General features: G+C 47.9%; 6 protein-coding genes across 6 annotated transcripts; 2 read left to right on the top strand and 4 right to left on the bottom strand.

Moving 5' to 3' along the window:
* The first annotated feature begins 5333 nt into the window (after positions 1–5333).
* LOC141467538 (ADAMTS-like protein 2) lies at positions 5334–27420 on the top strand. Its single transcript, XM_074152129.1, is given in 19 exon segments — positions 5334–5390; positions 5393–5523; positions 12867–13004; positions 15271–15346; positions 15855–15957; positions 16911–17056; positions 17785–17908; positions 19169–19249; positions 19695–19870; positions 20133–20556; positions 21159–21579; positions 22421–22527; positions 22704–22833; positions 23182–23395; positions 23966–24121; positions 24505–24675; positions 25774–25950; positions 26618–26762; positions 26883–27420. Coding segments are annotated over 19 exon segments (3096 nt in total). The 3' UTR covers positions 27002–27420.
* A 2826-nt stretch (positions 27421–30246) lies between these two features.
* Positions 30247–31403, bottom strand: LOC141467865 (protein FAM163A-like). The gene is made up of 2 exons (XM_074152566.1): positions 31311–31403; positions 30247–30648 (listed from the first exon to the last, which is right to left on the bottom strand). Exons 1-2 carry the CDS (start codon positions 31401–31403, stop codon positions 30247–30249), a joined length of 495 nt encoding a protein of 164 aa, XP_074008667.1.
* Positions 31404–56358: 24955 nt separating this feature from the next.
* Positions 56359–71931, bottom strand: TDRD5 (tudor domain containing 5). The gene is made up of 12 exons (XM_074151764.1): positions 71700–71931; positions 70243–70662; positions 68876–68991; positions 66237–66293; positions 65869–66089; positions 64735–64941; positions 63858–63924; positions 62697–62897; positions 61279–61440; positions 59885–60034; positions 57374–57590; positions 56359–56543 (listed from the first exon to the last, which is right to left on the bottom strand). Exons 1-12 carry the CDS (start codon positions 71929–71931, stop codon positions 56359–56361), a joined length of 2235 nt encoding a protein of 744 aa, XP_074007865.1.
* Positions 71932–74257: 2326 nt separating this feature from the next.
* Positions 74258–81371, top strand: NPHS2 (NPHS2 stomatin family member, podocin). The gene is made up of 8 exons (XM_074152046.1): positions 74258–74528; positions 76115–76218; positions 77147–77219; positions 77527–77609; positions 78472–78675; positions 79393–79448; positions 80289–80367; positions 81093–81371. The coding sequence occupies exons 1-8, from the start codon at positions 74258–74260 to the stop codon at positions 81369–81371; spliced, it is 1149 nt and encodes a 382-aa protein (XP_074008147.1).
* Positions 81372–84831: 3460 nt separating this feature from the next.
* Positions 84832–103288, bottom strand: AXDND1 (axonemal dynein light chain domain containing 1). Its single transcript, XM_074151763.1, is given in 25 exon segments — positions 84832–84932; positions 85344–85495; positions 86369–86460; positions 87646–87774; positions 87926–88161; positions 88870–89017; positions 89923–90019; positions 90529–90737; positions 91431–91524; positions 92122–92335; positions 94079–94313; positions 94746–94809; positions 95683–95849; positions 96428–96529; positions 97127–97247; positions 97835–97939; positions 98359–98499; positions 98996–99117; positions 99873–99978; positions 100099–100155; positions 100853–100938; positions 101289–101415; positions 102058–102158; positions 102514–102695; positions 103192–103288. Coding segments are annotated over 25 exon segments (3285 nt in total).
* Positions 103289–108312: 5024 nt separating this feature from the next.
* Positions 108313–139827, bottom strand: SOAT1 (sterol O-acyltransferase 1). Its single transcript, XM_074151989.1, has 16 exons — positions 139767–139827; positions 139286–139415; positions 130907–130965; positions 119104–119252; positions 118955–119014; positions 118415–118522; positions 116372–116654; positions 115200–115278; positions 114405–114486; positions 113660–113705; positions 112379–112508; positions 111876–111973; positions 110840–110938; positions 110204–110339; positions 109216–109361; positions 108313–108369 (listed from the first exon to the last, which is right to left on the bottom strand). The coding sequence occupies exons 2-16, from the start codon at positions 139407–139409 to the stop codon at positions 108313–108315; spliced, it is 1656 nt and encodes a 551-aa protein (XP_074008090.1). The 5' UTR covers positions 139410–139415; positions 139767–139827.
* Between the last annotated feature and the right edge of the window lie 2180 nt (positions 139828–142007).

The following is a 142007-nucleotide window of genomic DNA, read 5'->3' as shown; positions in this document are numbered from 1 at the left end:
TGCGAGTCTCTGAAACGGCTGAGCAGTGTGTTTTCCCAAAAGGGAAAGATGCCAACACAGAAGCACAAGGCCAACCTCCCCACTCACCGTGCTGAGCCGCAGCATTTCCACACCATCCCCTTCCTTACACACCCCATTGGGGCTGGCCCTGGGGGTCACTTTAGGGAGGACAGCAGGTCCTCCAGCTGGCTTCTCCCAGCCAGGGATTCAGGTTCTCTTCTTCTTCCCACACCGTGAGTTAAATCAGAAATGTTGTGTTCCGGCATGGGCTTCCCCAGGGCATGGGTGCAGCACCTGCAGAGCCCCTGGTGAGGGAGACCACTGCAGAGGACATGGGGCACAGCCAAGAGCGGATGCACCCATGGCAGCTCCGGAGGAACTAAAGCTCCCCCTTCCCACCAGCTCTCCGACGGCTGTGACATGGTCCAGCTCTGCACCGTCTGAGGTAAATTAATTTATTCCCCCTGGGCACCACATCCACCTGCGCTAAGGACAGCTCTTCCCTTCAACTGTCCCCCACGCACCTGGTTCAGAATCTCTCCAGCAGCATCTCTTTCTGCACTTACACACATCACCAAGCACGGCAAGGCCATGCGTTTGGCTGGAGCTTATCAGTTGCCTGCTGTTACGTCAATGCTAACGCTAAATTCTTTTTCAATTTCTCATCTACAAAAAAAAATAAAATAATTTCTTATTCTACTTGGCCTATTAAGCAATGCATCTCCCTCCCCAACTATCTTTCCTGGTTTTTTTTCAGTCCTGTTCTCTGCAGCAGCAGTTCTGCAGGGAAGGATATGCTGCCACAGGGTCCTCAACGACGCTAAAAATTATTTGAAAATTACATAGCAGCTTAACTGAGGGGTGAAACCAGTTCTGGAAGGCCAGCCCGGACTGCTCTGCTACAAAATTAGCGCTGATTATAAGTGTGAGCGTGCCACCGCTTTATGAGGTGACATAAACTTGTCATCCCCAACATTTAAAGGTGAGTGGCCCAGCTGGCGCTGCACAGGCTTGACATGCCATCCTGCTCTGCCTGCAGCATCCCTGTCCCTGCAACAGGCACGTCGTGTCACATCTCTTTTTACCCCTTTGCACCAGCACGGACTAAAGCTGGAAGAAGGGAAGACACAAAGAGGCAGGTAGTGAACCCAGCTGAGCCACATTTCTCCTGCTGAGCTTTAACCTCTGGGAGCTCATCCACGGCTTAACCCTCCTGCAGCTCCATGCATGGGCAGGCTCTGCTGCCGCAGGGCTGGTCCCCTGGGAGTTGCTTTTCAGCCTACAAAACCTCCATTGTAAGAGAGGTTGCAGATATTGGGAGCTTAAGACTTTTTTTATTTCCCCCCTTCGCCTCTCCAGGGGAAGCAGCCGTACAATGAATTGCATAAAGGAGCCTGGCCTCAGCCCGTGGGACGCGGATCCAAAAGCCTACAATGAAAAGGCTCGAAGAATACAGCTTTGCAAGCATGTCCCTGGCCTGGGGAGGAGGCAAAGCCATAAGCAGACCTCCCACTTGCCTCTCCCTGCTTTGGCCAGACTGCGCAGTTATGCTCAGGCCAAGGAGAGGGCTCTGCAGATCCCTCGCGAGGGCACTCGAGAGCTGAGGAACCTCTCAGAGCCAGAGCAGAGGCAGCAGCATGGTTCAACATAAGGGATGGAAACAGCCTCCCCACACCATGCGTCCTTTGAGGTCTGCTCCATCTTCTCCCCCAGCAGCTCAGGGACCATTCGGACATCTCTGGGAAACAGTTTCAGGTCATAGAGATCTCCATGGAGGAGCAGACCTGGCTTATTCCCACAATGACAGCTTGAGCTGAATGAAGCCACTGTTTTCTCTATGTTGACAGAGCTGAACTCTTGGAGCTACTCCGAGTGATACAAAGAAGGACCAGCCATTTCCCTTGTCAGGGCTCGTATCTGCAGAGTGGAGCCTTGCACCACACGGGTCCCTCCTCATGGGGACAGCAAAGTCCAGTTGTAGGTTCTGCTCCCAGGGCCAAGAAGGGGCATGTGTGCTGGGGCAAGGACCAGGTGAAGCCAGCTGAGTTACCACGACTGTTTGGCCAGAGGAATGGACTAAAAACCCAGTGCAGTGTCCAGCAAGACCGTGATCAAAGACAGGCTCCCTCCAGAAGCTTGGTCAATGGGAGGAAAACACACACACAGAGAAATAAAAAGGTGTCCAAAGAGCTTTATACTCCGGTCCAGAGTCTCACATGCATTTTTCTAAACTCTCAGACTCTACAGTTATGATCCCAGGCCTCTCCCTATGGCTTCCATCTGTGACATCTGCAAGTGAGTTGTGAGCAGAATAAATCCCTTCAGGTTACGTTAGAGGATGGTCTACTCTAGTCCTGCAGGACCTGCTGCAACAGCAGCTGCCAATACCGGTCCTCCTTGCCAAAGGCAATATGCTTTGATTGCCCTCCTGACTGTTTGGAAGCTTTTCGGAGAAACAGTTGGCTGATGAAACCCAGTTCAATGAAACAAGAGGTTGAAATCCTAAGCGACTTCCAGAGGGCAAGGGATGAGAGTGAATCCTTCCCCCTAAGCAGCCCTCGTGTCCGAATGTGGTTGGCACCTACAACGAAACACTCTGGCTGGCCCCAGCTCTATTCTGGTTATGGGGAGACTGTTGGGATGAAAGCATGTGGCTGTGCTCTTGGGTCATAATAAAGGGGAGATCCTCAACCTCGTGAATCCTTTAAACACTTCCTGGTGGTAACACAGACCTACTTTCTGCTAACAGGGCACATGAAACTGGGAAGCAACTGGGGAAAAGTCCTCTGTAATGGTAGGTCTGAATGCAAAACCACAAGGGCTGCTGCACATGCAGAGCTCAGCCTGCTCACGCACTAATACAGGCCACAGCAGAACCAGTTGGCCCAGTTAGAAAGTGTAACTTTATGTTCTAAATAAAGACAGTAGGAAAAAAAAACCCATAAAAATTGAGAGAGGTGGATTACAAATGATTACAAGACTGGAAGCTGTTTGTGGTGGCTGGTGATGGTTTTATTAGGAAGGTTTTAAATGTATTAATTGGTTCAATAGGACTATCAAATCTTTCCATACACTGGTTACCTGGGGGTGTGTGTCTCAGGACTATGAGAGAACCTTTATCTCCCATACCCTTGCTCCCACATTGACTGAGAGCATTCAAAATCTCCTCTGAATGTCAAGAAAACAACCACTCTGCTTAAACTCAGGATGTAAAACGGCGAGCAGCATTTTAACATTGTCTTGCTGCCTTCCGCACCACACTCACATCACCCCTGTGACAAGAAGAGGTTCAGGAGTTGTGCTTGTGGGATGAGAGCCAGACTAGCATGAAAGGTCAGGACAGAAGGGTCACAGAGGGGCCCTGGAGCATTGTAGGCCACCTGGATTTGCCCTGTCACACTCCCTTAGTGCCTCACATACAGATCCCAATCCCCCTCTCCAAATCATCTCTGCACCAAGCAGTAATCAATAGGCTGCTTCTGCCTCCCAGAGCTGCTGCTCAGACACTGTTTTTTAGGGGGGGCTGATGGAGATCAGACACACTGGACCAGCACGGCTATTGACTCCCTTGCTCAGCTGGAGCCAACCCCCCTTTTCTTCTTAGGCACAGCCTCTCCTCCACCTCTCTGCCTCTTCTCAGCTTTGCTCAGCCTTGCTTATCTGCAGGGCAGGAGCTGGCTCCAGAAGGACATTACACAGGGATGCAGCAGGGCAGGAAAGCCAAGAATCAACTCTGAAGCCTTTTTTTTTTCCCCCTGCCTTTGAAGAAGGCCAGCTCACGGAGCAGCCATGTTATTTATCAGTCCTCCTCACCCTCGCTTTCTCCCGATGGGTCAGAAGCGGATTGCCCCCTCCTCCCCTTGCCCCCTGCCTGCTTGCAAACAGCTTTGATCAGGAGTCCCCAGTCACTCCCCCCTGCTGACACCCCTTCATCACTCCTCTCCCTCCCCTCCCTCCCTCCACCTTGAGGCTGAAACCCTTTGTGGGGAAGAGGCATGGAGGACTCCCACACTAATTACAGCACATCTGGCAGGCAGGAACTGCTGGTCCCCAGATGCCCTTCCCAGGCTGGGGACACCTGATGCCATTTATGCACAGCCTCTTTCCCTGGCTCCCAGCAGCTGCCCCCCCCCAATGGGCCAAGGCGTGAGGCACAGAGACTCGCAGCATCTCACCAAGGGCTGCCTTCTCATCACAAGTGCAGCAGGGGGGATCCAGAAAGGAGGGGGGCAAGGTACCAGCAAGCAGATTTGTCCCTTTGAAGTTGCACAGTTGGCTATCTCAGTGTGCCAGCCTGAAAGCAGCACCTGGAGACGAGGATCGGCAAATTTCTTTAGCCTGGAAGGTCTGAGAAAGCTTATGGGGTGACACTGCATCTTCTGAGGAGGCCTCAAACACAGAGCAGACCGGTGTGAGTAAGCTCAATGGGTCTGATTTCGCAGTTACTGCGTAAAGACGGAACGCATGAACTTTGGTGGCTTTGAGCAACCTGGTCTAGTGGGAGGTGTTCCTGCCCATGGCAGGGGGGTTGGAACTATATATTTAAGGTCCCTTCCAACCCAAACCACTCTGTGATCCTATGAACTGAGGAGGTGGAGAACAATTTTCACATGAGACTTAAGCTGGGCTTTGGTACGTTACTTAACAAACCATGGCTGAGAAGTAGGGCTCCTGGGCAACTCTGTCCCCTCTTATTCAGGGCCAGGTGACCAGGCTGGCTCACTGTGCGGGCACGATTCACCCACAGCACCAGCAAGAGCAGCTCTCCATGTTGGGGGGGATGTATTCCTCCCACCCTTCCCAGCACGGAGCGCGCACTGCCCTCCAGCCCCAGCCGTCCCCAAAAGGGAATCCCCAAAAAGCTATCCCCCAAAAGAACCACAGCTTGCCCAGAAAGGGCAGGAATCGGATAGCACGGGGGTTTTGTGGAGGAGGAAACGAAAGGAGGGCTTCGCTTGGGAGCGAGGGGTTTGCGTGGGGCAGGGGGCGGCCCGGGCGACCGAGCCCGCGGGTGGCTCAACAGGGACGGCCGGCTGTGCCACGCCGCTGCCCCGGGACGCTGCGGGGGCCGCCAAGCAGCTCCAAAAAGCAGCCAGCGAAATGCAGGCAGGGCCGGGCGGCGGGCAGGGCGGTACGAGGGGGCAGGCTCAGGCTGCCCGCCCCCCTGCCTTGCCCCACAGCTCGCAGGCGGGACGCGGGGCCGAGCCCCGGGGCGGCGGGGCTTGAGAACCGCCAGCCCCCCCCCATTCCCATCCCCATCCCCCGCCGAGCGGCCGCGCCGCGGGTCGCCGCCCGCCACCCGGCAGGTTGTAAAGTCATTAACTCCCTCAGCCATGCCGGCCCGCGCTCCGGCGGCGGCTGCTCCTGCTACCGCCGCTGGTGGGCCGCCCCGCCGCCTCGCCGCCTCCTCCGCGGCGGCTGCAGCAGCAGCAGCAGCGCGGCATGGCCGCCGCTCCCCGCCGCCGCCTTCTCCGCCTCCTCCTCCTCCTCCTCCTCAGCGCCGCCGCCCCCCTCGGCGCTAAGGTAAGCGGCGGCGGGTGGGCCGGCGGCGGCAGAGCCTCCCCTCTCTCTCTCCCTCCTTCCCTCCTTCCTTCCTTCCCTCCCCTCGGGGAGCCGGGGCCAGGAGGGGCGCTCCGAGCTGGCGGGGCCGGTCCCGGCCGCCGCGGGCCTGCGCGGGGCTGGGTGGCCCGGCCCGCCCGGGGGAGCGGCGGCGGCGCCTTTGCCCTTCCCCGCAGGTTCCTGGTTCCTAGCGGGGACAGTCTGGATTTGGGGCACCTCCCGCCGCTGTCCCTCGGACTCGAGAAGGGGGTTTTGTCGTGTCTCCCCTCCCCACATTTACCCCGGGGACTGGACTCTGCCCGGTCTCCAGCGGCCTGACGCTAAGAAAAGACCGACGGCGGGTGAGGACGCCTGAGGTGGCTTCCCAGTGTGACCAGAGGAACCGTAGGGGAGCAAGGCCTTTCCCTGGTTGGGCGTTCACTGGAGGCTGCCCCCCACGTTCATCCCTAGCAGAGGCGTTGACTCTACTTTAGGGCTGAAAACAGACTAGATTTTCCTCTTCCCTCTCCCTCCTGCCACCCCGAGCTGTGGGTTTAGGCAGCCACTTTCTCTGCTAACTGTGGGGCGCACGTCTGGGCATCGAAGCCCCACGCTCCCTTCGTCTCTGCTCTCCTCCACAAAGGACCTCCTCAGCCTGGCCCTCCCTCCCCATGGCACTTGCTTCACAGCAGCGCCGAAACCCTTCTGCCGGTCAGTCCCCTTCTCCTTCCCGAGGCCTGGGAGAATCCGCGGCCCCCCCCCCCATCATTGTGGCAGGGGAGGCAGAAATCCCAGCTTCGCAGGGCGCCGGCTGTGCCCCTGCCTTCACGGGTCACTGCCCGCATTGTGGCTCGGCGCTCCCGTTTCCCGAGGGGAACTCAGCCGCATTTCTGTCCTGCTAAAGGGATTCCGCTGTGCTAAAGGAAGAGGGGTTTTGGGTTGCGTTTCCCACCCTCCCCCAAGATAAAGCCATGGCTGGGGTGAAGCAACCACACATGAGCTATCTATCTTAAACGCAGAGGAGACCATCAGCTTTACTGCAGATGACCCAGGTTTGAAGAGCAGCAGTCTCCTGTTCTGGGGTTGTCTTTGTTATAAAGCCTAAGTGTCTTGTTTCCATTGCGTTTTTACCTTCATACACGTTCGCTGCCTGCTCTGCTTACCCCTTAACTGTAGGGGTAAGCCTTACAGCCTTAACTGTAGGGCTAAGTCAGAGAGAAGCCTCAGGCAGAGCAATCCAGGTCAAGCTAAAAAGATACGAAGTCCTTCATTGAGAACTGACCTGGATGGACTCCTCCATCAACATGTGTACACAAGCCTTGGCTGCTCGTGATTCTCCCTGCCCCCAGCAGCTGTGTTTGTACAGCACCTAAGACAAGGGCATCCGGGGCTGGGAACAGGGCTGCTTAGCCCTCCCCAGGGCAAACACACACTGGCACTGTTGCCTGGTCTGCCCCGAAGACTCCCGTACTGCAGGAGATCCTCGCAGAGCTCTCTCATCAAGGATTGCATGGTGCAAGTTGGCCTGGCAGATGTGGTTGGCAGTATTAATTGGTGTCTCTGGTGCAAGACAGTACACAAAATGATCATTAGGGGATTAGCCTGCAATTCCTCTTGCTGCCCGGTTTTGTATATGCAACATGATTATACAAAGAGTGTCCATAAAAAGCTTCAATCTGTAGATAGGGTAAGCAAGTTCCTTCCTACATGGAAGGAATTCCTACATTCAATACCTTTGGAAAAACCTGAGGATAGAGATGCCTCTCATGCACACCGCCTGTTACTCCCTTTTTCTCCTTCACAGATTTTGATCCTTTCTAGTGGCTTGCCCCAGAATAAGTGCGTTATCCCACTTGAAGGGAATGACCGCACTGACTTGAGTCAAGCATTTTAAAATGACATGCAGCACTTGCCTGTGAGCTTTCGTTCACGGTAGGATTATGAACAGTACTTGATAGTTCTCCACTGGCTTCTGTTCGGCTGCTTTCTAATTTGCTTCTCATCTGTGCCTCATTATATGTCCAGATTTCTGTTTCTTATCTGCTGCAGTATCACATCTTTAGCAAGCTTACCATTTTTCCCCCGATTGTTCTTTCAGATCCTGTAAAAATTATTCTGTATTGCTCATTTTACCTCAGGGTACCTTCCCCTCTTGGGAAACTCCTTCTCAAATATCTTGTTTCAGTTTTTCTAAGCAAAATTTGGGTTTGTGTCTGCGTCCAACATTGAATCTCTCATACAAGCTATCTAGTCTACCCAAATAGGATAAAACAATGACAGGATGAGAAATAGCTTTACACAAACACCAATTCTTTTGTAAAACATCAGGGCACAATTGCAAATACTATTGTTTTTTTTTTTCAGGGCTGTGGTAGAGTCTATTACCACAGCTTTAGTCAGAGTGTGACACAGGGAACCCAAACCAGGGGGGCTGAACATGGTCATTCATTTCCAGATAATAATCTGATGTCTGTTCCAGGCATTAAGACATCTGAAGCTACTTAGTATTATTTCAGCAAGTAGTGTGGTTTGCTCCAGAGAGATGCCCTTAGGTAAAGGGATCATGGAAATTTTTCGTAGAGGACACGCAGTTAATGTCCTCAGAAAAGATCTGTGAAGAATTCATTTGATTTTCAGCTGCTGTTTGTAGTAGTCTTATAAGCTCTGACAAGGTCGAGCAGAAGAGTTTATGGCATCTACTGTGCCCTTCAGTGGTGGGCCAGTGTTTAAGGCATGCCAGACTGCAGCAGAGAGCCTTCCCACCCCCCCAGCTCCTCTATTAAGGGAACTAGACAGGCATGTTTGTGGTCTCTCTTCCCAGACAGCTTTTTTCCGGCACCCAGGCTCTAATGAATCTCAAGATTAAGCACAACAATAAGCAACACGGGAGACTAGGCCAACGACACAGTAATTGCAATTATCCCCAGGTTTCTGGGAAACCCAGCATAGCTCAGAGCTGATCCAAAGCATGACAGAGAGTCAGCGGAGAATTTATTTTATCTCTTTCAGCCCTTCAGAAAGACCGCCTGGAAATCTGATAGGATGTCAGTCCAGGCCCACCCTTCTTTGCAGGGCTGAAGCATTTTGTTTGTGGCAGCCTTTGTTTGGCAGGGGGGGAGAGGGGAAGCAGCTGCTGAGTCTCCAGTTAGACAGAAGAAGCTTTCAGTGATGCTGGCTTAGAGACTGTCATAGAACCATAGAATTGTCTAGGTTGGAAGGGACCTTTAAGGTTATCTAGTCCAACCATCAACCTAACTCTGATAAAAAACAATAACAAAAAACCACATCACTAAACCATGTCACTAAGCACTATGTCAACCCGTCTTTTGAATACCTCCAGGGATGGTGACTCAACCACTTCCCTGGGCAGCCCATTCCAATGCTCAGTAATCCTTTCAGTGTAAAAATTTTTCCTAATATCCAAACTGAGTGTCCCCTGGCACAACTTGAGGCCATCTCCTCTTGTTCTATCGCCTGTGACTTGGGAGAAGAGACCGACCCCCGCCTCTCTACAAGCTCCTTTCAGGCAGTTGTAGAGAGCCATTAAGGTCTCCCCTCAGCCTCCTTTTCTCCAGGCTGAACAACCCCAGCTCCCTCAGCCTCTCCTCATAAGACTTGCTCTCCAGACCCCTCACCAGCTTCGTTGCCCTTCTCTGGACCTGCTCCAGCACCTCAATATCTTTTTTGTGGTGAGGGGCCCACAACTGGACACAGCCCTCGAGGTGGGGCCTCACCAGCGCCGAGTACAGGGGGACGATCACCTCCCGAGTCCTACTCACCATTGATATTGGCAAATCTGGAGACAGATATTTTATCCTGGAAAAAAGTTCCCTGCACGTTGCGTTTTAAAGCTCTGGTGCCCCCAGCAAGGAGGGCAGCCCTCACCCACTCAGTTGCATGGCCTCCAGCGTAGGCGCAGAGGCACCGAAATAACTCGGTTAGCCTCAGAGAGGAAGAACTGCAGCTGTATAATCACCACGTGCCAAGCCACAAACGCCTCAGGGGAAATTCTTGCGGAGAGCACCTGGCTGAACTGGAACATGGTCTGTCTTTTCTGCGGATGTAAATTCTAGGCCTTATATTCCTCATCACCTAAGGAATCGTACCTGACCCTCTTGCGTCCTTCAGGCAGAGCCCTCCTCACCCAAGCCCAGGCAAAGCCAAGTTTACAGAGGCTGGACCTGTGCCCGTCTCCTGCTGCGGTGTTTCTGGCCTGCGCCGTTTCTGTGATCCTGCAGCAGAGTGCAAGTTAGAGCAGCTTCAGCATCTCCCATAACCAGGAGAGTGCAAAAGGGTTGTTGTAAAGCCCCTTTGATTTCTCCTTCTCCAAGGAGGAGGTGGTGGGGTTCACTCAGCCAGAAGGTAACTCTTGGGATTTGCTGAGGGACTTGGGAAACTAAAACTAGGAGCTAATCTAATCTGGAGTCTGCCCCACGGTCCTTAATTTATTATCTGGAAATTTGGAAAATGCAACTATCTCTAATTAAAAACAAGAACCATTTGTGTGTCATGGTTAATGCAGATTTATTTCTGACAATATAATAAATTCAGCACAGATTGGAACCAGTTGTCCCAGCTGTAAGTACCTGAAGCTCCCCCTCCATGTCACCAGGCCTAGGCCTCGGAGGCAGTCATGCCGTAAGTCTCGCTGGCCAAGGGGACAGCTCAGCATTGTCCTTGCTTACACAAGGAAATAAATGCTATTAGGCAAGGACTGGCAAGGGAGCTTGGTCATGGAAAACCTGAGAGCCAAATCAATCTATTTAAAAAGTGATTGATTCCTCCAGCGTGGAGAGGAAGCAGGAACAAGGGCCTATGGATACAGGGGAACACATTTTATTAGGGAAAAAAAAAAAAGAGTCTCTCTGGCTAACATCCTTCAGTAAATCTTAATTTGGGCTCCTGTCATTCCTGAAAGTCATAGCGCAGAGATAAATGTGTCCTATTCTAACTGGAAGAAAGAGGTACACGAAGGTGGAGACGCTGATCTTCCCCAAACCTCAGCTCTGCCACCACATGCCAAGTCTCCTTGCATCAAGGCAAAACACCAGAGACGAGTAAACCTGAAAAGGCACCTGCAGCTTCACACCATTCCAAATACACAAAGGCTTTCTCAAATCCAGGGAACAGTAGAACAGGCTATTTCACTTCCCTTCACCCATTTCCCTTCTGTCCCATCTCACCTATTTGGATTGTAAGATATCCGGGGCAGGACTATCTTGCAGATTATAGCTACACAGATTTTTATTGCCACCTGGGGAAAAGCTGTGTAAATATTGCAGCTTTTGGTCCCATGCACCTCATTTAACTACTCAGTGAAGTGGTAAGACACCAGGTTTGATTATTACCCCAGCTATGGGAGAATCTGTATTGCGCTTAGCTCTCCGCAGACACCAGATCAATCATTGGCATTCTCCTTCCTGACAGTTGTGAAGAGCTCTTCCTCCACAGGCCTTGAGATGCTTATCACAGAGCAGCAGAGAAGAGGTCAGGGAAAGATTTTAGCTGAAAATACTTCACATTAAGAGACCTCTGGTTTCTTTTCTTTGTAAATGTGGAAGCTACACAGTCAGCATTTCCATTTACAGTCTGATAATACACAGAGAAAAATTCTCGTAGGATGTAGGTCGAGATGATAATTTGGAAGAAGAGAAAAAGATATTTTTGAAAACACATCTGTTTCTTTTAAATTTTGTTTTTCTCTTGAGCAACTCAGCTGCCAGCCTCAGCATTTGGTCCCTGTCAGGCAAGTCAACTCCAGCCAGGACATCCAAGTACAGCAAAGAGGTTTTTTGTATTGTTTTTGAAATCAACTATTGTAATCACTAGAGAGTAAAGCATCAGGTAACACAGTGCTTTTTTGCAGCGGAGTTAGGTTACTTTCAACATGCTTTGGCTATCACCAAGAAGAGACACTATGCGCATTTCAACCATGCTAAGTTACAACTTAAAAACATTTGCATAAAACCAGCTGCATCTCCTCTGCCCAGAGGATGTTCCGGTGGCAGAAGCTGTAGAAACAACAAGTTCTCAGGCAGGAATTACACTGCAAGATGAAGAACACTTTGGCTTTATTACACCATGAAAGAGCATAAAGCCAAGACATGGTCAACCAGAATAGTGAACAGAGCACATTTAGTGATGAGTAAATCCTGCTGAGTTTTCTTTCACATCCATCAATTACGCTCTGCAAATCGGTTCTTTGCAACCAGACTATCAGCCACTGCCACAAACCAGCGTGTTTTGCTAATAGTAGCACTGATAAAACTTCTCTGAGCCCTTACTTTAACGTAGCAGACTTCACACACACAGAGATTATTCATTTTCTTCTACTAATACTGAAATGCTGTCAGCATTTTCAGTTGGATAAATCCCTTCCAAACACTGATCCACGTTAAACTCATCGCTGCATTTAACACTACTCACAGCTGTATTTCAGTAAACAGCAAAATTAGTTCCTGCACAGGCTAGTTTGCCAAAGTCCGCAGGAGCTTTTAGGCCATCAGACGCTAAACAGGAAAATATTGCAAGCAAAAAAAACCCAGCTAAAACACAGAATAACTTACCTGCTGGGAATTGTGGTGGCACAGTCAACAACAGCCTGCTGCAATTACCATGTTGGGGCCAAAAGGGCTCAGGTTTGCCAAATTTAAAGGCTCAGCCCCAGTGAGGCATGCTAAGAGAGGGAGCAGTCCTCCTCTGAGCGTAGTGAGGTGCATGGGGAGAGGGGACAACAGCAATTGCAGAAGGCTCTGGTTCTGAAGCACTCTTGAAAATTACTTTTTTGAGGTTTGGAGGGTGAGGAGCTTGGACCTGAGCTGATTTAGTCACAAAGTTTATTTGTTGAAGTGCAACTCCAGTCCTACCCCCAGCTTTCCTGCAGGCAGGCCTCCACGCAGGCAAGCACCGCAGCTCTTCCTCTTGTCTCCTGACTGTGCGTCAGACCCAGGTGGGCAGCGTGAGCTGTGATCTGCTGTTCTGTGTGACCTGGGCTGAGATTGATGCTGATGGGGTCAGGCTGCAGGTGGTGTTACTGTCACACATGCCCAGCCTGACAGCTCTTCTCTATATCATGTCGTGAGATTCCAGAGGCATCCCCCTTCCCATGCATAACTCAGTCTTGGTGGGAAATTTGAATTTTGAGATGCGTGAGCCTGGTGTGGCCCTACAGGGGCCTGATCCTGCCACGGTTGTCCCAGTGCTGCCCATTTAGAAGGCATCCAGGTGACACAATCCCTGGGGAGCTGCCTTTGGAAGGCCCTTCTTTGTCTGGGGTGGTGAGGAGCCAGGTTCTCCAGCTAACCATGCTCTTGTTTCTGTCAGGACAGTAGTGAGGCAGCAGATGGAGCTGGACCCTGGGATGAAGAAGTCACCAAGTGGTGGGGAGAGTGGAGCTCCTGGTCCACCTGCTCCCGGTCCTGCGGGGGAGGTGTGATGTCCCGGGAGAGGCACTGCTTGCAGCAGAGGTGAGTCGTGTCCCAGCTTGAGCCCTTGGCCAGGTCTCAAGTGGCAGAGGGGAAATGAGGTGCCCCCGACCTGTGTTTTGGTGTCGAACCTCCTGGGTTTGTAGAGTTGGCTGTTCCCTCTTCTGCGGCCTCTTGAAAAGGAAAGTGGCCGTTTCCCATGGTGTAGGTGTCAAGGAGGTGGTGGGGGGGAGGGCTGACAAGGGAGAAGCACCCTGCAGTGGGGCAGGCAACAGGCCCCCTGAACACATCACCCGCTCAGCCTGGCTCATGTGATGGGGAGCAAGGGGTTGGTCCCCTCTTGGGGTCTGCAGGAAAATGTGGAGTCAAGGATAGAAGAGAAGCCAAATGGAAGGAAAAATCTTGAAGATGGTGGGGTTGTGGGCTGGAGAAGGCTAGCTCTATTCCTCTTTCCCTTTCCTTCTCAAACCCTCGCTTACCGTGGCTGCTTTGACCCCCCTAAAACTGATTTGCAGCCAGTTCCTATGCTAAGGATGTGGGTACATATTCCCAGACACCTCCGGGGACTTGATTTACTCCTGGCAGCAGCCAGCTCAGCCATGTCTCAGCAATTTCCCCTCTTTATTCTGTGCAGAGCTTGCAAGTTTTTTTTTCCCCTCTGTCATTTATCTGGCTGTCACCTAACAGCGTATCCATTTGTCCCCTACGGCTGCTACAGTCCTGGACTGGGTTGGACTGGGTTTGCAGGAGTGGGGAGAGCTGGGAAACTTCAGCTGCCTGAACTCCTGCTGTCCTCTCCGAGTCACCTTGCCACCAAGCCTTCCTCCTCCTCAGGCATCTCACTAACCTGCTGCTCCAGGGTCCTGAGATATTAATGAGAGCATCCTGCAGCACAGCAAGCCCATGGAGGCTGCCTGCCCCATGCTCGGCCCCTTTCCCTTCTGCATGAATGCACTGCTGAGTGGAGGAAGCTCAAGCTAGGACCCTCAACCTGTTTTCCTTCCTGCAGCAGAAAACTTCTTTTATGTGGGCTGGTTGGCAGCATGGTGAGGGTCCAGATGTGCTGTGGTACATTCCATCTGGACGCAGCCTCCCCACCAACTGGGCTTGCCTATGTCTCCGCCACTGCTCCTCCTCCCCAGCACACCGTGGCTATTATGGGAGAGCAGCGGGAAACAGAGGGCGGGAGGGAGCCTGGGGCTGTCCCCACACTCTGCACAGCCAGAGCAGCCCTTCTGCCCTTTGCCTGCTGCCAGGAGAGAGATTTTTCCCTTCCATTTGGCATCTCTTCTATCCTTGACTCCACAGCTGGGGAAGGATTTTCTGTGGCATTTTAATACAGGGTTCAAGTCTGAATTTTTTTTTAAAAAGCCCAGCATAAAACCCAGCCAAAAGGTTTCTGCAGCTTCAAGGAAAATGGCTTAAGTGTAAGACAAATATGCCCACAAAACAATTTCTGCCTGAGTCTGCAGGTAGCCTCTGCTTCAGCTGAAAGGGATGGCAGTTTTCAAGCCTTTTGGTGCAAATTTAGGCTTTGCCTAAATTGTGTCAAGCCTAAATTGTGTCAAGCATTGCTCTGGAGGTACAGCTGCAGTGCCTCTAGCCAGTCCAGCTTGAATATGCTTATGGGGTTCCTCTTTACATAGTGCATCCCAAGTTCCCGATGCTGTTAATGCAGTGGCTGCTGCTGATCTTTACACAGACCACATTGCCTTAATTTGTGGTCTCAGCCATTCTCCCTATGTCTTCCCAGCTTTCAAGATTTTTTTTGCTTTTGCATCAGTCAAGGAGTCCAGTATCCCCTGGATAATTCCTGCGGTCCAGAGGTAAAACATCAAGTGTTGAGAAATTCCTGTGGTTTTTGTCCATCGTTGGCATCAAGCCTTTTGTCCTAATCTTCTAATGTGGCCAGTCCCAATGAGAAGTGTCATCTCTCTGCCTACTGCACAGTGAAATCACTGAATATCCTGGGTGCTTCCATGGGAGTGATGGATCATCAGGGTCTATTGTCTTTTTGTCACATCAGCCCTTTTGGACCTCAGAGTGAAGGGACACAGTGGTGGTCATACTGCAGCGGCTCCCTGTCTGCTCAATCTGCCTCAAAACAAGAGTAGCTTAAAATCACTGTCCACCTAAGAGCACTGAAAATGTGTTTCACAGGAGATGTCGGCTAGTCTAGGTCCAGAAAGCTTTGCTCTGATAAAATGCCTGCCTCACTTCTCCCCGTTAAGTCAGGCCTGACTTCTCTGCCATCTTCAACACATTAGTACTTCACAGATCTCCAGCTCATTTTATTTATGCTCTGCAGGCTCCAGATGCCCCAGGGAACAAACAGCACCATGTGTGTTGGTCAAGCCAAGCGCTACCAACTGTGCCAGCAGCAGGTGAGAACCACTTCCAGTACCGAATGGTCCTTACTAAGGGATGTGAGACTCAGGGGGTCACACTTGGAGCTGCCAGAGCACCAGCATTCAGGGTGCGACTGGTCCGTCAGAGGAGTGCAGACCAGGGGTACGATCCACTCCTGGAGTAGTTGACAGTGTGCCTTTGAAGATGTGAGAGATGGGCTCTACTCTCTGGGACCAAGAGGTGGGGAAAAGGATATAAAATCATACCTGTTGTGAGGTGGGGGGAGGGATGAAGCTTTTCCAGTGTGCTTTTCCCTTTGCTGGAAGTAATTTTTGCATGACTGTTAAATATAGCTGTTTGAGGGGGCCTTGCCAATGGAGGCCTGGGCTTTCTGCCTGGATTATGGCACCTCAAAGTCCATCACTGATTCCTTCCAGGGTGGACAGGGTTTTTTCATCCTCCAAGGATGCAGCAGGGACAAGCATCTGTCACAACCGTGGCTGTGACGTAGGGAGCTTTTGATCACATTTATTCCCTCCGTAGCCCTGCCCAGCCAACACAGCAAGCTTCAAACAGCAGCAGTGCTCCAGTTTCAATGCCAAAGCCTTTGGGAAACGCTACTACCACTGGATGCCCCTCTATCCAGGTGGGTTTCCACAGCTTCACACAGAGGATCAGGGTGAGAAAACACCCCCAGGATCTTCTCAGACACAGGAGAAGGGGAAGGTCCCAGGGGACAAGGCATGGATGCTCCTGGCTGGTCTGGAAGTGCTTCCCTATGCTCCCTGCTTTGGAGAAATCGTTCCCTGTCTCTTCACAGAACCGCTCCACCCAGCCAGGCCTCCTCTCTCACCACATTGCTCCTGTTTTGGATCCTACTTCAGCAAGCACTGGTGGGCAGACAGGACACAGGCTTCTCTGAGTTGTCTTGGCTAACCAACAGTCATCTTGGCAGAGTGGGTGTTCACGCTCTTTGTGCCTTCTCCCATTTTGGCTGCCTCTGTCACCCAGCATGCTTCCCACTGGGTTGGTGGTGGGTTGTTCTGAACAGGATGCCTGTCCGTTTCCTGCACAGGCAAGACAAATTGCATCATGTAGGTTGCCAGATGGTCCTTGAGGCCCAGACTGAGCTCACCTAAGATATTACTCTCTGGACCCACATGTTTTTCTCTTTCCGTTAGCTACCAAAGGATGGAGAACATCTGCACCTCTAGCTTCAGTTGCTCAGCTACACGGAGTCAGTACAGTCAGTACCCCTCATACAGGTCTTGCTTGCTCTTGTGTATTTATTTGTGGCCTGGGATCTACTGAAACAGATTCCCGTGTCTGGCACAGAGGATGGCACTGCAAAGGGGAGGGGTTATGGCAGGGAAGAGGGTTTGCCAGCAAGAAGCATTTCTGCTAGGCATGGTCCCCAGCTGCAGCCTCATACCCCCTTTAGTACTACAAAATCTGTAGCTTTGGGGTCTCATCTCAAGCAGCAAGAACATCCAAGGTGGTATCAAACCATCAGTATGGATAAGAGCAAAGTCCCCTTCCTCACTGCCCGTCTCTGAGCACCTTGATCTGCCTGGTGACTTTCTGCCTCTGTCCCTTCAGATGACTACACCAGTATCTCCAACAAGCCATGTGACCTCCAATGCACCACCCGGAATGGAGAGAGGCAGCTGATGGCCCGAGCACAGGATGGTACCTCCTGCAAGGACAGGACCTATCAAGGGGTCTGCATCAATGGGAAGTGTGAGGTGAGGCTCTGGGAGGAAGGAGTACAGAAGTCAGGATTGTAAGTGCATGGCTGGACCTGCTGGTCATCGCAAGTCCAGGGGTCTCAGCAGGGAATTGAAACTGAGGTCTGGCAGGGAGTAATTACATTCACTCTTGAATGCCCATGGGCTAGAGCAGAGCAGAGAGGTTCACACAAAAGGAATTAGGTACGTCCATGTGTTCCCACTGAGTGACAGCACTTTCCTCCCAGCACAGAGACTAGAACTGCAGGTTTGTTTTCGTAGTCATCCAAAATGTAAAAAAAAAATAAAATCTTACTTTTGATTTTTCCCCCAAATGGCAAAGATGAAGGTTGATTGTATATAGTGTCACAGAGAAATGCCTTACAACCTCAGGCAGGTCTGCCTTTGATCCAGCATCTCCTGGAGGTTGATTTACATCACTACATTAGTGAGGAGGACATGCCTAAATGCAGAGACAGAAGGAATTGAAACAGCTTACCCCAGTCTTACTCCATTCACCTACACACACAAGCCCCCGCCCCAGGTTCAGGGGCACAGTGTAGATGGTCGCAAGTTATAAAGGTGAATTTCTGCTGCGTTGGATTCATTCATTACTTCACTCCAAGCTAACATACTCAAATCCCCCTGAACCTCACCAACAGAGCATGGTGGCATTTCCTGAAAAGACCCTGACCTGTGGAGATAAGCCAGCCCCAGGAAACCCTCTCTTGCTTTATTCTTTGCAGCCAGTTGGGTGTGATGGGAGCCTGTACTCACCCCGGACGATGGACAGATGCAGGGTGTGTGGAGGGGACGGCAGCACTTGCCACCGTGTCTCGGGCAGCTTCCGAAAGGCAATCTCACAGATAGGTACTCCCTGCTACCACAGTCCGGAGACTTCACCTGCTACTTCTTACCACCAGCTGGCATGGAGGGTAACTGGCTTGAATGCGGGTAGGAGTTTCCCAGCTGCTTGGTGGAAAGAGCTGAAGAGTGCCACCCCTGCTTAAATGCCTGTATTTTGTCCTTTTCACTTAATCATCAGAGGAGATTGGTTTGATGTGCTGTATATTAGGTTGGTAAGGTTTCTCTTCACCTCTTTACAATAGGAAGCAGCTGGGGATCTGTTTGTTCCTATTGATTTTGGCACCTTGCCCAACTCAGATAATGTGAAGAGATCAATGAATCTTCTTTTATTTGTGCTACGTGTTCATTTGAAACTTAAGCTCCTATGATGAGGGTCACAGGGTTTGTTTCAGCCTACACTTAGTCTCTTGCTTTCTCCAGTCCTACGGCTGGCACAGCTGAGGGACTGTCCCTCTGAAACTGGGCTGAGATTCATCTCTTGCAACCTCATGGCCTGTTCCTCCACCCACAGAAGGAATAGACTGTGGTATGCTCATTAGTAATTAATTAACTGTGGTTTGAGGATGTTTTGGAACATGGTTTCACACTGTTGTTGTTTCAGTAGTCTGCCCTACTCTCTACAGACTAGAAAAGCACTTGGGCCCCTTTCCAGACCATGGGTAATGGCACTAACCCCTCTAGCAGTACCAATACAGTTTTGGCTTCCCGTTCCAGTCCTCATAAAATCTTACAGAACGGACAAGACCTGCCTTTCTAAAAGGAAATACAAGCTGCCAAACCACGTAACTTTAAGAGCCTTCTTATTTCCTCTCCCTTTAAAGGTCAATTTTTATGCTACTCCTGAGACAAATTCCATTGAGTCAGGAGCTGAGGGGACCTATGGTCTTTTCCATCCTCTGTTCAATATCAGCCCTGATCACTAGTAAGCTTTTTCTGTGCCCTTGCCAGAAAGAGCATGAGAGCAAATTCATCCACACATTTAAAGCCAGACTGTTACACTTGTGCAGTTCCTTCCTGACTCCAAACCCAGCAGTGCTCAGGCTGAGCCTGACAGACCTGTAATGGTGATCTCTAATGGGACTTCAGAGGGGAGCTGGGATTAGAGCTGACAGACTGGTGCAACATGCATTTATGACCTTAGCGTCCTGCCCCTGAAGGGCAGTGCCCTCCTACATACACACTTTTCCCACAAGCTGCTTTTCCTACCCAGACCTTTTTATTCTATCCTCATCGTTTTGCTCACCCTCTGTTCCCATTCCTCAGGTTATGTGTTCATCACCAACATCCCTGCTGGTGCCACGGACATCCTCATCATTGAGCGCAGAAAAACAGAAAACATCCTAGGTAAGCAGAGGAACCAGATGGATGTGGAGATCCCAGTTTAGCTCCCTGGGCGGTGGGAGGAGGGCTCTGAGCACTCCCATCTGTGCTGCAAGAGACCTATCTGTCAGCATTTCCTCCAGGGTAGCACAGGGGCACTTCATCTCTCTGTAAACCAAGTCTACCACATCTCCAGCAGCCAGCGGCAGGAAGGGTATTTGGAAGCCAAGCTCACTATGGGCAATCTCTGTTGTGAAGACATTTGTGCTCTTGTTGGAAAGAGAAATGAAAGCAGCAGGCATTGAACACTGCTGATCTGACCTGATGCAGAAGATGAACGCTGGAGGGCCTGCGGTTCTTTTTCTGTCGGGCTTTTCTCAATCAGGAGCTGTTTGTTCTCCTCAGTGCCAGTGCAGCCCTGGTGTTCTGCATGGAGCATCACATTTGTCCATTTTCTCTCTCTTTGAAGCACTCGCAGATGAATCCGGGCATTTCTTCTTCAACGGCAACTCTGCCATTGACAACCCCCAGAACTTCAGGGTAGCTGGCACGATCTTCAAGTACCGGCGGCCCTCGAGCCTGAACTCAGATGGGCTGGAGTATATCATAGCTCATGGGCCCACTAACCAGTCTCTGAATGCCATGGTATGTGAGGACATCTTGTGTGTCCCAAAATTGTAAGCCTCCCTCAGACAAAGGGAATATTAACCTGGTTCCCAAGCCAACCCTGAGTGTGTAGGTGGCTGAGGAAGCCAGATATTGTCTTGGGGGTGGTTTCCTCTTGGATTTATGAGGATGCTATATTCTCTTAACATCTGTCACAAAATGGGTGTGGCTAGAAGAGGTCTCTGGGAGATACAGTCCTTAAAATACAAATGCGTTTGTTTTCTTTCGATGTTTTCTCCAGTACTATAACTTTAATGGGAAAATGCCACACATAACTTATGACTACACTGTACCACGGACACCACCTCTCCGAACTGCAGCCCCTGCTGTAGACAGACCTCTCTATCATCACCTACGAGAGACCAGCCAGAACCATCCCATTCCAGCCAGCTCCAGAGCTGCCCAGGACTTCAATGCCACCTGGCTCTCCCTGTCGCCAGATGACACCAGTGAACAGCTTCCTCTGAGAGAAGGGCATGAAGATTTAGGCTTTGGCCACCCACACTTCTTCCAAACCAACTCCACCAGTCAGACTCAGGACTGGGGCTGGGAACAAGGTGAAGAGAAGGAGAAGTATGACTTCCAAATAAGACAAGTCTACCATGCAAATGCAGGAGAGGAAGAGGAGGAGGAAGCAGCAGCGATTGGTGGAGAAACAGAGTTGGGTTGGTTGCTTTGTTTTTGCTTCTCTCCCATTTTATTCATTGAAAGCAGACATCCCACACTGGCTGTCTTGAAATCTAAGGTGGCTTTACCATCAGGGTGGGCAGGAGGGAATGATGATTAATAGTGGGGTGGAGACTGTCAGGGAGCAGCAATGGCCAGTAGTTCTGTAAGGGAAGGGGAGCTGGGAGAGGGTGGCCTCAATATGGATCAGGCAGTGCCCCCTCAGGCAGGGCAGTCCCGTGGCACCTGAGCTTAGCAAGCAGGGCAGTGACAGCAACAGGTCCCAGCAATAGTCAAAAGCAAGGTGACAAGTCAAATTTGAGGTGAGTCTGGGAAAGGCAAACAACAATTTAGGGACAAAGTACACCTGCATCATTGCTCAGGCCAGGACTGAAGGCCCGGGCCTGAGCTTAAATGGAGCTCCTGAGCAATGGGCAGAAAGTGTGTGAGGTTGGTCAGGGCAATTAAGGCCTGTTGGTGCACCCTGGTGGCAATTTGTGATTATGAGGACAAATACTGAATGTTTTTTGCCTTGTTAAATACCGCATGTTGAAGTATAAGCCATCCATTATAGTTAAAGCATTCCTGTATTTTTCTGCAGCTCTCAGGTTCAATCAAATTTCCATCAGCACAGCTGTACCTTACAGCATGAGGAGATCTGAGCTCTCAGAGAACAACCGCATAGCATCCTCCAGGCTTCGTCTCTTCAGGCGACTGTGTCATCGAGACCCATACCACACTGCCTTCTGTAGGGAGCTGCAACAGCTGGCAGCCAGGCTGGCCCCGAGGAACTCCACAGCAGGACTATGGACCGAGACAGCTGCCCGGTGGCCACAGGGCCTCTACAAAGTGCCGGCCCGTAAGAACTCACTGGAGGACTTGAAGGTGGAGGCATTTGCTGGGAGTCAGGGGGAAGCAGCCAACTACAGCAGGATGGCATCTGTGAAGACCCCTTTGCTAGGTGCCAGCCCAACCACGGACATCAGCCAGGCAGAGCCTCTGCAAGCCCCTGGCACTGAAAGGTGGCACTTGATTTCCTGGCAAAACAGGAGCATGGTTAGCTGGGGAGGGAGGGTCAAGCCAATCCTCTGGTAGTCTCACTGCTGTCTTTGATGTCCTCATTCACCAGTGTCTATCCATGGCAGCTCCAGTAGATGCTTGACCAATGGTGTGTCCTCCAAAGACTAATTGTCACAACTGGTCTGACACAGAGCTCCTAGAACATATTTCAGGTCCCCCTGCCTCTAACTGATCCATTTAAATGGGTGCTGAAGGACCTGCAAGGCCAACACTGATGCGATTCTAAAGAAGGCCAGGAGTCTCTAGCATGTCACATAAACACATTTACCACCACATCATGCACCTTCTGTCCCATTCCTCTGGGCACATAAGCTTCTGTAACTTCAATAAACAGTTGGCAGGAGACTGAGAGCCAACTTTTAAACGTTTCTAGCAGGCCACACGTGAACTCTCCCCACCACGTTATGTGGTACGAAGAGGGACCTCACTTGAGCTCCCCTTTCCAACCTAACATCGTACCTTTCAAGGTGATAATATGAGCTGAGGCTGAGGGTGCCTGCATGGTCGAAAGACCATAATATACACAAGACTCACTATGAACGATGCCTCCTCTCAGAGGGATGTTGATCCATGGCTATCTACAGCCTTGCTAGTTAAATTCAGGAGGTGGATCAAGGCTTTACAGTCTCTGTTCATCAGTGTTCATCTTGCCCAAGGTTGGGTAGATAGAGAGCAGAAACACTGGGTTTCTTCCCATTTTCAAAGACAGTGGGGAGGAATTTCACTATATTTTGTTTGCAGCAATTTTTCATTTTTAGCTCACGCCACCTCCTTTTTCCACAGCAATGAGTTTGATGTGAGCCCTGTGGGCCATGATGACATTAGCTTGGCTGACATGTATCGGTGGAAAGTCTCGGCTTATGCCCCCTGCAGCTCCACGTGTACTTCAGGTAGGTTTGGCTTGAAGTGACAGATCATGTGAGGTCCTTGGTGGCTGTTGGAGAGAATACTGGTATTTTTTTAAAATGGCAGGTAGACTTTCAGTGAGCGCACCAGTAATTTAATTATGGTGGGAGGAGGCCATTGGATCTGATGGAGCCTGACCGAGAGGGTATTGATTGCCCAGCAGGTATCAGCACCTCCTATGCAATGTGTGTCCGGTACGACGGAGTGGAAGTGGATGAAACGTACTGCGATGCCCTAACCCGACCAGAACCCACTCATGAATTTTGCACAGGGAGAGATTGCCAGCCTAGGTGAGTGGAAATGACATCAGCTGTCCATGGGGACAACATATCTTTGTAAGGATCATTTTCTGCTCAAGGTATGCAGCCCTTTCTGGGCTGGAAGATACACTTAAATAGCTAAGCCCTTGTATCCCCTTGTAAGCAAAAAAAGGGAAGGAACTTGCTGTCTAAATTGCCTGCAAAGGGCAAAGTTGGCTTTCAAGACCAGCACCACCTCAACGCAGATATATACATGATGAGCAGATTCATAGCAGCAGCTACTGAGTGAGGGAGTCCCCAGCCACCCCGTGTCCCTTGACCCCCTTACCTTACCTGGGTTTTCCTCTGTGCTTTCTCTCCTGGGGACTGCTCGTGGAGGTGGGAGACCAGCCGGTGGAGTGAATGCTCCAGGACCTGTGGTGAGGGCTACCAGTACCGTACTGTGCGCTGCTGGAAGATGCTGGCTCCAGGCTTTGACAGCTCTGTTTATGATGACCTCTGTGAGTCAGCTGGGCTGGCCAGGCCCATGGAGAGGAAAGCCTGCAAGAACAAGGCCTGTGGGCCCCAGTGGGAGCTCTCCGAGTGGTCCGAGGTAGGCAGCAGGGGAGCTTTGCTCCCAGAGGTAAGCAGCTAGGGCTGGGCTGGGGCCTGGAGGAAGGTGGCTGGTAGATGTTGGGCACTGAGGAAGCCCAGCGGCCTCCTGGGGAAACAAGGACTGCCTTTACCCGTGGCTCTGCTGTTCTGGCAGTGCTCAGCAGACAAAGGCCATTGCAAAACATTTTTCTAAGGTCTCAAGCAGGATGTTGACCAAATGAAAGCCCTGCCAGAAAGATGCTTTGCCTCCCTCTTCCAGAGGATCTAACTAAGGGTGAATGGGGATATAGAGAAGCTAAAACCCAATCAAAATCCTTTATGGCCCAGTGGCTTTGAACAGCAGCCCAGGCATCAGCATCTTGGAGCATTGGAGCTCTAGGACCCAAAATAAATAAGCAGTAGAGATAGAGATGGACTCACCTTTTTCTGTCCCTGCTGGGGCCCTTCCTCTCTCCCTTAGTGCAGCCAGAGGGAAAGGGGAGGAGGCATAGCTTCCTCCCTTGCCTTTGCTTGTCCCCCTTGTTCTCTACGTCTGAGCCCCGGGGCTGACTCTGTATGGCCATTGCAGTGTTCAGCCCGGTGTGGCATGCAGGGGACAATGAAGCGGGAGGTGCGTTGCTCGGTGGAAGCACCCCTCTGCGATGAGTCCCAGAAGCCCAGCAGCGAGAAGACGTGCACAGGCCCGCCCTGTGACCGCCGCTGGACCACTTCAGATTGGGGCCCGGTGAGTCCAGAGTCTGCTTCTCCTTGCACCTGATGCTGAGGGTGCAGGGCTGGCGGGAGGGAGCAGGTGGGCAGTCATGCTGCTGCTCTCTTCTGGCAAAGGCTAAGCTAAAGGAACTAGAATAATCTGTATTTTTCCCTCTCCATGCTGTAAATTTTGGTTAGCTGTGAAGTGAGCTCCATTCAATAATCTGGGAAGCTCATGGCACCTGGAGAAGGGAAGCCCCTGACCACTTGTACCTCTAAAAACCCTTGGGGTCCAGTGCCATAGTCTCAATGGTAGGGCTAGGCTAGACCCAGGACTTCGGTCTCCTGGCACCACTGACCCTGACCCCTACACCTTCTTGCTTTCAGAGGTGTCTAAATGCCCTTTATTCCTCCAAGTGCTCAGGTTCGTGTGGTGAGGGACGCATGAGCCGCTTCATCGCATGTCGCAACCTGGAGGGCAAAGTGATCTCCAACTCGCAGTGTGACCCAGCCACTAAACCCCTGGCTGTCCATCCGTGTGGAGACAAGAACTGCCCCGCACACTGGGTGGAGCAGGAATGGGACCAGGTAAAGCCAAGCCCAGCCCTGTGTTCTCAACCCTCCTTTCCACCCTATATCCCACAGGAGATGGTGGGAGCCTGGCTCCCTTGGCAGAGCAAGATGGTATGGTGTGACCTCCGGCCACGGAGCTGTGCCCTTGTGCTAGCTCCTTTTAGAAAGAGGGAAGGCCACCCCATAGTTTTTATCATTTGCTGCCTTCCCATGGACCTCCATTGGAGGGCAGCAATGTCCTAAGGAAACCTCTCCCACCTTTGGCTCCCAGCTGGCATTTGCAGACATCTCAGCAGAGCTCTTTGTCCAGAACGTGTACTTACCCCTCCCAAGATTTTGGTCCCACCAAAGGTAAAGCCTCAACAAACTCTGAAAGACAAGCTGAGCTCCCCACTTTTGTGTGTGCCAGCTTTTTGCCTTTGCTGTCTTCTCTGGGCTGATCAGCTCTTAAGGACGGATGCAAGCCAGCTGTGCTTCACCTGCTGTGGTGAAGAAGGGCACAAAGCAGTGAAATCTCAAAACTAGCAACTGCCTCCATGGGCATCAGGTTGCAGAGCTGAGCTAGAATCAGATCCTGCCTCCTGCTGCTTCTCTTGGTGGTGTCTTGAGAGAGCGAGTCCTCCCAGCTAAGCCGGCATAGCTTTGGGCTCAGCAGTACTTGTCCATGCAAATCGTGCGTCAGTTTGGGTCCCTTGGGCCCACGCAAAGCTTGTCAGTACTCCAAGATGTAGGTTGCTACACGAATATGCTACATGGTTTTTGAGAACATAGATACACATAAAATAAGACAGAAACAGCCTCTTGTAGGCTTACCTTGGCTGCTCCAGGTCCCTTGTGGTAGCTGCTCTCAAGGCCAGCCAAGGTGAATTCGGCATTCCCAGTGCTGGCTAAACACTAATTAGCAGCTCTTGTCTTCGCTCCTCAGGAAATTTGGCTCCTTTGCTCTTGACACCCATTGCTCTTGTGACCTGGGAAGCACTACTTCCATTAGACTAGTGTTAGCACATGCATTAAGCACCTTGCTTCTGGGCAGGATGTCATCTTACCTGCAGCCTGAAGCTCTACAGCTGACGAGCATCATTTGTTACCTGGCTGTTGCCTTCTCTTTCCCAGTGCAATGCCAGCTGTGGGCGAGGGATGAAAACCCGGGTTGTCTTGTGTGCGGGCCTGGAGAATGGTGTGTACAGGGAGTACCCCGAGAAGCGCTGTGAAGCCTCTCAGAAACCTGAGGAACAAGCTGCCTGTTTCAGGAGGCCATGTTCAACGTGGTTCACTACCTCCTGGTCTCAGGTAGGGCTCGGGGTGGTGGGGAAGGGGGACGGGAGGCCTCATAACCCTGGTTCATGAAGCATGACTTGCACTGAGGATTTCTAGCAGCCTGTTCTGCTGAGGGCTTTGTTAGGTCTGGATGGGACCAAGAGCTCTGCTCTTCTGTAGACCAGGCAGCAGGTGGAAGGACTGACACATGGGAGCTGGGGAAGACTTTAGAGCACCTGGATTATTGCCTCAAGCAAGAGCATGCACCACACTGCGGGCAATACAGCTGTCTCCTCCTCTGCCAGGAGTCAATGTTCTGTCTTTCCCTACTTTCCCTTGATTTTAACTGGGGCACATTTAGGGAATGGGTGGATAGGGGAAGCTGCGCCTGGCTCACAGCAGCCATTTTCTCCATTTTCTATCACAGCATCAACACTCTAAGCAAAGACAATTCCGAGTTGCATTAAAGAGATAAAAGCAAACTCCTCCCTTGCTCTGCCCCAACCACGGCTCAGGGAGGCTCTCTTCCAGCAACAAAAAGGGAACATAATTTTGAGATCAGTGTGAAATTTGACCCAAACCTCAAGAACAGTCTCCAAAGCAGGGACCGGGAGGCCTCACTGGAAGAACGCACTTGGGAACTATAGAAAAATAAAAAAATCCTTCTTGTGATCCCTTTCCTCTCTCTCGATTCCGACAGTGCAGCAAGACGTGTGGTGCTGGTGTGCGACTGCGTGAGGTGAAGTGTTACCAGGGGGAAGCGCTGGCTCAGGGCTGTGACCCCACTTCCAAACCAGAAGCCAGGCAGACGTGCCAACTACAGCCGTGCCCCACAGAGGCACCAGGTAAGCCTGGGAGGTCAGGGAGGGAGAGGAGACCTTGGGAGCCCTCTGCTCTGTCCACCTCTCTGCTGGGGACACACATCTCCTTTTTAACCCCCTTCTGCCGATGCTTCTGCTCCCCAGAAGAAGACTGTGAAGACAAAGCGACGGCCAACTGTGTGCTGGTGCTGAAGGTGAAGCTGTGCTCTCACTGGTACTACAGGAAGGCTTGCTGCTGGTCATGTCGGCTCAAGTCACCCTGACTGCTGCCAGGCCATACTTCCTTTCGAAGGTCAGGGACAAGAGTCCCCTTGAGCCAGACTTTACCACTTGAAGCCATCTCACCTGGCTTGGCTGTGGAGCCAGTCCCTGTAGACCAGCCAGCTCAGTGAGGAAGGATTCCTAGGACTTCGTCATCGCTGTTTCCTCTCCACCACGAGGATTTTACACAAGACAAACCATCAGTTCCTAGAAAGCTACTGAGAAGGCAGTTGGGAAAGCCTGCCCCTGCTGTTCTCATCTCTGAAGAGCTCTAGCTGGAGGCGGTGGGATGCAGAGGCCACCCCGCAACTGGGCACAGACGACATCAGCCGTCTCTCTGGTCTGCCCCGCAGATTCTTCTACAAGGACAATTTCCAAAACACACCAAAAAATTCTGTGTCACAATAAAGAGCTAAACTGTAAATACTGGGATGCATGTACCTAGGCCAGAGGCAAGGGAGGGGGAGGGACACAAGAGGAAGGAAAGCAGGAGCAGGAAGGGTAGGGAGGAAAAATCCTTGCAACAGTACAGCTTCCAGGCAGTACTGGATAAACCCTGTTTTGTACTGCCTGCCAAAGAAGAGCAGCCACTCCTGTTTAGTATTTCAAAGTCCTCGTTTATTTCTGACATTGAATTTGGACCCATAGCTGGACAACAAAGACGGAGGATAATAATCTGAAGTGGAAAAAGTCTGGGATCCCTGCCCCTACCCCATCCTGTTCCTCCACCATCCCCAAAACCTTAAAACTCACAGTTGCATCTCGCACATTTCCAGCCCTTCCAGACTCACCCGTTTCTCTGCAGCCATGCCAGGCCCAGGGTGTTGTGTTGGCCATGAGGATAACCCTCGTGTTGGCCATCCAGCTACACAAAAAAACTGCCACGCCAGCCTTGGCACCTTGTTAACAGGCAACAGGTCACGCTTAATTTCCATGTGATGAAAATGATGATGCGGTCGCCTTCCTTTCACCAGAAGGGTGACCCGAAGAAGCAAAAGCCCCCTGTGTTATTCCTTCCCTTCGGAGGTCTCGGCCCGGCATGTGCTGCTGTTGCAGTGGGAAGCCTTGCTGTGTGCCAAGAGGTAGAGTTGGATGCTGGGAGCCACCGTGCCAGCAAGCTGGCTCTGTGCCCTTCGAGGGGGTGGCATGGCAGGGCCGGCTGGCAGAGCCACGCAGGCGACAGCCTGCAGGTCATGCTGGGACATATCAACTTCTTGTGGCTCCCAGCAGGATGGAGACCTAGCGGAGCAGATGCTCTAATGGGAAAGGATGGGATTTACTGAGTTAGCCAAGATTTTTTTCCAGTTAGAGACTATATTTTCAGGGAGGAGTACTGGCTGGCTGGGAAGCAGTAGGAGCTACAGACTGTTGGCCGGTGGGATCCAGAGCGCTTTGCTGCTGCTAACTTTCATCTTCCCTCCTGCCTGCCCCTAATGTGAGAGGACATTTAAAGACCCGCTATCGCTATTTGGAGAATGGAAGGAGACTGTAAAAGACAGGCAGCTAGACTGAGTCTCAGGAGAGTAGAAATGCAACGTCTTTCTGGGCCAGAGGTGGGGGAGATGGTGGACGTTTTCTCCAAAGGCTGTGTAAAATGTGGGCTGCGGCAAGGTGTGTGGTTACAAGGATAGTCCCCATGTTTGGCATTCATCTGACTCCTTTTCTTTGGGTAGTTTAAGCAGAGGTGACAAGGCATGAGCAGGTCCAAAGTGTAAATTAGCCTTTTGCTTGAAAACGTAGACATCTGAGGCTCATGGAGCATGCATCTCCATGCTGAGACCTACTTTTTCTGTGCACAGACAGGGAGGTTAAGGCCAAGTCCTGTGAGCAGCAGGATTATTTCTAAGTTATGATGGTGAGAAAAAACCCAAACCACATTCCCGAGTAGTCATAGCCTATATTGCAAAGGCATGGCAAGCCTTTCCTGCCATGGCCTCCAACAGCATCCACACGGCTGCGGGGATCGTTGCTGTCCAGGTCCCTCCTCCCTGCCATGAATGGGAAGCGCCGAGCGGTCCTGCACCGGTTGCTATGGAAGTGCCTGTGAATGATGGAGATGTCCTTTTAGTAATTTTTCACCTAATTTGATTTATGGAGGAAGAAGGAACTTTCCCACATTCATTTTTGCAGAAAGGCAGAGTCGCTGGCTGTCACTGCCAGCCGCAGAGCCAGTGAACCCAGGTTCGGGTCTTGCATCCTCTTCTTCCAAAAACAAAAGAGGGGGGACCCCGACCACCTGAACATCACTCTCCCACGGGGGGTCGTGGGCCCTGCAAAGGAGGAGATGTGACCCGGTGGTCTCTGCTGTTGCTGTTGAAAGCAAAAGCCATCCTAAAGCCAACCTTTCTCTGGCTGGCCTGAACTGTCAGGGTGGGCTGGTAGGGCTTCAAACGCTGGAGGTGACCAGAACTGCAGTCATTTAGGGATGCGACTCTTCCCATAAGTAAAATCTTACCGTTTTTATGGGTCCAAGTTAAAATCGCTCCTAAGAAAGCTTGTGAAGAGTAGAAGAGGTGGGGGCTTCGGCTGCAGAAGGATCAGCCCCTGCCCATTTGTGTAGGTGAGCGGTTTTGTGAGCAACTTTGCCCTCCCCCGGCGGTGATCTAAATTCATGTCTTGAACTTCTTCAGCACGTGCAAAGACCGAAGCGAGTGGGAGGCGGTGTCCTATCTTACGCTCGAACAGAAAAGCGAACTGCTAGCGGCAACTAACGCAGCACGAGGGGAGCAGGACGATCTGGATCTTCCCTTCTTCGCTTTCCCATCGCTGAGGAGCGCTGCCGTTCCCAGCTTCAGCGGTGGGATTTGCCGGGGGCGGCAGCTGGTGGGTGGTCACGCATCCCTCCGTGCACCGGAGGCGGCGGGGCATCACCTCGGGTGGCTGCGTGGGGACACACCGGAGGCCACGCTCTGGGCTCGGGGAGTTGGGGGAGCCTGGGGTAATTAAATTAGGTTGTACTGTACATAGCCCTCGTTAGAGAAGTCCCTTCAGGAGGCAGAGTAGAATAATAATGACACTTAAGATGGGTTCGGAGGTGGCCGGTTTAACATCGCCCTTCGAGGTCTCTCTCATCTTCTCGCCCGTAAAGCTTAGCCGTGCCGGGCGGTTCAGCAGGAGGACCGTGCTGGTCTGGGGCTGGGCTGACGGGGTCCTCTCTGCGGGAACCCCCAGCCCCAAAGACAAGTGAAAAGCCCCTTCCCTCAAGCAGGCGCCGGCTGGGGGCACCCTGTGCTAGTGGCAATGGTGACTACACCTCCGTGCTGATAGCCCGCGGGTTGGGGAAGCTCTCGCGGAGGAGGCCGTGGCGGCTCACCGGGTAGCCTTGCAAGGTGGCCATGTTGATGGGCGGCCCCATCTCCTTGTAGCACGCGGGGGTGTAGGTGACCCTCTCGCCCCCGTTGCGCACCATGTCGGCAGTCCGGATGTAAAAAGGGGAGGCGTAGGGGGAGCAGGTCGGGCAGTAGTTGTGAGCCCCGTGCTGGTTGAGCTCGCTGGGGGGGGGCGCGGGGCTGCCCTGGCCATCCACCATGCGGGAGTTGCAGGCGTTGCAGGTGCCCAGGTGCGAGTGTGTGGGAAGGTCGGGCTCTTCCTCTTCCTCCTCCTCCTCCTCCTCTTCCTCATCGGAGTCATCTTTCTTGCAGCAATAGTACTGCGCGAAAAAGGGGAAGGGGTTGTGTTAGGGGAAGCGGAGCAGCCGGCGCTGCCACATCCCTTATCCCCTCATCCCCCTGCCAGGGAAACCCTCCCCGCTCCACTCCATCGGTACCTGGGTCCTGCAGAGCAGCAGAAGCTGGACAAAACCTGGACCTGAGGTGTGCTGCAGGAGGCAGCTGCCGGGGAACTCGTCCCCCCGGCCCCCAGCAAGCTTTGCAAGGGGAAGGGATTTTACCCTGCCAGTTGGAAAGTCCTCCAAGTAACCGCTGTGCTTTTCATCACACGGGCGCTGCTGCACGGCACAGACTTCACATTAACTTTTAAAGAGCAGGAGGCTGTAGCTAGCTGTTGTTGAAAGCCTCCTCGTTTAATTTACAGGGAGGGGAAGAAAGAAATCTGGTATTGCAGACCCAGCCGAGCCTACACATATATTAGCAACTGCTGCAGAGCCTCAGAAGCCTTAGGGAAGTCCCCCCGTGCCAGGAGGAGGAAAAGATGTATCTCTGCAGCACCTGAGGGGAAAAGGGGCTTTCAACTCCCTGCCCATCACAGGCAAGAAACCCCCTTCACGACCCCCTCCTGCACCAGCAGTTCAGCCCGAGGAGCAGCGGCGCTGCCGGGGTTCATGGCAAGATGGGGGACGGCCACGGTGCTCACCTGTAGCCTACAGTAGCAGAGCACGGCAATGATGCACAGTAGGATCACCGTCGCTAGGATTCCCCCGGTGATAACAACAGTTCCCGCTGTCATCCGACCGATTCTCCATCAAACTCTGAAAGGCAGGGACACAGGGACACGCGTCACTCAGGACATGAAAGTCACCTACCATGGCTTTGTCATTACATCACAGATGTGACGTCCATGAGGCATCCCAAAATACCGCATCCCTATTTGTCCCTCCCCAACCAGAAAACTGTCACCCAATATCATCCTCCTCCTCTCAGTGAGAGGACACCTAACATACAGCACCGTGTCCCCTCACTGCCATCGCTGCCTCTGCCTTGGGGTCTTTGGGAAACAATCCCACAGTCCACTCACACGGCCTCCCCCCGTGCTGAGCCAAAAGGGACGATTTCCACCCCCCCCGGCAGAAAATGCAGCTTCTGCTTCAAATCATAGAAGCAAATCTGCGTTTCTAACAGGAAAAGTCATAGTGGAGCCTTTCAACTCCGCAACTCTGGCAGTCTGAGCCCAAAAAAATGCACCCCAGCTGCTTGCTGGGCACTGACGGGTCTAACAGGGGCTTGGCATCAGCCAAGCAGCCCCCACCGCCGTCCCCGTGCCATGGGGCCTGGGGGCTACTTACGTTCAGTGACGGAGGCGTTGGACCTAGAGAGAGCAGAGGGAGAGGTTAGCTGTGTTCCACCAGCACCCTTCCCGCATGTTTCCCCGCTTTCTGAGAATTTGCCTTGCTTTGGGACCTGCGGGAAGCCCTGCTCTATGTCCTCCATCGCACAGGGATGGGGCTCAGCACATGCCTGCGCCCCCCGTAGCCTCCGTGGTGCGAAAAGCATTTTGGGTCCTGCAGATGATGATAATGGTGATTATTTATTATTATTGTAATAATTTATTTTTTTTTTTTTAATTTGGAGCAGGGAAAGGAAGCATTTCCCGAGCTTGGAGAAATACTCTGCAGGAAAAGGCTGTGCTATCGGCGGCTCGTGAATCACGCAGCTTTGCAGGGTGAAGGCCTGGCTTAGTCAGCACTCGGCCTTTTCCTCTTTAAAATTAATTATGGAGGAGATGGATGCATCATCTCGCAAGTGGACAATGTTTTACATGCTGCTGGGAAAGGAGCTCTCTCTTCCATCCCCTCTGGGGCAGGCGAACCCCAGCGTCCCCCCGCCACCCCGCAGGCACCTACCCAGAAAAGGACAGGCAGGGTGTCACGGTCACACCGGCCCCAGGGCGGCCGGCCGGGACGGGCAGTGCTGCATGGCCACGGGGAGATGCCAGCAGCCCTGGAAGGGAGGACAAGGAGAAAAACTCACTGTCAGTTCTTCCCCTCTGCCCAAGGGGGCTGCCCAGTGTCCCCATCCCCGCTGATGCCACCTCTGTTCTCGCAGCGGGGCTAAATAAATTGCTCTTTTAGGGAGACCGTCAGGAAAGGTGGGTGCTGTGAAGGTGGGTAAACCCAAAGTGCCAGGATCCCACACCCGAAACCTGCTATTTCAGCAGAAGTGAGCGAGATGCACCCAAGAAGCGGGTACAGGAGCCGTCCCGCGCCCATTGCCCCCGTCACCCCCACCCTCCAGCGATGCCCAGCGCAACCACTTTTCATTACTGGTACCCACGTCCCTCTGTGCCTCGTCCAGAGCAAGGCTAATTGATAGGGCCCAAGTGCCAGCCAAGGAGATCTAATTACCCGCTCTCCACGAGGCCCTAATTGACAGAGGGAAGTGGCAGCTTCCAGATGAGACCCACCCAACTCCTCCCTGACCCCTCGCTGCTGCGTGTGCTGGTAGGCACCGTGGGGAACGCCCCCTTCCAAAAACCCCCCACCCTCCCAACTCCACTGCAGTGATTTGCAGGACCCTGCCAGCCGCAAATTGATTTTCAGCTCTTGGAAAGTTCCCGTACGAAGCCAAAAGGCGGGCACACATTGGATTTCCTCTTCAGGCCGCTCTCACACACGAAACAAAGGAGAAAAAAAACCCTGAGAAATCAATAGGTCCATAACCCAGCTAATATCTCCATCCATCAGGGGACCCAACACAGAGCTAATAATAGAGACCAACACGCTCGGCTCCTGCACCCTGTTACCAAACTGCACCCCAAAACATTGCCAAGAGCGAGGGGCACCAGGGACAGCAGGGGGACACACGGGGGAGCCTTCAATGGAATTATCACCTCCCCAGGTGCCATCCTTAACAGGGAAAAGCTGACAGCAGGTGGCTGGAAGAGGCAAACGTTGACCTTCGACAACCCCCAAGAGGGACGCACCGTGAGCCGGGCGGTGATGGATGATGCAGGCGGCCATTCACATCCAGAAAACTTCATTTCATGGGAGCTGTGATTTGATTTAGAGCTCAGAGAGCAGCATCCAAAGAGCATCCTCAGCTCCTGAGGTTTGGAGCGAGCAGGCAGTCTCAGAGAATGACCCCGGGTGGGGAGGAACCAGCCCTGGGGACCCTTTGGTCCCCTCCAAGCCCAATCAGCCCTGCCTCGAGGACAGCTGGGCCTCCACGTGCCCCATCTCCAGCACTCCTGTTTCTGCAGCTGCTGGGATCAGTGTTTCACTGGCCCCACTCAAGAGCCAGGCTCCCACTTATTTAAATAGAGAATGTTAAAAAAAAAAAGGCAAAGAATTAAAACGAAGCAGAAGAGAAGTGTTGCCTTTCCTCCTCTCTTCAGAGGTGGCGCTTTCAGAGAGAAGGAAGTTTCCTCCTCTGCTCCCCCCACAAATCCCGCTCACCGGCAGCCTAGTCGTTCATTTTCTACCCAGTTTGTGCCTATAAAATAGTTTATGCCTATAAAACAGCCTTCTCTAACCCACAGCTCTCTTCTGCAGGGATGCAGAAGGGGATGTAACACCTCCCACGGGAAGGAGCAAGAACCCCAATCTCAGGAGTAATTGGGGTCTTGGGAATTATAAGGTAAATATGCTCAGAAAGAAGCAGGACAATGACAACAGCCTTTTCCAGCCCTTGCACGGGCCACACAACAGCCTCAGCAGCCACATCCCTGCTATTGGGGATCAGCCCGTGTCCATGTTCCACCCGCCCCCGGCAAGCACATCCCAGCCTACTGGGAAAGGGGCATTTTGGGCTCCATTGGCTCAGCTCCCCGCAGGCTCAGGTACCGCACGGCCCCCCCACCCCACCCTGACAAAAGGCTGTACATTTTTAGGGGTCCCCTAAAAGCCTTGGGCAGCACTGTGAGCCGAGCCCCACACACGACTTCTGCTCCCACAGCAGGACGGGATGCAGAGGCATCGCAGCGGGATGCACATCTTGCAAAGCCAAACTCCCTGGGGCGCAGTCCCATTTCTCCTTCTGTCTCAAAAAGGGAGTTGAGGGTTGTTTAAATATTTAAATATCCCACGCTGAGCAGAGGCATCGATGGTCACCGCTCACCTGCTCCTGGGCAGCTCAGGAGAGGGGGCTGCAACCCAATGGTGGGCGCAGAGACCCTCCAGCACACAAACCATTGCTGAATAAAATCAGGATGTGTACCAGCAGGGCTGCATTACCCTCCCTGTCCCTCGCTGGCTTTTGGGAAGTGGTTAGAGACACAAGGCACTGGTGTCACGCTGTCCCCGACAGGGGTGGGAGCGGGTGGAGGGAGGGTCCCCGGCCGTATCGAACTCCTCCGGGCAGCCGTGCAAAACCGCTTGCTGCAGAGATACATTTTCTTTAATTGATGTCACCTCGCAGCGCAAAGTTACGGCCTAGAAAGTGACTCTGGGAACGAGTGGCATCGCAGGCTTCTATATTTATTCTCCTTCAATGACGTCCATAGCAGATTTGCATGGTTTGCAAGTCGATGGTGAGGTTTTTGCCAGCCGCCAGAGCTCTCAGCCCGGCGGAGAAACTCCCGTCTTTCCTCTCCTGGTGCATCCCACCATCCCCGAGCTCGCCCGCCCATCCAACAAGGGTCAAACACTAACACGAGAGCTTGGGAGCAGGTTTTAGGCTTGGGCAGAGCACGGCTATTTGCCGCGCCGAGCATCATGCCGAACCTCGCCAACGAGTCCTGCCCCAGCCTGGGCTCCGCTCTCCCGGTTTTGCTCTGCAGCTCACGGGCTAATTCAATGAAATGTCTGCCTGGTAAATTAGCCCAGCCGCTGCCTTACCAGAATCATCTCCCAGGGCCTAATTGGAAAAAAACAGCATCAGGGGCTGCCTTTTCAAAACAGATTACAGCAGCAAACAACAGGGCAGCTCTTGGGTGGCTGTGTCCTGCCCCACACGGGCTCAGCCTGGTGGGATTCGGGTGGATTAACCCACAGTTGCAAACCTCAGTGAGGGGAGGAGGACACGAGTAGCATGCATCCCCCAGCCACGGGGCAGGATGGGTGCACGGGGAGGGCTGGGACCCTGCAAACTCATTGTGTGTTGGATGCTCTGGGCTGCAAGGCGTAAGGGGACAAGCTGAGTTGTGGGGGAGCAGAAACAAGGAGACCCTCCCAGATGAGCTAAACCCAAACGAAGTTTCACGCAGAGAGTGATGGCAATGTGGGATGCAAGAGGATGTGGGGGCTGCACCCAGCCGACAGCCCCCCCAGCAGCCCCCCTCCAGCCACAGCACTCACCCCTGGGTTTCTTGCCCAGGTCCCACACCACTGGGTCACTTTGAAACCTTTAAACTTTTAATTAAGGGATCCACAGGGGTGACCAGGGAGCTGAACCTGCTGCCTGTCCCAGGCCCTGCGAACACTGATTTTTGGAGGAGTTACAAATTGCTGCTTTGGTTTACCCTTGCACATAAGCTTGCTTAAACACCACCATTTCTGGGGGGCCAGGACGGGGCATGCCCCTGCTGACTTTTGTTATACTGTTAATAAATATATTGAGGAAAAAAAGCATCTTTAAGGCATAAAAATTGCCCACGGCACTGGGCAACCGGTGCCACCCCGCTCCCTCCTGCAGCAACAGCATCCCCGGGAGCAGCGCTGGGCTCCGTGGCTGGTTCTGCCAAGTTATATTTGAGTTTGGACCAGCCTGGGGACAGAAATCAGCGGCGGTGGGGGAAACTTTGATTTCAGCCTGCTGCAGAGAAAACCAAAGAAGGCTCTCCCCAGCAGAAAGTGTGTTTTGTGCGACCCGTTTCCTACCCAAGGCTTTTTCGTGCCCTTTGGTGCCTCGAGCCGCACAGGGTTTGGCCCAGCAGTTTTGCGAGGGAAACTGCAGCCAACACCCGGCTCCTTGCTCCCAGCCACCGCAAGGACAGCGAGGTCACAGAGGTGACACTGTCCTCCAGCTGAGGCTCTGGAGATTTGCAGTCTGTCATCAAAACTGAAAACCTTGTGCCCTGCCGCGAGCCTGCCCTTGCTTTCCCTCCACCACCTGCACCAGCTCCCCGGGGCTCCCCACCGTCTCCTCCCGGCCCCCCCTCCTCTCCAGCCGAGGGATGGGAAAGAAGAAATACCAACAAGGTTTTGAAACCAGCTCTTTTCTTGCAAAAACTCTGCGGGAAAGGCAAGATATTAATTGTAATTACCAAAAATCAAACCACTTCAAGGGTGGAAGCTGCCGAGGTGGCTCGGCAGAACGGGCTGCGCTCCTACTGCCAACACCATGCTCCTAACCCACCAAGCCCAGGAGATCCCCTCTCCTGGCCATCAAACTCTGCCAAAACCCACCTTCTTGCCAATCCAGGTTTGCTCCCTCCCACACCGGGCCTCATCCTGCCCTGTGGGAGCCCAGGAGACCTTCCCCACTGGCAGCAATTGCCTTTACAGCCACGTAGGACAGAGCATCTCCGATCTCCGGCCGTAGAAGCCCTGGGTGTGTGAAGCCCCAGCACATCCTGGGACCAGATGGCACATCCGCATCCCTGTCCCAGGGAGACCTCCCAGCACTTCACAGACTCTTGGAGGAAGGGTGGCTTTACAGCCTGGGACGTCTCAGGCATGGATTACACCAGTATCTCTTTACTTGGGCATCTCATCTGCCCTTTATCTCCTTAAGCCACTATTCAGATCCTCTCTCGCCTGCCTGTGTGGATTAACTGGACCCATGCGGAGGGACGCAGAAGGGACCATCACCCCATCCTGTCCCCACTGAGCACACACATCAACATGCTGATGCAAAGCCCATGGCACGGCCATGGCTACACCTGGATTTAGGCAAATTCCTATATAATTACACCCTCTTTGCAGCCCCTCCTCATTGCAGGACAGTTTAAAACCCAGGGCAGGAAAATGACACCTCCCTCCTCATCCTCCCGTGCATCTCCTACTCACTGCATTTGCTCAGGGGAGTCCGGGAACCACAGCGGGTGCGTGCAGCCCCGGGAAGGGGCAATGTGCAGCCTTGGACGCGGTGAAGTCGTCAGATGTGGGCAGCGGGATGGAAATGTCCCTGGCCTGACCCACACAGCTCATATCCTGCCGCTGTGCCCGGGGTCCATCCCGGGGCTGCTCCCAGCAAATGCCACGGCCGAGCCCAGACACACATGCCAGGGAGACGTTCCGCCATGGTCCCAAAATAACCAGGGACAAAACTGGTGGCATCAAGCCAAGTCTCACAGAGAAGGGCTTTTGAGATTATGCCCCACGTCAGATCCCTGCAGGCTCTCCAGAGCCAACCAGGACCTGGCCAGCATCCCTCCCGCGGGCACCATACCTCCCAGCACCCAAATATCTCCCGCTACGAGCAGCCACCACAGCAGCAGATAGCACAGCGAGGCCATGGAGAGCCAGAAAGCTGAGTGTGCCCCAGGTGAGACTGGCCCTGGCCAAAAGGTCAGAGCATTTTGCCACACACAAGTGCTACAGGCTCAGGACTGTGCCTATGGCCACAGCCAGCAGAGACCAGAGCCCAGGCTGAATCCTGCTGTACTATGGATTCCTGGAGAGCAAGGACTTGGGTCTGATTTGCACCCCATCTTGCCCCTAAATCCCCCTGCCACAGCAGCACCCGGGTGTTCACGGTGTACAGCACAAAAGATGGATCCTCATGAGCATGGAAAGGAGCAGGAAGGGTTATTTGCTTCCACCCCGATGTCACCCTTGGAGTTCACACAAGCTGATTGCACCGTTGAAGGCATCCCATAACTGATTTAACCCTCTGGTAAAGCACCAACACAGCACTGGTATTTCCCCTGCAGCAGCCAGCGTTCCCAGGTCTTGCCCGGGAAAAGGCAAGAAGGCACCAGCAAAACAAAATGGGGCAGCAGAGACCTCTTTAAAAGCTCTCAACTTCCAGCCATTCCACACTGAGGCCTCAGGGCGGAGGAAGGTCCAGGTGATGGATTGGGATCCTGCTGATCCTGCAGCCTAGAGACCCTTTCCAAGGCAGTGTGACGGAGCCAGCATCCCCTCGAGGATGCTCTGCTGTTCATTCCCAGCCCCGGGAGGGTAATTCTCCAGTGCCCTCATTGTTCTAAGCCGAAACCTTCACCTCCTCAGCACCCATTTATTTTCACACCAGTGGGTTCTTTCCATCAGGGCAAGGGGATGGAGACCTCAGCCAGATCCCTCCGTTCCCCAGGGGCTGTAAACACAGCCCATGGAGATACGATCTTCTCCCCAGTTTGATTCTCTTGCTGCTCTACCCCAGGAAGGTGCATGTTCTGCTCTCCAGTGGCACTAATCCCACCGGGAAGTGCAGGGACACCAAATGCATCTTCATCATGGGTGCATATTGGAAGAGGCATCATGCAACACAGTCCAGAGTATCTCCGCAGAGCATCCCCAACAAGATCCAACTGAGCACAGCAGTGAGTCTCCCACTTTATTTTCATTAAGCCAGTTTCTCACTGGCTTTCTTGGAAACAACCCCCAGGACAGCTTCTCCTCCGGGCACCACCTTGTTATCTCCCTCCTTGCCATAGACAGTGGTGCCGTCTCGCCCTCTCCACCTCATTTCCATCACTCCCATGAGAATCCTCTGCTCAATTCCCACCTGGATCTGCCCTCGCCACCCCATCCCCATTGCTCCCAGCCTGACGTATGAAACACGACTTGTGCAAAACCTTTCCGTGTAGCAACAAGCTCTGCTCCCAAAAGCAAAGCCCGAGGGAAAAACTCTGGCTGAGGCTGGAGCCTCTGTAATCCCATCGGCTTCAGCCCCCCCGGCACGGCACACTCGGGCAATGCTGTCCAAGTCGCGCCAGGGCAGATCTGTTGTGCCTCGACGTCACCCAATTTATTTGTTTTGCTAAAATAAAATATAAAATTAATTGTCCTGCTCAACCCCTGGTTTTAACTCATGCCCTCCCACAGCCTGGCTAACGCTACGGGGCCGGTGGCAGAAAGAGCGACCATGTGTTTGAGGGATGCTGCTCCCCAGGGACGTCCCCTGTGTCCTGACGTCCCTGTGTCCTCCTGTGTCCTGACAGCATCTGCCCTCCCGCCTCCCTGTGAGCATGCCAGTGAGACAGCCACTGCGGAGGGATTAAATTAGCAAAGACCTCATTAGGGGTAACTGCACTGTTTACCAGTTGGGTGGAGTGAAGGAAGAAGAGCTTTGTGTCCAGCCATGATGAGAGAGGCCACCAGGACCCCTCTTGGCTCACGAGCTCTCTTCAAATCCCATTTACAGCTAGGAAAACTATATGGATGCCTGTCAGTGACGCACAACACTTTCCCTTTTGTATTTCAGTGCTCGCCTCACATTCATCCCCCTCCAGCCACGGTGCCGGCTGAGATCTCCCCCAGCTGCCCACCAGATCCAGATCCAAGTTACAAAGGACACGGCCATCAGCATCTTTAACAAACCAGGAGCCGAAAAACAGGGCTGGTTACACCTCTGCCCACTTCTAGCCGGGCAGGTGCCCTTCAGCATCAGGGAGCAGATTACCCTCAGACTACCATTCCTCCAGATAAAAACAACCCTAGGGCTGGTTATAATTTAGTCCCACTCCCACAGAAGCTGCAAACCCGTGTGGTGCTTGGGAAATGTCCTTTTTCCATGGGAAAGGGAGATGGAGGGCACCGTGGCCCAGCCCTGGGGAGGAGGGCGCGGGGAAGCGCAGCCTCTTCCTGCGCATGATGCAAGACCTGCTGCTCCCACTGTCAGCATCCCCCCGGCATGTTCGCTCGGAGTAGAAACAGAGATTTATTTTAATGACTCATTAATGCCTAATTGCATTCAGGCAGCAATACAGAGAAAGGAGCCTCCCACGTGCGGCAGTACTACAGTCCGGAGGGCTCTCAAAGCCTCCCCGAAAGCACAAGGCAGACAGACTGTCTCTTTTCGGCGGGGCCAGACAGCAGGGCCAGCTGCTGGCTCTGGAGCAGCGCGGCTTCATGGTCAGGATCCAAAAAACAACCCAGAAAAGTCTCTGTTGGTCTCTTCGTTTACTCCTCCTATCCTCCATAATGCCCCGGAGCTGCCGCCTCCATCTGCCCGACGCAAGGGCTGCCACCGGCTGCTCGTCCCTGAGCTCCAGGGAGGAGATGCAACCTGCCCAGGAGGCTGGATGCCCATTTCCAGAGCCTCAGGCCAGCAGCTGTTTCAGCCCGTGACCATCTCCCAGCCTTAAGGAGACGTGTTTTTAACTCCCCTGTGTTTTTAAGGAGCCCATAGCAGGAGCTCAGCAGGGTGGGATTTGTATGGGAGCCACCACAGGTCGCCCCAGCAGGGAGCTGGACACAGCACAGGAAAGGGATGAGCTGCTTCTCCCATCTCAGGGACACCCTAGGCAGGGAGAACAACGTGGTCATGCTAAAAACCAGCCAGGTGGGAGGGGAACCAGCCAAAACCTCACCGCTTGCAGCCCAGGTATCCCCTGCCGCTGACACCACCCATGAGGAGCTCTGGGGTCTGTCTCCTCTGCTTTTTTGGGTGCCTCAGCTGGCTCTGCCCACACATACCTCATCCTTCCTGGTGGGAAGCCACGTCACCAGTGGGGACAGCCACCCTGACCCCCAGGGATCCCCATCCCTGGGACACATGCCGGGTACTGGGAGGTATGGCCTCACCGGCGACCACTGCCTCTCCCCAGCGTCATTCCACCAAAGCCAGCAGAGATCTGGCCCCATCTGCTACCACCACATTCGGTAGCATTCAGCCCTCCTGCTAATTGCTTCAATTAGCAGAGGGAAATTTTTTTTCCACAGGTTTTGCTGCCTCATTCCTCACGTTGCCTTCAGTCCTGAGCAGGTGTAAAACCCTGCCACTGGGGATGGGCTACATGACCACATCTCCTCTGCCAGTGGGTCCGGGCAGGGAAGCCCATCCTGCCTTTCTCCACCTGCACAGCTGGCACAGATCAGTCTTTGTCAAACTGCAGCTTCCTCCCCCTGGAAAGCTGCCCCACGCAGGCATGAGAAAGCCATGGGCCACCTTTCCTGCTCTGCAATTCATACGCCTGTGGTACCTGCAACGATCCTGGGACCCGGTGCCGGGGCAGGACAGCCCGCACAGTGACAGCCACCCCAAGGATGGACACAGGTCCCCAGCTGCAGCCCTGCTTTCCAAGCCAACGGCAATTCATCCCTCTGGGATGGCCCATCTGGTGGGATCCTGGACCGCAGCCCACGGGCTGTGCGTACGCAGGGAGAGCCGGAGTCGCACATCGCTCTGGGCTGATGCAGTGGCACAGCGTGCAACCCAACCCTGCTTTTGGGGGTAAATCCAAGCAGAGTCACTCCAGCATCAGGTCCAGGAGTGACTTTTCCATAAAGCCATGGGAAAATCTCACTCACGGTTGCATTATGGGACCACTCACACTCCTTTTACCCACCACGTCCCAGCTGAGGCAAGGAGGCGCAATGCAACCGGGCACAGACGGGTCAGCTCTGCAGAGCGAAATTCTTTGCTGGGTTTCAGACCAGGGTTTTTTTGGGGTTTGTTTCTTTTTTTTTCCTAGTTGCTTTATCACACAGCGGGGATACGGACTCATCCAACGCTTGAGATGCTCCACCTCGCCCAGCCTGCGCTGCCCGATCAGGCAGGAGCAGGACCGGACAGGATGGTCACGCACACACCATCACACGCGCCCAGCGAGAAGGAAAACCTGCCGTGAAGTCTCTTAATGCCTCCTGCAAATGAAGTGTGAAATGTGCTTTCAAGAAAACAAGGGTAACGGAGCCTCAATAAATATTTCATCCCGGTGGGAAAGCAGCGAGGGAGAAGGTTGGGCGGGCAGAGATGCCAGGAGGGATGGGGGACGGTGGGGGTTCCGGTAGCAGATGCAGCAGGGATGGAGGCTGGAGGCAGCCGGGGCAGGGAACAACAGGAACACTACAGCCTGACCTTATTTCTGTTTGCCACTTGCCCTGGGGGCTACTGGATTTAAGGCATCACCACAAAGCAGACCCCGGAGAGGGGAGCAGCTCTTGTGCTCCCATTTGTGCCCGTGGCTAAGGTCGGTGATCCTGCTCCAGCTGAGCTCCTCCGAATGCCCCATCCTAATGCTTCCCAGTGGACAGGCAGCTGCTAGGTCTCCCGTTGGTCCATGCACCCAAAACGCTCCCATGCAAAATGGATGAAGGATGCTCGGTGGTTCTCCAGAGAGGAGGGATTACTGAGTGGAAAATCCTTTGAGCCTGATTTCCACCCTGTTAAGAATCTTTTGGGCTGGAGCAGAGCAGGGCCAGGCTGCCTCACCTAAGCAGGGCTCCAGAGCTAGCTGTCCTCAGGCCTGTGGTCAGGCTGAAACCCAGCGCTTTGGAAAGAGACCAGAGAGGATCCCACATCCCAGCGGAGATGGCACTGGAATGGGATCGAACTCACTGATCCGGCGTTGACCACAGTATTGAGAATGGCAGCCCACTGCCACTCTCCCCTCTTGGCTTTTCAACAGGTGTCAAAGCTCTTCATAGAAAAAGCCTTTTCTCCCCTTCCCTGGCAAAGCTCAGGTTAGATCCCATCGGATCCCGCAGAGATGACACCAAATGCCAAGCAGCAGCCCCAGTACACCCAGTACACCACAGACAGCATCATGGGGAAACTCTGCTGCTCGGACGAGCAAGGGGCAAGGCTGGTAGAGGGGAAAAAAAATAGTCCCAGTAATCCAAGCCTCCATCGGGGTGGAATATTCCACCACACCTTAGAAAAATCTCTCTGCTGGAGAGACAATCAATAGCACGCAAATGAAATCCAGCTGAAAACACTAAATGTTTCCACATGCCCTTTTGGAGGGAATAAAATCCTCCAGGACAACCTTAGGAGTCGAGCACAGGTCTCCTTTAATTACCGCAGCATGGTGAGAGATAAAACAGAGATCCTTAGGAATAAACAAAAGGATTTGATTTCCTCCACTTCAGCAAAGGCAGCCACCATTTCCGTGGAGAGGTTTGATAGTGAGGTTAGGGATTTGTTGGGCCGTCGTGTCCTTGCTGAACGGCGAGGCTTTGGGCTCCCACCGAGGGAGCAAGAGGCAGAGCCCCGGGCTTGGGACTTCCAAAACTTCACCCGGCTGTGAGGAAGTCGGGTTTAGAGACGGGCAAACTCAGTCCTACCCACCCGAGTAGACAGAACAGCTAACAGTGACTTAAAAAACCCATCTCAACACAAGTTGGACCACATAACCCTGAGGGAATAAGTCAGGACCTTGCAGGGAACCACAACGCTGGAGCTTCGCCCGGACGAGGCTGCGGCGCAGGGGCTCAGCGTGGCCCAGGGATGCCAGGAGCATCCCACCCAGGCATCCCAGTTCGTCCTGCCCGCAGCCCCCCCCCCACCTCCCGGACTCCCCTTCCCACCGCAGCCCCAAATTCAAGCGAGAGCCTTTCCCTTGCCCCAACCCCTCTGCAAAGCTGCGGTGCCCGGGGCCGGGGGGATGAGGGCAGCGGGATACCGGAGCCGTACCTGGGCACCCGGGCCGGGCAGGAGCGGGGCAGCGGCGCAGGCAGCAGCGGAGCCGGGTCCGGCGGCTGGCGGGGGACGGGGCGGGCCGGGCGGGGAGAGGAAGGAGAGGACCGGGGGAGGATAACGATAATAATAACAGCGATAATAATAATAATAACAATATAATGCGAAGAAGAATAATCACCGGAGCGGAGGAGCGGGAGAGCCAAGGCGGGTCCGGCCGGCGGGGGTGGAGGCGAGCGGGGGAGGAGTTTGCCCGGGGGCCGGAGCTGCAGCCCCCGAGCACCGCCCCCGCAGCCCCCGGCCGCGTAACTCCCCCCCGCCCCCGAAGTTGGCTGCAGGGGGGCGCAGATACAGGCTTCCCCCCTGGAACTCCTCCGCAGGGGAGCCGGGCTGGGGACGCCGGGCCGCGGCCCCCTCGCCCCCCGAGCGCCTGCCCCATAGCGGAGCGTGCAGGGGGGCACCCGCTCAGCCACCCCCGAGCCTATACCCCAGCGCCTGCAGCTCTCCCGGGGGGAGCGTACACTGGCAGCATCCCCTGAGTCCTCCCAGATACCCCCAGGGCACCCCCAAGCCCAAGCCCTAAAGCACCCCGGGTGCTATCAAACCTGCAACATCCCCAAGCCTGTGTCCCACAGCAGCCCTGGGCACCCCAAACCTACACCTTCAGCCCCGCCAGTGTCCCTGGTGCTGCCACCCCCACCCTCCTGTCCCCTTGCCGAAGGTCTGGAGGCTCCAGCTTCATCCTTCCTCCCATGTCCCAGGTAATGACACCCTTCTGGCTGCAAGCACAGGCAGGGATCTGGTGCTGCAAACAGAAAAAACGGGCGAAAACCCCACCACACTGCGGCGAGAAGGATGAGCGGAGGCAGAGAGGATGATGCCAAGCCTACCCGGTATTTTTCAGACAAGATTATCCCTCACCCCATGACTCTCTGTAAAACAGAGCCAACCTTTAGCGTACATCAGCTTCCCAGTGCAACACCGGCTGCACTACGGCGCTGCCGGCTCTGCTGGGAGCTTGGCCCGTTGCTGCGGTGCCCCAAGCACATGCCGGCACCGGGGAGCCACAAACACAGAGCACGCAGAAAGGTGTTGCCCCCAACATGTGCTGCCAGCTGCTGGGAAGCTTTGAAGCTCCAAACCAAGAGTTTAAGCTGGAGAAGGTGCAGCTCGCAGCTGGCATCGCCTTTGGAAACAGAGAGCTGCTCGCCTCTGCGAGCTACGGTAGTGATAATCGAATCTCATGCCTTGCACCGCGAGTTGACCGCTGCGAGCGTGAGGGTTGCTGTGCAAGGAGAACATGTGTTCGCCTGCTTCTCTGATTTCGGTCTCTACGGGGCGTGAGAGACATTGCAAGGCAGCGCAGCTTGGTGGGATTAATGCAAGACCCCCCACTACAGCGAGTCAGTTGAAGCCTCCTGTGCCTCAGTTTCCCCATTTTTAAGTAAGGGACACCACCAATACTTTTCCTCCTTGTAGAGCAAGCTCTAAAGCTGGGGAGAAAACACCACTCACCTTCTCCTCCATCACCTTCGCCGTCAGTCAGGGCATCCCGTTGGCCACGGATTGCTCTCCCGTTATCTCAGCCCAGCCCTCACAGCTGCCCGCTGCCAGTGCCAGGAGCCCGACCCACAGATTCCTCCCCAGGATCCAGCAGCAGAGCTGAGCCGGGAGGGAATAAACACTCGTTTGGATGCAAACGGCTTTGCGCCTTTAGCAAAAGGGCAGTATGAATTATGAAATGCAAAGGCGAGATAAGTGGATCCTGTCACAGCACTTACCCTCCGTGCTGCAGGATCTGAGCGTCTGCCGGCTGCGGGTGCAGGGCTGTGTGCTGGTGTACATGCGTGCCACACAGCCCGGGCCAGGAGAGAAGCCTCCCTATTCCCCTGCCAGTAAAGAAATCCGCATTACCAAGCCCGGCACATCAGAGGGTGAGAAAAACGAGCACATGGAGTAGTTCTGCGGAGGGTAGTAGCTTTTTCCCTTAGCTGGGCTTCAGAGCTGCCACAGGGATGCGAATTAGAGACATCCAGGCGAGCACAGAGGAGGAGGAGGCCAGGAGAAGTGAGAAAGTCATTTCCTGGGCTGCTCTGGGCAGGATGCGAGGAGGTGATGACAGCCCAGGATGCAGGGAGAGACGCTTCTCCCACCGGAAAGCACTGCCAGGGCCACGGGAGGCATTAATACGGCTAATTCAGGAACTGACATTTTGCCGTTTCCATGGATGGACGTGGAAAAGAGTTTCTTTGGGATTAAGGAGTCACTTGGCTACCGATGGGCTGAGATTGCCCAGATCCACATCAAGCTGCTCCATCACCCCTGTGGCTCCGGCCCAAAGCAGGCGAGTGCTGCAGAAGATCACGACAAAGCAGACGTGAAACAGCATCGCTCCGGCGAGCAGGGTTATCAGCTTGCGTGATTTTGCTGCCAGTCTCCTTTTTTTTTCCCCCAAGCCATGTTCCCTGTCATCTATTCATTATTTTTTAAAGCAGCACACGGGCAACCAAACAGAACACAAAAGGTGGGATTCCCATCTTGGCAGTAGCTGGGAAAAGCTTGGAAACAGGAGCACCAGATGCTCTGCAGCAGGGAAGAAAATTAAACCAAAAGTTGTTCTTATCAGTCGATGTGGTTTTAAATAAAACACATGGTTCGAGAAGCCCAACTGGCATGTTTGGAGTACTTGGGGTTAGTACTGCTGGTAAACCAAGCAGCAGTTTGATCCAAAATACTTTTCAAGTTCTTATCTCAGTTTCTTTGGGTGGGGGGGAGGAAACATAAAGCAGCTGCAAAGCATCCTTGCCTCGCCAGCATCTCTGTGTCTGCCGCCTCTGGGGCACCGCACGTAGCTCAGTGCAGCTCAGCCTGCTCAGGTGCCCTGGCAATACAGGGATCATAAACCTGCCAAAATCTCCCCCTCCTCAGCCCTCAGACACTGCAGTACCCCTGTGTACAATTGACTTTAAATCTTCTAAGTACTGCAGCTAAACTCATCTCAGCCAGGAAGCTCGTGTGAGTTTTATGGGATTCCTTCTTCCCGGCGCTGAAAAGGATTTTACTGACTAGTTTTAAAACAAAACCGTAAAATGCTTTTATTCCCTTCTGGTTCTCTTCTCGTGTAAAAAAAATCTAAGCCCACAGGCTTCAGTACTGGGTGCTGATACGTCACTCCTTTATTTGTTCGGCTGAGTGTTCAGCTCAACAACGCCGCGAATCCTTGCTTAGGTCCTTCTCTAGCAACACCTGCACATGCAAACCCTGCAAGGCTTCCCTGTCCGTGTGCACACACACGGCCATGCTGCAGAGAAGCCCAGGGCTTGTGGGTGCCCTTGCATTATTACACCTTACACTTGGGCACCTCAGCACATCAATAATTTCCTTCCTGTTCAGGTAAGCGTTTCCGCTGGCCCAAGACGCTGATGCCAGAGGATGCTCAGGAGCTGAACCCGCAGCTGCTGCCATGGAAATTTATTTTGTTCAACACTGGATCTTGCTTTTATTTTCATTTTTAGTGAGCCCGGGGCGGCTGTATCAATCAGAAAAAGCCTTACAGTGCAAAATGTCATCCCTGCCAGTGTCCAGCCGGCTCCTCATGGGTTTGAAGCTATCTCCCTGCCTTGTATGGTCCAGACAGCAGGGCTGCTGGGCTGTAAACGGGGGTGTCGGCACACGGGAAGGACCTTAGGAGTCAGCCAGGGCAACCTGCAGCCTTCCCGTGTAGGGGAACAGGAGCACGCACGGGGCTGGTTACAGCCTCTCCATGCCATGCTCTGATCCCCTCACTTCACCTCCTTCCTTCCCAGTGTGGCCCTGGGAGCACACCTCTGCAGCCTCCCAAGCCTGCCTGCAGCCTGGGGAGCGCAGAGTTAATGCACAGCTTTCCCCTCCGCAGCACATTCCTGCCAGATGTGGATTAGTCATTGTACACCTCGGTGGGTTCGATTTTGCCTGCACAAGCACTGGAGAACAAACCCAACCGATCGCACAAGAAACATTCAGCGGGAGCAGCCCGGCAGCCCTGACCTCTCCCCATTACCCGAGTGATGCGGCCGGGAACGCGCCCACTGTGCCACCCAGGGACCACACATGCCCATCCATCAGTGTCACAGGAGGTCTCTGCACAGCTGCACACCCCCAAATCTGATCTGTTTAAGGGACTGCAGAGAACCCCCGTCCCCGTGGACTGGAGGAGAGACCTGGCATGACGCTTGCACACTCATTTAATGGGGCAGATGGTTGCTTTGCCCTGGGAGCTGGTCAAAGGAGGTTGCACTCCCAGAAAAAAGGATCCTTCCCCATCACATGTGACCACCTGGAAGCTCCAACCTGGACGGTGAGGGCTAGGGCACACGGGGACACACAGGGCTGCCCGCCGCGGTGGCATCCGTCTCTGCTCTGGAGGAGAGGCAGAAAGAGCCTCGGGTAATGTCGTTAAGGCAGAGTTATGCTGTCTCCTTCCCAAAGAGAAATGTCATTAAAGCTCAGCCCTTGTGTATTTTACATCCAGATATGCAATGGATATTCCCCCTCCCCTCCACGGATGGGGGTTTACAGCTTTTCACCACAATTAGGCAGCAGTGTAGTATTAACCCATCGCATTCCCCGAGCATCAGCCCGGGAGCAAGACCTTTGCGCAAGAGCTGCTTCGACTTCCCTCCTTGAAATGGCTCAGTACCCCCATCCCGGGAACATGGGAAACAGCAGGAGAACCCGGGGCCGGGGGGGGGGAGGCCCTAGATGAGGCATTTGAAGGGGAAATCCCTGCAGCCCTTGGGGTGCACAAGCCTTGCACATCCCCGGTGCCAAGGGGCCCTCGCAGCCATCGGCAGCATCAGCATGTGCAAAGCAAGGCACCCGGAAAGCATCCCGGCTGCCCGGTATTCGCACGGGAGGCTCTCCCAGTTCCGGGCCAGGCCTGCTTGTTCTGATTTATGAGCCACTTAAAGTCACATTTGGAGTAGTCAGGAGACTTTTTTTTTTTTGCCCCGTGCTGTGATTTTTAAGTGCCTGGTTAAGGAGCCATTGGCTGCTCACCATCTGCCTTAGTTATTTTCCTTGTTTAGTTAAAGATGGGGCTTTATCCATGTGCTCCCAAACCCTGCCAGGGCTTGTGGATGCCCTTCAACTTATCCCAAGATAATCAAGATACAAGGAAGAAGTCTCATGTAGCATTTTCAGCCCAAAATTGGGACGTTTGCCCTGAGTTGGGTTAAACACATCCCTCCAGGTTCATCCTCCCCAGGAGGCACAGTGGGAGCCGTGCAACGGGAGCAGGCTCCCTCGCAGGGGTTCTAGGCAAGTTTGGGCTAAAAAGGTGGGAAAAGGATCAACATTGGGGCAAAATCACCAGTTGTATCCACTGGGATGGCTCTGAGAATGGCAACGCCCTTGGAAAGCTTGGAGAAATTAAAAAACCTCCATTGATTTTCACCCCCCCTCACCCAGTGCCCACAGGGAGGCAGGATTTTCCCTGGCCGACACGGGGGTGCCATGGGGAAAGCGTCGCTGCTTTGAGCCACATCTTTCCTTACGCCCTCCCACAAACACGAAGCCTAAATATTTGATGCAGTCAAGCAGCTTTTTCCCGGCACTGGGAAGGAGCAACCCGGGGGCTCTCCAGCAAGGAAAATAAGCCCTTGGGGGTTTCGCCCTGCCCCAGTGCCTACGGAAGAGCCTTGGTTAGAGGAGAGGGGCCTCAGGGAGGTGATGCCGGTTTGAGCAGGGGATTTCTTTAGCTAGCACGGGGCATCGATCGGCTGAGGGGTCTCTCCGCCTGCCAAGCCGCAGCCCTGCTTGGCTTGGCAAAGGTTCGTCGATCACCACGGGCACGGCCGCAGCACTGGGTTTGTAGGGAAAACATGCCCTGTGGGACCTGTGGTTCAGGCGGCTCCAAGCGGAGCCAATGCCAGGCATAGGGACAAGACCACCACAGCCTGGTGGTCCCAGGGAGAGTTTGGGTGATGTTCAGGGGAGTAGGCAGGAAGGACAGACAGAGTAGAAAATTAACTCCTTACCACGTATACACTGACCACTTCTCCAGGCTCATGGTAACACAAGCTCAGCGGTTCAGTTGGAGCATCCTCCCAGGGATCAGCCTTGGGCTGTCCATATGATACAGCAGCACGGGGCAAACCCATGGGGATGAAGCCAGGCTCCTGTGCTGGCCAAAGAAAAGCTCAGGAGCCACCAGCGAGGGGGAGGGAGTGCAGAGGTGCTAACTTGACCCCAACCAGCACCAGCATCCCTAAGCCCCAGCACAGGGCAGGGCTGAAGACCTCCACTTGTGGAGGCAGCCCCTGGAAGGTTTTCTCCCCTTTCTTTTTGCAGCAGAGCACTCCCCAGACTCCCTGGCTGCCTTTCAAAACCACACTCCGGCCGTAATCAACACAGCAGAGCCTGCCAAAGCCTGGTGCTGGTGGCTCCTGGCCATGGACAGATGAGCCTGGCTCTGCTCTCCTCTCCTCAGGCAGAGAGGTCAGGGAAAATAGAGACATTACCCCAGTGATCACCCAGCCAGTCCCCAGGCGCCTTTAGGGCTCTGGGTCTCTGTATTCACATCTTTCCTGCCCTTCTTCACATTCTTGTCACATGTCAGCTCCTTCCCAGGTAGCTGCAAGCCCGCGGGCAGACGGGACTCTAAAACTGCTGCGAACAAGCTCAAGAGAGCAATGATGAGCCGAGCTGCTCCCAGGGCAGCCCCCAGCCTCCCTGCACCACGTGTGCCTGGAGTGCTGGCACCCTGGAAATCCCAGGAGGTGCTCACAGGGCAGGGATGAGCCGGCAGCACCTTCCCCTCCCATTGCCGAGTCGAGCAGCCCATTTCGCGAGGCGGGGAAGGAGGCTCAGTCCCAGTTTCTGGCCCATTAGTTCCCCTTCCCGCAATCGCCTTCTCCGGCTGCTTTTCCTCCGGCTGAGGAGCTGGGAGCCACTTGCGGCAGCGCGGGGAGGGATGCCCGGCTGCACGCAATGTGAACACAGCCACATGTGCTGCAACAGGAGCAGGGGGAGGTCAGGAACGGGTTACCGAAATGCAGCCGTGCTCCTGGCATGGAGAAGAGTGCGGGCTGAAGCTGCAGCGCCGAAAGGTTTCCAGCCACCCTCAATGCCTGGGGAATGGCCCTTGCCGCCACCCCAACTCCTCTCCATCCTGCTCCCGAAGTGACCAGGCCACCAAAGTGAGCTGGTCTCACACCTCCTTTCGGCCCCCTTGATGGCTAGAAGTGCTGGGGAGGGGGTGGCAACAGCCTCTAAAGCATCCCTGCCTCCCCAGCCCCTGCCCGCTCCAGCGTAGCCCAGGCTTGTCCTCATTTCAGGCTGGGCAAGCGGCAGCCCGGCCCCAGAGGTAGAGAGATGATGCCAAACCTCCTAATGGAGCTTGACAGCAGTGGGATTAAAAGCACAAGTGAGATCGCAACCCCTCTGCAATCAGCTTCTGCCTTGGAAGAGCTGAACCAGAAAAGAAACCTCCTGGCAGCGGGGAGGGGTGGGAGCCCACACGCAGGAGGTGGGGGGAAACCTCACTCGTCCCAAGCCCTCCTCACTTGCGTTGCCAACCCATCTCAACAGGAAGGAGCCAATCTCCTCCAACCATTGAAGGGTTTCACCAGCAACAGCCCCAAATCCGACTGGTCCCCATGGGTTTGTACTTCTACCGCCCTAAACTTTGGCTGCAGAGCAGCCCACACCATGCGCTGCTCATCCCTCCCTCTCCCTGTTTGCAAGCTCCAGGCATCACACAAGGACCCCCCCTTCTCCCTCCTCTTCAGGTACTGTGCTTGGAGTGGTGCCATTGATGCTGGAAACAGCACCCAAGCAGCTGAGTCCGAGCTGGAGACTGGAGGACTAACTCGGAAGCAAGCGGGTGCCCAGCAGGACACCCACAGCCCCTATTTCTGCAGGACGGGGCGTGCACAGACCTTCACAGCCAGCATCAAGCCCCGTCTGCCCCAGAGCACAGCCCTTGCTTAACTTAAAGGGCAGCGCTGACCACATTTCCCACCTGAAGGATGCTCCAGCAGCGCTGCTGCCCCAGCCCTCCTTCATCCTCCTTCCCGCAAGCAGGAATATCTCAGCATCTCCCCCAAACCCAACCAAAACGGGCTTTTGGAGGGATGAAGCAGGGTTGCGCTTGCACAAACCACCACGGGGATGGCTGCTAAGTCACCCTCCGAAAAGCCAGCAAGGCACAAGCACGGTCCCAGTCTGTGTTCGTCCAAAACCCGGCAGCTAGAGGCTGCTCTCCCGCCTGGCAGTTGTTTGCTCCCAGCAAAATGCAGGGGAAAGCGGGGTTTGTTTTTCTTTTTTACTGCAAGAAAAAGGGAGCCACTCCAGGGACCGGTGCGTGCGCTCAGGAACAGTGGGAAGAGCTGATGGGTTTTGGCACAGTGCTTGGGCTGAAAAGCTAGCTCCAGCTCCAGACCTCGTTTTGCAGTGACCTGTACCGAGAATCGGTTTTTTCCTTTTTCTTGCCAAATGGAAAGAAAAATAAATTCTTCCAGGTCAGAGGAAAGAAAAGCATTTACTTGTGGGTCAAATGAAACAATCTGATGCAGGGCTGAGTGCACTTTTATCCTCCCTAAAACAGGAAAAGATTCCATTTCCATCTGAAAAAACACCTAAAAATAAATAGAGAAAGGTTTTTGGTGTCAGAAGCGCTCAATTTTGGTTTTCAAGCCCAAATGACTTGCTGAATTGAACCCTACTTTGCAAAGCACGGGTCAACCCAAAAAGTGCAGACGGGTGGGGAGGGGATGGGCTGACGCATCGATCTGGAAAATTTCAACCACGCTGAGATAGCACCGACCCCAGCAGCCACCGCAGGGGCCAGCCCGGGACCCGCCGTGTCCCCAACATGCAGCCCGGGTACCCCAACCTCCGCTCCTGCCAAGCCCGGCTGCACACCAGCGTGCCAGGAGGGAGGCATTTGGCCGCCTCCACGGCACTTTGTTCATCTGAAGTGAGCTGTCATTTTCCAGCCTCCTCCCCGCCAGCCAAATGCTTCCTGACAGCCTGTTTAAAACTCAAAGCACCCGATTACCGACACGGCCAGGCAGGGGCTCACAGGCACCACAAAAAACTCTTCTGTAACAGTTGTGTCCTCCCCCGCCCCCCCAAAAAAGATCCCTGCCCAGAGCATCACTCCTCCCCCTTCCCAAACCCACCCACACCGGGGGGCTGCTGGGAGGCACTGGGGTCCTTTTTGAGCTAGTCCAGGTCCAGCTCGGCTCTCGTGTGCGTGGCCCTAGCGGAGAGGACCCCCCAAGTTTCCCATCACCGAAATGCCAGCACCTGCTTCCCACCACCCCAGCAGGGAGGAGAGCTGCCCGCCCCGGATCCATCCACCTGGCAGGGCCGACCCCAAACCCCACACGTCGCCCGAGTCCATTAGCAAGTCCCTGGAGCGCACACACCTCGCTGGCGTTTTGCTTAACCCCGGCTTCCAGGTGGAGCTGCAGAGCTGCGCCGCCTTTCAATTTTTAATTTGCTCTAAACATTTTGGTCCTCTCCCCCAGGGACTCCCAGTCGATAACCTCTGCCAGCAGCACGGCTGCCCCATAGCTATGGGGAAGGTGGCGACTGGGGACAAAGGAGAGGAAAGCAGCTCCACCCCAAGCCGCTCTCCTTCGGAGAAGGACCCCTTTACATGCACACCCCAGGACGAGGGGCACCCCTTCAGTGAAAGGGCCCCCAGCGCCCCATGAAGATGCTCCATGGAGGAGCTCCTCAAAGAGTAAGGAGGGTCCCCTGCCCCTCCAGGGACCTCACACCTGCAGAGACAGGGTTGTCACAGGGCGGAACACCTTCCTCCTTTTCATCAAGACACCTCTGTGGGGTTGGGTCCCTCCAAACTTCACAGCTTTACCCCAGTGCCACAGTGCGTGGCCCTGCTACAGCCACCTCTCCTTCCCCACCACCTGGCACCAGCGCAGCAATGCCCTGGAGCAGGGACACGAATACAGCATCACTTTCCAGTCCCAGAGGCGTCTTTCTCATTTTCCACTGCCTTAGGCAACAAATGTACAAACAAGGACCTGCCAGGCATGAGAAACGTGACCTGAGCTGCTGTGGGAAGGGAGACGCCACCGCACAGCTGGCAAGATCAGCCTGGGTCACCCTGGAGCAGCTCCTGGTGGGTTTTCTGTACCCCAAATGTTGGGGGGGGAGAGGGTGTCCTGGCTCAGGGTTAAGGCTCAGTTCTTCACACACCTTTTATCTTGAGTGAAAGGGTATGGAAAACTATTCAAGCACTTGCGGACACGTGAATGGCAAAAAACTCACAGGAAAATAAATATCCCGACCAGTTAGGCATCAGAAAAGGTACATGGGATCACAGCAAATCTGTGCGCCCTGCCTCCAGCAGGTACCCAGGGAGAGCACGCAAGAGGGGTGATGCGCAGTGGTAATAGCCCCGGAGTATGCTTCCTCCCTCCCTCCAAAAACTGGCAGATTAGGGAGCTCCCAAGTCCCAGGGGATGCCTTGATGCTGCTTTATGCTTGCTGGTTCCCTCCCACAACCTTGCCTGCTCCCTTTCTGCACCATGTCCATACTACCATAACTTCTCCCCATCTCCAATTTCCTGGGACAGCCTCACGAAGTGGCGGTGGGACACAAAGCCCCCCATTACACCTCCAGGCAGCTGTGGGACCCAGCATGCCCCAGGCAGGGAGCGGGGACAGAGGCAGCCCCAGCCGGGCAGGGGATTCTGCCCTCCCAGCAGGGTCCTCTTCAGCTCCTCACCTGCCTTGCCCTCCCAGACCCCCAAAAGAGTTTCAGCCTGAAGGGAGCTCAGCTGCTGACAGCTGGCCTCGGCCACCACCTAGCAGTGACCCAGCAGCAGCAGGGACAGGGTGACAGCTCCTCCAGCCCGCTGGCTCCCACTGCAGCCCCAGGGAAGACGCGAGGGGGCTCCTGGGCACACTCCATCCCAGACCCAATTCTCACCTCCCTGAAACCAAAGGGGACTTCTGCAGCAGGAAGGGTGCTGTTGGAGGCAAGCACTCCATCGCCCACACAGCTCCAAGCAAGCTCAGCTCCATTTCATCTTCTCCCTATGCTAGATGAGGAACACGTGCGATGCAAACCCCCAGCCCAAAGCCTGAACCTCTGAACCTCCCCGCAGGGTCATACAGCCCCTGATCAAGTCATAGCTCCTCACTTCTCTGCTTCCATCTCCACCCAGTCGTTTCCTAACGAGCCCCAGATTTTCTCTCTCTAGATTTTTTCAGCCCTTTCACATCCAAACCCACCCCTAAATGCTGAAATCAAAACAAAACAGTCAGAGAATCACAGAACAGTTTGCATCGGAAGAAAGCTTTAAAGATCACCTAGTACAATCAATAAACTTCTTATACTGGGCTTTTATCCATTCCAGTATTAATCTTAAACCCTATCTCGAGCTCTTCTGGGTGGTTTGCAGCAAAGCGTACCTCTGGCATGTCTGCAGATGGGCACAGAGTGGCCCTTGAAGGCCCTGAAGACACGAGGAACAGTCCAGGCACCGGCAAACCAGCTGAACGGCAGCATTCATAGCCCGGGCACTTCCATTTTCACAGCTTTTCTCTGCATTAATAAACTCAAGCCTGAGAGGATTTCTTGCCACAGGCAAGGAACTACATAAACATGGCCAACATCAAGCGTCAAGCTTTCTCTCACTGGATTGTTTATAGATGTCATTCGGTATCTGTCCCACGGGATTCCTTCATATGTGTGGCATCCTAATTCATCAACAAATCAGAGTGCCTTTTTCTTGGGGAAGGAGGTTTCTTTTTGCAAGTTACCAGCCTTTACACTGACTGAGGCCTGAGCTGGGATACAATGATCTCTCCTAACAGAAAGGCATGTGTAGAGCATCCGTGGTGTTAAAAAACAAAAACACCTCCCCAGACAATGTCAAAACTGCTTGTGCACTGAAGGAGGGAGGGATAGACAGCCACTTTCTCTCTCTTAAACTTTAAGGATATATAACACGATGTGACATGTAGGTGTTCTCCTGAACCATTACATTAAAGAACAATAAATTAGTGTAGCACCCGTATAATAAACCAAAACTATTTTCCTGAAAGTACAAGTAACATCTATCACATGTACTGGACACCTCAGAGATGTCAGATTCAAGTTTTTCAAGGCATTAAACACTTCTGAACAACAACAAAAAAAAAATTAAAAAAAAAAAAAAAAGACACCACAGTCCTACAGAGAGCCTTTGCTGCTCTGGGCAGCCTTCCTCAGCAGCTCCTCCAGCTCCAGCTTGTCCCCTCTTCTCACACCTTCTGTCTCAGGCTTGGGGCCACTGGAAGTAGTCAGTGGAAGTGGCTAAGCGTGCAGCTGCCAACACCGCAGACAGCGTGGTAGGAGGGACGTACAGTTTCTGAGAGGGCCTTTGGTCAGACAGCCCATCGGCACCGCACAGGCCAACTGCAAGATCCTCGGGAAGGTCCATGTTCTTCATTTCCTCTTCATCTGCATAAGGAGGGAGACAGAAAAGAAAGATGGGACCTACACTGGCAACTCTTAAAGAGCTCCAGTTTAGATTCAAATTCCTTTGCTTGCATCTTACCAGGTCATGGCAAGAGGACTTTCTACCACACATGTATTTGATGAGCCTGACACAGTATAATCCAAGAGCCTCTCTCCCTCTCCTCCCAGTGCTCACCCCTGTCTCCCCAGAGGTGGGAAATCAGATATGATTTGAGTAGCTTCTGTCTGGAGAACTGGGCCTCCGCTCCAGACAGACGTCAGAAAGCTCTGTTCCAAGGCACAAACAGGCACTGCCCTTTGGCAAGTCAATCTACCTCATAAATTGAGCAACTCTCACATGGGTGTTATGAATTCTTTCATCATCTCGGAGATGGAAGGTGAACACCCACCCAGGGACCTTACAAGGTTAAAAAAATTTTTTTTGACCCTTATGGTTGAGAGATTGAGAGACTCTAAGTATGAAATGAACACAGGCTAACATATGGAGTGGAGAAACAAAGACTTCTGCATGAAAGCAGCAGAAAGTCTAGAAAAGACAACAAAAATCAACAGAGAAATAACCCTCAATTCATTTGTTCCCATTAAACATTTAGAAAATAATTTTGCTGCACAAAGGTCAAACCGATGCAGTGCATCCAGCCATTTAATATCGTCACATCTCCATCCCACAGAAATACCAACATTTTCATCTGTTCTAGCAAAGAAGCAGCACCAGTCCTAGGATACCCAACAGCGAGTGCAAGACTCATAGCACAGCAACAGACTGCTCAGCTTTCTGCTGTGTTAAATTTTACTGACAAATCTATTCGTACTGTTATGGTTGTCCAGCATAAACGGTATTGCCATAAGTAGAACAGAGGGATGTACAGCTTCACGGTGTTGGGCCTTGTTGGAAAATCTTTCTATCTGATCAGGGTCATCTTGGCTCATTTCTGCTGGTTGCTTGGAGTAGGTAAAGGACGTGTAAAAGTCTTCCACTGACTTGAATAAGACAGCAGGCATTGAGGACTCTCCAACAGAATGAGGTGTCTGCAAATGTATATAAAAAACTCAGGAGAGGGTGTGATTAGTGCACACTTGGTTCATTAGCTGCCTTGATCTATTATCTCTCTAAGTCCACAAGGAACTGGAATGTCAGCAACTGGGTAATTAAAAAAAACACAAAACAAAAACAAAACAAAAACCCACCAAAAAAAAATTAGTTACTCACAACCTTGGCCAAAGGGCAGCCTCTCCTGCACAGCAAGCTGAAAAGAGTGACAGATTATTACAAGATACAAATTACCATGTCTTAGCAAAGAATCAACAGCTGGGTCATCTCTCAGCAGCCCCACGCAGAACAGGCGGTGGCAATGACAGAGGGAGTTTCTGCAAGGGAGTTGGAATTGAGTCAGAGGAAGTCCCTCTGCATTTTTGCTTAAGAATACAAATTAAACTTAACTTCCAGGGGTGATCACCTGTGTCTCAGCCACAGACAGGGACTAGAGCCAATGTCTGTATTTGTTAATCCAGCATGGAGGAGAAAAATAGCAGAATGACAGACAAGCAGCAATTCACCTTGCCCAACCATAGCTGTTCAAGAATTAGGTGTTTGCTCTCTAGGCTTCTTCTGTTGTCAAGGCAGCAGAAGAAAAGTATCCATCTTCAGAAGGGGTGAATCACCATCCAGAGGTGTTTCACCCTTTGGCGAGAGTGTGTTCACAGAATTGGCCCAGAAGAAAACAACTGCTTTTACACAAGCAGATTTAAGCAATTTAAATTAGCCCCAACAAGGGAACCATGAGGCGCTCCTGAAGCAGCACGGAGTGCTACATGCCTGGGCAACAGAAATTCTGTGCTGACATGATGCTAAGGTAGAATAATTTGACTGGCAGGCATCACTGGAGTCCAATTCACCAAACTACTCAGCTTGACACCACCAGCCCCCTGAAAACCCCTGCCTAACACGGAGTTAAAAGCCACAGTGGTAGGACAAAAAAAAACACCCTCAAAAAACCCAACAGGATTAAAAGATTATTATCATCTCCTCTTGCCACCTAGGCTATCCTTGTTGTGGGACAAGCAGTGTCGCTGCCACTCTATGGCAAAGCAGAAACAGACAGGTTGCAAAGGTGGACACTAAAAATGTCTGCTAGCACTGGAAAAAGCTGGGATGGAAATAATTAAAAAAAAGGGCTGTTCAATTTACAGAAGAGGCAAATGAGACAGGGTACCCTAGAGAGTGCTGTGAGGGGCAGGAATTAAGGCAGTAGCTACTCTTCCTCCTGATTCAGACAATTAAGACGACCAGCGCTGAAATGGAAAACAAGAGCAGCGAAAACTGGAAGAGAGGGAATACAGCCTGGTGATGCTTTAAGTGCCACAAAACCCTGAGGCCAAGAGATAAACAGGAATCAGGGAAAGGAAACCTTCCTGTCTGTCCTTGTAACTAGCTGACTGATGCATTTTCTCCCCCCTAATGTCTATAGATAGGACTATTTTTTCATCCCATGGTCTTTCTTAATAGAATTCTTGTCATCTCTTCTAACGACTGTAAGAGACTTCACAGCCAGGGACAGAAAATGCACCCAAGACTTCTCTGATCCTATTGGATAATTCATATGCTTTGAAACTCACATAGTTTAATACTTGCAGGGGAGCATTTAAGTCAGCTCAGATGCGTGAGGAGATGTGGTTGTCCAAAACCTTGCAGGTACACTCCCATTTCCAGCTCTGCAACGCATTCTGTGGCTCAACAAATCCTGAGTGATACTGGCTCCCCACTGAACCCAGAGTGGAGCGTTTGCAAAATGCCATGCTGCAGGCCCTGTTAGACTCATCATTAATCACTACAGGAAGCAAACTTGCAACACCAGTGCCATTCAATGCCTCGAATCACAGCCCAATACGCAACCCTCCCAAGTCCACCCTCCTGACTCAGGAAGAGGACCGAGTGACCCAGTAACTTCCCAATAATTCCCTGCACGCCAGTAACTGCCCCACAATAACTTCCAGTTACTCCCAGTAACCCTCAGAACTGTGAATAGGGGCGAAGCAGAGGAGTGAAGAAGGGCCAGGTTTGATCTATAAAGTGCTGAAATGGTCAGTCTTATTTCCACAATAGCTTGACATGCCAGTGGAGCACGACTGTATCATCAATAACACCAGAAACAAGAGCAAAGGGGAAAATCTATAGCTCTGAGCCCACGCTAATAGCCAGTCATATCTTTGTCAGTCACTTTTAAAAAAAAAAATACATATCAAAGCAATGAAAGGCTTACTTAAAGAATCTAAAACCAAGAACAATCCCTCTCAACAGCAATAGCTGAGAAAAACACCCATACCTTAACCACTGCCCTAAGCTCTGCAAGAGTTTCATTTGTATCCTCCTGTGCAAGTTCAGGGTCTTGGTCTGCTGTTCTTGGTACACTGACTTCATCCCAAAGCGTCTGCACATCATCCTGTGTCTCTTCCTTAGCAGACAGGTGCCATTGCTAAGGAGATGGAGAAAGCGAGAAAAGGCACAGCTGGTGTGGGTAGAAGGAAGCAGGATGCACTGGAGCAAATTACAGAGCAATCAGATGATACCACTCCGAGATTAACTGGGAGAGAAATGCAAAGGAGCTTTTCTGTTCTGCTCAGCAGTTTTAACAGTTCTATCTAGAGAAGTCTGGGCTACTTGGAAAGGACAGAAAGAACATGGAAGGACAGAAAATAATGTGAACAAGAAACCGACTGTCACTTTAACTTTTCTCCTCCACAGTAAAACTTACCACTTGGAAAGTACAGTTTTATTCAAACAGTGTTTTCTGGTTATTGTTTGATGGCTCCTGAGAAATTTTACCATGGAGAAGTGTTCTAACGTAGCAGAGCTGATACCACAAACACAGTGTCCAGCCATTTTGCACTTAAGGGCCAGCAAAGTCAGGGGTGGGTGGGTGTGGGGGTGTGTGTGTGTGTGTGTTGTTAATCCTGATGAGGCAAATCTAAGATTGGACAGTGAAAAGGGAGTTCTCCACTGCTTACGAGGAGTTACCAAAAAATGCTAGTTAAGCAGTAACAAGTGTCATATTAGACACGTTTCATTCCAGTTCAAAACATTTTGAGTAATTTTATAATCGATATCGATGATCATGTTAGTGATGCACAAAGGAAGTGCCGTGGCTTAGCCACAATTATTTTGGGCAACTGAAAAAAACAGCAGAGAAGAAAATGTTTAAAGTCTTACACAAAGAGAGGTCTAGAGGATTGCACTTTCCGGAAAAGGATTCTAAGACCCTTCACATCAGACAGAAGAAAATCTGAATGCATTTACATTCCTCTAGTCTCCAAATTGCCAGCTATATCTGACATTTACACACATGGATCTTGCTACAGTTAACCAGATTTTTCCACAAAAATCACAATAAACTCAGATTTGTGGAGTCTCGGTCACATTAACTTCTTCCAAATACATAATGATGCTGTTTTGGGACCTTCAGTTCAGATGATGTATTGACAGTACAAGGCCATTAATATCCAAGAAATACAGCTTATATAGAGTTTCTCTAGCACAGAAATACAGTTGGCTAAAACATAACCTACATAAAATGACTGCTTTACGAGTTACTAACATTACACTTGCTTTTAAGAGTAAACAACTCTAGAAAGAACCGCATGGGACTAAACCAATACACGTCTAACCGACCCCTGGAACTGATTTCATTGAATGACGGCTATGCCACAGTCAAATTCCTACCTGGTCACACAGCTCATCCCTGTCCAGCTTTGAGCTTGCGTTTTCACTATCTGCATCTAAAGATTCTTGCTGCAAGCAAAGGCCTGGCTCCACCAGTTCAGCATTCTCCTGCTTTCCACTGGGCTGAACATACAAGGCCGAAGGATTCAGCTCCTTGAATCCCTAGGAACAAAAAAAACCCACCAAACCACAAACCCCAGTGTAGTTAAGAAACCCATGTTGTAAATACTACAGAGAATAAAAAGGATTCAGCAAATTTCTAAAAGGTTTTATGAAACACACCACCCACAAGTTAGCTCCGAATTATTGTGGAATTTGCAGTCTTACTACAAAAATCTCCCTCTCCCTCCAGCAACAAAATTATGCAGCAATGCCCCTCTCCCCCCAAAACTGGACATACACATACAAAAATACAATCACAGGATCTAATCCTGCCAAAACATGCATTCTGCATCTGTTGAATAAAACAGACAGAAGCACTCCAGGCTGTAAAGCCTGACTTTCTGCTGAGCTAAAAAATCGTGGCAGTACCTTTCTAAGGGTTTTCATACCCACACAGTTCATACTGAAACTGAGCTGAGACATTCAGATAATGACACAGATGGGCCTACATCATAGATGTTCTCTGCACTGGCTTACAACTTGAATGTCTGTCCAAGGCACAACATGCAATCCACCGTGGTTATGCTGCCCAGCATTGTACATTTCACTGGCAAAGTAAGAGACTTTTTAAACCAACCATTTCCATAATTCAGTTTGTTAATGGCATAACTAATCTTCAATGCCTAGAGCAGAGAAGGCCACAATAATTTATTTAACTATCTTGTTCCTCACTCAACTGCCCCTGCCACCATGTAGCACCACTTTAAGTCAGACAATAAAATCTAATCAACTTGTTCTCGTTATTGTTTGGATGAATCAGGGACCTCAACTTATGACTAACAAAAATTGCTGGAATTAACAAGTAGTGAAGTAACTAACAAATCTCTTAACAACCTCTCAATTCCATCTCAGTTTGGCCTTATGCTCAGAACACCTATAGCTATTTTACTTTTCCATGTTATTTATACAAGATGTGTGTTAGCTCCAGATCAATCTGCAATACTAACAAGATAATCAACTTAGAAAAAAAATCAAACCCATCTAATCCATTGTTAGAAGACAGGATGAAAATAATTTGTTCTACTAAACCAGAACACCTCTGCTCTATCAGCAGATTTCCCCCAAAACCCAAGTTCTCACCACAGAGTTAGACACTGTGGGATGCAGTCACAAAATGGTAAGTTACAGGAAAGCAGGGAATACCAGTTTTGCTCTTCACAAAACTACTTGCTTCAAGCTAAAGATCTTCCCATTACATGCATCCAATCAATCCTTTCCCTGCCCTTCCTTTCAGCAGTACATGCCTCCCTCCTGACCTGGGAAGGAATGTTCTCTCCACAGACGTCAGCACATCCCTCATCCCTCAAGACACAGTGGAAGTAGACATCCTCCTTGGTGGACGTGTCACACAGGAAGAGATGCAAAATGCCATTCACATACTCATCCACGATGCCCACAAGTAGCTTGGAGTCACACAGCTTCTTGAATAGCAGAGTTGCTGCATTGGACCACGTACCCTAAAGAAGAAACAAGGATGTAAAGGTACTATTAACAGATCAACATCCACTGCCTGGGCACTTGCTAAAAAAGCAATTAAGCTAGGTCAGGCTAGGGACAAATACAGGCGAGCCAGGCAGACAAGCTTTCCAGCACTGAACTAAATCAAACTACCCCAAAGCCTGCAATGCCAGTTACACTGGGACTGCTCTTTCACCCTAAATACCTATTTCCAAACACAGTTCAATGATGGCATTCACCAGTGATTTTATCGCAATTGCCTAAAATACAGTTATTTGTTGGGTTTTTTTGTTTGTTTTTTTAATTCCTGGAATCATGCTATTATAAATGTTGAAAGTGTCAAAAGTTTTTAAGAAGCATCTAAGCCTCACCACAACGAAAATTGTAGTTTTTTACCCCTCAAAAAACAGAGGAAATAACTTTTTAAAAATAATGTCTTTAAAATACAGAAGAAACAACTCTGATCACGTTTTCCTTCAGAGATTATATTTCTCAGGCTTCTTGACCAAGAGGTTTCCCAGCAGAGGAAACTTCTTATTATCTCTATAATTCTTTGGCTATGCTGACTGCATCAAACCAACTCACATAAAGCTCTGTCACAGAAGAAATTTTTAAAACAGAGGGCTGGAGCTACCAAGGCTTCAGAAGGACCCTGGAGAACTACTGGCAGGGGAAGAAACAAGTTTATTCATTTGCTTAACAATAACTGTATGTTTCTCCAACAATATAAGCAAGAATACTCTGATTGTAAGGAAAACAGACAGCAGAAGGGTCATCACTTGCAGACACAGAAACTTATGCAGTCATACTCTGCTGACCTTAACAGCAGCAATTCTGCTGAAAACATCAATGGGACCTGAATTAATCCAAATGTTTGCCTTTATCAGGAGAAAAAGCCAACCTCTACTTGCTAGCTCTTATACATATGTCAATAAACAAAACTACATGTGAGCACAGACCTCCACAGGTTTTACCCATGCCAAGGAACACGGGATGGCCTGAGCAGGGAGCTTCAAGTAGCACCACCTACAATACAAAACAAAGCCATCACCATTACAAAAGCAGAGCAAAACCAGGCAGAAAAGCAGAACTTCCTCCTCTTCTGGGCTTTAAAATCAGCTTAGGGATACAGAGGCATGTACTGGATTTTGCATTTGTGACTAAAACCCCAAGGCAGCTTTGGAAAACACTCTGTATCCAGAGAATGGGCACAAAAGAAATAGCAATATCAACCGGTCCCTTATGTCTTCCCTTGCCTAAGCATCTTCCCATCACAACCCCTTATGATTACAAAGGACGGAGAGCAATGACTTTTGAATCTAAGAATGCAAATGGCAAGGCATAAGTACAGACAAATGAGAGCGAAGAAGCAAATATGGAAAAGGTACGAAATTGTAGAGAACGATTACCTCTGAGCCTGAAAACGCATCCCACTTGGACTAACGTCCGTTCAAGAGGATGTTTACACCCATTCACAGAACCCAGGAAGGAGGATTAGGAAGCTTGCCCCAAAGTGACAGAAAGTAGCAAAAGGAAAGACTGAGGAATGAAGGCAGAAACAGGAAAGGATTTAGCCCAAAGTCACTGTGACGGAGTGATGGACAGGGCTGATGAGCAAAGGGCCTCGAGCGATCTGCAAAACAGGTCTTAAACAACATCACCTCAAGCATTAGTGTGGCATCCTGGGAGACATCCAAAAACTGTCTCGACATGGTCCTGCGCAGCCTGCTCTAGATGGCCCTGGCTTGAAAAGGGAGGCTGGACAGGATGACCCCCGGAGGTCTCTTCCAACCTCAACCATTCTGTGATTCTGTCACCCACGTGTAATTTACTTACTTGAGGAATCTCAGCCAAGATCTTTGGACAATTTCGAGGTTTCCATAATCGGGGTAGAACACCTCTACCTCCTGGTCATTGATGACACGGTGGATGATAGTGCGGTACCACCATTTTGAGACAGTTACACAGCAAAGCTGTCCAGGCCGAACTGAAGACTCAGGCATGATATAACGATCAGAAACAAGTTTATTTGAGTAACAGTGTCTGCAAAAGATCATAAAGAAAAACTGCTTGGTAGGATGCAGAGATGAACAAGGAGAAATATACAGGGTTTCAGAAGAATCCTCATTTCTCAAAGTCCTCATGACATGAATTTTCAGGAGTAGTTTTAACAGATGCTTTACATCTCTGTTCTGCTATACTTAAACTGAAATGATAATAAAAAATGCAAACCCAAACTTTTAACACTTGAATTGTATTCTTGGAATCCAACAAAAAGCTAATTAATGGGGATTAATCAGAGGCTAAATGCAGTCATTCTAGTAATTAATTTTTAACATTACCTTGACATGTCAGTGCTTCTTATGAACCAGGTTCTGGAGTACTGGCTCATATACACAGTATCTGTCTGCAGAGTCTGTAATCACACTTTACATGTGCCCCACGGACAGCAAGCTTTTACTTTGGCATATAATTAACAGCAGGCGTAGTACTGTCGTGGTGGAATAGAATCCCAAACGCATAATGTAACTGACACAATCAAAGCCACTGATAGGGTTTCGCTTTCAAATATAGATATGACAAAGGCCTATTACCTGTGGCTTTTTGGTAAGTGTTGGAGATGGAAGTAAAAGCCTTAACCGAGCACATTAGGAACAGTAGCACAGACAACAGATAGGTGCACAGGGACCCCAAAGTTCTTTTCCATAACCTTTTTAACCTTTTAAAGTTTAGGTCTGTCTAGGACACAGCCAAAAAAACATGAATTACTATTAACCATACTTTTTGCTTGCTTGTTAAAAGGAATGTGTAAGCATTATGAGTACATGTTTCAGTACCGCACCGGCACCTCTGTATCAAGTAATCAAGCCAGCAGTGACCATATCTAACAGCTGGGTGCCCTGTTCCCTCAGCGCAAACACACAGACAACGAATCTGAATCTGTACTGAATCAGCACAGCATGTACGCACCTCATCTCAAACATCATATCCTGCAGTTTATCAGACGTTTCCCTGCTGCAGATGTGGATGTAGAACTGGCTTGGAGAGACAACAAATTCCACAAAGACTCCCACCAAGCACCTCTTCTCCAGTGCTGGTAAACTGCAAAGGCTTCTGTCCTGAACAGCATCTGGGGGGATTTCTGGAGTCATTATCAACTCAGCTAGTAGAGACTGCTCCAAATCTTGAGGCTACAAAGGAATAAAAGGAAGGCAGCACTCAGATGTCTTGTCATGCACTGAACACACAGCATTTCCATTACAGTAAAAAATAGTTTATTTTTTCCTGGCAACCTGTGAATTACTGAGCATCATAGAATCTCAACAAATTCTGCAAACTTGGATTAAAACTTTCCCTGTGACAGCAGCATTCATTTTCACACTCTCTTTTCCTTCCTTCTTTCTTCCCCCCAGTGTTAATAGGGCTGCAACAAAAACACCTTGCTCACATTCTTGCAAGGAATAAAGGAGAGGAACTGAAGTCATGTCACGTATTTAAACGAAGTATTGAATGGCTGTTGCTAAAAAAGCAGAACAAAAAAACCCAAACCAAAAGACCCAAACCAAACACAACCTACCTGTGTGTTGGATTTTACCCAAAAGATGTTATTTCTATGTTCCATGGCAGAGTACATGACTGAAGCAGCAAAACTCTGAAAGTGATTCAGAAGTGACAGAAGGCACAAATGCATATCACTTTCACACTAGAGTCATTTCCCAAGGATAAAACCAAACAAACCCTACAAAGTCTGTTCTTTTCTCACTCTAGACAAATTTGAACATGAGTTGTTAGCATAGCTTACAATTTTGCATTATTCTTTAACTGCTGAAAACACTATTTCACTTGAACTAATGTGGATAGGAACCTTAATCATACATCAGCTGCTCTCCCTGCCTCAAGAGCTTTCTTTTGTGTCAACGAACACCGCTCCTCCAATGATCAGAAATCAAAATTATTTCAATTTTACTCATCTTGAACATGCTACAAGTTACCATTGCATTATGCATCAGTCAATGTCTGGGAAATCTGTCTTCCAGCACACCCCCCATTGCATATCTGGCTAAATTCAACTGCAAACAATGGGTTTTTGCAATACTGGCTCCTTTAACAATTGTTTAAAGAAGCAGATAAGAGTCCCTTCTTCTGCAGACTGAGCAAGAGCTAATGCCCTTGAATTATTATTTTTTTTCAATTAAAAATTTTGACTAAAACATTGATTCAAACAGCGAGTTAACATTTCTGAGTTAAAGAGCAACTGAGGGAATTCTTGCCTGAGCAGAGGCATCACCTCTAAAAAACCCTTACATTTCAGGATTTCCTCTAAAAAGTGCCTGGGAATAATGGCATTTCTAGGGAACAGTTTTGCTCCGAGAATATCCAGCTCTTATGTGCACACATGATCTTTATAATCTAGTTCATACACTGGTAGGGACAAGAGTCATTTCCATGGAAGATGTAGATGTGTACTTAAAAACAGGTTTACAAAAAAGCAACAAAATTATAGAAAGATAAACCAACAGAACACACTGTTAAACTTGGCTTACAAGAGGTATGACTGGTTAACTCCTTGCTGTAAGCTGGGCTGGCAGCTGCCAAGAGTGGTGTGGATGACACCTTTCCTTCTGCTCAGGGCAGTGAGGAAAAAGCTGCCGAGAGCAGCCGCACTATATACTTTACCCTTCTCAGGGCTGAGCAGATTGACTCAGCCCTTGTCCCTCATTTGTCCCTTACAACACTTCCACTATTAGTCTCTCATGACCAGATACTTGGATACCCTGCAGCAGGAGGGGAATCGGGTCCCATCTTCCCCTTCTACCTCGCAGCATCCCGATGAGCAAGTGTTCATATGCAAAGTAACATATTCCAACCTGCTTCCCTCCCCATGAGGGATTTTTTTAAAACGGCAAACTTGGTGTTTCATGAGGAATATTAGCTGTACAAACACCTTTCAAGACTTATCCTGCTAGGATCTTTAAACAGGTTCCCTTTGCAACACATAGGAAAAAAACCTGACCTGAGGTTGGGGTTATGAGGACCACATCCTCCCCACAGGCAGACTTTGTTTGCTCTAGGGGAATTCCCTGTGAAGTTCATCATATCAAACTAAAATTTCTTTAAAGGATCAGAACAGCCTGCCAAAAATCTCTAAAGGGTATGTTTTATGAAGTGCCACACAAAATCGAACTCGCAGTCCCAGGCTTCCAAGTTCTTTCATACACAAAACACCAAAGTCAGGAAGAACTCCTGGGACCCTTTCCCTACCTATGCACTCCAACCGTACGGTTGCCTACGTGCACAAGGTGAGCTTGCAGAGGAAATAACTCAGCAGGAGGATTCTCCTGAGAAAAAGAAGGCCTAAAGATGCTCAAAACAAAAAAAAAGAAGGGGACACAAACAAATTCTCCCAATCAGGTATGGGAGTTCAGTTCCATTTCTTTCTAAAAACCCACTGCTAAACAAAACAAAAACCCCAAACAAACGAACAAAACCTCAAAATTTTCGAAGTCCAACCAAATAGCAGAGTTCAGACTGCAGGAATTGAGGTCTCTGAGGACCATTCCCCAGCTCTGTCACGTAGCTGCTTGACACTTAAACCCTGCCCACTGCAGCAGGGGAAATTCCGCACAGCTAGTCTCAGAACAAAGTTATTAAAGTCCAGTTACAAATAAATACATCAAAAGGTATCACCACTATTATCAGGGAGCAAAATGATGCTTAACAGACCTCGCATGATCTGTAACGTACATCTCAAGACCAGAAAGAGCCAAGAAAAAGACCTGGTCTGGGTGGTATAAAGCTATATACCAGGTCAGTATGAGTCTGGTAACCTCCAGACTCATCTGAAACAAGTACAAACATTTTTGGAATCAGCTGTGCATCAGCAATACAAACTCAACAGAAACAAAAGCAGTAAGAAGAGTATCGCCCCCCAGATTAGGACATGCTAGAGCTACAGATCGCTCATCTAGCCACTTACTTGTTTGAGGCCATCACCCAAATCTACTGCTTGTGTTTCCACTGGCTCCAAGTTCTCTTCTGCTCTCAGTTGGAAGCTGTCTGTCTCACAGCTAGGTTCCAAAGGAGGCATCTCAACTGCTGCAAAGACAATAATTTGGGTGTTATTCTTTGTGGGACTGATGCAATGTTACACATTAAGCAGAAAGAGAAGACATCTGAAAACGAGAAGTACTCGTGCCGTTTTCCTCATCTCTTGTACCATTCACAGCCACTACAGTCACGAGGATTCACTTGAGAGCCATTCTTCACTGTATTAATAAATTAAAACAAAACATAACAAAAAGCACTTGTTCTTGTAAGCATGCTAAGGGTTAAATCAATTTCTAGAATGATGTTAAAATGAATTTTCCCCAGAAAAGTCAGGGATTTGGCAGGAACTGTATGCGATTTTCTGCCTTCTCTCATAGCTGTTGCAGGAACGCTGAGGATATCTGCAGTCTCTTCTGTTTTCTTTTGTGGAACGTTGTACCTGTGCCTTTCAGACTAGTGCTAAACCTTCAGTCTCAAAAACCTCATTGAAAAGGCTTTACCAGCCTGCAGTGCATACATTCAGATCCTTCTAGTTTTGTTATCTATTGCCTGGAACGACTAGAAAATCCAGTCCTACACAGGCATTCATAAAGTTCACTCTCTGAAGGGGCTAAACATCAAAAAACAGCGGCAACCCGTAGAAAACTTCCAATTAAGCTCTTTGCTACCAGGCAACTCCCTTGTGACAGCTGCTTCTGCAGCACCCCACAGCCCTTCTGTGCTAAAACCTAGGGGAACTGTGACTACTACAGCAACCAGAAAACACAGAATGATATGGGCTTGGAAGAGACCTCTGGAGATCATCTAGTCCAACCCCCCTGCCAAAGCAGGTCCACCTAGAGCAGGTTGCATAGGAACGTGTCCAGGAGGGTTCTGAATGTCTCCAGAGACAGAGCCTCCACCACCTCTCTGGGCAGCCTGATCCAGTGCTCTGCCACCCTCAAAGTAAAGAAGTTCCTCCTCATGTTTAGATGGAGCTTCTTATGTTCAAGTTTGCGCCCACTACCTCTTGTCCTGTTACCAGGCACCACTGAAAAAAGACTGGACCCATCCTCTTGACACCCACCCTTTAAGTACTTATAGCCATTGATCAGATTCCCCCTCAGTCTTCTCTACTCCAGACTAAAAAGACTCCAGTTTCCCAGCTTTTCCTCGTAAAAGAGATGTTCTAGGGCCCTACAATGCAGCCACATGCACTTGAAACACAGTTGTTTGGCCACAGTGCTTGCGAGAGCTATATGCTTTCAGTTAAGTAACACTCCACCTCACCTTGCGGCACCTCCTCCTGCGCCTCACCTTGCGGCACCTCCTCCTGTGGCACCTCTTCCTTCTTTATCGCGTTTGCCAGGTACTTCTTCAGGGTCAGCAAGGAACCCGCTCTTGTCTGCTCAACCACAATGATATCAGACACACTCCTGAGGACTTCACACATGGAAGAAAATCCGTATTGCGTGTACCGGAATGCCCGGCCAAAACGTCTGAAGAAGGCCTTGTCAAAGTCCAAGAGCAGAAGCGGTGAGGAACTCAGCAAATCCTGCAGCTCAGCCTTCACCGTCGCTGGCAGGACAGGAGCCCTGCCCCTCTGAGGGAAACTGTGTGGATTCTTAGAGGGAGAAGCAGCATTTGCCTTTCCAGGAGCACTCCTTCGTGCCCTAGCACTTCTCTTCTGTCTGGCAACCAGTTTGGCAATGGCCTTGGTGGTCTCATCTGCAATGGCTACAGCAGAAAGAAATAAACTATTAGACTACTAAAACAGCAGACCATTAAAAGCTCTACACAGGCAAAGCTCCAAAGAAAGACTTTCCCTTCTTTCTTTTTCCCCCAACCCTTTTCAGAAGCTGATGTCTCCTTTAAAGCAATCACACTAAATCGTGGCCAATTTCCAGCAGGGCAATCAGTTTCCCTCTCATTTGTAAACTTGGACTGAACCATTAAAAATGGTTAAAAACAGCCAACAACCAATCTGCACCCTCCTCATCCCTATAAATCCAGATCTAAGTAGGAAGGTGGGTTAAATTCTTGGATACAGGATCACAACAGGAAAGCCAGCTGTTGCGAGTTTTGTTGGGAAAACAGTAAATGGCTCATTGCTCCTCTCAGCCATAATCACAGCAAACCCCTGCTATAGAGCACCCACCCGCCCAGGTGAGGCCTCACTGGGGAGCAGCCCAGGTATTTTCCATGCTTTTAAACAACTTTTGCTTATCTTACTGTAGCACTCTAAAAAAACAAAACAAAACATCATTTCACCCTTCCCAGTCAACTCTTTGCACCTACCATTTGTTTCTGCAGCTCTTCCCCAAAGAGAAAGAAAACAAAAAAAGTTCTTTGAGATATACTAAAATTCCTATGGGGTCAGGCAGGGAGACATTTATAGCTTCTCCCAAGAGGCCTCATCCCTGGTTTTGGCTCCTGCTGTAGTCTGCATTTACAGGAAAAGCGATGCTTAACAGTTCTAGTGTACCCGTAAGAAACATTACTACAGTTTCTAAACTTAAGTGCAGAATGCAAAACGTACAAAAATAACTAGAAGCCTCTGTGATTTTTCAGGAGGAAAGAGCAGAAAAGCACTGAAAGGCAGATCAAAATACAGAAACATCAAAGACAATAAATTAAACAGAGCTATATGAGAAAAAGAATCAGAGATATGTGACCTACAGGCCTGGGAATTCATCCTGCACATTCCCGTTTTGGAGCATCACTTCATGTGGTTGCAAACAACTCCTTCACCCGTAAGGAAAAAAACCCCTCACCTTTGAGGATCAAAGTTCCATTCTCGTAAGAACAGACTCTGACAACGTCAGGCATATCTGCCACAAGCTCCAAGGTGGATTGGAAGCCCAAGTCACACAGAGGAAGAGGGTTGCCTATCGTGGCCATGTACTCCTGCTCCAGCTGTTTTGGGGTTAAACCCTCTTTCGAAGCCATTAGCAGCGATCTCACCTCCTTCTTCAGCACTTCCATAAGCTGTGCTTGCTTCGACATGTCTGCACTAAAGGGGCAACAAAAGCAAGAAGAAAACAACTCGTACCACAGCTGCTCAAATACAGGCAAAAGACTTTTCACGGCTTAGCAGTTAAAAGCTGGGGGGGGGGAAGAGGGCAGCAAGCCAGGTTCACCAACAGCCACTACCTACCAACCCCTGTATTCCCCTGCCTGCACCCCTGGTGCTGCCACCCTTTGGCACCCTCTATCCCAGTTAAGATCATGGCTCCTGCATTCACCGCCTCTCTCCGTGGGATGATGGCCCCTTGCAAGCGTTGCACCTGCCCGGGATTTTGTGTACACACCCCCCCACCCCGGCCAGGGACTGCCCTCTACAATCCCTTCTGCTCCACAGAAATCCCTGCACCCCTAAAATGCTGTCTGAGGACCACACACATGCTCTCCATGGGCTCACCACCCCTCGCAGAGCTCCCCATGCCCCTAAACCCGGCCCTGCGGCCCCCCAAAAAGATTCCCATACCCCTAAACCACAGCCTACAGACCCCCACACACAGAGACCTCAGAGGGTCACCACCCCCTAAAGAGATTCCCGTGACCCCCAAACCACGGCCCGGGGACACAATCCCACACAGAGATCCGGGGGTGGGGTGTCGCTGCCGCCCCCGGCGCCGCCCGCACCCACCCCGCCATCCCACCGCCTCCCTCACGAAGCGACGCTCCGCTCCGCTCTGCGCCTGCGCGCTCTCTTTCCCGCCCTTCCGGCGCGCGAGGGCGGTGTCTCCCTCCATTGCAGCGGGGCCTTGAGGGCCCGGCAGCGGGAGGCCCCTCAGCCGCCCGCCCGGCTACCGCCCCTGGGGCGGTAGCCGGGCGGGCGGCTGAGGGGCCTCCCGCTGCCGGGGATGGGGTGGGCAGGGCAGCGTGTCCTGTGAAGACAGACCCCCGGGGCCCTACACGGAGCTGCTGCCCACGGGTAAAAAAGGTTAGGTGTGTCCCCCTTCTGACAGGAAAAGGTGACAGCTGGAGGCCGTCTTACCTCCTGTGCCCCGCTGGCCAAGTGAAACAAAGGTTTGTGGAGCACTTCCAAAGCTAACACGCAGGCACTGTATGAATTTATTAATTAACACCCCATTTCTGCCCAGCTTTTCTCATCCATCGTTAGGCCTCTCCCTCCATCGCTTCCCCGGTGACCTGCTGACAAGGCAGCCAGCATGACAGCAGAGAAAGCAGGGAGCTGGTGCTCCTGCTCTCCCTGCCTGCAATATCCTGGCTCCCAGCGGGCCACAAGTCTCTAATAAAAGAGGAATTTGTGAAAAAATAAGAGCAGCACCTCCCTGGCCAGGAGCTTCCCAGCTCCCTCCAGCTGCTCCTCATCACTAGAGACCGGGCATCCCCAAGCTCAGCACTGCCCCATTGACAGGGCCTTGTTCCAACCTTGTCTTGCTGTAGTTTGATTTCTAGCCAGGTACTGGTTTCTTTAGAGCGCTCAGTGACTTTAAAACACTTTAAAATAGAGTTTCTTGCCGAGGCTTCTGCAGATGTCACCACAAGCCATGTGGCATGAAAAGAAAAAAGCTCCTATGTTTCCTCTGCCACGCTCCTGCTGTGGAAAACTAGGGAGGTATTTAGGCACAAACTCTTTTGGCAATTTAGATTCAGCAGCTTTAACCCTGCAATGGCCTCTGTGCTTTGCACGCATTCAGGAAAGTTCATGGCTGAACTGGGACTGGCTATTTTCCCTCCCTGCTAAAATTTGAGGTGACCCTAGAGAGGGAGTTTGCTGCCAATGTCCCTCCGCTGTGCCAGCCAAAGGATTTCTAGAGAGCAGACAAGTGTGTGGTGCTGCTCACCCAGCTGTTCTCTGCAACACCCCCTCAATGCACTCCTGAGTAAGCCACTGGTCTCATAGTGAAGGTTTTTCACCATGTTGTTTATTGTTCTGGGCCACTCTCACCATTTGAGGTCTTTGGAGCCATACGTCTGACAAGTCTAAAAGTTTAGGTTGCTTTTCAACAGCTTTGCAGGAACCGCCTACTGAAAGTCATCTGAGTGCTTCTGATTGTATTTTATTTCCAAATGCAGGAAGATGTAAACAGAATGTCCTCCTAGAGTCTGCCCTATCCAGGTCTAACCTTCCTTCCCATCTCCTCAGCAGTCTGTGATGAGAGCAGAGCAGCTGGAAAACAGCTTGCTCACTTCACTGTCCATTATGTCTGACAAGCCTATGATAAACTTGAAACAAGCCTCCTGGATCTGACACCTCCCTGTGTTCCTCCCCTCCCTGGTTTTCCCGCCCGCAGCAATAAATTCAAGCACGAATTCATCCTACTCCCACAGGCAGCTGCATGCTCCTTGGCACAAGACGAGGATGGATAAGAGGTCTCGGAGCTCTTCCAGGGAGTCTCACAGGAGACGCAGAGAGACCCCAGCTACACAGAGCAAACAGGAGAAGAGGGAGAGCAGCAGAGAAGGTGGCAAAGGAAGGGGAGACATAAAGCAGGAGAAGGCAAAGGAGATCAAGAGCACCGCAGGGACTGACGGTAGGGTGCATACATCCACGGTGGTGGACGTGGATGATGTGATATCTGATGAAGAAATGGAGGCAATGGCGTTGCTGGACAGCGAGCAGCAGGAGGAAGGTATGGCTGACTGAAGGGAAGGGGCGGGAAAGCTATGGGCTTTTTGACCTTGTGTGGGTCACAGTATGACTGCTCTCTGCACAGCGAGTGTCAGCACAGACATATAGTTATCCTCAGGATGCGATATGGGAGACTCCAGCCAGCTCCCAGCCAGTTCATGCAGATCAGCACTGTCTAGCAAAGCAATGAACTTTAAAACAAGCAGTTACATCCCCAGCATCCTTCATGCTTCAGCTTACTGCTCCCCAGCTCTGTTCATGTTCTGTTGTCTTCCTTTTCTTGTTTACCCTTCTTGGTAGATGGAGTTAGCCTTAATGCCAGTTCACAGCCCAAAGAACTGTAGTGCGGGGAAAAACTGCGCTTGAGGTGCACACTTGTAGCTCCTCTTCTGGATAACCCTCCAGAGCAGCTCCTCTCCAGGCCAGGGGTCAGGCAGATTCCCAGCCTGCCATGACCAGAGGGAGCATTGTGAGTCTTCTGGGAAGATGACTGGGCCTCTTTGGACCAGAGATGCTATTTTACAGGATGTGTATTACAGGAGCCAGCATCACTTGTCCACTTCCATGCCAGCAGCTCTGCTGCCCTAGAGTGATGCAAAGGTTCAGACTTGCTCCTGTCTCTCTGGGAACTAACTTTTCACAACTGCCTCTTTCTGCCTCAATTACAGGAATTCCAGCTAGTGAGCGGTGCTGTGGAGCTATAGTGATCACACAGGTTCTTGGGATCTAAACCTCTTTCAGGACCTGGTGGCTCTGCAGGGAGCTCCAAAGGCAAATGGGCAGGGATGGAAGGGCTAGAAGGAATCAAAATGGGAAGAATGCAGGGATGCTAACTTCACTGCTGGAAAACCTCTGGGTCTAGGTACGACCAGTAGTAATCTATCTAGTTTCATGCCATATGTGCAGATTTTCCCTCAGGCAGGAGCACAACAAAGGGCAGCCAGATCAAGATGACCCACACTTACTTTGGGGAGATATAGAAGGTAGTATTCACACGGGGCTGACTACTCCAGTCAGCCTCCAGCACCTTGGTGTGACTGCTGTAGAGCACAGGGAGATTTCAGCGGCACCAGTGGCTTGGTCCTGCTGCATTAAGGAGCTGGGATGCAACTAAAATCCTATTCCAAAGGGTCCTGAGATACTCTGATAGGGATGGGCACTTCAGGCTGTGCATATTGAAAGCTCTCTTATTTACAATCTTTCTCTTTGCCATTAGTTTATCTTTGCAGATAAGCTTCTGGGATCCCAGCTCAGTCAACAAGATGCTCATTCCAAGCCTTTCAATACTACTTGGTAGCCACAGGTCTCCAAGCTAAAGGCTGCTCTCTAGTCAAAGCACTATGGAGAAGCAGAGCTCAATTTCTGCCTGTAGAGCAGAGACAGAATCTGTCAGTCCATCCTGGCAGCTCCTGGCCACCTGGGGCAGGGAGTATTCTTTAACACAGGTCTAGAGAGTGCCAAATGGTTCACATACACCAGGTCTAGGCAAAGAGCAACACTGAAGCTGATCTGTGCAGGGACTTTTCAGGCCATCAGTATTTTGGGAGCAATCCTCTCCTAACATAGTTATGTTGGATTTCTCCCTAGGTGTAAAGTCTCCAGGTCTGGGCATCTGTGAGTGGCTTCTGACCATCTTGACTTTCCTGTTTGTCATAATGACCTTCCCCGTTTCTGTCTGGTTCTGCATGAAGGTGAGAATAATCATGGGGCCTCTCTAGGTGTAATATTCGGTGTCTCATGTGGATGTAACTCAGTGGTTCAGCATGTGTCAAACATGAGCATAAAGCTTTTTTGGTCTAAGGCTCTACTTACACTTCTTCAACTCATTACTTTTTACTTATCTTTTATCATACATGGCTGCAACACAGGGCTGCACATGGATCCAGTCACTGCCTATCAGATACTCCCGCTGCAATATCAGAAGACAAGGGCTTAAGTTTCCCTTTTTAAAAATAATTTGCAGGTCTGTTAACTTTCAAACATAACCTTCAGCCTAGCCAGCCCAGAGATGACTGCATTTCAGCAGCAGGGTAAATAGGTTTTGAATTAAAAATTTTAAGGGGGTGATTTCTCAGTTAACAGCAGATTGTCCCTCTTCCTCCCCTTTTCTCGGATTTCTAGCATGGCTACAAGTAGACATATTTTGATTGACACTTCTCAGGAAATTTCATGTTCATCTTGTTCTCAACGAGAGCCTCAGTGTTACAGCTCAGATCTTAACACGTGTGAGCACTCTTACACATGGTTCCCTTGGAGGCTAACAACCAACATGCAAAATTTTAGCCCAGGGCGTTCAGGCTCGGCCAGGCTATAAGGAAGCAGAACACAGGCCTCTTCCTGGGAAACCCTGGGCAGCTCTAACATAGGCTGCTGTCACCAAATCACCGGCTGTCCCAAGGCTGCTCCAATGCTGCTCACACACAAGGCCAGCCAACAGTTTTGGGCCAGGTTCTCTGAGGGGGTAAAGGGACTCAGTGACAGGTGACTCTACTAGCTCATACGTGCTGAAATCCTCCCTTTACATGGCTTTTCCAGAACAGACATCCTCCCATACTGGTGAGGCCCCTTTCCCCACTCCTAGACCTTCCTCTCCAGCCTAGCTTTTGTTTCCCTCTGCAGGTAGTACGGGAGTATGAGAGAGCCATCGTTTTCCGACTTGGGCACCTCCTTCCTGGCAGAGCCAGAGGGCCTGGTAAGGTGTTTACTGAGCTCCCCGCAGCCATGTCGCTCCTGTTCTTCATGCTCTACCAAAGCTCACATGCTGGTGCCCTGCAAGCAGGCATGGCCAGACAGGAGATGGGATGTCTTTACTCCCTTCCTCTCAAGGGCCAATATCTTCTAATGGCTTTTCCCATCATGGAAGCAGCCTCAGAATTTGAGCCTCTGTATTGCTGTTCCTTTGTAGTTCTGCATGCCAAACCCTCCCCTGTTCTCCAGAGCAGGAGAGGCAATTTCTGTGGTTCTGTTGATCACCAACTGCCTTTCTCTTCCTCCCACAGGCCTTTTCTTTTTCCTTCCCTGCCTGGACACGTATCACAAGATAGACCTCCGCCTCAAAACCCTAGAGATCCCCTTCCATCAGGTATGGCTGACAGCCCCTCTCTATATTAATTGTTGGATCTCTTTAACATTACATCTTACGCTTCCAGAATTCATCCCTGCGTGGAAAAGTTTGAAAAAACATCTCAAAGTCACCCTAACACCTCAGAAAATGGGATGCCAAAAATTCACCATAGTGAAATTTCGTCTTTTTAAAATTACTGCTTTTAATCCCATGCAATTTGACATGCTTTAGTAGTAATCTAGACCACTAGGCAGTGGCTGGGCCAGAGATACTGGACCAGTTTTTTTTATCCACCACACTGAGGGGTGCATGCAGCAGGGACAGGAGCTCAGACTAAGATTTTAAAATGATATAAAGGTGGTACTCTACTCCGGTATCCTGGGAGGAAGAAAGGGCTGAACCCTTGCTTCTAACCCTTGAACCTGCAACCTCCCTAGCCACAGACCCTCTTCTCCTTTTGGAACGTGTTGTCTGTGCTGCCAGTGGGACCATCCTTGTCTGGTAGCATCTCCAGGCTCACCCTAGTGGTGTACAGCAAATCCTTCTGGAGATACAATAACTGAGCACACACCTCAGGATACAGCATATGCTCTCAGAACAGGACCGGGCAGCAGTGGGCAGGCAAACACAGCGTAGGATGATGACCTACTCACAGTCCCTAGCTCAGCAGATGTACTGAGGAGACAGACACAAAGATGCTGTGCAGGGAACTGAGATCCAGAGGTTACATAGTTTGCCCAAGGTCAGTCAGTAGCAGAGGCAGAAACTAAAAAGACTTAACTATCCAGCTGGTCTTCATCATTCTCCTAATTGCGTGCTTTTCTGTGCTACTTTAGAATTGTCAGGACCAACTCCGTCTCCCCTACTGTCTTCTGCTTAGGTGGTGACTAAAGACATGGTTACCTTGGAGATAGATGCCGTCTGCTACTACCGGTTGGAGAATGCCTCTCTTCTCCTCACCACCCTGACCAGCATCTCCAGTGCCATCCAGCTGCTGGTGCAGACCACCACGAAGCGCCTCCTGGCACATCGAGCTTTCTCTGAACTTCTTTTGGAGAGGAAGAGCATCAGTCAGGAGATAAAGGTGCTTCCACAGGGGGGAGATAGCAGAGCAAGGGGTGAACTGAGGCTTCACAAAGAAACTCAGGTGATCAGTCCCTCAAAATCACAGGCACTGGTTTGCAGAAGGGTAGAAAACCAACATGTGCCTTCTTCACAGAAAAAATGGAAAATTTTTCTTCTGTTTGTTTGTTGACTCAGATCACTTTAGGAGAAGGATATACAGTGTGGGCCCCACAGGCGGCCATGGTGAGAGTAGCAGGCAGTATGTTGTGAGAGGCATGAAGGAACCACTTAGATGAGCTTCATCAGTGCTTTGTGATACCCCAGCTTCAGTGCTTACCCCAGAAAGGAGATTCTCATGATAAATGTATTCTGCAGCATAAGTGAGTTGCCATAAACCCAGGATACGTGGGACCCCCAGCAGTGACACACACACACAATGATACCAGTCAGTAACTGAATGTTTGCTATGGAACTGAATTGGTTCCACACTTGAACCAGTTTGGACTAGTTAAATCATGCTAAATCCCTGAGGCAAACACAAATTGGAAGTAAAATGTGGGAAATAATTTTATTTCTGCGGGGCCTCACCCAATAGCACATAAAAACTAATAAATCAGCCTTACAGTCCTGCAGTTACCTGCCTTGAATTAATGTCCCTGCACTGTCTTACTCCCTGTAAGGGGCCTACGCCGGGGCTGGTACTCTCCCCATGCTCTAAAAATATTCCTCCTCACAGGTGGCTCTGGACGCGGTCACGGGCTGCTGGGGGATCAAAGTGGAGAGAACAGAAATGTAGGTAGGAAATGCTGGTAGAGGGGACTTTGCTGGCCCTTTGCAAATACCTGTCCTCCTCTGCTCAATGCTGCCTGCTCCTCTTCCTTCTTTGCCTCTGTCTCTTTCCTTGCAGCCGTTCTGCAGAAGGTAGAGCCTCACCCCTCACCTTCCTACTTTCCCTGCCCCTTTCAGCCTCTGCCTCACGTAAAACTTCCACATGTGAAGTCTGTGCCTGCTCCCACACTGGCAGCCAGGGCAGGATCCTTAGCTGGGATCTCATCACCATCTCACTGCTGCTGCAGGCAGAGTTTGCACCCAATTCTGGTAGCCCAAGAGGCGCAGCAGGCACTGGACCCTCTGTGTCCCACTCTAGATCAAAGGCCCCAAGGTCTTAGCACTAGCAGGGATAGACATCACTCAGAAGCCCATGCAGAAAGGTGGGACTCGCTCATCACACAGAGGATCATGGAAGAGAGAGCCAAGCGGTGAATGAGTAAATCTATGAACAGAAGGAAATGTCTGTGCCTGTCTCGAGAGCAGTCTCCCGGTGGATTCTCTGCTGTCTCACAAAGAGAGAGCATAGACTTCAAGCCTCAGAGGCACAGAGAGAAGAGGTCTCCCTGCTGTCTAGCGATCATGGAAGCTTGATCATTAGAAAACTAGGCTGGAAAAGAAGGATAGGAATGAAGGTAGAAGGCTACAGTGAGATTCGCAAAGAGAGACACCCAGGGAGCAAAGAACATGAGTAAACTGATCTGCAGAGATTGACTGATGAGCCCATTCCAAGTTTCAGATTGACCATCCAGTCCTGCCAGGAAAGCCTAGAGCCCAGCTAATCCCTGTCCTTTACTACCACAGCAACAACGTGCAGCTGCCTGCTGAAGTCCGGCAGTCCTTGGCTGTGGAAGCAGAGGCCCAGAGACAGGCCAAAGTGCGGGTATGCCAGCTCTGAATACTTCTCATCTCCTTCTGAAGCATTCCTCCTTCCTTTCCCACCCCTGGTTTGAGGTCCCTGGGACATGCCACACAAGGATACAGCTCTGGGAAGATATGTTTCCTTTAATTCCCGTTCAAGAGCTGTATCTAACAAGGGGAGCTGCAGCAAGACTCTGAGCCAGCCCAGTGGAGTGCCATATCTGGTACCTGGCCTACGGCTAGGACCGAAAGACACACAAAGAGGTCTGGGGTTACCCCTGTGCGCACAGTGATCCCCATGGGGATCTCTTCCTCAGGGTTTCACTCCTTTAGGAGCCCAGTGCAGGGCTGTCACCACTGTCATGTACCCTGCACCTTGCTCAGCTCAGGCTGAGATCAGCACAGGCTGGTTTTGCAGTGAACTGCTCAAGAGCTTGGATAAGGGTGGTGTCCAGCACCCCTCCCACAAGCCTAGCCTGGGGGCTGCCCTCTCCCATGCTTTTGCAGCAAGGGTATGCCCAATTATGAGCCCCGAAAGGCCTAGTAAAAACAAGTTAGACATGAGCTCCTAAACTTTTGGGAGCATCCAGAGGTGTTAGTACATGCTGTGATCTTCAGACAGGAGGAATATTATCATCACACTGGCCCTGGGAGTTTCATGGTGGCAACCTCCCTCTGTAATGAACAGTCCACTCCCCCTCTTACTCCCAGCCTCACATAAACCTTCTTTATTCCCCTGCTTGGTAGGTGATTGCTGCTGAGGGGGAAAAGGCTGCTTCTGAGTCCCTGCGGATGGCAGCTGAGATCCTGTCCAGTGCCCCTGCTGCTGCTCAACTGCGTTACCTCCATGCACTGCACTCCCTTACTGCAGAGAAACCACCTGCTTTCATCTTGCCCTTGCCTTTGGATGCCATGAACTTGGTCTGTCCAGCTACCCAGAGTCCTCCAGCAGTGAGCAGCCTCCTCACAGCCACCACAAAGCTCCCAGAAAGCTCGGAAGACAAGAAGGACTCACCCATGCTCTAAGTAAGAGCTGTCCCAGAAATGGTTGCCACACTGCCTCCGGTCAGTTCTGCTCAGAGAGGAGCAAAAGGGCTGATCTACTGGCATCCCACTGGCAGGTCCTGGTCTGGAGGCCTGAGGGAAGGCAGCCCAGGCCTGTAATATAAAGTGGATTGTACACAGAAGAAGCCTCTACTTGTTTTGGAAAGGGAAAAATACAGAGCACAAGGAGCGGGCCTGGCACGTATGTGAGCAGAGAGTTGAGGATACAGGGTTGTCATCTCTTCCCCTTCACGGGGCCAGATACACATTGACACCTTTGGGCCTGGCCCCTGGGGTCTGATCCGTCCTGCCCCATCACCTTGGCAGGAAGGACAGACTAGCCCCTATATACTTAAATGCCCCCGTCCCCAAACTGAACAGCCGGGCAGGCAGGGGTGGGAGCCCGACAACCAGTGGGGAGCAGGAAGGGGCTCAGCACGCAGGTAGGTTGGTGGGTGCTGCCAGCCTGGTTCTCCTCCGATGAGGGAACGAGCTGGGTCCCAGGCGTAGTCCTGGGTATAGGATTTTGCTCACCACCTGTGCACGCATACATACGCGCACAGGCAGCCAAGGTGTTTAGCCCTAGCTCTAAAACAGGAGGAAAAGGAAGAGGAGGAAAGGGCAGCCTTTAAGGCTTGGCACTTCCCTGCAAGGGCACATCAGCCGTGCAGAGGAAAGGCAGGCTGTGCTGCTGCTCGCTTCCACTGGGGGGTGAGGCAGGACAAGATCTGAGCTTGTGGGGATCTCTAAACATTTTAGAGGTGATCTGTTTAACCAACTCCCACTGAGCAGACAAGGGGGAATCCAGCACTGCTGGGAAAGAGCCAGTTGAGAGCCTCAAGAACAGTAATACCTTTGCCTGCTGCAGCTGCCCTGGTAACCTCCGCACACAGAGAAAGAACAGAGAAAATCCTTAAAACTCCTATAAATCCTCAACACTGCTCTCTTTCCTGCCAAAAGCTATTTGAAATGACCAGGAACCTACAGATACTGCAGTCCTGTCCCATGGCAAAGATATGGAGCACTGTCAAAGGAAATAGCACAGCACTTGGTTTCTCTGATGCGGGTACCCTTTCGGTGGATGTCAGCTCTGCTCCTGCCCTTTTACTTGACCTGCAGCATCTTCCCTTGCTTCAATGCAGACCTCTCTTGCACAGCCATTCCCAGGCCCAACATTCTGCTGCTGGTGGTCTGTAGAGGCTAAGATAGAGGGTACTTTGTAGCCCTTCTCTAAATTGGCCCCACAGTAGCTGGCTGTCATGCATGTGCCTAGCAGGGGTTGCTCACTCTTTCATTTTCACTCATTTTATTCAGTCCCTCTTTCTCTGCTGGTCACACTCATGCACATTGGCACTTAACATCAGTAATACCTCTGTTAAATGCAGCTGTGTCACGAGGGTGGCCTGTAGGTACTGGCTTAATACTACTGCAAAGGACAAGGATCCCACTTCTACTAAGTACCACATATTCTATATTTAATCAGCCCCTTCAGCTCCCTGGAGTCCTCTTCTCAACACTCAGTGCTCCCATAATACTCGCTCACTACAAGTATTTGCTGGCCTTTTTACAGTGAGGACTACTGGTGAACCAGCCCCCTTTAAAAGTGGTTGAGAAGTGGGAAAAATCCACTTGTGAACTTCTCTGTGATCACATGAGCATCTGTGCTCCAGGTGTAACCTCACATCTGAATCATTCTGCCACTGCAGTCCTCTCAGGAGAGGGCAGCAGAGCGGCTGTGGCTCCTCCTGTGTGTCTGTAATAGATCTTAATAGTGATCAACATGTGGAAATCCAGCTCTGGGAAGCAGAACAGCTCTGTAATCTTCCAATGGTGAACACGAGCTGTGTAGTTACTTCTCTAAGGCTAGTTCTGGTTATTTCTCATGCTGCTGGAGTAGCTCCCTGTTTCCCAACCCAGGGGAAAAGGGCATACACAGTGAGCTGCAGATGATCCTTTCTTTGAACACTTCTCACCACATTTCTAACTCCATGTGAAATGATCCGTCCGGACCAAGATTCCTTAGCACATCAAAGGCCAACACCTCTACAGATAATGTCTCAAAGGAACAACACTTAGCCTGAGAAATGACTGTCAAGAGACACGCAGTACTGTGCCAGGGCACACACATTACCCTATTTGCAGTCATATCTGCAGAAGTCAGGCATAGCTTTTTCAAACATGTAACTTTCTGCGGTTACAGAAAAGGCAAATTATAGCTAAGAGCATCCTCAGTTCCAAAGAGTATGCCTTTTTCCAGCAGGATCTTCTCTCCCTTACATATACAGAGCTGGCAGAAACGTGGCATTTTACCTTCAGGAGATATTACATTGAAAAACCTTGCAGAAGGAAAACATCATTTAAAAATGTACTTCAGGATCAGCAATATATGATGTTTCCAAAACAGAATTTACTCTGAGGGAGTTGGCATCTGAGCTGATGCGATTCCTGACAGTTTCACTGCCTGCTATTCCAAGCTGAGGCTGGGTCAAATTGCAAAGTCATGCCGAACCCAAGCAGCTCTGCTGGCCTTGGAGAGCTTTATAACTGTACAGACTGCCCCGGGGTTGGGGACCCGACAGAGGCAGAAGACACGGGTGGCCACCTCACTGGGCAGTTTGGCCTCTTGAGGCTCTAGGGGTACTGCGAATGGGGAGCTAGGGGGCTCAGATACCAAACACGGGAATCACAGGGAGATGGGGCATTTACAGGCTATCCCAGAGCACTGAGCAAGTGACCTGGCATCATCTGAAGTCTGATTTTGTGACCTTGGTTACAGGAAGTTCTCCTGTGGCAGCAATTTGAGAAAGGCCTTCAGGATCACGTGCAGCTTCAGGCTGCTTCATGCTTTCTGAAAGAAGGACAAGACCTTCAAAAGAAGAACATTCAAAGACAAACAAAAATTTGTCCATAGAATTCTGCACAATTTCTGTACAATTTCTTCCTAACCAGCCAGCTGGTAACTGAATCGTCTAAAGCCCAGGGGATGAAGGAGGTACCCATTATCAGATACCCAACCAGGCCATGCTGGCACTGAGAAAAAAACAACCTTGGTACAAGAGGAAAGAGGTGCAAATGATTTACTTGAATGATCCAGCAGGGATAAGGCAGAATGATACAGAGCAGCAAGAAGAGATTGATGAACACAACCAGGAGGCAAGCACAAGGCAAGGGGAGGGGAGGACGGTGCACAGGCAGGAGAGATCTGGGTAGGAGAAAGTCGAAGTAGCAACGGTATTGCAAGGAAGACAAGCTGTAAAGATATTAGAGCTGTGGGAGGAGGTAGAGGACAAAGAAGACAGATGTGGAAGTGGTAGAGCCAACTAGAAGAACAGCATAAATGCTGAGATAGCACAGGGATGTTGGGGTAGTGGACGAGGAGTAAGGCAGTGGATCGGGCAAGAGTTGAATGGGCACTGAGAAACTACTCAGGCATTACTGTTCTTTAATCTTCGCTTTTTCTGGATCCTTTGGACTGGTCAGAGGTAGAATCTTTGGGACTTAAGCAGGCCTCTACTTCTGGGACACTTTCTTGGAAATATTTTTCTGAAAGAAAAACAAAGAAACAAACCAAACTCATTAAAAATACCACAGAGTAAAAATGTGCCGAAGGTATCACATTCTTAACAAACAAGTTAGCCTCTCCTCCCCCTTTGATGTCAAGGAGATGGGATACACCGAGGTACCAAGGGAAGAAGTTTTGATTCCCATTCTTTCTCCTGTGCAGACGCAGTTGAGAAAGGACACAAAGAAATACTTTCATCTGCAACAAACATGCGACCTAAGAAACACCCAGCCACATCATATTGGCATGATCTGACAAAGAGTCTAGACAAAACCCTAGGGTGTGCCCAGGAGGAGAGGGTCCTGCAGTAAACAGGAGATGAAAGAGATGTCCTCAAATACTACTTCCCTCTCTGAGTCTAGAAGAGGGTTCAGAATACTGATTCTCCTGACCTTGCCCTTCTGCGTGTGTGGCTTCTGGGATGACTTTCCCTTCTTTCTCCAGCTCACTCTCTAGCTCTTTGATTCTCTGCAGAGCTTCTTCCAGCTTCTCTTCAAGACCCTCAGATCTCTCCTCTGCATTCTGAGCACGGATCTCTGTTTCTCTGAAACACAGAAGCAAAGATACTGCTGAAACCTGAAATCTAAGCAGCTGCTGGCAGGATACTTAAAAGAAAGATTTAGAAAGCCAAAGTGTTCAGTAGGATCAACTGACTCTATAAACAAACACATTTATGGTTTCAGAGAAGGGCATTGTTAAAAGATCTATAAGGGACTTCATGGCACATCTCTATGTAAACCCTGCAAATTGAATTAATTTTGAAACTCAGTGTTTGCTAGCAAAGGGTGAGATGCTGATCTTCATTGTCCAAGGATAAATACAGAGCACAGTCAATTCTATTAGCAAGGATAATGACATGGGCTTACTCTGGATAACGCAAGCTTGCAGACAACACAAGGAGTATGAGGGAGTGCAGTTCAGGGTGCCCAAGCCTGCTTAAGCGTGGAAGTAATTACCAAACAGAAACCTTAAAGTGGTTCTGCACGGTGCTTCTTGGGTGTCCTTTCATTGTCTTCCCCACACTTAGGCACAACATTACGTGGGGCTGTACCTACCAAGCTCCTGGGCACTAGCAGGCCCTAGAAATGCACAGCTGCATTCACGTAGCACCTTGCAGTGCTAACGGGACCTGAAGTATTCAGAAGTCTTGCAGAAAACCATCATGAGTACCTCTGCAATGTACCTCATAAGTACACAAACCAGAAAATCTGCTCACAGGTGAAGGAGGGCTGACATGGCTCATGTCTTCAGCTAACATAAATCACAGTCAATGGCCCAAGACAATCAGAATTAAAGGAAACCTAAAATTATGTCAACAGATATTGGAGAAGCAGAACCACATCAGAGAGCAGACCAGACACTTGCCTGGGATGAAATCCTGCTCTGCTCATGCCCCCAGCACAGGACCAGTACTCACATGAGCTGCACTTGCAGGTGTTCCAGCATTGCTAGGGCTTCAAACCCTTTCTGTGAAAAAGGAGTCGACGGCTTGGTGGCAGTCATCTCCCTCTGGTTGGGAAGAGCAAAACCTTCTATGAGTGAATGTGAAACCAATAATGCCGCATTCCATCTGAAGCATGTGTCTGGTTCGGTGCTGGTGTCTCAGTGCACCGTCGCAACACAGACAAGAGCTCAGTACCAGCAAAACATGTAAAATCAGAGGCTAGTTCAGGCACTGAACTGATCTCGGAATTAAAAATCGTTTTCCGACTCAGACATGAAAGTCTCGCTGTCTCATAGTCTTGGGTTGCTGGTGCATTCACTGGGTTACAGAGGTTGGAGATGGCTGTAGCCTGACCGGGAGGGAAAAAACCAACAAAACAATATTCAGAGAACACAAAGAGGCAGCTCCTCCAACAGGTTTGTGTAAGTTTTCTTCATCTGAAGACGACAACCAGGGTTTTTCTGTAAGAGTAACTGTTAAAATGTTCCTACTCTGAGCTTTGGAAGGTAACTGTGATTTCCAGAGATTAATTTCTGTAAAACAAACCAAAGTACATGGAGAAACGCTGCTGTCTCCCCCACTGTCACTCTGCACTAGCTGCCCACCTTTAATGCATGAAGAGCAAGGCACACTCAGCAATGCAGCTGAGTAGGAGCAGGACCATCCAGTGACAGTTTGCTAACGATCCACAATTCCTGTACCTCTGGGCTCCACTCTGGATGATTGGTTGAGCAGGGAATGACTGCAAAAGGCAGGCCCATATGACTTCTGAAGAGCAACTTTACCAAAGGTCACCATCCCAAAGGCAAGTGGAGAAAACAAGGACCTAGGAGGACTAAACAACCTGAACTTCTTTCTTCCCTGTTGTTGTGGGACCTCCCTGAACCTCTGAATCCTCTTCAACTCCTCCCATGTGCTCAGCACCAAACTATTTTCACCATTCGTGTCTCTGCAGATAGTCCTGGCTCAGACTACATGTATCACCTGTTATTGGTCCCACAAAAGTTCTGGGGCCGTGGCAATAACAGCTGGGTCAGGAGGACAACTTGCAGCTGTGGTAACTGTGCTACTGATTATTTACAATTGCAAAAGGAGAGGAACCAGAGAGAATACCAGCATCTTGCACTGCCCCAGCAGGCTTGACACAAGTGTTAAAGGGGGTCTCATGAAAGAGTCTGAGTAGACAGCTAAAACCCAGCTCCAAATCTCTACCAACAGCCTAAAACCATTCATGCAGTGGAGACTCCTACCCCTGTAACCGAAACGATGTCTGACTTCAAAGACTTCAGGTGGACATTGGAGTCATGTCCTACATATCTGATCATGTCTTTAGTAGCTTCATTGTCCTCAGCCAGATAATCCATACCAGCACCCGGCTGCTGCTGAAAGAGAAAAGGAACAAGAAACAGGAGATACCACTAGCTTAGCGGCATTCAAGGCAGCTGTAAGGCCATGTTTCACATCGCGTACACCAAGCAATAATTAAAAAGGCCCTGCTGGAAATTAGCATATTGCAGCTACTACAGCCACCTGCATAATAGCAATTTCCTCCTTTACTTCTAACGTTTCTTCCTCTGTTAGGGGTTTCCCATTGCTGTTGGCATCTTCAGCTTCAAGCTCTTCCTGAGTCAAAGAAATGACCGTGTCCTTAAGCTGAACCTTCAGTTGCAATTCCTGCAAGGCACCATAAGGACCAGGTGAGTAGCACAGTCCATCCAAATAATCTAGGCAAATCTGACTTTCTCTTGCACATATTTAGACTCGGACTTCAGCCAGCTAGGTGGGTCCTGTGTATGAATATATTCCAAATCACAAACAAATATGCTAATTACTGAACATTACATAAGAGGACCCACTGTGGCATACCTGTATAGGCCATGGCAGGGAGAAAAAGAGGGGCAGCACACGAACTACAGCACTGGCTGTACACAAAGTGATGAACAGAGTCACTTTGCTTGGGGGACTGAGTTCAGAACTGATGCAAACAAATTGTTCAAGACAATAAACCTAAAGCCATTTCCTCATCATCTGAATTTAACCTGTTTGGTATGAAAGTAGACCAATGCCAGACCAACCATCTATAAACCACATCTAATTGTCACAGGAAGTCTCAGGCATCCATTTAGCAACATAAGGAATTAAACTAGATGTTCAGCCTGATCTCCTGATGGCAGGGCAACCACCAGAATTCCAGCCAAAGTCCACACCAATGGGTGAAGCAGAAGCTATCATGCACCATGGGGAACTGATCTACCAGTGGAGTAAAATCTCCTAGCTCCACTGAAGCTCTGGTTTTGCCTTAGACCTGCCCTCACAAGAAGCACTGTGATTTTTAACCAGTTTACAGTCATAAAACCTCATAGCTCTTAGCTGCAACTTTGCGTGCATGCAGGTCTCCATGCAAAATCTTCCCTCAAACTGAAGTGTAGCTACTTCCTTAAGGTAAAGTTTTGAAGCAGACCTTCATTCAAAACGGTTCAACCTAGAACTGCAAATGCAGTCTATATATACCTCTGATCCAAAGAGGTTTCTCAGTTTTTCTAAATCCAGAAGGGAGACCGGAGTGCCTTTGATCTCTGAAAGGAGAAGACTACACACTTCAATCCAATTACAGCACTCACTCTGGGAAGACATAAAAGAAAATGATTATTCAAGGATTATTGAGCAGAAAAAATAGCTGTTATTATATTAATTCAGTCAGTTAAATAATTCCACCTTTCTGTCTTTACCTGTTCCAGGGACCTACCTGAACCCTTCCATCCTCATCCTACAAAGGAACAGGAAGATGTTTCTCCAAACTTTCTGTCACTGGCTAATCACTCCCACCAACTAATCCCTTCAACAAGCTGCTCCTCAGGCCAGTGCAGAACATCTGTCACAGCCACTACCCCAGCCCATGTAGGGAGAAATGAGTGTAAATCCCAGGGGTTAATTTTTCACTCGCTAAGGTAACACAGAACAGAAGCATGAGTATTTTCAGTCCCTGCAGAGAAGCTTCTTACATTCTTTGAAGCAATGCCATTTTCCCTGTGCTCAAGGAAGCCTTGGGCTTCAGGAAGGGTCTACCTCTTGTATTCCGAAAGTGCAGGCAAAGTTCAGCTAAACACTGGCAATGACAGTGGTAACAACTAAGAACTTTATCTGCAAAAAGTTTCAACTGCATCTGTATAAAGGTATGTTGCACCAAGAACCTTTAGGAACTCCTGAGCACTGCTCGTCTGGATGTACATGGCTCTGACAAGCTTTGAACCAGAGATGAATCTACTGCCACTCATATGGAATAAGTCTCACAGGAGAGCCCTTACATACGTACCCTGAAACAGGGTAGGAAAATACTAAAACTGAACATGACCTGATCCAGGTTTATCTGCTTTCCAGGACTGCAGAGTCAGTAGGAAACTTGGGCGACCACAGTAATCCACTGGAGTTCTTAAAACCCTCACATATATTTTTCTCTACCTTTTACAAAGCAAATGCAGTCTCATATACCCCAGACCTAGACAGCTGGAAACACAGGTAATTTTTACCTTGATCTTATTCAGCTCCTCCAGCTCAAAATCAGCTTCTAAATCCATTTCAGAATGTTTCTTTCGAACGATTGCATTGACAATATCACGGCAGGAGCTGCAAAGATGCAGAATGTCATTAGCCCTGCAGAAGCGCCCTCAGATGCTTTATTACCTTCAGCCAGGATCCTGCTGCTGTCAGCAAGGTACAGGAGCTATCTGCAGACCTCTGCAGCAGAGAAGTCTCCAGAAGAGCAATCCTTGCCTGCCCCACTCACACATTGACCTCCCAGAGAGTGTTGTACTAACCCACAGCGGACATGTGAGCACAGATCAGGGGGAGGCTTTGCTCCAGGTGACCTGGACTGCAGACTTGCTGCCTGTACTGACCTTAGGTCCTCTGGAGGTCATCCACAGAAGGGTGGGCAGAGCCCATGCAGACACAGATGCTAGCATGTTTTATAGCAGTACTAGGTATAAAGCAGGCATTGCCATTCTCTTTAGGTGCTCCTATCTTATTAAGCTCCCTACAAATTCCAATATCGATCCATGATCAATCTCCCAGCACACTACACATTTTTTCTTCAGAAAACCCCTTTAGATGAAATTGAAGACCTCTGCTGATACCTGACTATAGAGCCAGAGAGTCTGCCCATCTCTGCAACAATCTCTTCAGCTCCATGCTGTAGCTTACAAGCCTCCAGAAGTCTGAGCTCCTCATCCATCTTGGTGTCTGACTCTTGCCACCGGGGATGGTCCCAGGACAAGCTGTCTGCTGTCATGTGTCTCAGCAAATTCACCACCCACAGGGTCAGGTTTTGGTGCAGTTCAGTCACCTGTACAAAATGTCAGAGCGAATCTAAACCAGTAAAATAAATGACTGGTCTTGCCAAGTAGTCTGAAGTCAATGCATTTCACATAAGCCAATGTCCTACCTAGTTCAATTTGCAAACTGACCTAATGACAGAAACATTTGCTTTTACTACTTTTTCTCCCATATTCATTCCCGTTACAAACCCATCTTCTCCTGTCATGGAGCTATCCTTTTCCCTGTTCTTGTTTAGGATCATACTCTGATTATCAGCCACATGGTGCTTTCTCTTTTCCAGAATTCAGCAATAAACCAAAAAACACACACCACACTTATAGAAAGTTTTAAAAATGCATGGTGAGAGCGTCTGGTCTACAATCCTGGGAGAAAGAAGAAAAACCACAGAGAGCCAGCAGCCAAAACAGTTCTCTGAACAGGAAATATCAATATTATTCCAAAGGAAACGGATGCTAAAGATGAAACAATAAAATTGTGTTCATGCGCTGTATAGGAGACCTTACAGCTATTTTTAGAGGAGTTCTCCTCTGCTCCTTTGGCTGGAAGACAAAAGCCATAACTCAACTCAAACAGGAAAGAAAGTGTCAAAAGAGAAACGAGCATTCCTCATACCTGCACTCTGGCCAGATGGAAATTAAAGGAAAGGGTGAATACCTACATACAGTGCTCTTATCCCTAGAAGTTTCAGGCTTGCACTTACTTTTTCATTAAGATCTGTGATACTCTTCTCAACCTCATTATTCACGGACAGAACCCATTGCCGAATCATCTTAAAAAGTTCTCTAGGTACCACCCTGAGAAAAAAAAAAATAATCCAGAAACAAAGTGACCTCTAGTGCACCAGAGCTGAAGATCTCCTATCACAAAGACATCTTTTGCTACCCAGCTCAAAGAAAACTACATATTTTAGTACACCATATGCTGGAAACATGATATAGGCATTTTTATTAATGCTATAGTTGTGAGAAAACTTGGCATTTGCCAGTCATCTCTTACTTGTTATGTTATCCATGTGTTCTGTAAATAATTTATTTCCTGATGATATTTACCAAAGACAATGGAGTACCATGAGGAGGAATATGTCCCCAGAAATCTGACTCTAAGTGAATCACATATTTTTGGTTTTCTTCAAATGTCAAGATTTCCAAAGCAGGTGGCAGTTCTGAGGGAGACAGTGATGTTCCAGGAGCGATACTGAAGCCACCAACTGTTTCCACAGATATTGCCAAATCAAAGCAAATGAAAGGCAGTTGCCAATCATTTTAACACTTCAGCTGATCACGTTTATCCCACTGCACCAGGGTCCCCCCCAAAAAATAATTTCTGTTTTCCTAGGAGTGAAGTTTAACGTACAAGGCCAGCCCAGACACAATTAACACCTCTGTCCTTACGGGAAATGTGGTTCCTTATCACTCTCAGCTTCATCCAACTTGCTGGAGCCTATACAGCTCATCACTGCATTCACCTGGGCCAGCCACACAGGAATATTGTGATAAAATGCCTGCAGCTCAGCTTCGTACGTGCCAGAACCTCTCTTCAGCTTTTGCACCTTGAATAACCAATCTTCCATACTTTTCACCAAGGCTGTCAAAAACTTAGCTGTGACTGCAGGGGAAGAAAATATGAACCTTTAATTATAATTCTCTCAGCCAACAAAAACAAAGCTGGATTCAAAGAGGGATGCCAAGAGGGATGAACAGCCTACGTGGCAATTGGCTATGCTTAGGACTAAGAATGAGCTGTTTAGTAAGCACTGAATTCAAAGCAAGCTGAAAGAAAATGGGCTTGATTTGAAGCCCTGACTTTCCTTCTTGTCTTGGCAGATTTGGCTCCCTCATTGCATAAAGGCTTAATATAACTCTTTCTAAAACAGCTTTGCAGTTACAACCCGGTTCTTCAAAGACGCAGGTGATACAGTATGCACCGATGTGCAAAAACAGATGGACAAGGTAGTAAATTACTTGTTCATTCACTGATCTGGCACATGATACTCTCTGTTTACTGGGGAATGTGCTTGAAATATAACAACGTTTGCTCTTGATATCCAATGTTTAAGCTGGTGATGTCCTGGCCTCCATGACATCTTGTAGCAAAAATGGCATGTTATGCACATGTAGGTGATGAAAATTTTTTAAACTATTATTTTAATATTTAATTAATACTATTTCAACTGAAAGGCCATTACGAAAGGCCACAATGAAAAAATGAATCCAAACCATTCAAAATACCCTCCTTGTATGGATCAAGAGAATACATTTCCTGTGGCCCAGTTCCCTGTGTTAAAATAAGCTAAAATCCCTCTTTTTCTGGACTTTACTGGACGGAGCAATTTTGGATCAGATGTCTGCGCTGTGCTGCCTAGCTCTTGGTTCAGATCACGACTAACTATCAAGACTTCCGACAATCCGCTGTTAACTTTTTGCCATGCTGGTGTCCAGCCAATTATGGCCTTGTTCCTTCTTCTTTGTCTCAGTTTCTAATGAGAACTACTGGGAATATTTACTTCCTTAGGTGTCTCTTTGGATGGTCAGATTTATCATTCTACGTCAGCTCCTTTAGAAGGCTGAAATATAACATGTAGCATAAAATAACGTAGAGAAAAGTACAGGATAACCCTGAGTGAAAGAACAAGATGAGAGTATGAGAAGCAGCTTAGCAAACATGAGTTCCTGACAGCACACATTCAGTTTGGTTTTAGTCTGCTAAAAGGAAATAAGATGATTAAAAAAACATCAGAGACAAAACAATTCTGAAATCAGAAACGAGTCAAGGTCTTGCAGAGGCAAAGGTTGAGAAAGGTTAGTTGCAAATTACCCAATATATGTTTGTTATCTTACACAGGACATGATAACTCTATATCAGCAAAGAAAACATTTATTTACATACTTTATTATCAAGATAATTTGGTATCTAGATTAAGATAACTTTGTGTTAATGATAAAGTAATAAAAAAAAGTATTACCCTCTGAGACAGTGTTATCTAGTAATGATCTCCAGAGTGATGTTTTACTTTACATTTTAAACATCCATTCTTTCCTTTTACATTTATGTTCTTCTCCATGCATAACCACAAACCACCTTTGAACATAACACAGCGTCCCTGTGTCATGTCTGCATTGCATGTTCTTTGCACTGTATCATAGTTACAATTTCAGATATTCTTTTTACATGTGACTGCAAGTCAGGTTTCTTGGAATTTATCCCGCTGAATGCTCTTGATTCCCAGCACATATCTGGGGGTCAGATTTTTTTACTTTTAACTTTGGGAAAGGCCAGTACACGTTATTACCCGCTACTTTCCTGGCATCCCCAAGGAAAGACTGAACTGCAAAATTGGTCATTCCTTACCGTTATTCCCATCTATCCTTATATTGTATTGCTGGTAGAGTTCACATGCCCTTTGGTTTATTTCTTCCAGGGCAGCGTGCTGTGGAGGCAACGCTCCAGCAAAATCCCGGTGTCTATTCAGGACTGTTTGTCCCAGCTCCGTCCAGTGCTCCTGCAGGCTGGCAGCGCTCCTCAGACTTTCCGTCTTTCTCAGGTACACCTCCCCTCCGTACTGCTGCAGGTCTTCTTTTAGTATCTGAAAGAAAAGTTGCAAGCTCACCATGCCCCCAAAAGTTGGACTACCCCTTGGCTGCAGCAGAAAGGTGATGGAAATCAGGTAAGTGTGATGAATTCATGGGTATAAAGACGTCACAGTGAGTAAACAGCACAATAAACAGGAAACTTATTGGTGACAATTCTGAGCGCTTCTACAGATTAATGTCATTTATCAGTCACCAGAGCTGTCTTCAGACAGTGCTCAACACATGACTAAGTTTAATGCACTGGCCGAACCATGGTATTGGTCAATTTTAACTTCTCATGTGTAGATTCTTAGCTTTAGCTTCTGCACAAAAGATTTGAGCTAATGTGTTTTCATTCACAGTCTTGATGGGCTGTGGCTCAGCTAACGTGGTAATTTGCTGAGCAGGTACCACTCAATAATATGTCCAAATGCCAAAAATCTTACATTTATCATGTTCTTGATATCTGGTAGGATTTCATCCAGTAGTTTTTCATTCATTGGAGAGGAGCTAAAGCAAAGGGAAAGAAGGGATGAGAGATGAGAGGAAAAACTCCTTTAGTAGCCAAGGTAAAACCAAGAGTAAAGACATACACTCTTTTTTTTTTAATCTTTAGAGATATATACCAAATTTGTGACACAAATTGTAACTCAAAAGAGAACTAAAACCCACCAGGCCCTACTCAAGCAAAGATTTTTGTTCTCTCACGCAGCACAACACAGACATTGGGTGTCAGTTAAGAAAATGTGTTACTTCCAGCAAAGATTAAAATCAAAGCACATATTAAAAATTCAGACATTATTAACTCTCTGATTGAAAACTATAAAGTGGTATCTTTTGTTAATGAACACATGTATATTTTGTGGTTTTTACTTGCATTTATACTTTGTTTTATTTAATATACCACAATGAACTAACAAAAAGCCTGCAAAATACAATCACCTTAACATAAAAAATTACTTTGGATTTGAAACATCATGTGTCTCAGTCTCATTTTGTATCTGTACGTCAGAGAATCAAGTGCTATGTTGAAGCATTAACGTGTGTGCATTCAAGTTAAAATGAACCAAATAGCAGAATTCTGTCATAGCAACGACAGCTGCAAGAAGGACACTCTGGTTCACAGCAGGAGGATACAATCCTTGCTCCACTGAATTCAACCACAAACCCACACTATCTCTTTGGAGTTACTGTTAGGGACGTGACTATCAAAATACACTCGTTGAAGAGAAAAACAGAGCAGTGAGGGATGGTGCAAAGGGCACCAAATCTCACTGCACCTGAGAATCAGTGCACGCTTTGCAGTGGGCCAGCAAGACCTACAGTCACAAGGCAAAGGTTGAGGGAGTTGACTGCTACCCCCAGTCCCTCTGGGCCACTCACAAGTCACTGCAATGGAAGTACTGAAGCCACTTGTTGAGGCTGCTGCAGATGGTTTGCAGTTTCCCCAGGCTGGACTCCTTGGAACGCTCTATTTCTGCTCCAACACAACCCAGCCTCTCCCTGAACTGCTCGGTCTCTTCCTGCAGATCAGCCAAGTCTCCCGTGTCCTGCACGCATTGGGCAAGAGGGTGGGAAAAGGGACTGTTGTCATGATTATTTTGATCTGAGTTGGAGGAATTCTCCCTTTGCTCTAGCTATTTTGAGATATGTACATATTAGAGATCTGGGAAATGTCTGTAATTCCGCAGCACAGCCCTCACAAACCCTTTGAGATAGGACTAGGGTGGCTCACCCTCTCCAGGCATGCCAGAACTCAGCATTTGACTCCTTGTTGCTCGTATGTTACTGACATAACATCCAGCCCCATATCTACGAGGCCAAAATTACACTAGTCTGCATCTGTTTTGGTTTTATGGAGAAGGAACAGGGAGAAGGAAGAAAGCCACAAAGAAAAAGAGGAAACAGAGGAGAAAGAAAAGGTTGAGGTAGAGAAAAGGGGCATGGAGTAAAGAGAGAAAAGCAGAGAGTGAACTCTTTCAAGTTTTAATGCTTGTTTGAAACTAGACCAAGATTTGAAAGTTCAAATAACAACCGAAGTACCAAATGCTTTACTGAGAACCACAGAGCTACACAAACCACGCATACACACACTTTGAACAACTATCCATCACAGACGGGCCCCTACCTTTGAGGCCAGGAGGACTATGAAATGCTTGAGAACGTTGATCAGTGTGCTTCCACTAACATGAAGCCTGCGAACCAATGCGAGCTGGTTTCTGTCTATTATCTGAAAGAAACATTGTTATCTGCCCTGTTTTCTCCTGAGAGGAGAGACACCCGACAGTAACAGGGGAGCTTTACCATAAATGAAATGGAGATCAAGTGGTTGAGTCCACTTTCCTTACAATTAAACCTCTGATCTCCCCAACAGCCCCAGAAGTTCTGTGAACAGGTTTTATACTTGAACGAGATAAAGCAGGAGATCACAAACAAGGGGGGCACAAAACAAGGAAGCACAGAGTTAACCAAGAACATTTTGTGAGGAAGTGTAAGGAATGTGGCTACGATATTCTAAATTATGAGGAATAGGAAACTGTTTAGTCAAACCCATCTCTGAATGGAAATATTAATTTCACAGAAGTTCTTCCTGCACGAACCTGGAGATCAGTACCAGAAATGCTGTGTAAATGAACCAGTTTCTATTTAAAAACCACACGTGAAATGCAACAGACCTCAGGAAATGAGGTCAGGTCAAGTATGAGATGTGTTACTACCCAATCCTATTGAATAGAAATGTTCTTTGGGATGAAATCTGCCCTTGGAACAAGACTGCTAGCTATAGTGGCTTATACCTTGCAATGTATGACTGATCTCCTGCACCTACCTTCAGAGCCAGGTCATATGCTGCTGAGCTCCAAACATCTCTCTCTCGGGCTACCAGAAGAACTTGCTCTTCCAGTCGTCTTCTCTGTAACTCGTATAACTCCCGATACTCTTCCAAAAGTCTAGAAGAAGGGAAAGACAATGAAATATGTGCACCTGTGTTTCTCATCCACATTTAATGTCTTTCTCCCAAGGGTTTTCTTAGTCATTTCCTCTCCCTCACTCCTTCCTCAGTCACCTCTCGCACAGCCTGTAAATTCACAGGTCCTTTTCCCTAAGCCCCTACAACACCTTTCTGTTATTTCCATTGCGAGTGTCCGATCAGTATGAATACAAATCTCTAAGTGAATTCATCTGCCTAAGCACTCACCGCAACTCTGATACCAGCCACCTAAATCCTCAATTTATGTCCATGGGCTCTCAGAAGTTCAGAGCTGCAGGCTCTGCTAGACTATGAAGAGCTCACCAACGGTCAATGTGGGGTGAAGAAAAGGGAATGCCAGCACCTGAGCAATGAATGCAGCTTTCATGTCTTAAAACTAGAAAAGTTTTGAACAATCTTCTATCTGTTTGAGGTGTTTAGGATTTATAGTGAAGTTCTCTTCCCCAGAAGGAAATAGGCCCTCAACCTCTCCTTCCCAACAACCCCAAAAGAATGATGCCAGCATGCTGCAGAAATCTCCCAACCTCAACTTCAAAAGCAACTTACTTTACACTCGCCTTAGCCTCCTGCATGCCTGCAGCTAGCTCCTCTTGAGCTTTTTCTGCTTCTTTGGTCACCTTGCAGTCATGTTCTTGTACCTCACACAGCTCTCTGAAACAGCAGGGAATGGTCTTAATGCAATTTTAACTCAACCCAAAGGTCTCTAATCTGGCAGACACAGACTGGTGGGCCCTATGTTACCATGCAGGGCTCTCTTCCTCCTACACAATCATCACACTGTAGGGGTGAAAGGCATCTCGATGACCTTCTCTTTCCAAGCATGCCTGTTCAACAACCCCTTTCTGCAGTTCCCCACCAACGAACCTCCAGCATGCTAAGAGAAGGAGGTGGCTTTGACATTATTTGGCACTAGGAGGGTGCAGTGAGAGTGTGAGGAGGCTCAAGTGTGGTCCCTGTTGCTCTGCTTCAAATCATAACACTGTCTTCCTGCACCTATGGGAGGAAGATTAGAAAACCGACCAAAATCAATGGACTAAGCCTAGGGTATAGAGATCAGGCAGGACTCATACCTGGCCAGCTGTCCAACATTTTCTTTAAAACAGAGTAGGTCTTCTGTAATATGTCTGTTCACCAACCGCTGTGCCATCATGTTTTTGTAGAGGATCTTCATCTGTTCAGGAATCCGCTCCAGGAGTCCCACGTATCTCTGCCTGCAGTAAAGAAAGTAAAAAAAAGCTATTTACCTGAGAGTGCAGTCTTCCCCCATCTGAGGATCCTTTCCTTTCCCTGTACAGAAAGCTATCTAGAAGGCAGTCTTTCAAGTGTTTGGACTGGGGATTTTAAACACTCTAGAACAATTTATTTGCAACACTTAGTGGTAATCTGAGCAAGGGAACATCAGCTGTGAAGGAAGTACCAGCCATTCTACGTGTGAAAACTTCCATTGAATGTCACACCAACAAGGTGCCCAGACAGTGTCATCAACTTCAAGCTCCAGATTACCTAACAGAGGCTCATTAGCCCTGGTTGTTAACTGCAGGGTAATCCTATTTCACGCCTGGCATCAGACCCCATGCTGATTACCTTGCGACAGGCTAGCTTTGCTGGGCCAGGACATTAGGAACAATATGCACTATCTTATGCTACTCCCAGGAGAACACTGGCATAAATCAAGAGGGGGATTAAGGGTGGATGGCTAATGGTGACCTGAGCTTCGAAAGCAGCTGTCCTCTCTCCATGCAGTCCACGCTGACCTGCCGAATCAGCTCATGGAAAATGATGTTGTAGATGTTCTGCTCTGCCTTCATCAGCTCCAGCACGTTGTGCAGCTGGCAAAACAGGCAAGAAAAATCACAGCCTGGCAGAGCCTGGCCAGCCTACTCCTTTAACAACAGAGGTTAGCACAGATCTGTCATTTCTTCTGAAGGAGGTTTCCCTTTGAGGACAAAGCACTACTAAAGGTATAAAGGAGAAGGGAAAGAGCCTTTCTGCATGCATTCACAGGTTTGTTTTCAACCGTGTTATGCGCTATCCTGACTACCCTCCTGTCAACATCCATGGGAGCTTCCCTGCTAATTCCAGCTGGGGTTCCTGCTGAGGCAATGCTCCACATTTTTCAGAAATCCTTCCCCATCCATTAAAACTTTTTCATTACTGTGCAATAAGAGAAAATAAGGCCGAGCAAGGTACAGATGTTCTTTGACACCTGGTTTTTAGGTGTATGAAGGTTTCCAATGGCCCTTTTTGTAACATAGCAGCCTATCTCCCAACGCAGAGATGAGACAGCTACTGCCTTCATTCCTCCATAGTAATAATGCCAAGCGCATTCCTTTCTGGCTTTTTTGCCAAAAAATGTATTTCCTACACCAGCAAGATAACTGTTTGTTCTTTGTGGATCAGGTGAAGATGAACAGAAGCTCAAGAGAGGAAACCCCTGGTAATTACAGGACCTACAGACAGCTGGCTTGGGTAGAAACTACCTGCTTGGAGGCCCCTTAAGCACAGCAAGGATAAACACTGGGGAAAACAGGATGTTATTTTTCTGGGTACAAGGAAGTTGTTTGGGTCCAAATGAGTTATCTACCTGTAAAGGCCCTGTTACTCTGATTAGCTTGTCTACTCCAGCTTTTTCCAACATGCTATCCATCACCTCCATCAGCTGGATGACTTCTAACCTCCCAGAAGGTTTCCTAACAGACCAGAAAGAGACACCTCATTGTTCTGTATAGCATGTTATGGTATTTTCCCGGGAAATGAAATTCAAACAGCAGGTTTTTTTCCCCAACAACTTCATGCAGAGTGATACTTACATGGATGGGAACAGCCGTAGTTTCTTTTCACGGTCTTCAAGCAGTGTTGTGTATTTACTGAAATGAACATAAATGTTACAACTTGATTAGAAAGCAATCCTTCCAGTGCTAGCTACAGGATCTCACTCTCCCCTTCAGTCTTTGTCCCATGTACAAGCTGATGCAGGTTGGAGAAATAGAGAAGGCTCTACAGGGTTGCTCTTCAGTGGAAGCATCTAGAGCCTAATGTGAGAATTGGACCTCCTGCAGCTGTTCCCCCAGCCAAAACTCCTTCTTGCCACCAACACCACAAATCTTGTAGGAACCTTCTCCCTTTAAGGCCTGCCACAGTACTTAGCTAAAAAGTGACCAATGGGTTTAAAAGTTACTGACGGGGCCAGAGGAGCACCACATCCACATCACACCCACCCACAAACTGATCATAGGAGACCATCAAAATAAGACGACAGTGTTCTGTTACATCATGTTGGCAAAGAAGCTGTGAGGATTTCACTCCTAATCTTAGCATTTTAATCCTTGAACAATGAGAAAGAATCTCCTTTAAATTTAGGAAGTTGTCCAGAGAGACCAAGGAGAGTCTCAGTAGCCTTTTTTGGGCAAGGCTTGGTAAAAATTCAAAATTCACAGCCTGAAAAATTAAAACAAAACAAAAAACCACAAACAAACAAACAAAACCCTGAGAGTGGCGAGATCACTTTATCCCCCCCGTTCTGAAGAGTTGAGGACAAACCCTTGTAAACCAGAAATCACTCACTCATCGAAGTACTTCAAGGGCAAAACTCCCCTGTTCTTCACAATGTGAAATTCCTTGGGAACCAGACTATCTGCCAGGGTGGCTCGCTGGGGATGGAAAAGAGAGAGAGCATGAAACATCAGCATAAAAGATGTGAATGAACTCCTAGTTCCTTCCCAAAGAGGACCCGGGTTTGGCATCCAGGAGAGGGAAGCTCATGTACTGGCTTTGCATGCTGCTCTTCCTTTCCTGCTCCACACATCCAGAGCCTGACAGAAACAATCTCTCTCCGAAAACAGGTTGAAATGACCAACACCGGACTGCAGCAGAGAAGCTGGTGAGCTGTGAGCCACAAGGAGAGCCGAGGAGTTTTAGGACCAGGGTAACACATGTGTGAGGACCTCCCTTCTCCCAGCTAGTGATACACATAGAAAAACACCTGAACAGCAGCACTCACAGGAGGACGTGGGACTGTACCACGGCTCCCTCTCCGGTCCTGATGACCCTCAGGAAAAGAGCTTCTGTCAGGCGTTGCTTCCTTAACTCCTTGGCCAGTCACAACATCACATAGGTAAGAGACATCCCTGAAATGGAGGGGAAGAGCTCCGTTCACTGACCCACCCCACAGGCAACCTACCAACTTCCAGCCTAAGCCATGCACAAGTTTGTTCTGCTCAGCCCAAGGCCAGCCTCACGGCCATGACGCCCTCCCCTGGGCCAAAATAGACAGATGATATCATGTTTTTTAGACAGATTGATGTTTTTTTAGGCATCGCCTATCTATTTTTCACGTCTGCTGCCAATGCCCTATCACATACATATCCAACATCTGAGCAAGAGCAAAACATTTTTCACTTCCCAGCACCACTAAGCATCGCTTATTTACAAAGAAGTGTAGAGCTATTCCCTGCTAAGTCCATTAAAGCCAGAAGAGCTTCTTTTCTTAATCATGGATCACAGAGCATCCCTGTGAGCCTGGCATCCTTGGGAAGGATAGTTCCAAGAATTGCTCATTCAGCAACTCTTTTATTTATTACGCGCAAAATATCTTTCCCTCGAATCTCTCCAGCCCGAACTCGGACAGGGCAGCTGGTCCGTTCATCCAGCTGCATTAGGCGGCACAGCCACCTACCATTAAAAAGACGACCAAGGGAGAGATCTAGCTCCGCGTTCCCAGCTCTAATGTCTTTCCATTGCCCCGGGCTCCTTATCCCTTCTTTGCTTACCTTCCAGCGCCTGTCAAACTGACAGGGTGGTCTGTCAGGTGTCTGAACTTGCTCCGACGATTAGGATAATGCCAAAGCCGATCTGGGGTTTGCAGGCAGCCCTGCAGACAAGGCACACGTGGCTGTCGCTTCTTAGTGAGAAACGCACCAAGGAGTGGGAGAGGTCAGGGTGGCTGTCTAAACAAGCTCCGCATCATTATTTCTGTCTCGGGGCTAGAGCAACCGGTGTGGACAACACCACGGCCTCGGCAAGGGCTTCACAGCAGCACCAGAGCGCAAGCAGGTTTTGCAAGCCCTGGAAGGCAGCACTTTGGATCTGCATCAAATGGTGCCCTCAGAAAAGCGATGACAATATAAGACAAAATTGATCTCACAAGGTCGGCAAACTTTTCTTTTGCCCAGGGAATGAACAGACAATTCTGGAGAAGAAAAAGCTGGAGATGGAAACACACTCACCCTGAAGCCCATGGGGGTTTTGGTGGTTTGCAGGGACCATGCATGCTTTGGGCTGCAGAGAGACCTGCTGGCACAGGTCAGGCTTCGGAAAACCTCTTCTGGAACAAATCTGTGCTCCTGGGAGGAAGGAACAGGCCTGATGTGGTCAAGCATCTTTGAGGTACCCCTCAGCTTGGAGATCTCTGGAAAACAGCACGTCAGAACCATTTCAACAGCATTTATTCTGCTGGTGAAAGAGAAAGCGAAAGCAATGATAAAATACAGGGCTGAGAAAAGCTGTGACAAGATGTTTACTCCCTTATCCCAAAGCAGGATCAACTCCTTTTAAAACACAGGCAGCTAATCCCATTTTTAGCAGTTGTTAGATCTTCGGTGAAGCCTAGAACAACAGTTACCTTCTGACTATAGGAGATAAAGCACTAGTTGCACAACTGTGCCAAGCTGCCAGCTACGCAAACACCAAGGGATGCTGTAAACAGCTAAAGTTCACGTGTTTCTGTAAAGCCATTTCCCTTCCCATGGATTGCCAGCAGTCGGCTTTCTGCAAAGATGCTAACACCCTAAAATACCAGTAATTGCTTAACTAACGCAGAGAAGCATCCCGCTGTTAAAGGGGAGCTGGAAGGATGGAGAGTCAGACGTATGACCCCTCCAGGGCAGCCTCCAGCCCAGCCCTACCTGGCCGGTCCTTGGCAACTGAGCCTGCCCGCCCAGCACCGCTCGGCTTCCTTCCATCGGCTTTTGGTCCGGGAGCTGGCACTCCCCTTCTGGGCATGCTGAAGGCTTGTTTTATTTCAATGCTTTGCCAAGGAAATGCGCACTAACGAATGATCTGGAAAGAGAATGAAACCTGAATTTGTACTTCGCAGGGTTAACAGGTTGTGGTTTTTTGTTATTATTTATTGTGAAGAAAAGCCCCTTATGCCTGACACCAGGTACCTCAGTTCGGAAGAAGCCCCTCAATGTTTGCTACATCCTCCATAGGGGTGTTGCTTTTCCATCTACAAACCATACTAAGCACAACTGCTTCTTTTATACATTTAACTGGGCCAGATGTTTAATTGTATGTCTCCAATTACTAATCTTACCACTTTTTCTTCTAATGAAAAAAAAATATTCCATTAGTTTCATAATCTCCACGAATTCTCATCTGAAGCCTCTCTCCCTGCCCTGAGCCTTGCCAATATATATTATTCTTTATAAATGCTCTTTGTATTACAACTTTTTGACCTTCTTATCAGCTGTATCCTTGTGTACTGTGGTTTCTAATTAGGTTAGGGACATTTCTTTGCCTTCAGATACACGTTTGTGGGTGTAGGTATAATCTAGGAGTAATCTTGCCAGGTAGTTTCTTGTCTTGCTGCGTAAGTGGTTTTTCTTGCAAAGAAAACAAACATTCACTAAAACCTTTTTTTTTTTCCTCCTTTTACAACTCCATTTGGCAGCACACACTATTCCTACCAGAGAGGATGGGAAGATTAATGGCGCTGTTCTGTAGCAGCTGCAGTTTAAGGACACAGAGAAGACTTGACTTCAGGGCATGCGGTGCGCAGCTGGAAAATAACACATTAAGTTCTTGGCGCACAGCCCCTTTTCAGGCCCAAAATAAAGGGAGAAATAATCAACATGATATACATTTGGCAGTTGCTCCAATTTAACATGCGTTAGATTGGGAGAGGTTAGAAACTCAGGTCTGTTGCAAGAGCTATCAAGTCTTTCCGCACGCTCTTCTCCAGCGCTTCCAAGGACGTCCCCTCCTCCAGCAGAGATGTGATGGCTGATACCCAGCTTATGAAACCCCAACTACTCTTCGCAGCTGGTATTTAGCTCTGGCATTTCCTGCTGGCTTTTTAGGACCTGAAGAAGGGCTTGTGTAAAAGGTTCTTCCTACACACCCAGCCCTGGAGATCTCCTCCCCACCCTCCAGCGGTCTTGCCTGGTACCTCCAGGCTCAGGCCTGCCACAGCACAGCCCATCTCCATCCCTCTCCCCTCCCTGCCCTTGGAAAGGGGGAGACTTGACACCCCCACCCCCCCCATACCTGCCAGCCGTTACCTGCTGGAGGACCTTCTCCATGGCTCCATCACCATGGAAACACAGGGCTCTCACCACAACACAGAGCCCACCCTCCCTCCCTCCCTAGCCCCACAAGGCTCTGACCCACATCTTCTCACCAGAGCAGCCACCTCCCCAGGAGAACCACCCTGCCCCCCAGCTCCCATACAACATCCCCCCCAAACCAGGAGCCGCAGAGAAGAAACAGGCCAAGCCAATTTTTTTTTCTTTTCCTCCCCTAATAGCAAAATATATTTCAACTCCTGTAATACAGTAGATTATAAACAGCTCTTCTGCATGACAGAACACGGTACAGGTTGTGTACAGGGAACCGCTGGTGCCAGGGCCCTGGCCCGTGCACAGCTCTGCTTGGGCACCCTCTCCCCTGCCACCGCAGGTGAAGGGACAGCGATGGCTTCTTGGCCCCGGCCACAAGCGCAGGGAGAAGAGAGGAGGCTGAAGTGGGCTGGCTCAGAGGCACTGCGGGGAGCCAGTTCGGAGCCCTGAGGCCGCAGAGTGCGTGAGCTTGCTCACAGCTCAGGCTGGACCGCCATCCTTCCAGCCCATCTACATTCAGAAGGTGGGAGCTCAAACAGTTCAGGTTTCCTTTAGCGGGTCACATCAACCATGCCAGTTCGTATTAAAAAAAAAAAAAAACCAACAACAAACACATCATGACTTCCCCCTCTTCGCCCCACGGCATGTAGCACGTGCCTTACTCAGATGGCTGTCACAGGAGAGCACACAGCAGCTCAGAGGCAGGACTGCCTCACCTCTGAAGGCTGGAAGTGAAATGTCCCAACAGAAAGGACGTACTAGGCATGAAGACTCTGCAGAGGTTCAGCTGTCCTGAGAACAAACTGTTATCTGCACGAAAACCGGGACACGTTTCACCGAATTAATACTGATTTTTGTGATGTTACTGAGCAAGGAGCTGCAGCTGTACTGGCTGCCATTCCAAAGCTGGAGGCTTCCCACCTCAAAACCGAGGGAGTTACCATGGAAGCAAGCTGCACAATTCTTCTGTTGGAAAGAACCACAGGGAACAGTATATACTATTATTAAGAACTTGTAAAGGGCAGGTTGTGAACCTCAGCATCCTATTGTCCAGAACACCATATTGCTAGCTCTGGCAGCCTAAGGAAACTCAAACAAACATGGTATAATTGACTCTAATTAAACAACCAATGTGCAAAAGACTTAGTATTTCCCCTCCAGTACTCTTGAGAAAAATTAAAATAAGCCCACATTCAAAAGCAATTTAAAAAACCCATGAAATTTAAAGCACCCCCAATTATTAATGCCCGGACAGCACAGTTGCCAGATGCCTTTATCTACAAGGCTAAAAACCTCAACTTGTCAAAAAGCAAAACTAGTTCCAACAGCTGAGCATCCCTTACTGGTTGCCTTTTGCTTGCCAGATGCTCAAGCCCTGAGGCTTCAAACACTCAGGATGCTGACACAGTAAACACTGATGTTCTTTATTAGGAGTACAACAGTGCCAGCTGCGAGGGAAACACCAAAACTTGGCACAAAGTGCCATGATTTGATCTCCTTTTGAGAACACTGAGACAGTAGCAAGACCTGACACGGGCATCAGGAAGACAAATCAAGTCCCCAGTCCATCACACCCCATCTGAGTGCAATTACAGCCGTACATAAGTGTTTTGAGCACCACAACTGCGAAGTACTGGACTGAATTTCATCCTACATTAAGGAGGTGACAAAGCTGTTTGGCCAAAGGGTGGGATGTTTTTGTTTGTTTTTCAAAAAAAGGAGAAAAAAAAAGGAGGCTTAGTTGCCCCAGCCCTTGTGTCCCTTCCTCCCACAAAAGGTATAGTGAAAGATTTCGGATTAATCAAACTGAATGAGAAGAGAGTAACCCATTGGATTCTCAGGATTTTATATACTAATACTGCCAAGTTTCAGTATATACATTAACTCCTTCCTCTGAAATTAACCTAACCGTTTCAACAAACAAGTCCCAGTAGGAGATATTTTAGAGGAGAGCCACATATGCAAATGCTGTATTTGGCAAATTTGACCTGACACGATGTCCTTTCTGAAGAGCCAGATTCCTTCTTACAGGAAACCAAAGACCTGGAAGACTGTAAGTATCGCCTAGCTTTCATGAAGTTACTTGTGACTCAGGTTAGTAAAAAACAGAAGGCCAAAACACAAAACAGTTTTAGGTGGACTGGGAGACAAGTCCATCGACAGCCCCAATACTCCTGGTATCCAATACCTAGGGCTGTGGGTCAGTAAAGAAAAGCTGTTACTGAAAAGCGCATTGAAAAAGTGAACATTTGAGTAATTCAGAAATCCCTGTGACCAAAGTTAAGGTGCCTCCGTCCAGTCACCCTCTCTCTCTCCAGTAACAGGAGATGCAGTCCCAGTAAAACTGGAGAGATACGTACCCACATACTGTGTAAGTTCCCTTTTGTGCTTATCATCTGGCAGAACAAGAAAACTGAAGAGACTGCCTAATTAATAGATATTGAAACACTAAATTCACATAACGCATCTCCCTTTAGCAGTGTGTACGGGAGGATGTCCTACCTCTTCAGAAAGAGGAGGGAAATGCCTAGGAAACTGGTTTTCACTTAAGTCCCCACCGACATAAGAGCAGACACAGGCAGAAGAAGCAGCAGCTCTGACTCCAGCCACTGTGTCAACCCTCGTCTCCCACCAACAGCAGCAGAAGCTGCTACAACACACGTTGGTGAGAAGCACCGAGATGTGCTGGCGTATTGAGCTGGACGTAGCCGTCTCAGATGAGAATGCACTACGTATCTGTAAAGCCGATTGCATTTTCTTACAGTTGGGCCATAGTATTTCAGACCTTTCACACTAAAGAAAGCCTTAACAACTCGTACACCTTAAAGCACCTCCTTAAAGCAAAAGCTCCTTCACAAGTTAATTGTGTTAAAAGAATTGATTATTTGGAGCAAGAGAAAGGAAAAGCTAGAAGAAAAACTATTCCTCAAGTCACAAAGGCCTTCAGAGAACAAAAATGCTGTCAGTCAGTTGGGAACTTAATGAATACAGAGAAAAACTTTCAGTGTAAAAAGTCAAATAAAGGCTGCATACACTGTGCCCTGCTTCCAAACCTGATTCTCCAATGCAGCCACAAGTAAATCGATAACCCCCTCTTCCTCTGCCCATTTGAAATCTGTAGGCAGCCAACATAGATAGAACGCAGTTCAAAGCCATCCAGGAATACTTTGGCTATTTTCAGAGCAAGGAGGCAAATACCCTGTTGCTCTACCACTTGTCTGGGTCATAGCAGCAGACAGGATCACAAAGAAGAGAAGTTTCGCAGATATCCCATTACGAAGAGGGAGGGAAAAAAAAAGACTGCAAAGGGTTGGCTAAGGAAGATGGACGGACGCCAACAATGAGCTACTAGCAAATCTGACTATCTGTTGTCCAGAAGAGCAGCAACTTGGGGGACCCCTGGATGAGCAGGATTCCAATAGACTCCACCATCAGCTCAATGCTTTACTGGCAGGAGAATGGCTCAAAGTGGGACAGCATGTAGTAAATGCTGCCTATGAAGCCTGTTGCAATCCAGGTCAACTGGTTTGCCTCAGTAATGTTTAAAAAAAATTACAGTTTCTCCCCAATAATCAGGAGGCACAACTTCCCTTAGAAAAAGTCCATAGTGAGTTAGGTCATTGGTCCAAATACTTGGAGGACAATTCTCATCTTCTGTGATGATGACATGACCAGAGCATACCATTTTCACATCTTCATATGACATGACCATGAGCGTGGTTTTAAGTAGTCCAGGAACGTGGGCTGCAAAACACAGAGGAGCGGTATGTCAGTCACAGGCAAACAGCACCAGCTGTGGTGTGCTCTTCTGAAATCAAGCTTCCCCAACAGGAAAGATCAAACAGCGTTTTCACATCCTGCAACCCTACTCTTATCCTCACAAAACACCATGTAGAAGCGTAGCTACAGTCACAAGTTGTTTGCCTGCTATCCAACTTATCCCTAGTTCTGACAGATCAGCTAAATGTTGATTTTAGTAGCATACTGTATCAAGAAGACAGTCATTTACAATGGCAAACTCTTAAGTGAGGAGAACCAAACGTAAAATAGAGTTTGCCTGAGGACACCTTTGGTTAAAACTGAAATCAACTAGGACAGCAAGAAGTTTTAGGTAGTACAGAATCCAGTATCAATAAAATTAGTTCTAGAGTCAGAAAGTAATACGAACAAACCAAACTCACCATTTATAGGCAACCAATTCTCACTACCACCCACTCTAGCCTGGGAAAGGCACAATAGGCTCAGTTTTTGTAGGCCTCCTAGAAGTGTTTCTCTTGACCTCATTTGGCCACGTGCTGCAGTTCCATTCACACAGCCTGAATGGCCCAGCGTACTCTCAAGTAATGGCTTATGTCCTCAGAGATGTGGGACAAACACCCTCATTTTCAAATAGTGAAATCCCATCAGCATAGAAAGAGCACTGATGAAAGCACTTTTGTTCGAAAAAGCTTTCCTAGATGCTCTACAGTTTCTAGGCTAAATAACTCCTAACTAAGAGCATGCTGCCAGAAAGGCTCGTGCCATTTAACATCTGCTCTGTCCCCACAGCAAGAAAGGACAGTGATCCCACAGGAAAAGGTAGCCACTCACATTTTCCATAGGGCAGTACTGGCGGGCATACCACTCCTGGCTATAGAGGCAAATGATGACACCTTGGCCCAGGAAAAGGGAAGTCCACATGATCACATTCCAGATGGGCCCTTTCCGACGGTCATTAAGGATGAAGTTGAAGACCACTGGGAAGAGATGAAACAAGAAGCATTGTTCAGAAACAAACTCAGGATTAAAGAATCAAAGATCCACTGATTTCATTGGATCTTTCCCTCCCTTCACTTAATCTCTGAAGCAACAAGGCTGCTCTGTGAGGCCAGTATAGTGCAAGAAAATCCGGTTATGCTCAGCAGCAAAGCAAATACTAAGAGATGATTCTGACATTTACTTCCAATAAGTTTTTCAACAAGCTGGCCCAGCTGTATGCCTCTGGGGTTCAATATTGCTCGCGTTACGCCAGTGACCATGACATGCTGGCAGAGGTGGCCTAGAGCTTATTAGAGCCCTCTAACTTATTCTACCATTTCATTTTGGGTTTTGAGCAAGAGCTTTAACTTCTAAAAGGCCTCTGCTCCTCACTGCAGCAGTAATGTAATACCTGTCTCACACTATGACTTCAAAGAGGAAGACTTCCAACTTGCTGACATACAGCAATGCAACTACGGCTTGGCAAAGAGGAAGCAGTGCTATTAAAATACATACAGTGTGTCATGAATGTCATGAACAGCAGTATATATATGTATGTATGGCTCTCTCTCCCCACCTATACCTTGCTCATCTGAGTCCCAAGCTTGCAAACCCACTGTGTGTACACATATATCTACTGAGCTACTTGGCTGCAAAAAACCATTCACAAAGTTTGGACCCCACAATTGCAACTCTTGGACAAGAAACAGTTCTGTGTGTTAGTGCCTAGAGGATAACTGGCACCAGTATCAGAAGAGCAAAGCAGATTTGTTTGAATAAAAAAAAAAAAAAAAACCACAAACCCCACAACCCATTCACATACTCTCTCCTGGGAACTTACTTCCAAAGCACATAAACAGGAAAAAGAGAACTGGATAGAAGTAGCCGAAGCAGATGCTCAGAACATATTCGTGTACAGCAGCTGATACTGTGAAGACAGACAGCATAGCTGCTGCTTTGAACTTCTTACCAAAAAACTGCAAGAGAGAAGAATACAAAAGTATTACAAGCTATTCTGCTGTCATTTTAGTTTTATTGTTTCAACATTTTTATTTTTTTGTTTTCTTAAAACCTGAGCTAACAAGGGCCTCCTCCAGGCATAATAAAATGCTAAATTCTTTACAGAGCACGTTGGATTTTAGGTGTTCTTCTTCAGGCATATTTCTGGTATTCTGCATTAGTACTCAGGTTGAGCCCACTCATGAAATATCTACCACAGCCCATCAAAATAGTGCAACATCAGCTCATATTACTGAGTCAATCCTTACACTCTTACATCTCAGACCCATGTTTTATGCCTATTAAGGACTTGGAAATGAGCAACAGATTTCTAAAAACCACAGTGGCTACCCACAACAGCTGAGGCAAGACATTTTTGTGCTTCTCAATGGACAGTGACGCTGCATCTTGTCAAATGTACTGTCTTGCTCAGTGGTTAAATGTTCAGTTAAGAAGAATACATCTGCTTGTTACTCACCCAAAGGAAATCCCTGTAGGCATAGTAATAGAGCCAGTCATGTACTACCACGTTCCAGGTTCGGTAGTAGTTTGCATAGGAAGTGGAATTCCACCAGTCCTGAAAGCATAGTTGAAAGAGTATAAATCTAATCAAGCATAAAACATTCTACAAGTCTTTTCTGGGATATCAAGTTGAAAAATATTGATCAGAGTAATACCAAGCTAATATAACAAGTTGCACCACAAAAAACAATCAGAGGGCTGGAGCACCTCTCCTATGAAGACAGGCTGAGAGAGTTGGCATTGTTCAGCCTGGAGACGACAAGGCTCTGGGGAGACCTTATAATGGCCTTCCAGTACCTAAAGGGTGCTACAAGAGAGATGGGGAGGGACTGTTTATCAGGGAATGGAGCGATAGGACAAGGGGTAATGGTTTTAAATTGGAAGAGGGGAGATTTAGATTAGATATTAGGAAGAAATTCTTTACTGTGAGGGTGGTGAGGCACTGGAACAGGTTGCCCAGAGAAGCTGTGGATGCCCCATTACTGGAGCTGTTCAAGGCCAGGCTGGATGGGGCTTTGAGCAACCTGGTCTAGTGGGAGGTGTCCCTGCCCATGGCAGGGGGGCTGGAACTCTGATCTTTAAGGTCCCTTCCAACTCTAACCATTCTATGATTCTATGAAATAATGCATTCCATTGCAGTTTCAACATTCTAATCTGTAGATCAAAATTTGGTTTTATTCCAAACTGTACTGGCTGAGATGATAAAAGGATAAAAAGAGTGTTAACAGAGTTACTGGATGGGTCTGGTGGCTGGTTCTGTTGTGCACAGGGTATATTACCTTAAAAACAATTCAGACTGCCAAGAAGAAATTGGGTCTGTTCTACAGCACAGCAACAAACTTAAGCCCTAACAGCATAAAACAAGCAAAACCCTGTAGATGCCTTGTTTGGAAAAACAACCTTCAGTTTCCTCATCCTTCCTTTCCATTAGGAAAATTAATTTTAGAAGCTTTATAAAGCTTGCATCATGAAGTATAACTCCTGCTTCTTACCTTGTAGAACATCCTGTCTGCAAAGCGCAGCATCTCAGCAAATGCATTAAGCCAACAGTGAAGGAATGCAAAGAAAACCAGGAAGAGTATCAGGACACCTAGAAACAAGGTAGATTCAGACTGGTTTTGTATAGTGCTTTCTATCAGCTATAAGCACGAACACAACACAGTCAAGACTGTTCTTACAGGCACTGACACAGATGAGCTTTCTGATACCTGTACAAGAGAGTAAAAGCATTTCATTTTCTCGCCACACCAGGTCATGGTTACCCCAGAGTGAAATAGAATTGCTACAGAGCCTATAACTTTGAAGACAGTTAAATTCAAACCCAAGCTTTTATTTTGTGCTGCTGACTCTAAAGTTCAACACCATAACGTTGAAGTCTGCCCACAAGACCTTCTCTGCTGATCTTGGCTGTCACTAATGCATTTTATATGAAGCACTTTCCCCTCCCTTCTGCCTCTTCCAGAAAGATACAGTCACTCATGAATCCAAGCCTTACCTGGCAGAATGGAATTGAAGATACAGAGGACCAGCCCTCGAAGATTGAAGGTTTCTTGACTACTGTTATGAAACAGAGGAATGCAGAGTCTCACAAAGATGTAGTAGGCATAGAAAAGCGAACCAAGCACCTGGAACAAGAAAAAAAAAGTCTGAGTCCATAAGAGAAACACACAATTAACACATCACCGCTTGACAGCTCTAGGAGAGGAACAGCAGCTGCCAACACAAGTCAAAATAATTTATTTTACATTGCTGCTACTAAAATTCCCTAAGGGTCCAGGCAGAAAGTAAGCCACAGACATCTCTGTAGCACATTGACAGCCAGGAGCAAACCCAACTTGTCTTTTCTATTGCAGCAGCTGTAAGTTTCTCCTAGTCCTATCAACTCAGAAGTCATGACACACAAGATTTGTGCCAGTGCCAAAGTAAGTGGGGAAAGTACCCTGTGATCTAGTTCCAAGGGCAGAAACGATCAGAAAATACTTACTGTAGCTAAATTTCATATTAAAGCTTACTTTTCTTTTATCCCAAAGGAGATGTTTCTAGGCCAAGTCACCTCAGGCCTTCTTTGGCTCACGAACCCATGGGCCATGGGTTCTGGAAGTTGAGGTCAAAATGCAAGTCACTGCTTTAAATACTCTGAGTGCTCTAAGCCAGGTGTGTGCTTTATCACCCTCTTCTGTCAAAGACCAGGCCTTTTCATGCTTTGGTTTTTTGTCTTTTGTTGTTAATTGTTTGGTTTTTGTTTCTTTTTAAATTGTTTTGTTTTTTAAAACCATGAATGCATTGTGTGCAGTAAAAGTTTCAATCATGCAAATCTTGGAAACATCCACAAAAAGCAACTGAAGCTCACATCCAGGCAAACGTGAAAATCAGGTCAACCTCGACCTCAAATAAGCACAGAATGTTTGGACCCCAGACTTAATTAATTCAAAACTAGCCTGAATATCTGCAGACAGGAAGCTGTGCCAGTGACTACAATACAGTTCCAGTGTAAGGAAAGAGGGACAGAGCACGGGTATTGTGCTCCCCACAGACACATGCAGCTTTTGTTTGTATGGAATGGAGTCTAAAGGTTTAAGCAAGAATCACTTTTTTTAATTTGACACAAGCATTAGCATAGCAAGATCACCGTTTCTTTTTTTAGTCACTAAAAAGTACTCTTTTCCAGTAAGCCCACACCAAGCAAACAGTGATTTAATGCCAAAGGGAGAACTGCTTAGCAACACAGTTTAGATGATCTCTGAAAGCGCATTCTTCAGAAAGCTGTACTACTCACCTGTGCAAATTTGGTAGCTACATAGCCCCATCTTATCATGGGATTCCTAGGAAAAAGAACACATGATATTATATCTAAATAGGGCCTCAAAACAGCAAAAAACCTCCCTTCAGTTAGCTTTACTGATCTATACTCTGAAAAAAACCTGGTTTTTGAATTCTAGAGTTCTTAATCTCCTGACATCCAAGAGAAGTCTGCCCAAATTGCTGGTTCCTCAATTTCAACCTCAGCAAGAAAACTACGGCAATTACATAAATAGAAAAGTATCTGGAAGGCAACATGATGCAATTACATAGGAGGTGGTGATCTGCCCAATAGTCATATAAAGGGCTGCTGACTTGACACTGTCAAAGTGCAACCCAGCAACGTACAGAGAAGTTTGGGAGTTCCCAGTTTTGAAGGCTTCAACCTACCTCCTCAAACTCAAGAGACAGGGCTGCTTATTAGCACCACATAAAACAACACACAAGCCTACTGCAGGAACTGGGTGTCACTAAATACTCAGCAGCAAGTTCTTGATCGGCTTCACTTCAAGTGTGCTTCCCAAAGAAATAAAACCAGAACTGTAAATTCAAAATACTATTAGCATTAGAGTTTTCATGATCAAGTCCTGCTCTTGCCAGGTTACTGACTTAACCACGTCTTTATGAAAGCTCTAATTCATAAATTGAATAGATCACATTCAGGGATGTTTAACATTCGCTTCAGTTTTTAGACTAATGCTTTATTGATGTTGCTCCCTTACCTGGGATAGTTGTCTCTGTAGATGAGGGTGGGAGCAAAGAGGAAGTATAGGTATTGAGAAATTCTGGGAATAGGTACTGTGCCTGGAAAAGGGGGAGATAAAAATGAACACTCTGCAATCTTTCTGCTTACTGAAGTTTTTGGTTTCCCCCATACCCTTTCACAACATACACCCCTTGGCAACTCAAAAAAACATCAGTCTGGAACTAAAGGTATGGGGTCTGCAGAGCATAAACCAAACTAGACATTATCAGACAGAATTGCGCCCCTCCCCCCGCCTTGAAGCATAGTTAACAAGTGAGGGTGATTAATAGGTACTGCAGTGTTAAGGAAATGTGATATCATTAGTAGTATTTTCTTCAAGGGAAGGTGAAGCTACAAGGCCTGTACTAACACTGGGTTAATGTTCAGCTCTGACATGCCTGGCTGAAAGGGCTTCTGTGCTTCTACAATTGCTGTCATTTCAACTAGAGCACTGAACTGGAGGGGGTGCAGGCAGCTTCTACACACCTTTTTCTCCAAAAAGCAGAAATAAGGAGTCTTGTTGAAGCAAAACCTAAGACACAGAGACGACTTCAACCTGAACAACAGTCTAGTTCATTGCTTATTATCAAGTAAGAAGGTTCAGGTGGAAATTATGATGCAGAAGGTCAGCCTAGAACCTCATCACCTGCCCATCCAAAGTCACCTACACAAATCCTACCTCTCCAATTCATGAGGGCAGCTCAAAGCAATGGAGGGAAAACAAAAGATGGTTATGCACTGCTGTCAAAAAATAGTAGGGCAAGATACTCACTGGACTTGTCCTTTACAGAGGACAGGACTCTGGGCACATTCTCCCGGACAAATGAATGAGCCTTCATAACAAGACGAACCTGTAAAACCAAGAGAGTATCAGTTTAATACTCTCACTTTCCCAACTTCCCAATAAAGACTGGATCAAGCATATTAAGGCAACACCTTCAACATCTTGGTTTCTCTCCAACTTATCCCTTTTACAAGGAAAGGGCTGTTTCCTTTGCCCACAAGCCTGTTTAACTGACATGAATTTAAAACACTGCAAGGTGAAACATGCAGTAACAATCACACGACTCAGGAGAATCAAAACACATCCCACTTACACTCACAAGACCACAGCATATGCAGGGACTCCAAATTACACTAGTAAGTCACTAATTAACATTGACTTAAAATCGATGCAAAACCAAATAAAATAGCCCTATCCATTTCAACAGGCCAGTATGTTTCAAAAATACTGAAACTGACTCCTTGAAGTTAGATGTGTTCTACAGCAATTACCACTACATTAGAATAAGGTGGTGCCGCACAGAAATAGTCCCTGAAGGTCCAAAAGGAGGCTCAGTCCAAAGTTAATTCTTCAACCATACACTCTCACATCCGGCCATCCTCATTTTAACCTGATGGCCTGACCAGCTCTCCACACTCCTGCACTCTTTCCCTGCTTGCCCTAAAAAAGAAATTTCCACTTTCGATAAAGTTCTGAATACAAGACAAAGACAGCTGCTTCTTGAGAACAGAAACAGAAACCACTTGTTGACTATGTCCTTGCCTTTTGTTTTGGTTTTTTTTTTTTCAAAGGAGGAATGTTACAGCTTCACAGTGAAGTACAGCACAACAGGTTCTTAAATTGGTTTTAAGCGTTTAGCATCCACAAAACAACTAGAAATAAATGCAATTTCAGCCTTGAAGCATGTTCAGAAAAAAAGAACACGGCAAAATCTTAAATACAGGGTAAGAAAAACAAGCAGTTTCCAACTCAAAATGAAAGTTACTCTCTACTTTTTCTCATTACACTTGCTGCCTGTCAGTAAGTCAAAGACAAACTCCATCCACAGCTGTGGCTTAATTTAATGAATAAAAACAACCCTTGACTCCATAGCAAAAAAGGACCCTTCTCGTTTTGAAAACAAGATCCAATATATCTGAAGACACTGGGTAGGGACCTACCTGTTCCAGTATTACAATAAAACGGGAAGCTGGAGGCAGGGCATATGTTATAGCAATATAGGTTGGTCCAAATCCAAGCCCAGCTGTTTGGAAGAGCATGAACAACACCCCATAGAAGAGAGAGCGGATTCCACGATGGGAGGAACTGCTGTAGCCTTGGGCCCACCAGACGAAAAGGTTGTATGGGACGGTAACTGTGGCACAGAACATGCACAGCCAAGTACAGAAGACAACTGGGAACTTTCCAAAAACAAAGACCAAGAGATCAAATCCTAGGACCAGCCTAGAAGGCACAAAGAAAGAGACAATATTCAGTGTCCATTGTTTCATTAGAAATACTTCTATACCACTAAGTGGTTACAAAATGCAAAGCATATGCAAAGATCATTAATTGTTTGACAGTCTAGATAGAAGTTACTGTGGCAATTTTCAGCTCAGAAACAGAGGGCTGTCTGTGGCAGATTTAAGTGACCACCCACAAGCACATCAGAAAATAAGAGATAAAGGACTCATGCCATCAATGCTGTCAGGCACAGCTTACCTTCAAATCCCACAGGGCTTAAGCACATCTTTAAGATCAGCATGTGCTTTAAGAGCAGGCTCAAGCTCATCCCTGCTAAGAACAAGCATGTGACTAAGGGATGCACTGCTGAACCGGGGTCCAAAAGAGCTTTTGCGAAACACTCCCAAAACATCATCACTATTATGTTAAGAATCAGTTCTTCCCAGAAGTTTAAAACACCTGAAGAGGCTTTTTCCCCCACTTCTAGAGGCATGAGATACTTTAACATCTAGCACTCAAACCTAATTTAATTCTGCTTTGTGAAAACTGTAAGCATTCCACATGGATTCAGTTTACAAATCACCCCAAGGGCTTAGGGTCATTAGATGGTCAGTCCAAACACGTCCACGTGGTGCACACCACATACTTTATTTCATTAATCAAGTTTAAAACATAGGGATATAAACAAAAGGACATTCAACCTTACTGGCTATCAAAATCACCAGAGCTTACTCCTATACTTAAGCAGCTCTTCAAAACCAAGATCAGAGGAGAAGGTAGTACAGAGTACACCAACACATTTTATTTGTTCTCATGCTGAGGCTCAATTGTAAACTGGATGCAAATTATCAGATCTAGCTGAGAACATAACAATGACTTTTTTTTTTAAGTAATCAGAGAATACAGTCCTATTAGTTGATTTTGGAGGTAAATACCTATTCTCCCCCAATGCCCATACACTGTTAAGTTAGGATAAGCTAAACAATATTCAATAGTGTACGAGCTTGTTCTTATACCTAGACAAGTGGGATAATGATTCTAATCAAGATACAGCTCTAGTTTTGTAAACTGAAATCAGATAATCAGCAAGATAAACATGTAATCCTACTTGTGTACATGGGATACAGCTTGCCAAAAAGATACTATTTAAAGCAACAAGCAAGTGTGAGGAAAACAGTCTTTCACAATCTTACTCACAACTAGCTACCTGCAAAGCACAATCTTAACAGAAGCCGTGCCAAGATCCTTGAGATTTTTCCCCAGGAAAAACAAAAAGTTCTATTTTTATTTAAGCACAAGTACAGTGTTCCAGAACTGTCATTTTTAAACAGAGAAAGGATTGCTGAAGTATTTAAGTTTTTCTAAACACAGTCCTCCTCCAAGCAACACAAGCAGCTGAAAGCTACTGTTTCATTAAGATACTCAACTAAAGCAGTCCACATTCAATGATGATCCCTCCCTTTTGCCAGCCTTGTGATGAACTAAACACATCAGGCCCAAATGCATCAGCCATAATTCTCATGCAATACACCAATCTGTAGGATTTCCCTAACATCTAGCTACCTGATTTGAAATGACCATATCCCCTCAACAGGAGTTCCAGCATATATTTTAAGTATGTCAAGTTGACATACTTCCCACAACATCCCAAGAAGGATACCCTGCTTCTTTCTGTGCCATTCTGCAGTTTCATGTACCCCTGGTGCTTTGGAAGAGAGGATTTCCCAGCCCTAGTCCCTGTCTTCCCAAAGCGTTCTTACCTTCCTTCATCAATGAAGTCTACTAAAAGCGTGCTGAGGATGAAGACAATGAGAAGAGCGATGAACATGTGGTAGATTGTCCTGATGTGACTCACTTCAAACAGCTCACTGTGGGAGAGATTTGAATGCTATCAGGCCATTGGCATAGCACATCACACCTCCAGCACATTAGCTTTCACAGTGCTTCACAGTAAGGTAAGATGACATCACTGACATCCCAATTCAAAGGGCTGAAGGTAACGCACAATTTGAGTGCCAGTCCACACAAACACTTCCTCCCTTTATCCACAAAGGGCAATTAGCCATTATCTTAGCAGTACTGAGAGGACTGTAATGAAGGTTTACATTTAGGAAGCCTGCAAGCTGCAGTAGAGATGTTTTAGAAAGAAACAGAGAAGCTTAAATGGATTAATCCACAAGGGTTTGAACATAAGACCATGGCGGGGGGTGGTGAGAGTACTTCAAAGCAAAGGCTAGTCTGTTTGCTATCAAGGATATTTTCAGTTAATCTAACAGAAAATGTGTTCATAAGTTACTCACTCCAAGAGGGACCTCCTGGCAGTAAAGATCTTCCCGTGTTCTGGAGGGGCCCTCAAGGTCCTGCAAACAAAGAAGAGAACACACAAGAAAGGAAATAAGGCTTCCAGGAAACATAACCTTGTTACATGAACACCTTAAAACTGACTTACTTGGCTTTGTGCAGCTCCTTCTCTGAGCAGGAAGCTGGGAAGAGGGAGGCTGAAGATGAGGAATCCAGGAGCGCTGATTTTGCCACCAAACTGTTCACAAACTCTGTGAAGTGACTGTCCACTTCCTTCATGAAAGCTGGCTTCAATTGCTGACAGCAAAAACAGAGCAGAAAGTTGTTTAACTGTCTGGATACTTTTTCATAAAATATTTATATTACTTTTTATCCCTGAGCAGGGCAGAGCAAGGCATCAAGAAAACATTCCTGTACCATCTGCCAACAGCTAGAGCCAACTTGGACAAGATCAGGTGCTTATCCCAGCCCATTCATAAACCTCAGGCCAGAGGACTTTGAATAACATTTATCTTCTGTCAGATGCACCACAGAGGACCAAAGTAAACATACTGATATATCTATCTATCTATATATCTGGAGTGACAGGTATTTCGCATATTTTATGGTGCCATGAAGGTTGAGCTAAACTTAATAAATGAGCCCAGGAAAATACTTCTCAATTTTAACCAGTTGCATCCTTAGCATATGAAGCAAGTACAACAAGATTAACTTTTTAGCCTATCTAGTGTTATTGAGGGAAAAATGGACCTTTTCACACTTGTGGCTAAGCAATCACCACTGATGCTCTCATGCATTAATGCAGAAGCGATCTCAATGATATGAGTGCAGGAAGAAGGACCAAGTTTACCCTTCCACTGCTACCACTTTGGATGAAAACTTTCACATACCAGTCAAATTACAGAACGCACAGAAAATTTTGACTAAAACAACAAGACAGGGTAAGATTACTAAGCATCGAGACTGAGCAGCAAGAGGGACAAAACTGGTAGGCAGCAAGACTGACATTCAAGAATTCAGGGGATCAAATATACCAGTTGAATTGCCTACACTCCCTTTTCTTCAGACAGCATTATACAGGCTATCTTCTCTATTACGGCCAATGGTGACAAAGTTGCACCGTTTTTAGCTTAATCCTATTTTTCTTCTCTCATTTTATTAGACAAAGGCCACTTCTGGAGCTTCTGGTTTACTACAGACCTTGACTTCTAAGGGTGCTTAAAAAAAAAAAAAATCTATGTACATCTCCCTTCTCTACCATCTTTTTGGAAAAATGCACTGATACAGTACAAAAAAAAGAGGAGATTATCAGTTGTGGATAAAGCACAGGCCACCCTGGTCAAAGCCTGCTTGCTTCACCTGATGAAGAGTTTCTTTTCTGGAACGGAAAACATTACTTAACCCTCCCAGTTAAGTTACTTAACCCAGACAAGGACTATGATTCATCTTCAATAGGCAGATTGTAAAATGCTAAGATGGTTTTGTATTCCTTTTGTCCTGCTTGAGGACTAGCATGTGTAATTCATTCCTAAACTTTCCTGTCTGCAATTTAGTTGAATCTGCTATTTAGGTTCATAACATGAGCTTTGAAAGACCTGATTTCCCACACCGTAGAGGGAGGTTTTAAAACTAGATGCATCTAGAAGAAACTGAATAATAAAGTGTTCAAATTTATTTATTTCTGCAGAAAGTGCTACACTGAGCTCTGGATAGGTCTTTGCTGTGGTGCAAATTCTCTTCCTCTTTATATGCAGAGAGGATGCTGAGATTTGCAGAGTGGCATAAGCATTATTCTTATGACTAGAAAAAAAAAGTAGGCAAAATAAATTCCCTCAAGGAAAGGAAAAGGAAACGTGTTCACTGTATTTCAGTGAGAACTTTGGAAACCTAAAGATCCTAAGATCTCTGGCACTTCAGAAGAATTCTGAAAATTTTGTTCCTTAATGTCCAGTCCTCCAGACACCAAATGGTTTTCCCAATACTTGAGCTTTCAGCCATGCTTCATCGCTAGGCTAACATCCAAGTTCCTAAATCAGTAGCTTTTTTAGAATGCTCTGCCAGGTAGCCATCACCTTCAGCACAGGAGACTGGTAAGTTTCAAGAAATTATTTCAAATCTAATTGTATACTGTATTTTGCTTATTTATGCAAGTGTCTATTGGCAACATTTGTCTGACCATCCTTACGCCTGGGATTTTTCAAGTTTGACTCCAGATTCAAGGCCCAAGTCTTCCTACGTGGTAACTACATGTTATTTCATCTAGTCTTCCTACTGATCAGCTACTTAAGAAACACGTATGTTTCCCTGATCACCTTCAGAATTCCCCGCTGCTACCTACTTTCTAATCTTGAAAGTTGAAAAGTAACAAGACCAAGAAATCAGTTTTCAAGGAGGGAAAGAAAGATCCTGGAAGTTGTGCAAAAAAAGGATGCTTCCTCAAAAAGCATTTGACACTTGAGCTCATTTGCCAGTAGGCGTTTATGTTTCAGCACCTAGCTATTACGCTACAGAAAGCTGGAGCAGCATTGCTTTTGCTAAAAAGGAACACGCACAAGGTCAAGGTGCATCAGAACTCTACATTCCTCTTGTTTCAGTGGTCAGATCCAGAGGGATCTCTTGGAAACAGAAGCTGCAGTAGGGGAAGGAGCAGATTAATATTTAACTTAATAAAAACATTTTTTCCCTATTTGGCAAGCTGCCAGCACAGAATAAACAAGCTTCACCAATGCTTAATGAAAGAGCAACTCTTAAGAGCTGGCTACTCTTGGGTATCGCTTTTCTGGGAGGCATAGAAGATTGTCTCTCGCAGAGATGTGGATTTGTTCCTTTAAAAACAGGAGAAAAAAGTTAATTCAGTATTTTGGAACTACAACCTGCAACAGAAGACACCAGTGCTCTCTGGCACAGCCTGCTTTTACAGCATGTGTGCACATACCACTACCAAAAAAAGTCAAATCGAAATTTCTGCTCCTCTTGGAGTGCTCAAATTTCCATGCCAAACAAAGCACTACTCATTCCTACCACAACTTGTGTGGGACAGGATTCGGCTGGTCTCAGCAAAACCCCCAGCACTGCTCAGTTGATAAAAGAAAATGTGCTGGAACTTGTGGGCCACAGGCCCTGGGAAAGATAAGATAAAAACTTTCAGAATAGGGAGTACTGACATCCTACAGGGACAGCTGGTGAGGCTGTAAAACAATTATCCTGTTGTCCTTGCTCAAGACAGATTTATAGGTGTTTAGAAAAGTACTTTTTGCATTAGCATCAGCATTAGCCAATCTGTGAGTGCCTAATGTGGAATGTGAACCAATTAGCTTAGAACACGCTACCTTAGGACTAGTATAAATGTATGTAAAGAATTATAATAAAATCGACATCTTGCTTGTATCAAGCTGCGTCCCGTCTCTCCATCGCGGCAAATTGGTGACCCCGACGTGATGGGTTTATGAATCGCCTAGCTGAGCGACTTGCTGCGAGTCCCACAGAACTTTGAATGAGCTGCTGAAAGGAAGCAGGAGCCGGCCGGCAATCAATCCCTCCGGAGTAGAGAGGTGAGCTGTGGGAAACATGGGGAATCAAGCGTCTTCCCCCGAGAGAGACGTATATGAGCTTATGAAAGCTCTCCTTAAAAAGCATGGAAAGAATATCTCTGGGCATGATCTTAAAACGATACTTAAATGGGTGCAAGTGAAAATACCCACTGTGACTGCATCCACTATTTTTACGCGAGAACTTTGGGACGATGTGGGAGTGAAATTATGGGATGCAGCGACTACGGGGAATGCTGAAGCACAGCATATGCTTCCGTGGTGGAGAAGTATTTTTGAAACTTTAAAAGCCCAGGAAAAAAGTCACAAAGATGAAGCAGAGAGAGAGGAAGACTCTCCCGTGATACCTCTGTTATCGTCGGAGGGTAAAAAATCCATTGCACCACTAGAGGTGTGTGCTGCGGGGTATCCCCCAGAGGAGCATCCCTTTGATCCGGGACCAGTGGACCCTGAAAAGGAGCCAGACCTCTACCCCCCCGACCCACACGATGTGTGGGCTAACATAAGGCGCCAAGCCTTAAAGGAAGGAGAACTAGAGATTGCTAAAATGATAGTAGCTCCCGTGATTTATCAAGGTCGAGGAGCACAGTGGGAAGCTCTATCTTTTCCGGTAGTTAAGGAGTTGCGCCGTACTGTTACTGAACATGGACTTTCCTCACCGTATTTTGCAAGCTTGTTATCCTCTGTTTTTGATACATATGTTATGACTCCGCATGATTTAAAATCCTTAGCGCAACTGCTTTTGACACCGACTCAATATACTTTGTGGGAGGCTCATTGGAGAGGGGGACTCCAAGCACTCCTTTTAACTTATGTAGGTCATAATAATAACGCTATTGCTGCACTGACCTTGGAGCACCTCACAGGCACAGGTCAGCACACTAACCCTGTAAATCAAGCTCGAATTCCACGGGAGGCCCTCGAGGCAACTCGTGAAGAAGCGAAAAAGGCCTTTTTTAAAGTTCCCGATTCTCAGAAACCGCAAAAGGCTTTTACTACTATTACCCAGGAACCCCGAGAACCTTATATGCAGTTTATTGACAGACTAAAACAAGCCTTGGAACGCCAAATAGATAACACAGAGGCACGCGAAATTTTGTTGCTAAAACTGGCTGTTGAAAATGCTAACGCAGATTGCAAAAAATTGTTAAAATCCCTCCCAAACCCGAACCCTACATTAATTGAAATGGTGGAGGCTTGTAATAGAATTGGTACTATGGATCATAAATTTGAGGCCATGGCCGCTGCTTTCGCAGCCATGCGTGGTCCAACAGGACCGGGGAACTGTTATAGTTGTGGCAAACCCGACCATCTAAAGAAAAATTGTCTAAATGCTAATACCAGTGCTAGACCCCAAGCCCCTGGGATTTGTCCCAGGTGCCGAAAAGGGCGTCATTATGCTAATCAATGTCGGTCCAAGTACGATTTTCAGGGACAACTGATACAGGGAAACCGGCTACGGAGCGCGGAGCAGCGACGCGTGCAGACACAAATACCGCAGCCGACGCTTCAACCCCCTCGGAGGGAAGCAGCAGTGCCTCAGGTCTTCGCCCAGCAACAACAGGCAGCGCCGGACTGGACCTGGCAACCGCTCACACAGTAACGTTACTCGATTCCTCGGTTCACCTATTGTCAACAAATGTCTCGGGACCTTTACCCCCTAAAACACAAGCCTTATTATTAGGAAGATCATCTACAACATTGTCAGGGCTTTTTGTGTTACCAGGTGTTATTGACTCTGATAGCACTGATGAAATTAAGATTATGGCATGGACCCCGTTTCCTCCTTGCACTGTACCGAAAGATAGCCGTATAGCGCAATTGATACTGATTCCCACAGGCACAAGTTGCCCAATTTCTAGTCAGCTCCAACAAAGGCAGGGTGGGTTCGGATCTACGGGGAGCCCACAAATCTTATGGGTACAGTCTCTCTCCCAAAAACGGCCTATATGCCAATGCACCCTCATTCGCGGAGGGCAGCAGGTGGTGTTAAACGGAATTATTGACACCGGGGCTGATGTTACAGTAATATCTCAAGCTAAATGGCCCCCACAGTGGCCCCTAGCCAATATTTCCCAGGCGTTAGCTGGGATCGGTGGAACCGGCAGCAGCCATCAAAGCTTGGAATTAATCCAAATTCAAGGCCCAGAAGGACGTATAGCCTCTGTCAAACCTTTTGTATTACCTGTTCCCATGATTTTATGGGGGCGTGACGTACTATCACAATGGGGAATGTCCATTCAAACCCATTTTTAGGTGGGGCCATTGAAATGCGCGACACCCTAAAATTAACCTGGAAAACCGATGTCCCCATTTGGGTAGATCAATGGCCCCTACCTTTAGAAAAGCTTCGCGCCCTTCAAGAATTAGTTACGGAGCAACTAATGAAAGGACATATTGTACCTTCTACTAGTCCATGGAACTCACCGGTTTTTGTTATTAAAAAACAGACCGGCAAGTGGCGCTTGCTCCATGACCTTAGAAAAATTAATGATGCTATGGAAGACATGGGAGCCCTACAACCCGGACTCCCGTCCCCTACTATGATTCCTCGAGATTGGCACTTGACTGTTATTGACCTCAAAGACTGTTTTTTTAATATTCCTCTGCATCCAAATGATGCTCCTAAATTTGCTTTTTCAGTTCCAAGCGTCAACATGCAAGCTCCGTTGCAAAGATACCAGTGGGTTGTGCTGCCACAAGGAATGAAAAATAGCCCCACGATATGCCAATGGTATGTAGCCAAAGTGCTTAGTCCAGTCAGGACTGCAATGTCTAGTGTCTTATTGTACCACTATATGGATGATATCCTGGTGGCTGCACAACATCACGAGGTCATGGAGGAAGCTGTAGCCCTTGTCACGGCTGCCGTTAATTCGGCAGGCCTCTGTATCGCGCCGGAAAAAATTCAGAAAACACCGCCGTGGAAATATTTAGGCTGGCGCATAAGGGCTCAAACTATAGTTCCTCAACCTTTACAGATACAGACAGATATAAAAAACTTGCATGATGTGCAAAAATTGCTGGGAACAATCAATTGGGTCCGACCGCTGTTGGGAATTTCTAATGCGGACTTAGGTCCTTTATTCGAACTGCTTAAAGGAGATACTGACTTGCGTTCCCACCGCAGTCTTGATCCTGAGGCCATTGACTCCTTACAAAAGGTTGCTACCGCAATCACTCTTAAACAAGCACACCGGTGGACTCCCGAATTACCTTTTTATCTAATTATTTTAAACCCCGCTCGACAGCCTCATGCACTAATATTTCAATGGGACTCTCAAAAATCAGACCCATTGCTGATTATCGAATGGGTTTTCTTGTCGAATCAATCTACAAAAACCATTTCGACGCAGCATGAGATGTTTGCTTCTTTGATAATTAAAGCCAGGCAACGTTTGTTAACGTTATCAGGAGTAGACTTTGCTTGTATTTGCTTACCTGTGACAAATATGTATCTACAATGGCTTTATCAGCAGTCAGACACCTTTATTATGGCGTTGGCAGACTATACGGGCCAACTCACATCCCACTCACCTTCGCATAAGCTGCTTAATGTCGATTTTCGCTTGATACCCAAGCCGAAAAGGAGTGATCAGCCATTACAAGCCCTTACTGTATTTACAGACGGGTCTGGAAAATCGCACAAATCAGTCATTTTATGGTGGGACAACCAGCATGAACGCTGGGACTCGGACATAGAGACTGTTCCTGGTTCTCCCCAGATAGTGGAGTTAACTGCAGTTGTTCGAGTTTTTCGGAGGTGGTCCACACCGCTTAATCTCATCACTGATTCAGCCTATGTTGCGGGGATTGTTGAGCGAGCTGAAGCATCTGTGTTACGCAACGTCCCACATTCTGACCTATTTGCTTTATTACAAGAACTTATCTTTCTCTTGGACTCTCACCCTCACCCCTATTTTGTTATGCATGTCAGATCACACACTTCTCTACCTGGTTTTATTGCAGAAGGGAATCGACGAGCCGATTTGCTGACATTACCAGTACAGGTGTTGCCGGATCGCGTGGCACAGGCTAAACTCAGCCATTCCTTTTTTCACCAGAATGCTGGAGGTCTCAAAAGGCAGTTTGGGCTTACCTCTCAACAAGCATCTAACATTATTGCTGTATGTCCTGACTGCCAAAGGCATTCTTTCCCGTCAGTCGCAGGAGGAGTTAATCCCAGAGGACTGCAGAGTCTACAGCTATGGCAAACAGACGTTACGCATTATCCAGAGTTTGGTAAATTGAAATATGTCCATTCCTCCATTGACACCTTTTCAGGTGCTTTATTTGCTTCTTGCCACACAGGAGAGAAGGCACGTGATGTCCGCAAACACTTGATGCGCGCTTTTGCTACTTTAGGTATACCTTCACAAATAAAGACGGACAACGGTCCTGCTTATGTCTCTACGGCAACAAAAACATTTTTTGACTCCTGGGGTGTGACTCACATTACTGGTATTCCTTATTCCCCTACAGGTCAATCTCTAATTGAACGCTCTCACCAATCTTTGAAGCGTTTGTTACAACAACAAAAAGGGGGAGTAGGAACTGCTACTCCTGAGGAACGTCTGCAGAAAGCTTTGTATGTTTTTAACTTTTTGAATTGCTCTTTGTTAGATAGCAACCCTCCGATAGTCCGACATTTTAACACGAATGCTTCACTTGAGGTGCGAGTCAAAGCGCCCGTGTTGGTTCGTGATCCGGAAACAGGTAAGATCATGGGACCGTATCCCCTTATCACATGGAGCAGAGGCTATGCTTGTGTCTCCACAGAGAAAGGCCCCCGATGGATCCCGGCAAAGAGTGTACGACCCTTCCGTGAATCCCTACCACAATCATCCAGTAACGACCCTGATCGTCTCTTTGATCAACAAACTCCTGAACCTTCGGTCTCAAAATCGCAGGACACATAGCAGAAGATAACAAAGGAAATTATATTAATTACCGCCAGTGGGCCTGTTTACTGTATAAGTAATAATCATTAGCATAAAATGTAATAAGAAGTGTTTAGTATCAGCTGATTGAAAATGGATATTTTAGGTATAAAAGGTTTTATAGTAGTTGTTTTAACTGTAAGTGTAAGAGCCATCCCATATAGCAGAATGTTTGACCCGCGGGAAAATGTGTGGGTAACTTTAGCTCGATCACTCAACACGACCAGCTTTTGTGCAAGCCAACACAATGAGCAGAGTCCTGTCCGAACTTGCAGACGATCTGTCCACAGTGCAACACGCGGTATTACAGAATAGAGCCGCGATAGATTTCCTTTTGCTAGCCCACGGACATGGCTGTGAGGATTTTGATGGAATGTGTTGTATGGACCTAGAGGATCACTCAAGATCTATCCATAAAGAAATTCAATATCTAATGACGCATACTCAAAAGATACAACAAGATTCTGGATTCTTTGGCCTGGATGCTCTTGGGGACTGGCTAGGTCTGTCCGGATGGCTAAGAAGTTTAGTTAAAACGATTGTGTATATTTTAGTTGTTTTTGTCCTTTTGTTGCTTTGTTTGCCTTGTCTGTTGCAATGTGTGCAAAAGTTGGTAGCAAACTCTGTTAAGAGAGTTCTTACTGTGCAACAAGAAGGGGGAGATGTGGGACAGGATTCGGCTGGTCTCAGCAAAACCCCCAGCACTGCTCAGTTGATAAAAGAAAATGTGCTGGAACTTGTGGGCCACAGGCCCTGGGAAAGATAAGATAAAAACTTTCAGAATAGGGAGTACTGACATCCTACAGGGACAGCTGGTGAGGCTGTAAAACAATTATCCTGTTGTCCTTGCTCAAGACAGATTTATAGGTGTTTAGAAAAGTACTTTTTGCATTAGCATCAGCATTAGCCAATCTGTGAGTGCCTAATGTGGAATGTGAACCAATTAGCTTAGAACACGCTACCTTAGGACTAGTATAAATGTATGTAAAGAATTATAATAAAATCGACATCTTGCTTGTATCAAGCTGCGTCCCGTCTCTCCATCGCGGCAAACTTGTCATTTTGTTTAAAGACTCTCCCCTTCTTTTCAGCCCAATCTCTTTTCAGCGCAAGTTTAACAGAAATTATTTCTTTAAACTACCTCTTGCCCTACACAGTCAGCACTCCGTTGAGTTTGCCTCCTAACAGAACCCTCCAGGGCCGACATCAACTTATGCATATGTTTGGATCTGAAGAGCAGGGTGGGAGCTCTTGTCAGACTAAATAAAATACAATATAACCAGAGCACAGACCTTACAGTAATTGTAATTCTGTGCAACAAAACTCCACAACATATCATGCTATATTAACAACTTACTACTGCCATCCAAAGGGCGATCTACTTGAGGAATTGGCAGGGTAACTGCGAGTGCTCAATAAGCAAAGTGCATTTTACCCAGTCACCAAAGAAATAAAACATAAGAGAATGCGCCTCCCACCAGTCTTTGGTAAGACAGGGCAGAGACACACAGATGGCCGCCTTGTAGCTACCCCTAGAGAGCACTTAACTAAGAGTTTGCTGAAGTACACTTGAAGTCTCAGACAAGGAACCGGGCAGGTCACTCAGCTGTCACCATTAAGTTTTAAAAGACTCAAGCCATTACAAAAAAGAGAAAGTGAGGCAAGTATGAAAAGAACACTGGCCAGGAATTGGTGAGAAGTTGAAGAAAGTTGAGGGAAGTAACCCTGTAGCTTACTTACACAGAGAAAGTTGCGAAACTTCCCCAGCATTTTACTCATTCTAACAGATTTAGTAACTTCAGTCACTGAAACATGACAGCATCCAGTCCTGACCAAATGACAGCACACACGATTCCCTGAACAAAGGACTAAGTTTTCAGACTGGACACCAGATGCGTGAAGGCATTTTACTTCAAATAACACCTAGCACCTACAAATCCGGGAGAGCTGTCAGTGACCAGCACTTTCCAGGAGTCAAACATCTGTTTGGACCTCGGATACCTATCACCTAAAAAGTAAACTGCAATCCAAGCTTTTGTTTAGTGGTTCACAAAACAAAAGGGCCAGGCACTCCAGGAATTCTCAGGAATTTTGCAGTAGATGGAGGTTTTTACTTAGCCTTATAGGAACCTTAAACAAATTTGCAAGCTGCTTAACCCAGGGTTTAAAAACCTTAACTCCCTGTTTTGGGAGAAACTTCAGTAATAAGTGTGCCACTGCTGCTTTCTTCGATTCCCTTTGCAGATAAGAAATCACTTTTTCTATCAACTAGCATGTCTCAAAGCTGGTGGTGAGGAGAAAAAAAAAGAAAAAGAAAAAAGAAACATGAGATATTCCTGAAGAAAGAAATCCAAGTTAAAGTGTTCCCCTTGCAACCAACTAGTGCTCCCTGGAAGTTGCAAAGTTGCATGTGCTTTCTCCAGTCAAAGCTTTCTCCTGCAAGCATCTGTTGCCAACATAGTAATTTGCAGTGGCTGTTTTGTCTGCCGAGAAAAGACACGAGCCTTGCTCTACCATGTCCTCAGTAAGAATTGTTCAGAGAAGACATGAAATAAAATTCAGAGCTGACTATCCCTCTAACACGTTCAGTTTTAGGTGTATCAGCACAAAAAGCAGTACACCCTCTACAGAAGACATTTAAATACACTTTAGTTATATCTGTTATAAATTACACACCGCCTATAGAGGTGAAAAAAAGACTTTTAAAGAGGAAAACATCTCAAAGGTGTGAGATATTTTCCTCAGTCTTATAAGTATCCACTCCCTAATATTCACATAAGGGCGGCACAATTAGATTACTTCATCTTTACCATGGAATTCTCTGCAATAAAATGAAGCAAGAGTGCAGGACGATTTGCCCTGAAGAACATGCATGCTACAAAACAATGGTTAGCAAGGAGGGTGCAGTTCATTGTTAGCTAACTTCATTTAATTTGGGCATAAATCACCTTAACATAAGCTAAGACAATGGTAGCTCACACAGATGTAGGTGATGTTAGAAACACCCAGTGCTATTTCTTCGAGGCTATTGCTCACTGACAAAAAGAGTGTGACCAAGGGCCAGGATGGTCATCTCCACAGCCAGGGCAATAGAAGCTCTGGGATACAGGTTACATGCTACCCTTTATTCAATGTATAGCAGGACACAGCATTTTAAAGACTAAATATGCAAGGACGCTAGCTGATAATTAGCAGTGAGAGAAGTTCCATTTTATTTACAGGCCTCAAAGTTCATTCTTATCTTTGGACTTCAACCTATTGTGGTCAAATAAGACAGAACTGCATTTGATAATGCTACCTCTCCCATGCAAAGTCAGAAGAGAGGGCGGGCTGTATAGAAGTCACTGCATTCAAGTTATGACTAAAGAGGGATATTTGTGTTCCAGGACTAGTGACTCTCCAGAAGACATTCAGGGTCAGTTATCCCACTCCTCCCCACCAGCGAGCATTAGAGTATATTTACCTCAGCTTCTGCTATTAGCTGCATTTTCCTTGTTATCACATGGTCAACATCGACCCGGCCTAAGAAAGGAAAGCAAATATTTAACAGTTGCATTTTCAGTGATTCGAGCTGCACATCAGAAAACACAGAAAGCACAACATATGATAGCTCAGTCACTGATTTTTCATTAGCCCTTATTGACTTCTAACAAGGTCCCAGTAAATTCAAAACTGAACTGCAGGAAATTCATAAGCTATGACCATGTATTTTAAACAGCCACTTAGAATCACAGCACTATAAAGCAGTCAATAGCTGATAACATGCTGGATTTTTGAAAGCTTTATTTTCCATCAGCAACTCTGCAAATCTTCCCAAGGTCCCTAAACATATTCAGCCTTGAAGCAGCGATTAGAACAACCCTTGGAAGGTCATACCCATGCATGCTGATCTTTTATCAGAGCTTTATTTTACGCACAGTGAACTAGACATAAGATTAGCTTGTCTGGAGGCCTCTACATTGCCAATAGACAAGGCAGTCAAGTCACGACTATGTGTAAAATAATGTAACCAGCTCTCAAGACAGGTTAAGTGGCAAGTTGGAAGGTTATCCTATATTCAAACCTGGCTACTCCGACTCCTTTCATCCCCCAGGAGAAGTGCTAGACATCAGTCTGTATTCCTCAATATGTTTCATTGCTTAAGCAAACAGTCAGGTCTAACCATGCCATACATACCATCTGACTTTTATCGTTACTAATACTATTGGCTCATATGTAAAGCTCAAATATCACCTTTTTTTTGCATAAAGAACTTTACACAACTGAGACCATCAAGCGGAACATACACAAATCATTTCAGACTAGTTGAGTTTTAAGACAAGGTTTGTCTGCAACAGTTGTAGAGCGCTGGCAAGACAGCTGGTGTTTCACTTCTCCATTAAGAACTATAACACAGAAGATAAAAGTTACTTAAAACAGAGTCATGCATATGAAGAAAAAGCAAGATTAAAGCAGCAATACCCACCCCCCTGAAATACTAGTCAGTGTGAAAAGATAGCAACAAACCTTGCCTTGTGTGTGTACTTTGGCAATTATAGCCACAACAGTACTTTACATAGTAACACATGGCTGGCATTACAACTTGCCTGTTCAGTATCTAAGACATTACCACTTTTATTAAAAAAGCAGATACTGAATTGATCGCTAGTAACATTTCCAGTGAAGCCTGAGCTAACAGATTTGCAGGAGAGGTGTCAATGTTGTGCTGCTGTGTAACAAGAAGGAAGATTCATAGCAATATCACAACTCATAATGCAGCATCCTTGTCTTCTCTTCCTTGTACGTGCACAGCCTATGCACACAAAACGCACTGTGTGTTGTTTTAATAAAGCAAGTGCTTCTCTGATGCATGCTAGTCTGAGGGTGCTCTTATGAGCAACCAGTTGTAAGAAGTTTAAGTAGACCTGCTTCAGAAGTTACTCCAATACTGGAGAAGAGTTAAATGAACTAAGAGCCTGTCTTCAACACAGCTATGCTCAATTGTTAGCATTAGTTCTGCACACATACACACACACACACCCCCCCAATCAAGTAGCAAGATCCAGTTTTGCCTATAAGAACTGCTACACAAGCAGTTAAGAACAGATCAGCAACAACAGCATATTACTTAGCAGCCTTGTAATGCAACAAACAAGGAAACTGTTTAACATCATGAATTTTTGGCTGCATGCAAGAATGTATTTTTACAAAAACAGAATTCCTGGTTGCTATGCATCTCACCTCCAAGACAAAAAAATTATCACAGCATTTAAGCTCATCATGCTGTTACACTTGCCAAACAGCAGCAGTTTGGAGAACAATTCCAGAGAAGAGTGTAAGATACCACTAGAGCATTCCTGTTCCCACTCAGCTTGTGCACTTTGCTGGTCTCAAATGGATTCCCCCAACCTCCCTCCTTCAATAAGTTTAAAAAAAAAATAAAATCAAGTTGTTCCATAAGTAGAACCGTACCCCCTTCACATCATCTCAATGTCTCTACTCTCTCACTGGCCACACCACAATTGTATTCGTAGCCCCCTCCCTCAATTACTACTATGCTAAGAACCACCTTGTGCTTACCCACTAGAAAGCGGATGAGACACAACTTACCTTTTTCTGCAAAAAAGTTAAGAATGTGTCTCTTATCCAGCTGCACACTTCAGGATTCTATCTAAAGCTTTCTTGAAGCCATCCAACACAGCCAAAGAGGACAGGACACATGAGACCTAAGGGATTGCACTATTTCCTTAGTAAGCTAAGCTAAAAATAAATAACCACTGCTTTGACGATGTATTTCCTGTCAGATCTTGCATTCAAAGCCTCAGTTATTACAACTGCCCAGGAGTGGCTCACTTTGGAAATAAAACACCCTTTTTGACTTTCAAGGCCTTACAGATACCCAACACACAGCTTTAATGGTTGTACAGGGAATCAGGCCAGTCTCTGGCCTGCTGACATTGTAATTGCTAAACGGTATGCAGTGTCCCTCCTATCACTTTATTCACCCACACACCAGTGTGTCTGCACAGAGCGGACTAGAAACACAGCATCTTTTAAGAGGCTTTAAAAAAATCAAGCTCTCTGTGTCTTTAGTATATGCATCTCATAAAAAAAAGTAAAACCACCTGTAAGCTTGTTGCTTCTTTTCCAGAACAAAAAGCCTCCTGTAGAAGAAAACCCACTCCCAAACAACTCATTCTGCTGTGTTATATTGCCCCATAAACTCAAGCTGCGTCACAAGGTAGATACCAGAGAACACAAACTCATCATCTTCTTGAATCACTCATCTTCTGTTGTGCAAGCTGCTACTTATGTTCTGTGAGGTCATTTGAGAAGAGAATCATCACATGATTTTGAGTCTAAAAGTAATTGTGCACTGCTGAGAAGTCCAAATCTTCTTTTTCCTTTGACACTAAAAATGAAGACTGGATCACTCTGTATCATTTGGGGATTGCAACATCATTAAAAAGAAAATGGACTCAAGGTTGCAAAATACAAGCAAGCACATCTTAGCATTTAAAAAAAGATAGACATGCTTTAAGAAAACAGGAAATTTATTTGAAGTCATAAATAAGAAATTCTTCTTTGAAGACTAGTATGAAATAGTAGCAAATTGCACAGGAGACAGAAGCAGCGCTTGCTTTGAAAGAGCTTTGTCACAGGGAGAACTTCTAACTTAATGGGAGTTGCATTCCCTTCCCATCAGCAAAGACATTGATAAGATCTTTAGCTGATCACTTGGCTTTGGCTTGTAGAAACCGGTCCTAGTATGATGTGACACCTCAGCACAGCCCAAAACCCAAGCAGGTTCAGAGTCAGGAAAAAAAAAAAGGAGAACAATTTAAAATGCAAGCTTTGTTTCCCTAGGAAATCAGGCTAATAAAAGATCATCTGAAGATTGAGAAAGTTTCTTATTGTCGAAAACTTGAGCAACATAAGTTTCACAGAAGATTTACAAACTACCTTTCTTAAAGGATCTCACTGTCCCTTTTTCAACTTACCCTTGTACATGTTACAGATAAGTGACATTTGAGACGACTAGAGAAACGGCCCATTCACATGATCTGTTAGTTTTGCAGCTTGGGATCCAACAAAACCAGCTTCTATGTAAGAAATGAGCCAGCACTCTACTATGCAACTTCTCCAAAAATGAACTGTGTTAAAAAGCAATCATTTTATTTAAGAGCTACAGTCTGCAATTACCACCAAGGGCACAAGTGGGAATAAGTCATTTGAGGAAAGCTGTGACTTGCATGCAGTGTTACCATTCCAGCCACAGAAGCTGCCTGCAGCTCAGCACTCTGAGCCATTGCCACTCAAACTGTTCCTGCACTATGGCAGTAAGTTTATTATTAAGCAGTTAAAACAACCCAGGGAGACTACTGCTACCTAAATCCCTGCACAGCATTCAAGACAAAAATGCCTCCTCACAGAAAAGCTAAGAAAAGCAAGCACACAAACTTACTTCAGCTTTTTGACACACAATTCAAAAAAAGACTCTTGTCAGAACAACCAAGCACACCACTCACAGTTCAGAAGCATTCTCCCCTAATGATGTCAGGATCCGTTTAGCTTCAGGATCTTCATGGAAGGTCACAGATACTAACTGTACTCAATACTGCCCTTCTCTAAAAGGGTTTAAAAATATTATCTTCATTATTTCTTGATCAGACAACTTACCATTGAAGAGGTTAAAGCAACATAGGCAGAAGGATTTCATTACTGTCAGAAACCTGGATTCAAAGTCTCCCTCTCTGAAAACACTGAAGATGTTATCAGAAGGAAAGCAATGTTAAAGCCAACCTACTGCAAAGCTACTGTAAAGAGGGGAAGTCTTCCATATGTGGTACAACACAAGCCATGTTAATAATTTGGTGCTAATAAGCCTTATTCTGACTGATTGTAATTTTTTGGCTACTCAGCAGATAGAGGCAAGTTATGACTAGATTGCTCCCAGAGCTCAGCTGATCTGCTTAAAGAATGCATAGTCCATAGGTCACTGCACTGCAGTTGGGTGAAGAATTTGGTTGAAAAGTCATTTCTGCAGAGACATGGGACCCAAAAAGCCTCTTCACTAGCAGAAGGAAATACCAGCATTCTCTGTCTCACACCAGCAGGTCCACAGGCTCTTCACAAGAAACTGCTCAGCCTTCATCAAACCCACAGGCCGCAAAACATGAGAGCGCCTAGAATTACCAGAATCCACCTAGTCTCAGACAAGTCAGCTCTGTTTGATCCATCTCCCTGAAACGCATCCAAGAAACTCAATTCAAGCAGCTTAATCCCAAATTCATTAATCCGTAAGAAATAGCCGGTTGATACAATGAACACTCACTGCTGTGAGTCAGACAGCAAACCCTAAAGCTTTCCAAATTACTCCCGGTTTCAGAGCTCCCTCCTCCTACATCTATCAGTAGGCAGCCACAATTCATGCAGCTTCGTGAACTTTTGCACCGAGAATGATCCATAGTAACCTCTTCATTGGAAGATAACAACCCCTTTCTAAGACCAGCATTACCAAACAGGGTTACTCACGGCAAACAAAGATATGCCACATAGCTTGTTTGCAGATCAGTCTCCAGAGACACTTCTAATCCTTTTCTGATTTATGAGGAAACAAGGACAGTCTCCACAACCATCCGTTTACTGTTGTGAATGGTCTAATCTCAGCGTTTTAGAGGCACTCAGTTACACACTTAGGAGCCATGTCCTCTCTAACCTTTTAAGATCTGCCTATCCAGTCTCTATTACACTCATTCCAGGTAAATTTTCCTGCAACTGGTACTGCCTGATATCAATAACCCGTTAAGCAGACCAGTCTTATATTTATGTATCTCCAGCTGAAAACATATAAGACTAATCTTACTAGGAAGCCTGGCTTTTGACAGGGGATTATTGCTGCCTAGATCACCTGTTGACTCTATGCCAAGACCAAATTAGTTGTTTAATTATGACGCTGGAGCCAATTCAAGGAGAAGTGATATACAAGACTAAAGTTCAGCTACTCTGCCAAAGTGAAATTACAGGGTGAATAATTACAAGATACAAACACATCAAGGGACAGAAAAATTCTTCCAGCAATCTCAAATCCATGAATACTTCCACACTGCTATAAATTTGGGGGCACATGAGTACAAACTACTCAGTCTTAGAACTCAGCAAGCAATGAGACAGCTTGCAGCAGAATTGATGAGGCAAGGGAAAAATGACCTAAGCTATACAAACGGAAGTGTCAGAGCTAATGTAGCTCTAAAGCCAATACATGGATTAAAATTATTCCTAAAAGCAACTTCAGATCAGCCAGTGCATTTGAGTTTTAATAAAGAAAGGATTAACGGCCTAGAAGTTTCTGTAGAAAGTTCACGTGCTTCTGGAAACAAGTCAATTGGCCCTTGACACATTAACTCTTAAGTTAAAAAGCAGATTGTGTTTGTTAATCAGGGAGGATCAAGGGTGGGAAATCACATTAGCGATTTAGTTATTCTACAGAAATAATTGCTACAAAGACACTACCATATTTACTTCCATACAAGACACTGTCTTGGCCTGCCTAGAATCCCTTGACTGCAATAAACATGCATCTTGTCTAAAATTCAATGCAACGCCCAGTGTTAAGATGTTGAAGTATAAAGAGGATGTTGCCAGACATAGCGGCCCCTTGCTGCCTTTGTATGCATCAGGACTAATGCCTTAGAAACAGCTATTCAAAAGTGAATGGCTGGGACAAAAGAAAGTGAGAAAAGAAGTCTATGGCTACTCCTTTTGAGAAATTCTTCCACCTCAGCTGTGCTTTCACAGAAAGCCCTACCTACTTATGCAAGCATACTAGACTACATAAAGAGGCCACTATCTGGAACACTCGAACACTTTAACTTTGTAAAGCTTCAACCTGTATGCCACAGAGATACCTATCTAACCCCACTGTATAGAGGAATTCCTGATCAGAGTGATGTTGTCAGGCATCAGAGACTGACTCATTCTCCCATCTCCTGGTGTCCCAGAGAAGCTGTGGATGCCCCTTCCCTGGAAGTGTTCAAGGCCAGGCTGGATGGGGCTTTGAGCAACCTGGTCTCATGGGAGGCGTCCCTGCCCATGGCAGGGGCCTTGGAACTAGATTATCTTTAAGGTCCCTTCAACCTAAACCATTCTATGATTCCACGATTCCTGTTGTCCCCATCACTGTGCTGAGGAAAAAGTCTGCAGAAACTGGTAACTCTAAGTATCTTTGTGACACTTCCGCTGAACTGGCAGCAACCCTGGAAGGCACGAGACACCAAGTCTTAACTAACCAGGATTCCCCCCTACTGCCTTTCACTGTGGTTTGTACTCTAATAAAACACATTGCATTGTTTTAAGTCAACCCACCAGGCACATGTACATGCATGAAAGCTCAGTAGACTTTCATGAGATCTGCCCCAGAATATTTACTTGCTACACACCCACAGCATCTCACCTGCAGTGACATTATGCCACATCTCAGAGGTATTAAAATGAAAGGCTTTTAAAGACAGGCACACCTACCTATCAAGTGCTAATTATCACAGCTATATTTATTCTTTACCCACAAGCTTACAAGAACTCAAATTCATGCATAACAGTTGTGTTTCCATAGATAAAAAGGTAGAAGTCTGCTTCTAAATCCACTCTAACTTTTTTCCAGTAGCCATCAACTCCTTGCAACTTTCTAAAAACACCATTAATGGAACAGTCCCATTTGATTCAATTAAAACAATGGTATCACCAACAGCTTAAAATCCCAGTTTTCCAAGTAGCCTGTGGGATGGCTTTCTCTCCAATATATTTTTTGCGAGAAGAAATATGACTTGTCCTAAATTTAAATTTGCTCCAACTCCCATTTCAGTTGAAATAAGTACTATGAAATAGTGCCAACATATTCAGAAAGATACCAGTAAGAATTATCTCCTTGAGTTGCCAGCACCAGGGTTTTGGAACTTGTGCTCACATGGCACATTGTGCTAAACTAGCTTAGCTTTTTTGCTTATTCCATCTCCTAAAGAGAAAGGAAACAAGCTGCAATTTCATCGCTAACCTCCTTATCACCGGGCTGGAATGTGGTAAAGCATAACCCAGGAATTAGAGACAGTCACAGTGTCCACAGAGTCCACAGGCAAAACCACTCAAACTGCCACACAACTGTCACTGCAAATCAAAGGACAGGCCAAAGGCAGCAGTGACCCTTCCACAAAGCCAACTATAAGCCACATTACTTTTAAGGTGACCACAATATAAATGAATACAAACCCAACTGCTTATTGTTCTATTACACCTTTTAAGGCAGCCAAGGTTGAGATTAGACAGAAGGGAGCTGTTTTGACATTAACAGAGCCCCACAGGAGCAGACAATCATTCTCAGTGGTATGCTGCCTCTGTCTGCCAGGATGGATACACCAGCTTAGCCTGGTACATCAAAGATCATTTTGTTCAATCTTGAGGAAGCCACATATCTAAGGCTTGTAAAGGAAGTCAGATGAAGTCCCCAGAAAAAGCATTTAAAACAATTACCCAAAACTGTTGTCAAGATGTATTTGCACCATTTAAAGCATTAAAGCACCTCCTCCTCATCACACACTTTTCTCCTGTGACAATCACTTTCCTTACTCTAGATCCTTGTAAGCACTGCAGCACACAGCCTCTGAGGGAAAGTTTGGCAGGACAGCACTCCAAACAACCCAAACCTGCTGAAAAATTGCAGTTGGTACAGAGACTTCCACCTTGGGATCCTTTTTACAAGGAGAAAGGCTGAAATGAAAGAGCAAAGAGGCAAGGACCATGAGCTAGAAAGGACACCTTAGAGGAGATCACGTGCCAGAGGTGCAACTAATGCTGAGTGAAAAAATCTCACCATTGCTTGAGTTTTGAAATGACCTCTCGTTCTCAGATCTCCTCTGCGTTTCTTCATTCTCAGGTCTCTTGTTGGTTGTAGTGGAGCCAGACTGGCGTTTTCTTACACAGTCTTCACCTGCCATTGTTGCCTAGCTAGACCAGAAAAGGACAGAGGATAATTAATGACAGAAGAAACTCATTTACTCTATGTTGTTCAAGAACAAATTTCTATAGCCTTCTTTACACTAAAGTTAGACTTTCTTCCCTCCATTATAAATTCAGAGGGAGTGTAGGGGAAATTAAGCACACACTTGTATTAGTCATTTACGGTGGATCACACTTCCTCTCCCTTACTGAAAACAGTAAAGGAACAAAGTACCCAAGCAAGTTTCCCCACCACTAAGAAAACATCTCCCCACAGCTCCCTCCTTTCCCTACAGACCTTTTAAGTATTTAAAATTACTTAAGCCTTTGTGAAATCTTTAGAAGGCCAAGAAAACCTTGAAAATGCTTTCCGATCGTCAAAATTTGTCTTCCAAGAGATCTGGTAGGTTTGCTCTGCAGAATCACCCACATTGTTTTGCCTGAGCCAAGCCCCTTCCTGTTAAGTCTTTAGTTCTTACTGAAAGAGCAGCTTCCTCAATAGATCCTTGTACTCTGCTCGGCCAGACAACAGTTGCATTGCAAACCACGGGAAAACAGGAAGAAAGAATCAGGTTTGAACAACGCCAGATTCAATGACAAAGGTCACTGCTGGGGACAAGGCTGCTAGCAGGGAACACCTGAAGCACCACAGCTAGGCTGAAAACAGAAAATTCTCAGCTAATGCAAAGGGGGAAAGAATATTCTAATTTTATCTCGAAGCAACATTCCAGCATATTCTCCACAAAATTCAGCTCGAGCAGCTCTCATATGTAGCTACAACCAGGGACAATTTTTCAGAACTGGACTTCCAGAAAACCACACAGGCATGTATGCAAACACATTTTCAAACTAACGCTTCTCCTTTTTGATATCTTTTTTCACCTTGGCACAAACTCTTAAATAGACGTGTTTTGTTGCTAGTGAACAGAATACATGCACCAGCACAAAGGAGCTGTTAGAGACAGGCAAGAAAATGCATGTACTAGCACAAAAGCTAAGAAGGCAGAACATAATTATTTAAGGATGGATTTCCTCAGAATACCGAGGCTTGCACTTCTGCAAAAGAAAAGTAAGATTTATGATCAGATATTTTCAGGACTTGGGTCCCTCTGTTTGTCTCTCTAGCAGAGCAAGCTCCCATTCTCCTTTTGGGCATCACATCACACAAGGGGAAAAAAAAAACCCAACCTTCTGCAACACTACACAACAAATAACTAATTAAATCACCAACACTATTTCTTGTAGCACTGCCTCTCTTAGCTCTCTGAGTCTCAGGAGGTCACAGCCAGGTCTACAAGCTACAAAAAGACCATAAAAATGACAAACTTCCCAGATGGCTTTGTACAACATCTGATAGCTCATACTATGACATTTAAATAATGCAAAAAGCATTTACATGATGAACAGAAAGAACTAGGTGATAATATGGTAAATCTTCCTACAGTAACTATGCTCACTGGCACAGAAAGGTAGCTGGCAGGACATACCCACTTCTACCAGCTCTGTTGAAACCTTCTGAATGAAGGTTACTGCTGAAACCTTCTGAATACCCCTCTCACCTCTAAACATGAATCAGGCACTGTCATGAAGACATTACTCTTTCCATCTCCCATCCTTCCCACAAGGTTTTCAGTACAGGCAAGGCCACACGATGAGAGCAAAGGATCATTTTGCTCATCTGGGGCTTACAACCTGGTGGAGACCCTGGACAGGTAAACATTTCAATCTTTCTGCTCTTACACAAGAAAGATGCCCAAAACCCTATCACAGGATAAGAATGAATCACTCTGATCACACAATAGGGCCTACACAGCAACAGAGGGAAAAATCAAGCTACCATATGAATTCATGCACTAACAACCTACTCCCTGGGCCACTAGCAAACCTCTCCACTGCCTTCTGATCCAAGTTAAGCTTGTGAGACACATGTGTCCTTAAAGGTACAGGTTTCCAGATCCAACAGAGTACTACAAGTTTAATTCTTTTCTCACTACACTTTTCAACTTATTCAAGAGGTGAAGGCGGCACTCCTCCCCCTTCAGTGCAAAGTGGTTAGAGTATCTGACTGAAAGGAGTTAAAGAGTTGCAGGATGGGAGAAGGAAGGAAGAAAGAAATAAAGTTAAAGCCATTAACTTAAAAGAGTTATTTGATTCAGGTAGGCCAAGTGATCACAACAAAGCCTTTTTCACACAAAACAAGAAGTGTGCTAGGGGAAATCGACAAAAACACTTCCCTAGTCTAGTTTCCATGCGACTAGAGGTATAACATTATAGTGCCTAACCAAACTATCGGCACACCAGTGCATAAAGAAGGCATCAGTCCTTCCCCCAAATCTCTGCTAGCACCCCATCAATCAGGGCACGATGCCATTTTAAGTCCAAAATGTTCCTCCTCACACTCAGTAAATATTCACTCCTTTCACCCCACTCTGGGCACTTGCAGGACATCTAGAACCACAAGCGCGTCCCATTATCAGATTTCCCAGCAGAAACTCCCTGATTTTAATCGGCATGACTGCATTATGGTATTTGTAAAAGGCCTTGGAAACCTTGCGTTTCTCCATCTTCCCTTTCGAAACACTGGCAACTACAAGCAT

This window comes from Numenius arquata, chromosome 8 (assembly GCF_964106895.1).
Source record: "Numenius arquata chromosome 8, bNumArq3.hap1.1, whole genome shotgun sequence".
Lineage (NCBI taxonomy): Eukaryota > Metazoa > Chordata > Aves > Charadriiformes > Scolopacidae > Numenius > Numenius arquata.
The sequence above is the reverse complement of the archived record's forward strand: the minus strand, read 5'-3'. Positions and strand labels throughout refer to the sequence as shown.

Bases quoted from the DNA above. Each gene is read 5' to 3' on its own strand.
- SOAT1 (XM_074151989.1), bottom strand. From the start codon at position 139,409: ATGGCAGGTGAAGACTGTGTAAGAAAACGCCAGTCTGGCTCCACTACA. The intron at 118,523-118,954 runs GTGAGTAACTTA...TCTCTCCCACAG, and splicing joins GCCAGGAGGTCCCTCTTGGA to TGAGCTGTTTGAAGTGAGTC. The intron at 116,655-118,414 runs GTAAGAACGCTT...TGTGCCTTCTAG, and splicing joins GACTTCATTGATGAAGGAAG to GCTGGTCCTAGGATTTGATC.
- NPHS2 (XM_074152046.1), top strand. From the start codon at position 74,258: ATGGATAAGAGGTCTCGGAGCTCTTCCAGGGAGTCTCACAGGAGACGC. The intron at 77,610-78,471 runs GTATGGCTGACA...TCTTCTGCTTAG, and splicing joins TAGAGATCCCCTTCCATCAG to GTGGTGACTAAAGACATGGT. The intron at 80,368-81,092 runs GTATGCCAGCTC...CCTGCTTGGTAG, and splicing joins AGAGACAGGCCAAAGTGCGG to GTGATTGCTGCTGAGGGGGA.
- TDRD5 (XM_074151764.1), bottom strand. From the start codon at position 71,931: ATGTCGAAGCAAGCACAGCTTATGGAAGTGCTGAAGAAGGAGGTGAGA. The intron at 66,294-68,875 runs GTAAGTGGCTAG...GGAAGAAAGAAG, and splicing joins TGGGTGATGGCCTCAAACAA to GAAGGAAAAGAGAGTGTGAA. The intron at 62,898-63,857 runs GTCTGTGCTCAC...TTTCTTCTTTAG, and splicing joins CATGGGTAAAACCTGTGGAG to GGTACGTGGTCCAATGCAGC.
- LOC141467865 (XM_074152566.1), bottom strand. From the start codon at position 31,403: ATGACAGCGGGAACTGTTGTTATCACCGGGGGAATCCTAGCGACGGTG. The intron at 30,649-31,310 runs GTGAGCACCGTG...TTTTTCGCGCAG, and splicing joins TCTGCTACTGTAGGCTACAG to TACTATTGCTGCAAGAAAGA.